At 43.3% G+C, this 128,467-nt stretch overlaps 5 protein-coding genes, 1 non-coding gene and 1 pseudogene across 8 annotated transcripts; all 7 read left to right on the forward strand.

Annotated features, from left to right (window-relative positions):
• Positions 1 to 623: 623 nt before the first annotated feature.
• LOC149980146 (uncharacterized) lies at positions 624 to 16,285 on the forward strand. The gene is made up of 6 exons (XM_090187417.1): positions 624 to 2,337; positions 9,947 to 10,077; positions 10,278 to 10,451; positions 14,230 to 14,382; positions 14,665 to 14,776; positions 14,984 to 16,285. Exons 1-6 carry the CDS (start codon positions 2,055 to 2,057, stop codon positions 15,931 to 15,933), a joined length of 1,803 nt encoding a protein of 600 aa, XP_090043543.1. The 5' UTR covers positions 624 to 2,054; the 3' UTR covers positions 15,934 to 16,285.
• A 3,047-nt stretch (positions 16,286 to 19,332) lies between these two features.
• Positions 19,333 to 22,568, forward strand: LOC110534466 (uncharacterized). Its single transcript, XM_021619337.3, has 3 exons — positions 19,333 to 19,774; positions 20,162 to 20,292; positions 20,487 to 22,568. Exons 1-3 carry the CDS (start codon positions 19,522 to 19,524, stop codon positions 21,768 to 21,770), a joined length of 1,668 nt encoding a protein of 555 aa, XP_021475012.3. The 5' UTR covers positions 19,333 to 19,521; the 3' UTR covers positions 21,771 to 22,568.
• An 8,575-nt stretch (positions 22,569 to 31,143) lies between these two features.
• LOC110534464 (uncharacterized) lies at positions 31,144 to 47,182 on the forward strand. Of its 2 annotated transcripts, XM_090187416.1 has the most exons (7): positions 31,144 to 32,848; positions 36,377 to 36,507; positions 36,696 to 36,857; positions 41,499 to 41,648; positions 41,805 to 41,916; positions 42,112 to 42,233; positions 45,435 to 47,182. In XM_090187416.1, the coding sequence occupies exons 1-7, from the start codon at positions 32,569 to 32,571 to the stop codon at positions 45,444 to 45,446; spliced, it is 969 nt and encodes a 322-aa protein (XP_090043542.1). In that variant the 5' UTR covers positions 31,144 to 32,568; the 3' UTR covers positions 45,447 to 47,182. The 2 variants fall into 2 exon arrangements, with proteins under 2 accessions (XP_090043542.1, XP_090043541.1); XM_090187415.1 differs by lacking the exon at positions 45,435 to 47,182 and having other exon boundaries at positions 42,112 to 43,524.
• Positions 47,183 to 49,485: 2,303 nt separating this feature from the next.
• On the forward strand, positions 49,486 to 65,989 carry LOC110534467 (uncharacterized). Its single transcript, XM_036934463.2, has 7 exons — positions 49,486 to 51,874; positions 52,261 to 52,391; positions 52,576 to 52,746; positions 56,447 to 56,611; positions 61,091 to 61,202; positions 62,262 to 62,383; positions 64,490 to 65,989. The coding sequence occupies exons 1-7, from the start codon at positions 51,592 to 51,594 to the stop codon at positions 65,429 to 65,431; spliced, it is 1,926 nt and encodes a 641-aa protein (XP_036790358.2). The 5' UTR covers positions 49,486 to 51,591; the 3' UTR covers positions 65,432 to 65,989.
• A 900-nt stretch (positions 65,990 to 66,889) lies between these two features.
• On the forward strand, positions 66,890 to 109,025 carry LOC110534472 (uncharacterized; annotated as a pseudogene). Its single transcript, XR_016483873.1, has 12 exons — positions 66,890 to 67,433; positions 67,821 to 67,945; positions 68,146 to 68,322; positions 70,786 to 70,950; positions 71,234 to 71,345; positions 71,486 to 71,611; positions 76,255 to 76,440; positions 78,220 to 78,350; positions 103,300 to 103,461; positions 107,105 to 107,269; positions 107,565 to 107,676; positions 107,861 to 109,025. The product of XR_016483873.1 is annotated as an uncharacterized LOC110534472 (transcript).
• Positions 92,131 to 92,183, forward strand: LOC118937066 (U7 small nuclear RNA). The gene has a single exon (XR_005034463.1). It is a non-coding gene; the product is annotated as a U7 small nuclear RNA (small nuclear RNA).
• A 10,358-nt stretch (positions 109,026 to 119,383) lies between the features above and the next one.
• On the forward strand, positions 119,384 to 121,134 carry LOC149980147 (uncharacterized). The gene is made up of 2 exons (XM_090187545.1): positions 119,384 to 119,674; positions 119,979 to 121,134. Exons 1-2 carry the CDS (start codon positions 119,494 to 119,496, stop codon positions 120,983 to 120,985), a joined length of 1,188 nt encoding a protein of 395 aa, XP_090043671.1. The 5' UTR covers positions 119,384 to 119,493; the 3' UTR covers positions 120,986 to 121,134.
• The last annotated feature ends 7,333 nt before the right edge of the window (positions 121,135 to 128,467 follow it).

The following is a 128,467-nucleotide window of genomic DNA, read 5'->3' on the forward strand; positions in this document are numbered from 1 at the left end:
TCTCCTTTGCCAAGATAATCCATCCCCCTGACAGGTGTGGCATATCAAGAAGCTTATTAAACAGCATGTTCATTACACAGGTGCCTTGTGCTGGGGACAATAAAAGGACACTAAAATGCGCAGTTGTGTCACACAACACAATTCCACAGATGTCTCAAGTTGAGGGAGCGTGCAATTGGCATGCTGACTGCAGGAATGTCCACAAGAGCTGTTTCCAGATAATGTAATGTAAATTTCTATACCATATGCCTCACAACCGCAGCCCACGTGTATGGTGTCGTGGGGGCGAGCGGTTTTCTGATGTAAACGTTGTGAACAGAATGCCCCATGGTGGCGGTGGGGTTATGTTATGCACAGGCATAAGCTACGGACAACAAACTCAATTGCATTTTATCGATGGCAATTTAAATGCACAGAGATACTGTGACGAGATCCTGAGGCCCATTGTAGTGCCATTCATCCCCCGCCGTCACCTCACACCAGATACTGACTGGTTTTCTGATCCACACCCCTACCTTTTTCCCCCAAGGTATCTGTGACCAACAGATGCATATCTGTATTCCCAGTCATGTGAAATCCATAAATTAGGGCTTAATGAATTTATTTCAATTGACTATATTCCTCATATGAACTGTAACTCAGTAAAATCTTTGAAATTGTTGTTTATATTTTTGTTCGGTATATATGACTCTAAAGACTGAGGTATAGACTTGGGAGGAGTAGTTTTACATTTACTTGTTTTTTTGTCATTTAGGAGACTTGAGCAACTTACAATAGCAATTGAGGTTCAGTGCCTTGCTCAAGAACACATCGACAGATTTTTGACCTGGTCAACTTGGGGATTTGAACTAGCTCCAGAAATATTCCCGAGTTGCTGACTTGGAATTCCTAGTTGTTTTGAATGCTAGCATAAATGTTTAGACACCGGACGGTAACCAATAACACAATTTCTCTTATTAGCGTCATGGCAGCAACACTAGTTTCCCGCCAGCAGCATTAAGACTTCCAGTTTTCCAATTTTTGCCTTCAAAATAAAAGACTGCGGTAAAACGCTGTGTGTATGATACGAAATCAATCATTTTTGCGGCTTTGCATAGTGCATAATGTTAAAATAATAATAAACTAAAAAGAGAATGACTACTTTATATAAGATACATCATATTATAATGTGGTACACATTGAGAAATGCTTGGAACTTGAGTAAATTAATGTAAAGAACATAATATTCTACAGACCATATTGATCTAGTACTAGTCTATATATGGTGTTATTTATTGGATGATACCCAGCAAGCACTTTCTACTCCACTCATTTCATTGCTCCCAATGCAATACACTGTAGGCCTATAAATTACATTATTGGCTTAGAGAGAAAAAAAAATATTCTATGTGCCAATGTAAAAGTGGGGTTGGAAATACTCAGTAGGGTCTGTAGAATGTATGGTGTTATTTCATGGGGGACTGAGGTTGGTCCCAATGGAATGGGTGGAGCAAAAGGCCAGCAACACTCTGTATTATTCAGAGCCCCATTGAAATGACACCAGATATACATTCTACAGACCCTACTATTCCCTACAAAATGTTTACTGCGGCACCCAAAATAGTTTTGCTCTATAAGCCAATAAGTATTCCATTAACGGTGATTCGCATTGGGGGCATACATATGACTTTGGAACATGGTGCAAATGTCACTTAAATATGAACAAATGTAAATACACTCAGGCTATTGACAGTTTTCTACTATTAGTTGGGGAACCTTTATTTTGGAGTATTTCTAAAACAACGTTGACCCGGAAGTACTTTACGTGTTGTTGACGAGACGCTGATATTTCTCTTCACTTCGGTGTAAACGGAAGTAAACTGTGACGAAGAACAATTTCCACGTTAGCGTTTTGATTTAGACGTTTATTAACACCATGGAAATCTACATTTGACTCATTTAACTGCACAGCATCATATACTTACCACAGGTTGTATTTCATTCGCGTTGGAGACAGGACTTAGTTGATAGATGTTATCTATATAACGCTAGCTAGCTGCTAATGTTAGCTAACAATGGCCAACTGTATTGTTTTTCACACTCAAATAGCCTCCATAATGGAGGTGCTAGCGAATGCAGCCGTGGCAGAGATCTGTAAACTCGTAGACGACGACTATGCAGTGTTTCGTTTGGAAATAACTCAAAGCCAGAAAGAAAACAGGGCATTACGGAGGAAACTACAGCTACAGGAACTTAAAGTGTCACGGGAGCGCGCAGAGGGGACAATGCGAGAGCGCGTCCTCGCCAGTCGTCCCAGAAGTGTAAAGATCCTCGACCGATACAGAGGAATGGCAAGAGGTACATTTTGCATAAATGCGCTGCATTAGCTAAATAAAACTAAATTCAATGAACATGAAATAGATTTCTACAGTATAGGCCATACATTTTTAATGCATTTACGGCGATAAGGCCGGTACAGAAGTCAGGGCATTCATACCTCATGCGTTTCGCGGAGCAGCACAGAGCTGTTGTGAAGGAAGTTATATTCTTTATATTCTATGGTATATTGGCAAACGCACAATTTAATGTGCATCCCACCACCAACTGTGAGGGATGGAAACAGGATTCCCATAAATTAATAAAAATACCCATAAAAAAACGAAACTAAATCAAACAACTTTGCTGTTTAAAAAATTCAACCGATCTGGGGGAAACTGGGAGGGCAGGTCTTCCGGCGCCAGGACCCCTTGCAAGTCTTCAGATGTAAAATCTTTAAGTCACAAAAACGTTTCTGCCACAGCCACAATAAAGTCCAGTTTCTTAGTCTTCTACGAGACTTGTGCCGTACAGTTAATCATTGTGGCAATGACTACCACAAAATCCACCATTTTAAAACACAGTATCTTTTAACTGGCAGCAAATATTCACTACAGGCTGTGGTCCGTCCACTACCATATCTTCACGAGCATCCCTTGTTTTCTCAATTCTTTTAAATCACCTCTGCATAGGAGATTCGATTGACCGCTTTAACTACACCGTTCTTCAATATACTCTGTCCGTCTGCACACACTTGAATCATGGCCAAATCCTTTACAATTCTTACACTGCAATGGTGTGGAGACGAAAGCTCTTACATCGTATCTTACATAACCAAGCTTCACACGGGTAGGTTGCTCTTTATCAAAAAACAACAGGACCGACAGACTTTGAAAGAAATTGTCAAGCAAGTGAGTTTGTTTAAACAGAACCTCTCTCCCCCACCTATTGTCAACCAATCATGTCCGTGCGGAGCTATAAAGCTTACCTTACCTTATGCCTTATCTTGGCCAGGTCGCAGTTGTAAATGAGAACTTGTTCTCAACTAGCCTACCTGGTTAAATAAAGGTGAAATAAAAAAGAGCGGTACTGAGCTCCATTTGGCCTTTGCATGCCTCTGGAGACTCCGCGATTGCGTCACACCGTCCATACGGAGCCCCCGACCACTTTTTCGGATCATGCATACATTGGCTTAAGTCGCTCCGCTCCCCTCTGCGTATTTGTTCAGGGCCCGGTTTCCCAGAAGCATCTTAAGACTAAGTATATTGTTAAAACCTTCGTAGGGACATTGTTAAATCTCCAAGCTGTTTCCCAAAACCATAGTTAACGTTGCACTTAAACGCTCGTAATTTAACGCCTGCCTCAGCCTCGTAGAACAGCCGAGTGGGTTGTTAGATGCTTTTTTTTGCCCTCCAGCGTCACTTTATACATAGAAGATTTATGTTATCCGTCTCTCCGTGACCGCCTATAACTTCACAACGAAGTTGACTACAAATACAAAGTTGCCAATGTCTTTGCAATTGTAGGGGTAAATTGCTTAAAAATGAAAATTGAGATGGCTGCATTAAAAATATATAGCCTACCTACAATATAGGCCTATATGTTTCAATGATATTAAAATACATGTTCACTCAATTGAGTTTTATTTGTCTACTGTCTATTTTTTACCTCAATATATTTAATGAAATGTAGCTTAATGTGCTCAATGATCGTGATTGTATTGTGAAATCATGTTAAGGTTGATTTGAATGGAGAAAACTGACTCGAGAGCAGCGCTGCCTTTCTTTCGATCCTACCAGTATCTACAGTTGAAGTCGGAAGTTTACATACACATAGGTTGGAGTCATTAAAACTCATTTTTCAACCACTCCACAAATTTCTTGTTAACAAACTATAGTTTTGGCAAGTCCGTTAGGACATCTACTTTGTGCATGACACAAGTAATTTTTCCAACAATTGTTTACAGACAGATTATTTCCCTTATCATTCACTGTATCACAATTCCAGTGGGTCAGAAGTTTACAAACACTAAGTTGACTGTGCCTTTAATCAGCTTGGAAAGTTCCAGAAAATTATGTCATGGCTTTAGAAGCTTCTGATAGGCTAATTGACATAATTTGAGTCAATTGGAGGTGTACCTGTGGATGTATTTCAAGGCCTACCTTCAAACTCAGCGCCTCTTTGCTTGACATCATGGGAAATCAGCCAAGACCCCCAGAAAAAAAGACAAGTCTGGTTCATCCTTGGGAGTAATTTCCAAATGCCTGAAGGTACCACGTTCATCTGTACAAACAATAGTACGCAAGTATAAACACCAATGGACCACGCAGCAGTCATACTGCTCAGGAAGGAGATGTGTTCTGTGTCCTATAGATGAAAGTACTTTGGTGCGAAATGTGCAAATCAATCCCAGAACAACAGCAAAGGACCTTGTGAAGATGCTGGAGGAAACAGGTACAAAAGTATATCCACAGTAAAACGAGTCCTATATCGGCATAAACTGAAAGGCCGCTCAGCAAGGAAGAAGCCACTGCCCCAAAACCGGCATAAAAAAGCCAGACTACGGTTTGCAACTGCACATGGGGACAAAGATCGTACTTTTTTGAGAAATGTCCTCTGGTCTGATGAAACAAAAATATAACTGTTTGGCCGTAATGACCATCGTTATGTTTGGAGGAAAAACGGGGATGCTTGCAAGCTGAAGAACACCATCCCAACCGAGAAGCATGGGGGTGGCAGCATTATGTTGCAGGAGGAACTGGTGCACTTCACAAAATAGATGGCTTCATGAGGAAGGAAAATTATGTGGATATATTGAAGCAACATCTCAAAACATCAGTCAAGAAGCTTGGTCACAGAAGGGTCTTCCAAATGGACAATGACCCCAAGCATACTTCCAAAGGTGTGGCAAAATGGCTTAAGGACAATAAAGTCAAGGTATTGGAGAGGCCATCATAAAGCCCTGACCTCAATCCCATATAAAATGTGTGGGCAGAACTCAGAAAGCGTATGCGAGCAAGGAGGCCTTACAAACCTAACTAAGTTACACCAGCTCTGTCAGGAGGAATGGGCCAAAATTCCCCCCAACTTATTGTGGGAAGCTTGTAGAAGGCTACCCAAAACTTTTGACCCAAGATAAACAATTTAAAGGCAATGCTACCAAATACTAATTGAGTGTATGTAAACTTCTGACCCACTGGGAATGTGATGAAATAAAAGCTGAAATAAATTATTATTTTCTATTATTCTGACATTTCACATTCTTAAAATAAAGTGGTGATCCTAACTGACCTAAGACATGGAATTTTTGCTCTGATTAAATGTCAGGAATTGTGAAAAACTTGGAGTTTAAATGTATTTTGCTAAGTTGTATGTAAACCTCCGACTTAAACTGTATATCACCTTGATATACAGTACCAGTCAAATGTTTGGAGACACTTATGCACTTACTCATGTTTTTCATTGTTTTTACTATTTTCGACAATGTAGAATAATAGTGACATCAAAACTATAGAATAATGTAGTAACCAAAAAAGTTTAAACAAATCAAATTATATTTGAGATTCTTCAAAGTAGCCACCCTTTGCTTCGATGACAGCTTTGCACACTCTTGGCATTCTCTCAACCAGCTTCACCTGGAATGCTTACCCAACAGTCTTGAAGGAGTTCCCACATATGCTGATCACTTGTTGGATGCTTTTCCATCACTCTTCGTTCCAACGCATCCCAAACCATCTCAATTGGGTTGAGGTCGGGTGATTGTGGAGGTCAGGTCATCTGATGCAGCATGCCATCACTCTCTTTCTTGGTCAAATAGCCCTTACACAACCTGGAGGTGTGTTGGGTCATTGTCCTGTTGAAAAACAAATGGTAGTGGGACTAAACGCAAACCAGATGGGATGCCTTATCGCTGCAGAATGCTGTGGTAGCCATGTTGGTTAAGTGTGCCTTGAATTCTAAATGAATCACTGACAGTGTCACCAGCAAAGCACCATCACACCTCCTCCATGCTTCACTGTGGGAACCACACATGCAGAGATCATCTGTTCACCTACAGTACTCTCCATCTCACAAAGACATGGCTGTTGGAACCAAAAATCTTACTTTTGGACCCGTCAGACTAAAGGACAGATTTCCACCGGTCTAATGTCCATTACTTGTGTTTCTTGGCCCAAGCCAGTCTTCTTCTTATTGGTGTCCTTTAGTAGTGGTTTATTTGCAGCAATTCGACCATGAAGGCCTGATTCACCCAGTGTCCTCTGTACAGTTGATGTTGAAATGTGTCTGTTACTTGAACCCTGTGAGGTATTTTATTTGGGCTGCAATTTCTGATGCTGGTATCTCTAATGAACTTATCCTCTGCAGCAGAGGTCACTCTGGTTCTTCTTTTCCTGTGGCGGTCCTCATGAGAGCCAGTTTCATCAAAGCGTTTGATGGTTTTACAACTGCACTTGAAGAAACTTTCAAAGTTCTTGAAATGTTCCGTATTGACTGACCTTTATGTCTTAAAGTAATGATAGACTGTTGTTTCTCTTTGCTTATTTGAGCTGTTCTTGCCATAAAATGGACTTGGTCTTTTACCAAATAGGACTATCTTCTGTATACCACCCCTACCATGTCACAACGCAACTGATTGGCTCATACGCATTAAGAAGGAAAGAAATTTCACTAATTAGCTTTTAACAAGGCATACCTGTTAATTGAAATGCATTCCAGGTGACTACTTCATGAAGCTGGTTGAGAGAATGCCAAGAGTGTGCAAAGCTGTCATCAAGGCAAAGGGTGGCTACTTTGAAGAATCTCAAATATAAAATATATTTAGATTTGTTTAACACTTTTTGGGGTTACTACCTGATTCCATATGTGTTATTTCATAGTTTTGATGTCTTCACTATTATTCTACAATGTAGAAAATAGTCACAATAAAGAAAAACCCTTGAATGAGTAGGTGTGTCCAAACTTTTGACTGGTACATACTGTACAATAAGGCCGTGACAACAAAAGACAAGTCACACAGTGGTGGAATAAATTCAACTACACGTTTGTTTCATCACAAAACCGGAGAGCAACATCCATTCGCTGAAGTCCATAAAACATATTTTGCATGTAACAAACAGTTATATCACCTGCAGTATTGTGAAGCAATTTAATGTTTTCAACAGTTTATTAAACAACTACTGATTTAGAACCACAGAGTTACCACAAGTCAGCACAAAGACAACAGGAGCACTGCCTCCGCCAATTCCATCACCATTTCAACTTAAACATCATCAAATCAACAAGGCGATATATGCTTAGTTTAATACACTGAAAACAAAGTTAAAGATTTTTTTTTTATGATTTAGTTCTATCAATGTTGCTAAATATAATGTGGCTATCCCTGGAACTGATTTCTGTGTGCTTGCACATGTAAGTAAAAACATAATAACTTTAAAATAAGAAAAGTGGACTCGCAGAACTTGTAGACTAGTTGAACACCAATGCCATCCTCCTCTCTTTAATGTTGGCAAACCGGTCTATGGCTCTGTCATATAGCACACTTTTAGTTTTTGTTGTCATGGGCTACATAGCTAAAATGCTTGCTAGCCTGACTTCCTCTCATGGGCAACAATGAATCAGCTAAGTTAGCTCGCTAGTTAGACTACTAGGCTACATCTCGACTCATATTGAACTTCAATCGTCTCAGGCCAGTGGTACAACATTAATTTATGGTTAGATCTGAATCGCCATCATAATCATTGGCCTGTGCAGAGAATTAAGTCAAAACCACAAGTCAAAATCCCCATCTCCATCCATGGCCAATTTAGCGAGCTAGCTACTGCAGACCAGAAACAATAAGAAAGTTTTGCTTAGGATGTGATTTGATTGGTGTGAAGCCGAATCCAAACTGACTTCCCTTGGGAGGCGTTTTCCTTCGCCAGGACAACCTACGCTGATTGGCTAATTATTATATAAAAATGTTTACCAAGGGAGGCCAAATGCTTGCTGGCATCAATCAATCAAATGCTCCGGCGCAACATGTCATACTCTTTTGTTCCAGACAGCATCAGATACATGGGCTACACATACTGAGACAGAGGGGAGCTGTTTCCCTCGCTCGGATGATTTCTCCCGTGAAATTCAGCCCCTTGCAAATAGATGGAAAATTATGAAAAAAACAGAGAGATGAAAGAGACCTTATTTTAACATTTACATTTTTTTATAGGTCATATATTTGACGTCCATGAACACACAGCACTGTATTTAGGCTATTGTTTATATGTGTATTTCACACTATGTTGAGGTAAAAATCTGAGTATAATACTTATGTGGATGTCAAGCCCAATACATGTCATTGTCAGTTAAAACTACTTTGACGACCACCACCACCACTTTCTGTATGCTAGCTATGCTACCAGTTTATACGAATGGGAGCTAGCATTTAGCAGTCTTTTTTTCTGAACCTGAAAAGTGACAACCTCTAAATGTTATGCAGCGAAAAGAGCCAAATGTATTCTAATTGGATTTGAGATACCACATTGTGGGCCTGTTACAACATATCAATCATGATGGATTTGACAAATATCCACTTTGTTAGATCATATTTTTTGAATGTGCGCCAATCCAACTTCCTTCTATCCCCTACGGTCTGCATTCCATTGACCTCTTTACCGCGTCTATCCCCATTACCTTCCAGATCTCTTTCCAGGAGTTCAATCACATTTTTGTGTCTTTTGAAATCCCTACACGAGGTATCATAAATCGTTTTTTATTTATTTGTGAACTTCTTCTGATAGCCTTTCATCAAAGTTGATAGCCTTTCATTGGTTGTCAAGGAAGTGAGTTTGTGTTTATAGTGGATTTACACCACCCCCAACTACCGTCAACCAATCAAGTCAATGTGGAGCTATACGGAGCCCTCCACATTGTTACAAAATATAAGAGGCGCATGGCATCGCTGTACGGAGCTCGATTTGGCCTCCACAAGCCTCCGAATGCTCCGCAATTGTGTCACACCCTGCGTACGGAGCCTTTGGATCAAGCATACATTGGCATTAAGCAAAAGTTCTCTCTGCTTGGTGTTTTGGGAAATATGTTACATGTGAGGCCGTTGTAGGAAAGATGAACCTTTAAAACACTCGTGAGCCTAAATTCCATCGCTATCGGAAACCGGGCCCAGATGTGTTACCCAGAATTGGGTCTTGGTCAGCTTTTGGATAGTGTGCAATGATTCCCCTATCTTCTGGCAAGACACATTATATTCTAACCAGATTCTTGATTGGGGCTACAGGTACCCTACCGGATAAGAGTGTTGAACCAGTAACCAAAAAGTTGCTTGCTCGAATCTCTGAGCCGACTAGGGGAAAAATCTGTTGATGTGCCCTTGCGCAAGGCACTTAACCCAAGTCGCTCCTTTAAGTCATTCTGGATAAGAGTCTCCAAAATGACTCAATGTAAAACATTTATTTTACTGCATTTCAAATGATTTACTCAATGAAAACATTGTGATGCATGGAGCATAATACATCAATTAATAAATAGTATATCAAGAAGTAATGACAAGTGCTACCTTACATCCTTGCCAATTGTAGACCGTGTCAATAGTGTACAATATAGTGTTGAGCATTGACAATACCGAACTTAACCCCATCTTTCCCCCAATCACTCTCAGGTGATGGACATCTCACTGGAGGCCACAGGAGCTTTGTGAAGCCAGCGGGACACAATACATGGAGAGATGACCAACCAATTACTGTTGATGAGGGGAGTGGAACCTCCAACCAGCACATTATTGTGATAGAGGTTTGTGTAATAGTATTACATCAAAATTACAGTATATCAAATGTGGCCAGTTTATTTCAGAAAGGCTCCCCGCAGCTATTAACTTCCTTACATGTAACATCCTCATTTATCTGCCATAGGGGAGCTGTGAGACTTCCCCATGACATTGTTATCCAATTCAACTCATGTACCGATATTAACCTCCTCTCTTCTTGTGTCAGTCTGCAGATATAGAGGCTGCAGGTCCTGGGTTCAAGCAGGAGAGGTCTGAAGGAGAGGAGGACCCACGGCACAGCATAGACATCCAGACTGTAGCTACAGGGGGAGCTCCTGCCGCTCCAGAGGATCCCACCGCCTCACCAGCACAGCCCAGGACCCGACGCAGCATCACGGAGGTCAGTGGAATGCTGAACGCCGTCCTCAAGTCAGAGACAGATACCAAGACTTTAACTGTAACACAAAGGCTTTTACCCACAGGATCTGACCACAGATCAGACCCAGAAAGATTGGAGCCACTGGGCTGTCCTCCTGCTCTCGGCTCAGAGTATTTACTTTACGGTAACCTAAGCCCGAGGACGATTCAATCCCATCGGGACTCAGGTGACGTGTTAGAGACTGGCAATAATCCATCTTGTTCTTACACTACAGAGATGGACCCTGACAACATGCCCTTGGGTTTAGAGAGACAGACTGATCTGTCTAGAAGGGACTGGAACCGGTACAGTAGTAGTGTATACTCTGAAGGGTGCTTAGATAAGAAAGGAGAGGGTCTGGTTGTAGGTGAAGTGACTGTGAAAGTGGAGGGCGACGCTCCTCCCACATGGAATGCAGATAGTCACCTAGGAGATGAACTCTCACAGGGCAGAGATTTCTTAGATTACAGTGAAAGCTTAGAAACAAATACGAATGTTGTTACCCACTCCCCTTTACACGCGCTCAGGCATCACGACCCAGTGTCCACGTCGATGGGGCCTTCAGATTCACATGGTCACGTCTTTTTCGATCAGGTGTTGAACTCAAACAATAGGGCTAGAGCTCAGACTCAGGGAGGGGGAGCCACATCAGGATATAGTAAAGAGAAACGGTTCCTCTGCATGTTCTGTAACAAAGGCTTCAGTTGCTCCCAGAAGGTGGAGAGGCACCAGAGAGTCCACACAGGGGAGAAACCATTCAGCTGTACCCAGTGTGACATGCGCTTCGCCCAGGCTGGCCACCTGAAGAGGCACCAGAGGGTCCACACAGGGGAGAAACCCTACAACTGTACCCAGTGTGACATGCGCTTCGCACAGGCTGGTGACCTGAAGAGGCACCAGAGGGTCCACACAGGGGAGAAGCCCTATAGCTGCCCCCAGTGTGAGAAGAGGTTCTCAGAGAGGAGCTACCTCAGGATACACCAGCAGAAAAACCATTCCACTCTATAACATAGAAAGTAATCATTCCACTCGATAGCATCTGACATTTAGATCAAATCCTGCATTTAAAGACATATTTTGATTGTTTTCAGCAGAAAAGACCCACAGATGCATTTGGAATATTCCTTGGTAGAATATTGCATCCAGACATTGTGTGATATGATATGCACTGTACAAAACATTAGGAACACCTTCTTAAAATGGAGTTGCATCCCTTTTGTCCTTAATTAGTCTGTGCATGGACTCTACAAGGTGTCGAAAGCGTTCCACAGGGATGCTGGCCCATGTCGACTCCAATGCTTCCCACAGTTGTGTCAAGTTGGCTGGATGTCCTTCGGGTGGTGGACCATTCTTGATACACACGGGGAAACAGTGAAAAACCCAGCAGCGTTGCAGTTCTTGACACACTCAAACCAACTACCATACCCCGTTAAAAGGCATTGCCGTCTTGTCCATTCACCCTCTGAATGGCACACATACACAATCCATGTCTCAATTGCCTCAAAGCTTGAAAATCGTTCTTTCACCTGTCTCCTCCCCTTTATTTACACTGATTTAACAAGTGACATCAATAAGGGGTCATAGCTTTCACCTGGATTCACCTGGTCAGTCTGTCATGGAAAAAGCAGGAACGTGTTCCTAATGTTTTGTACACTCAGTGTATAAGCCACATAAGCCTAAAAAGTCTGTTACATATTGTGTTTGTACTGTGTAGGCTATATGATGTTCACAAATGCCTGTTTCATTACTTCCAATCAACTACTTCACCCCCCCCCCCCCCCTCCACCAGACATGTTTAATAAGAAATGAATGCAGTTCATCAACTTCATGCAGATTTTTAGTTGAGACGTGTGTATATGTGGTTTTCATATGGTGTATTTAAAACTTGTTTATGTTTAATAAATACAAAATGGGACTTTTCATTCCAAGACTGTCATTGAGATTCTCTTTAGTATAAATCCCATCTGGACCGTAAGCACAAAGCATCTCAGAATAGATCCCAGCAGTTCAAATCTGTTTTAAGACTAAAATAAACTCCCAGCTCAGAGTAGGTTTTAGGATGACGTCGAGACACTGCCCAGACTAACTCTGAGCCAGGAGTAAAATCAACTCAGAAGAGTTTCTGAGCTGAAAATCACGACATCCTGCAAAGGAAAGATAGCGATGACGCTCTTTGACGTTGTTTGCAAACGATAGGGAATAACCAATCACAATGAGGCATCACCAGCTGTGAACTCCATAGCACGCTTCAGACAACTTCGGTGAGTGTGACTACCATCAAATGTTGCAATGGTAAAGCGTTTGATATAATATTCACCCGACACGGTCACTTTGCCCACTCTTAATTATCGCCTAATATGTTGGCATGAATAACCTTTGAACTTTTTTTAACCCATTCTTATGATTGTCAAAAGCTGAATTTTGGACTAATATTACCATTATACTGTACCAACACCCGTCACTTCCCTTTTCAACTTTTCAACTTTGAACTCCCGTTTATCAAATCACTTGCCGATAATGTTGCGTATGTTTGAAAGGTTTTTCATCGGACACAATCAAAGTTAACATAAGCCCTAAATGCTTTCAGTTGCCCAACCTCCCGGCATGCCCGACTTGAGGCTTTTTACATTTTTTAACAACGTGATATTGCGCTCCAAATGGATAACATGAAATAGCATGATGTAGGTCATTAAATAATCAAAAGAAAAACTTGTTTATTTATTAGCCTAGTGGTTATAAGCATTTAGGCATATCATGTGAAATAGGCCACGTGAAATCATTGTCAAATATCGACCAGAGGGTCTAGATTATTTATGCATTGATCATATTGACATGTATCAAAACCTTATTTTAATAACTTCAAAGCAATTGCATGTGGCACAGGAACCACTGACTCGCTTCATTACCAAGACACCTGCTAGTAACCCTTAACTGGTTAGGACAGCTCATGAGGTCTCCTAAATATCTGTTGACAAGGTGGGACTGTTATGGCTAAAGAGGCTTCACACATAGCTTTTATTTTTACCCATCAGAGTAGGAGTCAAATGTCTCTTATCAGCACTTACGGACAATTTTCTACTCTGAGAGGCTTTTGTTAACACGGGCCCAACAAAGAGTCTCAGAGTAAAAGTGCTGATCGAGGATCTGTCTACATAGTCTTATTCTTTATGATCTAAAAAGGCAAAACTGATCCTAGATCAGCACTCCTCTGAGAGGCTTTGTGGATACAGACCCCTGATTTCACCCTATTCTACATACCCCCGACAGAGCATTAAAACCAGACTACTTACTAATGATACCTACACATCCCCACACACTAACAAACACCTACTGTAAAGGTCAAAATAGTTCAGTCAGGTTTGTCTGATGATGACCTCATAGCTGACTCATATTTACCCACAACATCATATTTATGTCCACCATGATGGGTTTAACAACAATGAAGTCATTCTGTAATTACAGTATAGGACTCAAACGTAGAACGTACACACACACGATAACAAGGATTTTGTGTTGTAGATATGTGATAGTAGAGTAGTGGCCTGAGGACACACACTTAATGTGTTGTGAAAGGTAATGTTTTCATTGTGCTGAACCCCAGGAAGTGTAGGTCCTCCCTTGGCAGCAGCTAATGGGGATCCTTAATACATACAAACGTAGTGGGGATGGGTAAACACTCCATGTTGAAAGTGTGTTTATCTGTGTGTACGTAGCTGAGGGAGTGTATGTCTGTGTAATCTGTATCATCTGTCTCTTCCAGGAGGAGGAGAGTCCAGAGGTGCTGCTGGTGAAGGAGGAGGGTCTGGGGAACCCTGAAGGGACCATGGTCATGGAAGACAACCAGACTACACCTCCTCCTGAACCCACAGAGGAACCAGCTGAGCAGCACAGGACCACACACAGTCTCACTGAGGTGAGCCCACTGTGAACTACTGTCTGAATGGTATTAGGTCAGGGCCTGTATCCACAAAGCCTCTCGGAGTAGGAGTGCTGTTCTTGGATCAGTTTAGCCTTTTTGGTGTGGGACCCTGCGTTTGAATTATCCAACCATTTAAGTGTCAGGTAATCACATCAACTAACATGTTTGCATAGTACTCATATCAATCCCTCATTGTCCAATCAGAAGATGCTCCATAGCAGGGTGCTCATATCAGATTTCTTGATCCAACATCCTCTCACTCTGTATCTCTTACAGTCAGTAGACATGGAGGATGGGAAGCCTGATCTGCTGCTGGTCAAAGAGGAGACAATAGAAGATGGACCAGAGAGCATTGATCAGCTGAGTGGACTAAAGATGGGAGAGCAAGGTAAAGGAGAAATACATATAGCCTACATAGAGTATGAGTACTTTATTTCCAAAACATTTTCAATACAATTTGTATGAAATATAAAAATAAACAATATGATGTATATCAACATAAGTCATAGATATCACCAGGCAAATAACACGCACAAATTCAATGTCTATGTTTGTTGTTCTGTTGCTAAGTCTGGATTGTAACATTTGCCTGAAGGTGGCTGGCTGGAGGCTAACAGAGGAGACTGGGCGGCCATCTTGGATTCCCAGACTGGTGCAGCCAAGGGCCCAGAGGATGACATCACCGAGCAGGCCGGGACCAGAAGCGACATAGTGGAGGTCAGTGGATGGGACAGCGTCCTCAACTCTGGGCTGGGGAACAACACTGTTAACCACAACCAGAAACAGACTGTCAAATACAAAACAACAACCGAACTTAGTCTCCATGACAACAGACTGGCTGAGACCAGGACGAGGTTTAGATTTGGTCCGCGGGGACGGGGAAGTGTCAGTATGCGGCAGGAGAGAACAGACACAGACTCTGCTAGCGATGCTCCGTCCTGCTCCTATAGTTGTGATTCAGAGAGACTGATGACTCCTCAGGTTAACCACCGAACAGGTGCTGCCTTCAGCCTGCCTTCTATAGGATCTATCAACTGGAACATGGACCCTGCAACAACACAGACACTCCCTGGCCGTCCTCCTCACACTCTCCTAATGTTAAACCAGACCTCAGACAATGCCAGTGCACTAAATGGCTACACAAGCCCATTGACAAATGACAGTAGTAGCAACGCTATCAGCAGATCTGGTGGCAAAGAGAAGTGCTTCCCGTGTTCATTCTGTTGGAAAGTCTTCAGTTTCCGCAAACAGATGGAGAGCCATCAGAGGATGCACACGGGGGAGAAACCGTTTGGCTGCCACCTGTGTGAGAAGAGGTTCTCCCACCAGCACCACCTGAAGAGGCACCAGAGGGTCCATACAGGGGAGAAACCCTACAGCTGCCCCCAGTGTGAGAGGAGGTTCTCCCACCAGCACCATCTGAAGACGCACCTGAAGGTCCACACGGGAGAGAGGCCATTCACCTGTACACACTGCGGGAAGAGGTTCTCAGAGAGGAGCTACCTTCGGATACACCAGCAGAAAATGCACATGGCCCATGTATAGAGTATAGTAACATGTAATGTAGTACTAGTTAGTTTGTAGTTAGTTATGTTGGTTTGGGATGTAGGAGGGAACTGAGGAAAGAATGAGTATGATGAGGCAGATTAAATGATATGGTGATGGATGGTGTCTGTAAAAAATGCTTTACTTATGAAGAGTGACAACCTTGTCCTGTTGTTTGATAATAAAGAAAATATATGCCTTAATTCATGTTTACTTGACATGAAGTAGAGAAGCTGTGATGTTGAACCTTTTCCAAGGCATTCTAAAAATCATTTGATCAAAGCGAGGGTACCAGATAAGTCAGTTTACTTGTCACATGTATAATTGTGTGCAATAAAAGTACTGTACTAAACGTTATGTGAGTATGACCATTTTGTTTAAATGAAATACAAAATTGACTCTGTACTGACTGACTTGTATATTTTTGTATCATTACAGGGACTGAGTTTCCCTTCTCTGTCAAACCAAAACATTATACTTCATTTTAAAAAATATATTATTATTTATTTTTTTTACCCCCTTTTTCTCCCCAATTTCGCTATAACTCCATAGGACTCAGGATTGTGCGCCGCCCAATGGGCCTCCCGGTCGCGGCCGACTGCGACAGAGCCTGGGCTCGAATCCAAAGTCTCTGTTGGCACAGCCTTAGACCTCTGCGCCACCCGGGAGGTTCTATTATACTTAATTGTTGAATCAACACATACAGTTGAAGTCAGAAGTTTACATAGGCCTTAGCCAAATTCATTTAAACTCAGTATTTCACTATTCCTGACATTTAATCCTAGTAACAAATACCCTGTCTTAGGTCAGTTAGGATCAACACTGTATTTTAAGAATGTGAAATGTCAGAATAATAGTAGAGAGAATAATTTATTTCAGCTTTTATTTCTTTCATCACATTCCCAGTGGGTCAGACGTTGACATACACTCAATTAGTATTTGGTAGCATTGCCTTTAAATTGTTTAACTTGGGTCAAAAATTGAAGGTAGCCTTCCACAAGCTTCCTAGAATAAGTTGGGTGAATTTTGGCCCATTCCTCCTGACAGAGCTGGTGTAACTGAGTCAGGTTTGTAGGCCTCCTTGCTCGTACACACTTTTTCAGTTCTGCCCACAAATTTTCTATGGGATTGAGGTCAGGGCTTCGTGATGGTCACTCCAATACCTTGACTTTGTTGTCCTTATTACCTCTCTGGGATAGGTAAAGTATTTGTCATCATTGAATTTTAGTGAATCTCACGACTGCGTGACTCTGTGATTGTGGTGTGCTAGCATACGGGGGGAGTGTTAGGTGGAAGGTGTTGAGGGAGATGATTGGTTGGTAAATTATGCAGATTAAGCCAATATTATTGGAACCGGGAGATTCTCAGGTTAAGTTTGACGTTTTGGTCCACCAGACTCTTCGCACATGTAAGTGTAGTGTCTGGGAATGACATTAAGCCTTCCTCAGTTACCTCAAGGTTACTCCACCAATACAGACAGGTTCAAGATGGATGTTCACAATCCCAGCAACTCCCAAACAATGTCTTGAGGTCAAAGACTAACCACCTGAGGGTTGTGGCTCCTGCCTCCTCTGGTGTCATTGCTTCACAAAGTGGGAGGCCAACCGTTTGGATGGATGCAGACAAGCCGTATGCCTGCCCCACGTGTGGGAAGCGCTTTGCTGAGGCGAACTATGTGAAGAAGCACAAGAATGTTCACACCAAGAAGAGGCCCTTAAATGCATGAGGACGAAAAGGGCTGCTTTCCGGAAAAACGGTATAACAGTTAGGATAATGGGACAATTCTGACTACAATGCAATTTCTCATTCCTGGATTGAGGTACGTTTTTTTCCGAAGCCTGTCTGATCCCAGTGCAGCTGTTAGCAAGCATAGGGTCGGAATTTATCAAGGATCAAGTTGTCATGCTTTGCTCTCCGGAGCAGGGCGCTGCTCAGTGTAGAGGTGGATCAAATTAAAAATAATCCTGGTGTTTGGTGAGACGTACTGTAAACTAATGGTGAGACTGAGAATACCCTGTCTGTCTTGTTGAGCTTTGACACAGTTTCTTACTTGATAAAATCAGGTTAGGTTATATTTGCTATTCTGTGAGGGCCTATGTTCCGAACCCGCTTTAGGTGCCAAGGATTCGGACATGTTGCAGCAGTGTGGAGAATGGAGATCCCACAATGTGAGAAATGTACAGGAGGGAGTGTAAAGTTGGGGGGAGTGAGGGAGTCAGAGGGAGTGTAAAGTTGGGATAGAGAAAGCACTTTGTGCCAACTGTGGGGGAGCCCATGCGGCTGTGGATTCAAAGAGCCTGTGAGAGAGAGACAGGTTGAGATTGCCAGAGTTTGAGTGGGGAGGAAAGTTTCTGATGCTGAGGCAGTGAAGAGAGTAGAGTATAGGCCAAGGGTGAGTGATTCGACTGGGAGCCCCCTAACCCTTGATCATGACTCTCACTTCCATTACACATAAGAGTTATTGGAGGAATGCGTCTTCTGTAAGGGGGGATTTGTTAAAAGCCCCGACGCTCGATCAGAACATAAACACGCCTCGCTTGCCGTACGGTCTTGGAAGCATAAGGACCTTATCTTTCATATCAGCAAGAAATCATTTTCAAAGAACAACAGGTTAAATTGATATACACCCTGATAGTGTTCGGGTACCCACACGGCCATATCGCCATGTTACAGCGCTTGTTTAGGGAAAACAGCGGCGACCACCTGTGTTAATTAGCAATCTCGCTTGCTCCCAATACGTGTGTGTAAGCGTAACTCGGGAAATGTAGTTTCATCGGATGGAAGCACCCATAGCCGTAGGGATCTTCGCAAAACTGCTACAGTAAGTGTGTTTTTGTTTCGAAAGCCGTATTGCAAGCGATGATTATTGACGTTTCTAAACGTTAAAACAAAGCGTCGGGATTGTAGTTCACATGAGCCAGTCGTGGGCGAAGCTAACAGCTGAGAACTGTAGGGAGAATTCCGCCTAGAGTTTGAGAGCTAGGAGCCTCCCAGTGAATAGGCCTGGAGAGAGAGATCCAGAGAGGATGAGTTTCAGTAAGGTAGGATTTCTTGCGTTTATGGCTATGGTTATTGAATTGTACTGCACTGGTGGTTCGTAAGCCCCTGTAAAAATGTGGTAGTGACAGCAGCAGAGACATTTTGGGGTGTAAGAGTTTATTTTTTTATAGAAGATCTACAGGGGGTTTTAAGAGAAGGGGCTCCATCCTTCCCAGGCTGGAGTAGGATCTGGTTGGGGTGGTGTGTTTTTGGGGTATAGTGGTAAATATGTGTAGGGTTAGATGGAGGTGAGATTTTTTTTAAAGTAATAATATTTCCACTTTTTCCAGTCACTGTGCAATTCACACTCCAACCTGTGAAAGGCAGCAATACGTAACAAAGCAATTCTGCTGGAAACTCACACGAAGAAGTAAACGGAAGTGAATAAGAACAATTTCCACGTTAGCATTTTTATTTCATGTTAAAATATGACTAATTTACATGCACAGCGTCACATACTTAACCCATATAGTGTTTAATTCACGTTGGAGACAGATAACATATCAACCAAGTCCTATGTATGTAACGCAGACTAACTAGCTGCTAACAATGGCTAACTGTATGGTTTTTCACACTCAAATAGCCTCCATTATGGAGGTGCTAGCGAATGCAGCCGTGGCAGAGATCTGTAAACTCGTAGACGACGACTATGCAGTGTTTCGTTTAGAAATAACTCAAAGCCAGAAAGAAAACAGGGCATTACGGAGGAAACTACTGGAACTGAAGGTGGCACGGGAACGCGTCCTCGCCAGTCGTCCCAGTAGTAGCAAAATCCTCGACCGATACAGAGGAATGGCAAAAGGTACATTTTTCAGGAAAAAGGCAGAGGCTGCGTGGCCTGCCGCCCGGTTCAGCCCTGCACGTGTTAAGATGTGTTACCCATAATTGGGTCTTGGTCAGTGTTTGGATAGAATGCAATGATTCCCCAGATTACTTAGCTACCTTGCCCAAAGACACAACAGCATATTGTAACCAGATGCTTGATTTACTGTATTTCTTATAATTTACCCATTGAAAACAATGTGACACATGGAACATAATCAGCCTACATCAATCAATAAATAGTATATCAAGAAGTGTTATCTTACATCCTTGCCAATTCTAGAGAGAGTGTCAATAGTGTACCATATACCATTGAGCATTGACAGTAGCTAACCTAACCACCCCTTTTCCCCAATCACTCTCTCAGGTGAAGGACATCTCACTGGAGGCCACAGGGGCTTTGTGAAGCCAGTGGAACACAATAGATGGAGAGATGACCAACCTATCACTGTTGATGAGGGGAGTGGAACCTCCAACGAGCACGTTATCATGATAGAGGTTAGTGTTATAGTGTTACATAAAAATGTGTTATTTTGTAAATGAAATGTCTGTTTATTTCAGAGAGGCTCCACTCAGCTAATCAGCTATGTACATCCTCATTTATCTGCCTTAAGGGAGCTTGTGATAATTCCCTATGACATTGATATCCAACACAACTAATGTACTGGAATAACCTCCTCTCTCCTTGTCAGTTTGCAGATGCAGAGGCTGTAGTTTCTGGGGTCAAGCAGGAGAGGTCTGAAGGAGAGGAGGACCCACGACACAGCAGAGACATCCAGACTGGAGCGACAGGAGCGCCCCCTGTAGCCATGGCAAACCCCACCACCGTGCAACCCAGGACCAGACGCAGCGTCACGGAGGTCAATGGAACGCTGAACAACGTCCTCAAGTCAGAGACTGACACAGAGACTTTAACTGTAACAAAAAGGCTTTTACACACAGGATCTGACCACAGGTCAGACCCAGAGAGTCTGGGACTGGGGAGACTGGGCTGTCCTCCTGCTCCCGACTCAAAGTATTTACTTTACGGTAACCTAAGCCCGAGGACAATTCAATCCCATCGGGACTCAGGTGACGTGTTAGAGACTGGCAATGATCCATCTTGTTCTTACACTACAGAGATGGACCCTGACAACATGCCCTTGGGTTTAGAGACACAGACGGATCTGTCTAGAGGGGACTGGAACCAGTACAGTAGTAGTGTATACTCTGAAGGGTGCCTAGATAAGAAAGGTGAGGGTTTAGTTTTAGATGAAGTGACTGTGAAAGTGGAGGGCGACATTCCTCCCACATGGAATGCAGATATTCACTTAGGAGACGGACACTCACAGGGCAGAGATTTCTTAGATTACAGGGGAAGCTTAAAGACTAATCCAAATGTTGCAACCCTCTCCCCTTTAAACGAGCTCCAGGATCATAACCCAGTGTCCACATCTATGGGACCTTCAGATTCACACGGCCGCATCCTTTTCGATCAGGTATTGAACTCAAACGACAGGGCTGGAGCCCAGGCTCAGGGTGGGCGAGCCACATCAGGTATTAGTAAAGAGAAACGGTTCCTCTGCATGTTCTGTAACAAAGGCTTCAGCTGCCTCCAGAAGGTGGAGATCCACCAGAGGGTCCACACAGGGGAGAAACCCTTCAGCTGTACCCAATGTCATATGTGCTTCGCCCAGGCTTGTGACCTGAAGAGGCACCAGAGGGTCCACACAGGGGAGAAACCCTTTGGCTGTACCCAGTGTCACATGCGCTTTGCTGAGGCTGGAAACCTGAAGCGGCACCAGAGGGTCCACACAGGGGTGAAACCCTTCAGCTGTACCGAGTGTCATATGCGCTTCGCCCAGGCTGGTGACCTGAAGCGGCACCAAAGGGTCCACACGGGAGAGAGGCCATTCGCCTGTAATCACTGCGGGAAGAGGTTCTCTGAGAGGAGATACCTAAGGATACACCAGCAGAAACACCATTCCACTCTATAACATAAAAGTAACCATTCCACTCGATATCTACCTGGCTAGCTAAGTAAACAGCTGAAACGATCTAGCTAGCTGTAAAGTTTACATGTATCCCCACTAGCTGGCTACTAGACGACCAATATAACATTTGGGCCTAAAGCTTTTTGTAGGGACCCAAGGAAAGCAATTATTGCCTGTATCAGTGATGGACACTAGTTATAATGTAGACCAATACTTTTATAGCTAACTACTAATACAACAGCCTAATTTATTGCACATTGTTTTGATAAACTGGTTAGAATATGGTCAAATCATAATCTGTACCAAATGGATTGCCTATCAATTAGGGCTGGGCGATTATATCAAATTAATTTGAATGAATTAACGCCCTAACAATGGGAGTCTTTGTCCCAAATGGGGGAATGCAGGGGGATAAGTTTAGGTTCAAAATAAGCTCATAGAAACCCATTGGGCTTATTTTGGATAGATTATGGTGATAGTGAAACCTCAACCTTTGCCTCTTTCTCCCAAGCCCCTCCCCTACCACGCAACAATAAAGAAGAGGTCACTTCTTCCTCTCTGATGAATAGATTCAATTCGCATTTGGTCCAACAGAATCGCAACACATGGAGACTTTGTTTTACTGTAATAGAGAACCCTGTTTATGTTTCAGCTGCTCAAATTTTGAGCAGAGTAAGCACTGCTAAAACGGATGCACCAATGAACATTCATTCTGGAAAATGTATGCTCAGTTTGTCGTGTACATATTACGGTACCACGTACCGCTAGCAGCATTTTTGTCAAATAAAGATTGTTATACTAGCGGTTTGGTCTGTGTTTTATACATGAGCAATAAGCATAAAACAATTATATAAGGAATTGGCAACTTGTCATTCTGAGAAATAAGGTAGGCCACTTGACCTCAACATCTGAGCAAGGTGGACAGACTAGCATGCCGTTCAAACCGTTGGAGACGGACAGAGGGGTGTGTTCATAACAATTCAACTGTTCTACCTCGTTAGCTGAATTCAGAGCTTGTGAAGTGATACCTAGATCCAAGTTGGCTAAACTTGAAATATTAGCCTGCTACTCGCTAGCACGTGGGCTTGTGCTTTGAGAGATTGTTTGAGACCTGTGTTAATTTTCTATAATACCTGCTACATTATTAGCGAATGTGCATTGTTCATGGTTCTGGTTAAATTTGTAACATAATCATATTTTTATAGACAGACCTGATAGCCAGTGATTACTGCAAAAAAAAGCAGGTTTAACTATTTTGATAAAATAATTACATTTTTAGTGGGTCTTAATGTTGTTGAAGGCTTATATCCATGTTATTTACTGTTTATTATCAACCGTCAACTATATACACTGCTCAAAAAAATAAAGGGAACACTTAAACAGCACAATGTAACTCCAAGTCAATCACACTTCTGTGAAATCAAACTGTCCACTTAGGAAGCAACACTGATTGACAATAAATGTCACATGCTGTTGTGCAAATGGATTGACAACAGGTGACAATTATAGGCAATTAGCAAGACACCCCCAATAAAGGAGTGGTTCTGCAGGGGGTGACCACAGACCACTTCTCAGTTCCTATGCTTCCTGGCTGATGTTTTGGTCACTTTTGAATGCTGGCAGTGCTTTCACTCTAGTGGTAGCATGAGACGGAGTCTACAACCCACACAAGTGGCTCAGGTAGTGCAGCTCATCCAGGATGGCACATCAATGCGAGCTGTGGCAAGAAGGTTTGCTGTGTCTGTCAGCGTAGTGTCCAGAGCATGGAGGCGCTACCAGGAGACAGGCCAGTACATCAGGAGATGTGGAGGAGGCCAACAACCCAGCAGCAGGACCGCTACCTCCGCCTTTGTGCAAGGAGGAGCAGGAGGAGCACTGCCAGAGCCCTGCAAAATGACCTCCAGCAGGCCACAAATGTGCATGTGTCTGCTCAAATGGTCAGAAACAGACTCCATGAGGGCCCGACGTCCACAGGTGGGGGTTGTGCTTACAGCCCAAGACCGTGCAGGACGTTTGGCATTTGCCAGAGAACACCAAGATTGGCAAATTCACCACTGGTGCCCTGTGCTCTTCACAGATGAAAGCAGGTTCACACTGAGCACGTGACAGACGTGACAGACTGTGGAGATGCCGTGGAGAACGTTCTGCTGTCTGCAACATCCTCCAGCATGACCGGTTTGGCGGTGGGTCAGTCATGGTGTGGGGTGGCATTTCTTTGGGGGGCCACACAGCCCTCCATGTGCTCGCCAGAGGTAGCCTGACTGCCATTAGGTACCGAGATGAGATCCTCAGACCCCTTGTGAGACCATATGCTGGTGCGGTTGGCCCTGGGTTCCTCCTAACGCAAGACAATGCTAGACCTCATGTGGCTGGAGTGTGTCAGCAGTTCCTGCAAGAGGAAGGCATTGATGCTATGGACTGGCCCGCCCGTTCCCCAGACCTGAATCCAATTGAGCACATCTGGGACATCATGTCTCGCTCCATCCACCAATGCCACATTGTACCACAGACTGTCCAGGAGTTGGCAGATGCTTTAGTCCAGGTCTGGGAGGAGATCCCTCAGGAGACCATCCGCCACCTCATCAGGAGCATGCCCAGGCGTTGTAGGGAGGTCATACAGGCACATGGACGCCACACACACTACTGAGCCTCATTTTGACTTGTTTTAAGGACATTACATCAACGTTGGATCAGCCTGTAGTGTGGTTTTCCACTTTAATTTTGAGTGTGACTCCAAATCCAGACCTCCATGGGTTGATAAATTTGATTTCCATTGATAATTTGTGTGATTTTGTTGTCAGCACATTCAACTATGTAAATAAAAAAGTATTCAATAAGAATATTTCATTCATTCAGATCTAGGATGTGTTATTTTAGTGTTCCCTTTATTTTTTTTGAGCAGTGTATTTATTACACTGTTGATGTTTATGGAGTACAACATGACTAGTTAGCTTGTATACTCCGAACAATAACACCTGTGTTGCTGTACCAGAATGTGTATACTCTATTATAGGTTATAGACAAGAGAGGAGGAAGTGGTGGCTTGTTAGAGCACAGACATGGTTCTAATGTCAGTGGTGCTCCTGAGGAACCCTATAACAATAGAAATGTCAATGGGGCCTCTGTCTAGCATTGGGAACCCTCAGTAGTCAATGTGTGATAGGATGCTGAGTGCAGGAGTAAACTAATGAATTTCTGTACATTGTCATTTATTTTCCATTCCATCGTTTGCTCGTCTTGTAATTGGTTATATGAACATGATCAGAACAGTCATTGATTGATAAACCAAACTAAACGTGATGTATTTGAGTTTCTCTGTCAATAGTACAATATTGCTGCGTGCTCAGCCTCTGTCCTTGGTCTGCATCACACAGCCTGGGAGTCCTCAGTCCTGTACGACTCATGAAACGCATGGGTAGATTGTTGAATGATCATCATGGATCCGGTCCATACATGACCAGTTTGATGTTCTCAGTTTAGCCCAGAGAACTAAGAATCAGGCATCTCTCTGTATACAGTCAAGGCAGTGCTGTTGCGTTCCTACAAACTGTGTACATTAACACCCGGGTCAAGCCACCCATGATTGTCCAGCCTTGTTGTAGTCCTGACTCCACTCCACCTATCCTGACTCTACTCCACCTATCCTGACTCTACTCCACTCCACCTATCCTGACTCTACTCCACTCCACCTATCCTGACTCTACTCCACTCCACCTATCCTGACTCTACTCCACTCCACCTATCCTGACTCTACTCTACTCCACCTATCCTGACTCTACTCCACTTCACCTATCCTGACTCTACTCCACTTCACCTAGGTGGTGGAGCGATTTTAGCTGGGTTAGACAATCATGAAATGTGACCTGATTTGCATTTTGTGGGAGAGAGTAAGAATGCACTCTGGTTTCTGGATGTGTGTGAGTTATGATATTTACTATGACATCAGCCTACCTTCACAATAAGCTACTCAAATGAATGTGTACACTGCATTTTTCCGGACAAACTTCAGCGAGGCTGAATTGTCTGACTCCTGAAAAACAGACACAAAGGTGGAGTTAGTGAATAAGTCACATTGTCTGCCTGTCATGGATCAATGTATAGCCTCAAATCTATGAGCTTAACAATGACCGACACTTGTCTGTCTGGTCATGGCGTCACTTCTGTAGCCATGCAGAGCAGAGGGGGCTGTGATGGGTAGCCTAACAAAATGGCAGGTAGGCAACTACAATGTTAGTTATCGCATGTGATGCCTGTCGGATACGATATAATGTTACCATGCCTAACACAGATGTGCGAAACAGAGGGATACGTTAATTTCACTAGCTACATACACCCAATCTCGGAACTTTGAAAGCAAGCTTTTTAGCTAATTAAAACGTGTGTCCTTACACGTTTTTGAATCATTTGAGTTCAGATATTTGACGTTAAAGGCTAAAAAAATGAGTAGCAAAAAACAAGAAATTATAAAATAAAATAGTTTGACAACCCTGTTTGTAAAGCTTTTAAATGATATCAAACTCAACCGTTTATCTTTTCCAGTGATTAAGACATGGATGTCTCATGGTATGGTGGGGTATGCAAAATGGGTCAACTTTGGGATACTCTATCTCCAGGATGTTTTGGTATTCATCTCCAAAAAGTTACTTTCTGACCACTTCTACCATGGGCAAATATGTATGGAAAGTTTAGTTCAAATCAAGAGGAATGTGGTCAAAAAGTAATTTAAATCAAATGGAACAACACTAAATCAATGAATATATTTGCATAATATCAAATCAACTAACATAAACCTCATGGCAATCCCTCATTGCCCAATCATCCTATCAGATGTCTTAGTCCAACATCCTCTCACTCTATCTCTTACAGTCAGTAGACATGGAGGATGGGAAGCCTGATCTGCTGCTGGTCAAAGAGGAGACAGTAGAGGATGTACCAGAGAGCATTGATCTGCTGAGTGGACTAAAGATGGGGGAGCAAGGTAGGGGAGAAATACATATAACCTACATACAGTAATAGATCTTCAATGAGAATAGTGATGCGCCAGGCTTTTTTTTCTGAAACCAGTACAACTTATGTTTGCATAATGTATGAACTTGACCAGGTAATTGACTCAAACTTCATAGGTAGTTTTTTCTGCCATGTTTGTAAAGTCTGTTTTCTAACCTCTTCCTGCAGGTGGTTGGCTGGAGGCTAACAGAGGAGACTGGGCAGCCATCTTGGATTCCCAGACTGGTGCAGCCAATGGCCCAGGGGATGACGTCACTGAGTAGGACAGGACCAGAGGCGACATAGTGGAGGTCAGTGGATGGTACAGCGTCCTCAACTCTGAGCTGGGGAACAACACTGTTAACCACAACCAGAAACCGACAGTTGAGCACAAAACAACAACCAAACTTAGTCTCCATGACAACAGACTGGCTGAGACCAGGGCAATGTGTAGATTTGGTGTGCAGGGAGGTGTCAGTATGCGGCGGAAGAGATCAGACAGATTAAGCTAGCGAAGCTCCGTCCTGCTCCTATAGTTGTGATTCAGAGAGACTGATGGCACCTCAGGTTAACCCCCTAACAGTTGCTGCCTTCAGCCTGCCTTCTATAGTATCCATCAACTGGAACATGGACCCTGCAACAACACAAACCCTCCCTGGCCTTCATCCTCCTCACACTCACCTAATGTTAAACCAGACCTCAGACAATGCCAGTGCCTCAACACTAAATGGCAACATAAGCCCATTGACAAATGACAGTAGTAGAGAAGGAATTGGTAAAGGTGGCAGCGCCAAAGAGAAGCGCTTCCCGTGTTCATTCTGTGAGAAAGCCCAAAACAAACGCCTGGTCCACCAGAGGATGCACACTGGGGAGAAATCATTAGGCAGACAAATGTGCCGGGCCAGTTTCTCACACTCGTCCAACCTGAAGAGGCACCAGAGGGTCCACACAGGGGAGAAATCTACATCTTCCCCAGTGTGAAAAAAAGTTTCTCCCACCAGCACCAGCTGAAGATGCACCTGAAGATCTACGCAGGAGAAAGACCATTTGCCTGTACACACTGCAGGAAGTGGTTCTCAAAGAGGAGCTCTCTCAGGATACACCATCAAAAAATGCACATGGCCCATATATAGAGTATAGTGATCTGTAATGTAGTACTAGTTAGTTTGTAGTTAATTTAGTTGGTTTTGGATGTATATGGAACTGGATGAGGTGAGCTGAGGAAATAATGAGTATGATGTGGCAGATCCAGTGTTGCTGATGGGAAAGACTGGACCTCTGAAGCAGCTGGTCACAAACTATGAAACAGAAGCCTTCAATCTTCTTTCCTGAATCGAGACCGAACCACGAGGGACAGAGAATCCACCACCACACAGAACACAACCAGTGGACAGGTGGACTGAACAACCTGGTGGTCATCAGAGTGACAGAGGCTCCAGTCAGGGATCCAGTCTGCAGCCCAGACCCTTCTCTTCACAGTCTCAGTGCAGGGATGAAGCAGGGCCTGGGGCTGATAGAGATAGACCCTCCTGTTCCTATGATACAAACACCACAATATCCATGATGAACAGAGCAGGTCACTCTGGGCTTCAGCCTTCACAGAGAGTGGTGGGAGACTACCACCAGGGGGGTCTATCAGGAAGTCTGTCTTCTCCTTACCTCAGGGTTACCCCACCAATACAGACAGGGTCAGGATGGGTGTTCACTACACGAGGTACCTAGCCTATAACATGGCAAACAATCCCAACAACACCCAAGCAATGGCTAGAGGTCAAGGTAGGAGCTCAAAGACTAACCACCTGAGGGTGATCGCTCCAGCGTCTACCTCCTCTGGCGTCATCGGGTCACAACTTGGGAGGCTGAGCATTAGGCCAGATGCCGACAAGCCGTATGTCTGCCCCACGTGTGGGAAGCGCTTTGCTGAGGCGAACTATGTGAAGAAGCACCAGACCGTTCACACTAAGGAGAGGCCCTTCATGTGCAAACTATGTTACAAGAGCTTCTCCTTCCTGAGTAACCTTACCAGACATAGGAGTGTTCACAATGGGGAGAAATCATAGCAGTGTGGCTAGAGAGGTATTATAGTCATCATGTGAAGTGTCTTGGGGTAAGAGTTGTTTTGGATTACTAAGTCCCTCAGTTGAGCATCTGGGTTCGCTCACATTCTCAAATGATATAGACTTGTTGTTTGGTGTGCTGGCATAGTACGCTCCCTCAACTTGAGACAACTGTGGCATTGTGTTGTGTCATGAAACTGCACATTTTAGTGTCCTTTTATTGTCCCCAGTACAAGGTGCACCTGTGCTTCTTGATATGCCACACCTGTCAGGTGGATGGATTAGCTTGGCAAAGGAAAAATGCTCACTAACCGGGATGTAAACAAATTTGTGTGTATGGAACATTTCTGGGATTTTTTTTCTTCAGCTCATGGAACCAACACTACATGTTGAGTTTATATTTTTGTTCAGTGTACATCACCTCAACAAGGTAAATATTCAACTGTCCTTGTTCTAGCCTAGGTTTACTGTCTCTCTAAAAAAAAATTTTAAAAAATGCATACAAGCCTGTTTCAAATTACAAGTTAATGAGGGGTAAGTGGTTAATTACCCTCCCTCATAAACAAGTCATACAATCTGACCCAGTTTGAAGAGATCAGTCAGTCTGGAATAAAAAGTACAGGTGGACTTTTGTTCATGTTCAAATATTTCACTGAAGAGAAGCTGCATGTAGGCCTACCAAATGTCTGATCAACAGAAATGTATCTAAATTAGGAGTTAAAGTAGCCTAAACCACTCGGTTCAGTGCGGAATATCAACAAAATAAATGGTGGACCGAACTGCGCATGTAGCCTACTTTTTCAGGTAATTTGTTTAGCAATCCGTTGAAAACATCACACAACACTGATGATATGCGAAACTGAGCCTAGGCAAACCGTGTTAAATAACAGCAAACGGGATCCTCCCTAAGATTAGCATAACCCAGGCATTTTATCCGGGTTTCAAGCTTTTTTGGGGTTATTGTAAACAGGATATGATGTTCATATGGGTCAACGCAAAAGCAGAATACTTTAATATCCCAAATAAAAACAGGATATTGGTGTGCATGTAAACATGGTCAATGATTAAGAAAAATGAGTTAGATTGCTGGCAGAGGCAATGGGGTGAAAGGAAGGTGGTATAATATAAATGAAATTGGAACAGAAGGGATGAGATTAGGGCATATGGGATTGAATTCTTATTTTGAAATTGATAGGGAAACATGGTACTGGAATTAGGTTTGTAGGGAATTATTTTATTTGAAATTCTGGGTTAAGAGAATATAGTAGTATAGACACCCACAATGGAGGTGTCATAACCTAGTGGTCAAAACAGGGAAATGGTTCCAAATGTTTTTCCACCATATTTCCCCCCCCCCCCCCCCAAAATGTCGTGCCAGGGTTGATCCTACATGAAACACAGACCATATTTTTTTTTTTTTTTTACCCCTTTTTCTCCGCAATTTCATGGTATCCAATTGTTGTAGTAGCTACTATCTCATTGCTACAACTCCCGTACGGGCTCGGGAGAGACGAAGGTTGAATGTCATGCGTCCTCCAATACACAACCCAACCAGCCGTACTGCTTCTTAACACAGCGCGCATCCAAACCGGAAGCCAGCCACACCAATGTGTCAATGTGGAGGCTACACCGGGCACCTGGCAACCTTGGCTAGCGCGCACTGCGCCCGGCCCGCCACAGGTGCGCGATGAGACAAGGAGATCCCTACCGACCAATCCCTCCCTAACCCGGACGACACTAGGCCAATTGTGCGTCGCCCCACGGACCTCCCGGTCGCGGCCGGTTACGACAGAGCCTGGGCGCGAACCCAGGGACTCTGATGGCACAGCTGGCAGTACAGCACCCTTAACCACTGCACCACCCGGGAGGCCTCAGACCATATTTTAAGTGTTTCTAAAATCCTCTAGGGGGAAAATGAATGGTGGAAAAACAATTGGAACCATTTCCTTGTTTGACTGCAAGGTTTTATGGGTATGACTCATACTATGGTCCTCCATGGCAGTGGCGTGTTTTCATGGATGCCAAGGGAAGACAGGCTTCCCCAAAAAATGAAATATTTTGTCTGTGTTTTGTCATTTTCCTTCAATTCGCAAGAGGCTGAAATAATTGAAACAGCGCTGTCTGTGTTGCTGTCTATGTGTAGGCCATCTATCTGATGCTGTCTGGTCCAAACGAGTATGACATTTTTGCCGCCCATAGCATTGAAAGCAAGGGAAGCCAGCGAGCATCTTGCCTCCCTGTGCCAATCAGCGTTGAGCTAAACTGAGCGAGCTCAACTATGAATGTTCCCGATGCACCAAAAAGAAAAACATGTCAAGGGAAGCCAAGGTTGGATTTTGGCATCACTCCTATCAAATCCCATTGAAAGTATACGTCATCGACAGAAAAACTTGAATTGTTGCATCTCGTTGTGTTGCTGTCCTCCGGTGCCAGCTAGCTAAAATTGTCCCTTTCCTAAATTAGCCATGGATGGAGATAGTTCTCCGTACTGGACATTGATTATAACGGTGATTCTGGTCCATTGTTGTTTGCCCCTTGCCTGAGTGGATGGAAGTTCCATATGTAGCTAGATGTAGGCCTAGAAGGCTAATGTTAACTAGCTAATGTTGCCCATGAATGGAAGTTCGACTAGCGAGCAAGCATTTTAGCCAGGTAGTCTAGGACAACAAAACATAAAAGCGTGTACTGTATGACAGAGTGATAGAGCGTTTCGTCAACATGAAAGAGGATGGATTTGGCATTTCTCTACAAGTAGGGTGAGTCAACATGTATTTCTACTTGCACGGACGCGCACACAGAAGTCAGGAGCATTGACAGCCACATCATATTTAGCTTACGTTGATTGGACTAAATTGTTTTTGGTATCTTTTAGTTGTCACTGTATTAGACTAAGCATAGGGGATGTGATGATGAAATGTTGCTGGAATAGTGAAGGCAGCTTCTGTTTTCTTTGTGAGAACTCTGTGGTTCTAAATCAATAGTAGTTTAGTGGTCTGAAAATGTCAACATTAACGGGCTTAACCATGCTGTAGGTCATGTAACTGTTACTGTACATGCAATATGCATTGTGGACTGCACTGGACAGAGGTTGCTATCGGGTTTTGTGATAAAACAAAGGTATGGTTACATTTATTCTGCCACTGTCTTATTGTCTCTGCCTTTAGGCCTATAATATATATACACAACGCGATTATCACAACACCGGTTGTAATATGTTTTTTTGGGGGAGAGGGGCAATGCTAGGCTTCCCCAGTGATGCATATGTCAAAAAAACATGTATGCTACTGCTCTATGGCAGGGTTTCCCCAAACTAAATCCTGCCCCTAACAGAGCTGATTCAAATAACCAACTCATCATGCTTTGACTATTTGAATCAGCTGTGATGTTCTATGGCAAAAACAAAAAAACGTGCACCCATGGGGGGACCCCAGGAAAGGGTTTGGGAAAACCTGCTCTTTGTGGAGGCCGTGACCGACCTCACACTCCAGTACAGTAGGTGGCGGTGTATGTACCTTTCAGTTGATGGTGATCTGCCAATATACATTTGAAGAAGTAATAGTAAACGGAAGTGAACTGCCCAATAATCATTTCCAAGTTAGCGTTTTTATTGTTGTTATTATTCAGACATTTACGCCATGGAAAAAAATAGGTCTCATTTAACTGCACAGCATCACATACTTGTCCCAGGTAGTCTTTAATTCGCGTTGGTGACCGGACTTGGTTGATGTTATCTAGGTAACGCTCGCTAGCTGCTAACAATGGCTGACTGTATGGTTTTTCACACGCAAATAGCCTCCATTATGGAGGTGTTAGCGAATGCAGCAGTGACAGAGGTCTGTAAACTCGTAGACGACGACTATGCAGTGTTTCGTTTGGAAATAACTCAAAGCCAGAAAGAAAACAGGGTATTGCGGAGGAAACTACAGGTACTGGAACTGAAGGTGGCACGGGAGCGCGCAGAGACAATACAAGAGCGCGTTCTCGCCAGTCGTCCCAGTAGTGTCAAGATTCTCGACCGATACAGAGGAATGGCAAGAGGTACATTTAGCAGAAGGCCTGTTGTCCGGTTCCCCTCTGGGCATATGACTTTAAATGTATTAACCACTTATGGTTAAAGGGACACTTCACCACCAGACACTATTTGGGGTGTTTAACCACTACCTACATAATTCTGAGTGATGCGTTTGACATAATTATGCACTATAGCTGTGTTTTTACATTTTAGTGCCGGAGAGTTACACTGATGACGCTATTGGTTGATTGAGCCTGCTGTCGGATCTAAAAATGAATGGAGTCATGTTTTGTAGCAATTATTGTGGCCCAATTGTGTTTAGCTAATTGCCCGATCAGGAGTAGATATGAGCCGTTACAGGGCTTGACATTCAGGTAAATTTGCCAGTACCATGAGAAAGTTACTGTTCCTAGCCAATATTACAGGAAAGCAAGTTGTACACGCAGAATTTCAATCATGGCTGATTACATGTTTCATTTGCAGTCTGCGCAAGTACCTTAGCCTATTATAGTCAACCATACAATCTGATATTTACACTGTTTGGAAAATGTTTCGTGGTTACTTTTTATATTGTCATGTCAGACACTCATTGAAAATTCAAGCAGCACTGGAAAGCAGGGATCCCGCTCTTCTCAATAATTGTCTTTGCCCGAGATTACATTCGAGTGTTGCGCAGCGACAGGGTTTACTGGAGTTGTACAAGCCAGTTCCACTGCGTTTATTGTTCCCCTCTACTCAGGGACTGATTTAGACCAGGAACACCTGGGCTGGGTTTCACAAGTATTGTAGCACAAAACAAATATTTTCTCCGTTTAGTTAATGGAATTAAGATGACCTCAGTGCAATGATGGTTTTGGGAAACCCCGCCCAGGTGGGTGCAATTCATTATCAGGTCGAACATTAACTAGTAGGCCCCAGACCTCGAAGGGTAAGAGTTGAATACCCCTGGGCTCGGTTTCCCAAAAGCGTAAGTTAATTGTTTGAACCTTTGTTGGCGCATCATATCTCAGAGCTGTATCCCAAAACGATTGAATTGCGTCACTAACGTTCTATGACCCGTTGAAACAAATGAGCTTGGAGACAGGAAGCAGAATGTGAGTTTAATAAACATGAACAAAACAGGAGAAGCGTACTGAACGTGAACAAAACCACGACGGAACCCAAACCGGCTGCGCGCGTGCGCTATCGTGCATACATGTATTTTGTCCCCCTATACACCAAACGCGATCACGCCACGCAGGTTAAAATATCAAAACAAACTCTGAACCAATTACATGAATTTGGGGACAGGTCGAAAAGCATTAAACATGTATGGCAATTTAACTAGTTAGCTTGCACTTGCTAGCTAATGTGTCCTATTTAGCTAGCTTGCTGCTACTAGCTAATTTGTCCTGGGATATAAACATTGAGTTGTTATTTTACCTGAAATGCACAAGGTCCTTTACTCCGATAATTAATCCACACATAAAACGGCCAACCGAATGTTTCTAGTCATCTCTCCTCTTTCCAGGCTTTCATCGTTGTACTTATATGGCGATTGGCATCTACACTTTCATAGTATTACCACGACGACCGGCAAAACAGTTTGTCTTTCAATCACCCACGTGGGTATAACCAATGAGGAGATGGGAGAGGCAGGACTTGCAGCGTGATCTGCGGTCAGAAATATAAATGAGTTCTATTTTAGCCCTTGGCAAAGCAGATGCTTGTTGGCGCGCGAGCAGTGTGGGTGCAATAATTGAATAACATGTATTTCTAAATTTATTTTTGCGACGTGTCCAGTCTGGTCAGCATGTTAGGCTACAGAGGGCTAAATAAATGTAGAGTAATCAAGGTGATGAAGTCCAGGTGTGCATAATGATGGTGCTTGGATTGGTGAGGAGGAGAGGGGGGGTAGGCGTGACACCTGGCAACCCCATCAGTTGAGACTTCAGGTCTGTTCGAAATCCTCGGGCTGAAAGTGCTGGCTACAAACACTGAAGTTGAGATATTTCTCAAGGAGAGTCTCCACCTCTACTACGTCTTGAAATCACAATGAATTCTGGATATTGTGGTTCGCTTACAACCAAGAAATGTCGACGGCCCGTTTTAACCGGTGAAATGCAGAAACGCTCAATTCTCGATTTTTATGACATGCTATGTAAATAACATTAATGAACATATAGAGTGAAATGGAGCAGCAGTGAAAATGCCCTTTAGCCAGAATTTGGTCTTGGTCAGTTTTTGGATACTATGTAGTAATTCCCCTGATTACTTATCTGTCCTGCACAAAGACAGAATATCATATTCTAACCAGATTCATGACTTACTGCATTTCTTATTATTTATTCAATTAAAACAATGTGATGCATGGAACATATCGATCTAAACTCAGCAGAAAAATAAATGTCCTCTCACTGTCAACTGTGTTTACATGTGTAAATATTTGTATGAACATAACAAGATTCAACAACTGAGACATAAACTGAACAAGTTCCACAGACATGTGACGAACAGAAATGGAATAATGTGTCCCTGAACAAAGGGGGGGTCAAAATCAAAAGTAACAGTCAGTATCCAGTGTGGCCACCAGCTGCATTAAGTACTGCAGTGCATCTCCTCATGGACTGCACCAGATTTGCCCGTTCTTGCTGTGAGATATTACCCCACTCTTCCACCAAGGTACCCGCAAGTGTGTAACTCTCATTCCTTCGACGATAAACGCAAATCCAACCATTACCCCTGGTAAGACAAATCCGCGACTCGTCAGTGAAGAGCACTTTTTGCCAGTCCCGTCTGGTCCAGTGACGGTGGGTTTGTGCCCATAGGCGACGTTGTTGCCGGTGATGTCTGGTGAGGACCTGCCTTACAACAGGCCTACGTTCTTGGTGTAACTCGGGCAGTTGTTGTTGCCATCCTGTACCTGTCCCGCAGGTGTGATGTTCGGATGTACCGATCCTGTGCAGGTGTTGTTACACATGGTCTGCCACTGCGAGGACGATCAGCTGTCTGTCCTGTCTCCCTGTAGTGCTGTCTTAGGCATCTCACAGTACGTACATTGTAATTTATTTCCCTGGCCACATCTGCAGTCCTCATGCCTCCTTGCAGCATGCCTAAGGTACGTTAACGCAGATGAGCAGGGACCCTGGGCATCTTACTTTTGGTGTTTTTCAGAGTCAGTAGAAAGGCCTCTTTAGTGTCCTAAGTTTTCATAACTGTGACCTTAATTGCCTACCGTCTGTAAGCTGTTAGTGTCTTAACGACTGTTCCACAGGTGCATGTTCATTAATTGTTTATGGTTCATTGAACAAGCATGGGAAACATTGTTTAAACCCTTTATAATGAAGATCTGTGAAGTTATTTGGATTTTACGAATTATCTTTGAAAGACAGGGTCCTGAAAAATGAACGTTTTCTTTTTTTGCTGCGTTTATAAATAGTAGTGTATATCAAGAAGTAATCTGAAGTATTACCTTACATCCTTGCCAATTCTACAGTGTCAATAGGGTACAATATACTGTTCAGCACTGACAGTAGCTAACCTAACCACCTATTTTCCCCCAATCACTCTCTCAGGTGAAGGACATCTCACTGGAGGCCACAGGAGCTTTGTGAAGCCAGCGGAACACAATACATGGAGAGATGACCAACCAATCACTGTTGATGAGGAGAGTGGAACCTCAACCCAGCATGTTATCGTGATAGAGGTTAGTGTAATAGTATTACATCAAAATTACAGTACATCAAATGTGGCCAGTTTATTTCAGAAAGGCCCCCCTCAGCTATTCATTTGCTTACATGTATATCCTCATTTATCTGCCATAGGGGAGCTTGTGAGACATGATCTAATTCAACTAATATGCACCTGTAATAACCTCTTCTCTTCTTGTGTCAGTCAGCAGATGCTGCAGGTCCTGGGGTTAAGCAGGAGAGGCCTGAAGGAGAGGAGGACCCATGGCACAGCAGAGACATCCAGACTGGAACGGCTGGAGTGCCCCCTGTAGCCAGGGATGACCGCGCCACAGTGCAGCCCAGGACCCAACGCAGCATCACGGAGGTCAGAGACAGACACAAGTCAGAGACAGACACAGAGACTTTAACTGTAACGCAAAGGCTTTTACACACAGGCTCTGACCACAGATCAGACCCAGAGAGACTGGGCTGTCTTCCTGCTCCCGGCTCAGAGTATTTACTTTACAGTAACCCGAGCCCGAGGACGGTTCCTTCCCATCAAGATGCATTAGAGACTGGCAATGATTTGTCTTGTTCTTCTACTACAGAGATGGACCCTGGCAACATATCCTTGTGTTTAGAGACACAGACTGATCTGTCTAGAGGGGACTGGAACCGGTACAGTAGTAGTGTATACTCTGAAGGGAGCCTAGATAAGAAAGGGGAGGGTCTCGTCGTAGATGAAGTGACTGTGAAAGTGGAGGGTGACACTCCTCCCACATGGAATGCAGAAAGTCACCTAGGATACGGACTCTCACAGGGCAGCGATTTCTTAGATTACAGGGAAAGCTTAGCGACTAATCCAAATGTCACAAACCACTCCCCTTTACACACACTTGGAGATTACCAGCCAGTGTCCACTTCGATGGGGCCTTCCAATTCACACGGACGCTGCCTTTTCGATCAGGTATTGAACTCAAACGACAGGGCTGGAGCCCAGGCTCGGGGAGGAGGAGTCACATCAGGCAATAGTAAAGAGAAACGGTTCCTCTGCATGTTCTGTAACAAAGGCTTCAGATGCCCCCAGAAAGTGGAGATCCACCAGAGGGTCCACACAGGGGAGAAACCCTTCAGCTGCCCCCAGTGTGAGAAGAGGTTCTCCCGCCAGAACCATCTGAAGATGCACCTGAAGGTCCACACGGGAGAGAGGCCGTTTGCCTGTGTGCACTGCGAGAAGAGGTACTCGGAGAAGAGCTACCTCAGGATACACCAGCAGAAAAACCATTCCACTCTATAACATAGACCGTAACCATTCCACTTGATAGCGTCTGACGTTTAGATCAAACCCTACTTTAACCCCTTACACTTGTGAGAATTGGCCTATATGGATAGGGCTAAATCAAAATGTTTCTTACAGAAGAACTAGGGATTGCATAACCATGGTAGCAATCAAAAGGGAACAGTTTGGAGATTATGGGAAAATGATTAGACCGAGGGTGGGGACACAACAGTTCTCCTGATACAAACCTGAATCCAAACATTACATGGTTGATTTTATGCACATTTTACATTTACTCTACTTTGCCCCATTTGTTAAAAATAAAATCAGAACATACTTTGGATACTTTCAGTAACAAAATAAGAATATTCCAGGAAAATGTGGGGTTGGTGCAACATAAGACAAAAAAATGACCAGGGTTTGAGTGAGAGAACTAACTGGTGTTTCCAAGCAGCAACACACCTCTCCAAAGTGTACACAGTTATGAAGTAATTTCAATGCACTTTTATGACTTAAGGAAGTGTCTTCAACTTTAAGGTGATTTTCTTTTTGCTCTCCTAGCTGTGCCGTTGAGGAACTAGATCAATCACACTTGTTTTAATTTTTAAATTTTTTTTAAATTTGTTATTTCACCAGGTAAGTTGACTGAGAACACCTGGGGAATAGTTACAGGGGAGAATGAGCCAATCGTAAACTGGGGATTATTAGGTGACCGTGATGGTTTGAAGGCCAGATTGGGAATTTAGCCAGGACACCGGGGTTAACACCCCTGCTCTTACAATAAGTGCCATGTGATCTTTAATGACCTCAGAGAGTCAGGACACCCTTTTAACATCCCATCCGAAAGACAGCACCCTTCACAGGGCAGTGTCCCCAATCACTGCCCTGGGGCATTGGGATATTTTTTAGACCAGAGTAAAGAGCGCCTCCTACTGGCCCTCCAACACCACTTCCAGCAGCATCTGGTCTCCCATCCAGGGACTGACCAGGACCTGTAGTGGTTTTGTTTGGAACACAGCCCTGCATCCCCGCCTTTACACAATTACTGTTGTTTAGGAAATCTAAAAACGGTCCATTATAAATCACAATCTGGGCCAGGTGTTCATAATTTGAAACCTTGCTCTATTGCCAACATCAATTATAAAAGCTAAATTATAAAATACGATCTTAGTGTTAGGTTTCATAAGGCAATTCAGAGAAGCAGATCATACTTTTGCTACGCATAGAATGGAGTCATAAGTAAATTAAAATGCGTGGTCCAAAAAAAATCACAATACAACAAACGGGCTCATTCTGTTCAAGACAACTCGGGGTATAACCCCATGTCATCTTGTATCTAGGGCTGTTGCCGTGACCATATTACCGGCACACAAGCAGTCATGAGTCATGACCGCAGTAAAATGCCACTTGCCATGGTAATCTCCTTTTATGCACTGGACATGCTTTGGTAGTACCCAACTTGCTAATGACCATCAGGTCCTAATGACCTGGTACTCGGGGCTCTATTGTCCCTCAACCACTCTGACAGCAATGCAAATGCAATGGAAAATCACGTCAAACACTGATCATCAAAACAGAGCGCCTGTAGTACGTTTTAAAGCTCACCACACTGTGATAATCAAATTTGAAGAAAGAAGTTCAACAGCAGGTTGAAGCAGTGTGAAACATGGTTGTTGTGGATGCTGTTTTAAATCCTAACACAACGGAATGGACAGCACTTCCTACGGTGTTGATTAAATCAAAACGCCCATACCCATAGTTTATGCGCCTAATTGTCGATATCCTATAGTCCCACCATGCAGCCCATATATGTTTTTTGCTTTCTAAGGTATTTGTTGCCAAATAACTCAAACTAGCATATAGGACCTGTTTCAAATGCTAACTTTTACGCTCAACATAGCCACTTCATCTGCGCGGTCGCTCAGTAATGGGAAAAATATCCTCTCTATTTTTATTCAGCTGAGTTCAATTCTATTATTCTTACTATGAAATCAAATAATGTCACGGGACTTAAGCATATGTTGTCTGCTAAATTAACAAGAATACGGCCTATGTCATGGAGCATAGCCAGATAGCATAGGCCAACTCACACTCTGTTCTTCTGAAATAAATGTTATTCATATCATAATGTTTTATGTAGATGTTCCGAAGTCTGAGGCCTGGGGATGCTAAACGCGTTTATGTTCATTAACGGTCAGTTACGGTGAGACCTACAGTCTTTTGCATGACAATAACCGGCTGCCAACATTTCATGACCACAGACCTCTTAAATGTTCAGCATTTCCCTCAATTTACATTCCCCTCACTCAGACAATAAAAAACATTAGCAAAAGTTGCTCAATTAGCAGGAGGGTCAGAGGCATCTGCTTGTCATGTGGTGCTCAAGTTCAGAACGTCTTTCAGTCAAAACCCATCCAGCTCTGAGACCCTGAGCTCTGACGTCATGTATAGCATGTTACTGTACAGCCACTTTGTTCCAATTTAAGTGCTTATCAGTGTCAAAATCTGCCATTTTTAACCCGGGCAGGAGTGTAAAGGGTTAAAGAAAAACAATACTTTTCATTGTCAACAGAAAAGATCCACGGATGCATTTGGAATAAGGAGAGTAACATATTTCATCGTTGAATATTCCTGAGTAGAATATTGCCTACAGACATTGTGATATACACTGAGTATACCAAACCGTACGAACACCTTCCCACAGTTGTGTCGTGGACCATTCCTGATGTACACGGGAAACTGTTGAGCACCTACTACCATACCCGGTTCAAAGGCACTTAAATCTATTGTCTCGCCCATTTCACCCTCTGAATGGCAGACATACACAATCCATGTCTCCAGACTTCTTTAACCTGCCTCTCCTTCATCTACACTGGATAAAGTGGATTTACCAAGTGGCAAAATTAAAGGATCATAGCCTTCACCTGGATTCATTTGGTCAATCTGTCATTGAAAGAGTTCTTAATGTTTTGTACACTCAGTCTGTTATATATTGTGGTTGTACTGTGTAGGATATATGATGTTCACTACCTCCATTCATTACTTCCATTGACCTACTTCATTTTTTCCCCAAGACACTTTTTTAATGAGATTTTATGCAGTTTATCAAGTTCATGCTGATTTTTGTTGTTGTTGTGTATGTGTGGTTTTCATATGGTGTATTTAAAACTTGTTTATGTTTAATAAACACAAAATGGGACTTTTCATTCTAAGACTTTCATTGAGACTATTTTAGTACATCTGATCTCACCCTATTCTGCATACACTGACAGTGCTTTATGACCATTATACACTTACTAAATATACCCGCACACTAACACCTACTGTACACCTCATAGTTTAGTCAGGTTTGTCTGATGATGACTTATCGTAGCCAACTTATTTTTTACCAACAAAATATTTATGTCTACCGTGATAATAATGCAATTTAAAATCAAAGGACCAGACGAAACAGGACGGATAAAAAGAGAAGTAAGGGGTAGAGGGTATGGTTTAGGGTATGGGTTTAGGTTGGGCGGACACGGGAACTAGGAAGGCACAAAAGGGGAGGGGGAAGACAGAGTCAATCAGGGACACTAGGCTATATGATAGGTTGGACAAGAATTAAGTAATTCTGTAACTACAGTATAGGACAAAAAATGTAGTGGGGATGGGTAAACACTCCATGTTGAAAGTGTTTCCATTATCTGTGTGTATGTACCTGAGGGAGTGTATGTCTGTATAATCTGTATTACCTGTCTCTTCCAGGAGGAGGGTCCAGAGGTACTGCTGGTGAAGGAGGAGGGGTGTGAGGAGAGTCTGGGGAATCCTGAGGGGAACATGGTCACGGAGGACAACCAGACTACACCTCCTCCTGAACCCACTGAGCAGCACAGGACCACACACAGTCTCACTGAGGTGAGCCTTTGAATTATCAAACCATTAAAGATGGTCAAGTAATCAAATCAACTAACTTGTTTGCATAGTACTCATAGCAATCCCTCATTGTCCAATCAGAAGATGCTCATATCAGATTTCTAAGTCCAACATCCTCTCACTCTGTATCTCTTACAGTCAGTAGACATGGAGGATGGGAAGCCTGATCTGCTGCTGGTCAAAGAGGAGACGATAGAAGACGGACCAGTGAGCATTGATCTGCTGAGTGGACTAAAGATGGGGGAGCAAGGTAAGGGAGAAATACATATAGCCTACATACAGTAATAGAGCTTCAATAGGAATAGTGATGCACCTGGCTATTATTTTCTTTAAATGCAAAAAAAAAACAATTATAATATTTACTTCACAAGGTAATTAACTCAAACAAAAATGTAATGTGTAGTTTTTTTCTGACATGTGAAGTCTTTTTTGTAACTTCCTGCAGGTGGTTGGCTGGAGGCTAACAGAGGAGACTGGGTGGCCATCTTGGATACCCAGACAGGTGCAACCAAGGGCTCAGGTGACAACATCACTGAGCAGGCCAAGACCAGAGGCGACATAGTGGAGGTCAGTGGATGGGACAGCGTCCTCAACTCTGGGCTGGGGAACAACACTGTTAACCACAACCAGAAACAGACAGTCAAACACAAAGCAACATCTGAACTTAGTCTCCATGACAACAGACTGGCTGAAACCAGGCGTAGATTTGGTCTGCGGGGACGGGGCGGTGTCAGTATGCAGCAGGAGAGAACAGACACAGACTCTACTAGCGATGCTCCGTCCTGCTCCTATAGTTGTGATTCAGAGAGACTGATGGTGCCTCAGGTTAACCCCCTAACAGGTGCTGCCTTCAGCCTGCCTTCTATAGGATCTATCAACTGGAACATGGACCCTGCAACAACACAGACACTCCCTGGCCTTCATCCTCCTCACACTCTCCTGTTAAACCAGACCTCAGACAATGCCAGTGCCTCAACACTAAATAGCTACACAAGCCCATTGACAAATGACAGTAGTAGAGACGCTATCAGTAAAGGTGGTAGTGCCAAAGAGAAGCGCTTCCCATGTTCGTTCTGTGGGAAAGCCTTCAGTTTCCCCAAACAGGTGGAGATTCACCAGAGGATTCACACAGGGGAGAAACCATTCAGCTGCCACCTATGCCAGGTCAGTTTCTCCCACTCGTCCAGCCTGAAGAGGCACCAGAGGGTCCACACAGGGGTGAAACCCTTCAGCTGTACCCAGTGTTACATGCGCTTCGCCCAGGCTGGTGACCTGAAAAGGCACCAGAGGGTCCACACAGGGGAGAAACCATACAGCTGTACCCAGTGTGAGAAGAGGTTCTCCCACCAGCACAAGCTGAAGATGCACCTGAAGGTCCACACGGTAGAAATGCTGTTTGCCTGTACGCACTGCGGGAAGAGGTTTTCAGAGAAGAGCTACCTCAGGATACACCAGCAGAAACACCATAACATAGAATGTAGCCTTTTCACTCGTTAGACGTTTAGATCGAATCCTGCATTAAAGACAAAGATACATTAATTGTCAGCAGAAAATAGCCACAGATGCATTTGGAATAACAAGAGTAACATATTTCAGTGTTGAATATTCCTGGGTAGAATATTGCATCCAGACATTGTGTGATATATAAGCCTAACGAGTCTGTTTCAGATTGTGTTAATACTGTGTAGGCTATATGATGTTCACAAATGCCTATTTCATTACTTCCATTCAACTATTAAATGTTTTTCCCAAGACACTTTTTAATGAGAAAATTAATAAAGTTCATGAAGTTTATGCAGATTTACGTGTGGTTTTCATATGGTGTATTTAACATAAATAAACAAACTGGGACATTTCATTCTAAGACTTTCATTGAGACTCTCTTTAATATACATCACCCTATTCTGCATACACCCAACAGTGCTTTATAACCATTATACACTTACTAAATATACCTACACATACCCACATAACTAACACCTACTGTACACCTCATAAGTTAGTCAGGTTTGTCTGATGATGACTTTTGACTTATCAGAGCTGACTTGTTTTTACCCACAACTGACTTGTTTTTATCCACCATGGTGAGTTTAACAACAATGAAGTCATTCTGTAACTACAGTGTAGGACTCAAACATAGTGGGGATGGGTAAACACTCCATGTTGAAGGAGTGTACAAATCCATTTTTATTTGTCACATGCGCCGAATACAACAGGTGTAGTAGACCTTACAGTGAAATGCTTACTTACAAGCCCTTAACCAACAATGCAGTTAAGAAAAACAAGTTTTTCTGTAAAAAAATGGATAAATAAGAAATAAAAGTAGCAAATAATTAGATAATATACAGAGATAATATACAGAGTATCAGCAGCGTAGAAAAGTCTATGACTTGGGTGGCTGGAGTCTGACAATTTTTAGGGCCTTCCTCTGACACCGCCTGGTATAGAGGTCCTGGATGGCAGGTAGCTTGGCCCTGGTTATGTACTGGGCTGTACGCACTAGTGCTTTGCAGTTGGGGGCCGAGCAGTTGCCATGCCAGGTAGTGATGCAACCAGTCAGGATGCTCTCGATGGTGCAGCTGTAGAACGTCTTGAGGATCTGAGGACCCATGCCAAATCTTTTCAGTGTCCTGAGGGGAAATAGGCCTTGTCGTGCCCTCTTCATGACTGTCTTGGTGTGTTTGGTGTATCATCTCCTTTGTCTTGATCATGTTGAGGGAGAGGTTGTTGTCCTGGCACCACACGGCCAGGTCTCTAACCTCCTCCCTATAGGCTGTCTCACTGTTGTGACATCAGCAAAATTAATATGATGGTGTTGGAGTCGTGCCTGGCCGTGCAGTCATGAGTGAACAGGGAGTACTGGAGGGGACTGAGCACGTACCCCTGAGTGGCCCCCGTGTTGAGGATCAGCGTGGCTGATATATTCTACCCTTACCACCTGGGGGCGGCCCGTCAGGAAGTACAGGATCCAGTTGCAGAAGGAGGTGTTTAGTCCCAGGGTCCTTAGCTTAGTGGTGAGCTTTGAGGGCACTATGGTGTTGAACGCTGAGCTGTAGTCAATGAATAGCATTCTCACATAATGTTCCTTTTGTTCAGGTGGGAAAGGGCAGTGTGGAGTGCAATAGAGATTGATGCTGATGCTCTCATGCATGTTACAGTGTTACTTGCCTCGAAGCGAGCATAGATGTACTTTAGCTTGTCTTGTAGGCTCATGTCACTGGGCAATGAGTAATTCTGAGTATACCAAACATTAAAACAACTTCCTAATATTGAGTTGCAGCCCTCCTTTTGTCCCCACAACAGCCTCAATTTGTCGGGGCATGTACTCTACAAGGTGTTGAAAGCGTTCCACAGGAATGCTGGCCCATGTCGACTCCAATGCTTCCCTCAGTTGTGTCAAGTTGTCTGGATGTCCTTTGGGTTGTAGACACTTCTTGATACAGACAGGAAACTGTTGTGTGAAAAACCCAGCAGCGTTGCAGTTCTTGAGACAAACCGGTGTGCCTGGCACCTACTACCATACCCCGTTCAAAGGCAGGTATTTTGTCTTGCCCATTCACACTCTGAATGGCACACACACACAATCCATGTCTCAAGGCTTGAAAATCCTTCTTTAACCTGTCTCCTCCCCTTCATCTACACTGATTGAAGTGGATTTAACAAGTGACATCAATAAGGGATCGTAGCTTTCACCTGGATTCACCTGGTCAGTCTGTCATGGAAAGAGCAGGTGTTTTTAATGTTTTGTCTATCACCTGTGTCTTCCAGTGCTTCTGCTGAAGGAGGAGGGTCTGGGGAACCCTGAGGGGAACATGGTCAATGGACTACACCACCTCCTGAACCCACAGAGGAACCAGCTGAGCAGCACAGGAACACACACAGTCTCACTGAGGTGAGCCCTCTGTAAACTACTGTCTGAATGGTATTAGGTCAGGGCCTGTATCCACAAAGCCTCTCATTGCAGGAGTGCTGATCTAGGATCAATTTAGCCTTTTAGATCAAAAGTAATAAGATTATATAAAGATCCTAGATAAAATGTTATTGGTCACATACACATGGTTAGCATATGTTAATGCGAGGTTAGTGAAATGCTTGTGCTTCTAGTTCCGACCGTGTAGTAATATCTAACAAGTAATCTAACAATTATCTTATACACACAAGTGTAAAGGAATGAATAAGAATATGTACATATAAATATATGGATGAGCGATGGCTGAACGGCGTTGGCAAGATACAGTAGATGGTATAGAGTACAGTATATACATATGAGATGAGTAATATAGGGTATGTAAACATTATATAAAGTGGCATTGTTTAAAGTGACTAGTGATACATTTATTACATCTAATTTTTAATTATTAAAGTGGCTAGAGATTTGAGTCAGTATATTGGCAGCAGCCACTCAATGTTAGTGATGGCTGTTTAACAGTCTGATGGCCTTGAGATAGAAGCTGTTTTTCAGTTTCTCAGTCCCAGCTTTGATGCACCTGTACTGACCTCGCCTTCTGGATGATAGCGGGGTGAACAGGCAGTGGCTCGGATGGTTGTTGATTTTTTTGGATCTAGGTGTCCTGGAGGGCAGGTAGTTTGCCCCCGGTGATGCGTTGTGCAGACCGCACTACCCTCTGGAGAGCCTTGCAGCTGTGGGCGGAGCCGTACCAGGCGGTGATACAGCCCGACAGAATGCTCTCGATTGTGCATCTGTAAAAGTTTGTGAGTGTTTTTGGTGACAAGCCAAATTTCTTCAGCCTCCTGAGGTTGAAGAGGCGCTGTTGTGCCTTCTTCACCACGCTGTCTGTGTGGGTGGACCATTTCAGTTTGTCGGTGATGTGTACGCCGAGGAACTTAAAACTTTCCAGCTTCTCCACTACTGTCCCGTCGATGTGGATAGGGGGGTTCTCCCTCTGCTGTTTCCTGAAGTCCACGATCATCTTCTTTGTTTTGTGACGTTGATACAAGTAATGAGTGGAGAACAGGAGGGCTTCTTAAAGAAAAACTAACAGGTCCGTGAGAGCCGGAATTCTTACTGGTGGGTAGGTGATCAAATACTTATGTCATGCAATAAAATGCAAATTAATTACTTAAAAATCATACAATGTGATTTTCTGGATTTTTGTTTTAGATTCCGTCTCCCACAGTTGAAGTGTACCTATGATAAAAAATGACAGACCTCTACATGCTTTGTAAGTAGGAAAACCTGCAAAATCAGCAGTGTTTCAAATACTTGTTCTCCCCACTGTAAGTAAATTCATTAGGCCCTAATCTATGGATTTCACATGAACGGGCAGGGGTGCAGCCATGGGTGGGCACCCACTACCAGGCCCAGCCAATCAGAATGAGTTTCTATCCACAAAAGCGCTTTATTACAGATGTTGTGTTGTGTGACAAAACTGCACATTTTAAAGTGGACTTTTACAGTGCATTCAGATCCTTTGCACATTTTGTTACATTACAGCCTTATTCTAAAATGGATTCAATTATTTTTTCCCCTCATCAATCTACACACAATACCCCAAAATGACAAAGCAAAAACAGTTTTTTTTTTAGAGATTTCTGCATATGTATAGCTTATTTACATAAGTATTCAGCCCTTTTGCTATGATTCTCGAAATTGAGCTCAGGTGAATCCTGTTTCCATTGATCATCCTTGAGATGTTTCTACAACTTGATTGGAGTCCACCTGTGGTAAATTCAATTTATTGGACATGATTTAGAAAGGCACACCTGTCTATAAAAGGTCCCACAGTTGACAGTGCATGTCAGAGCAAAAACCAAGCCATGAGGTTGAAGGAATTGTCCCAAGAGCTCCAAGACAGGATTTTGCAGAGGCACAGATCTTGGGAAGGATACCAAAAAATGTCTGCCTCATTGAAGGTCCTCATGAACACAGTAACCTCCATCATTCTTAAATGGAATAAGTTTGGAACCACCAAGACTCTTCCTAGAGCTGGCACCCGGCCGAACTGAGCAATCGGGGGAGAAGTGCCTTGGTCAGGGAGGTGACCAAGAACCTGATGGTCACTCTGACAGAGCTCCAGAGTTCCTCTGTGGAGATGGGAGAACCTTCCAGAAGGACAACCATATCTGCAGCATTCCAACAAACAGGCCTTTATGGTAGAGTGGCCAGACGGAAGCCACTCCTCAGTAAACGGCAAATGACAGCCCGCTTGGAGTTTGCCAAACGTCCCCTAAAGGACTCTCAGACCATGAGAAACAAGATTCTCTGGTCTGATGAAACCAAGATTGAACTCTTTGGCCTGAACTTTTTCCACATTTTTTCCGACATGTTACGTTACAGCCTTATTTTAAAATAAATGCCATAAAATAACAGTTTATTTTTTTGGTGTGGAATGAACAGCTGACCGAAGACGGAAATAGGGATTTTCTAATTGGACTTCTCTGTGGCCGTGTATGAAAAGTGTCTTTCTGGGCCAGGTGTCAGTTAAACTACAGTGCCAAAGCAAGTCATATATTGCAGTAAAATACTTTATCTTAGAGAACACAGGTTAAATGTTTTTTAAAAAAAGTGTGTAATGTTCTCTTACTTAGAAAACAGTCCGGATCATACAGGCCTAGACAATATCCAAAACAACTAACAATACACTGAATTCATACATTTTCAGTCATTTATAACACAATACCACAACACAACTCAGTAACGTATTCAATAATTTTGCTGTGTATTTCGGATGCCAATAGAATGTACCAGAGGCCGCCAAAATAGAGCTTGTTTGGCATAAAGTTCTTAACCCAGGGGATCCTGGCTGGCTACTTTTTCTATTTAGCTGGCTACTCCATGTGCTTGTGGGAAAAAAAACTGAGCCCCACCATGTACGTACGGTGTCGGTCAGTGTCCAGTGAGTGAGGATGCTTGTCACAGTAAATGGAAAGAGGGTAGGTGGTAGGAGACGGGAGAGGAGACATTAACTGGAGAGAGAGGCAGGGAGAGGGAGTGTGAGGGGTTGTCCACATTGTTTTTGCTTTAACCACCAGATGACAGAAAGATGAGCTGAACATAACAGTGTGCCAGTGGAAGGAAGGACAATAGCAGGTGACCCAACTGCGGTTTGTGACTACTATCATTTCCCATTGTAACCAAGTCAATCGCAGTAATTCCGTTTCCGATTTGGTAACAGAATTGCGAGTTTCAATCCCCTAATAATTCATAAACAAACTTGATATCAGTAAAAATAATAACTAATTGGTAGGTCTACCTTGACACGTTACCTCTGACCTGTTGTTAATCCTTCCTCCTCATGAGCGTAAACTGTGTTAGAAGAGTTTCTACTTCCTGAATCACCTTATCCGATATGAGTGTCCACAACGGGGAGAAATCATAGCAGTGTGTCTTCAGATGTACGCAAGGAATATCTGGAAAACACTGTTTAGCTGACATAGTTATCATGTGAAATGTCTTTGGGTAAAAAGGGTAATTAACCACATACCCCTCATTAACCCTTTGTTAACTTGTCATTTCAAACAGACTTGTGTAAATGCCTGTTTTTAGAGAGGCAGTACCAAGGCTAGAACGAGGTCTGTTGAATATTTAACCTACTGAGGTGATGTACACTGATCAAAAATATAAACGCAACATGTAAAATGTTGGTTCCATGTTTTATGCTGAAATAAAATATCCTGGAAATGTTCCATATGCACAAAAAAACGTATTTCTCTAAAATGTTGTGCACAAATGTTTACATCCGTACTAGTGAGCATTTCTCCTTTGCCAAGATAATCCATCCACCTGACAGGTGTGGCATATCAAGAAGCTGATTAAACAGCATCATCAGCTGGGGACAATAAAAAGCCACTCTAAAATGTGCAGTTTTGTCACACAACACAATGCCACAGAAGTCTCAAGTTTTGAGGGAGCATACAATTAGTATGCTGGCTGCAGGAATGTCCACCAGAGCTGTTGCCAGATAATTTTATGTTCATTTGCCTACCATAAGCCATCGCCAATGTCGATTTAGAGAATTTGGCAGTACATCCAACCGGCCTCACAACCACAGACCACGTGTAACCACGCCAGCCCAGGACCTCCACATCCGGCTTCTTCACCTGCGGGATCGTCTGAGACCAGTTATCCGGACAGCTGATGAAACTGTGGGTTTGCACAACCAAAGAATTGCTGCACAAACTGTCAGAATCTGTTTTAGGGAAGCTCATCTGTGTGCTCGTCATCCTCGCCAGGGTCTTGACCTGACTGCAGTTTGGCGTCGTAACCGACTTCAGTGGGCAAATGCTCCCCTTCGATGAAAACTGGCACGCTGGAGAACTGTACTCTCCACAGATGAATCCCTGTTTCAACTGTACCGAGCAGATGGCCGACAGCGTTGTGTGGGTGCCCCCATGGTGGCGGTGGGGTTATGTTATGGGCAGGCATAAGCTACAGACAACAAACACAATTGCATTTCATCTATGGCTATTTGAACGCGGCAAGATCCTGAGGCCCAATGTCATGCTAATCACCCGCCACCATCACTGCTTGTTTCAGTATAATTCAATGACCCCATGTCGCAAGGATCTGTACACCTTTCCTGGAAGCTGAAAATGTCCCAGTTCTTCCATGGCCTGCATACTCACCAGACATGTCGCCCATTGAGCATGTTTGGGATGCTCTGGATCAACGCGTATGTCAGCATGTTCCAGTTCCCGCCAATATCCAGCAACTTTGCACAGCCGTTGAAGAGGAGCGGGATAACATTCCACACACCGCAATGAACAGCCTGATCAACTCTATGGGAAGGAGATTGCGCTGTGTTGCGCTGCATGACGTGGTCACACCAGATACTGACTGGTTTTCTGAACAATTCCCTACATTGTTTTAAAAGGTATCTGTGACCAATAGATGCATCTGTATTCCAAGTCATGTGCAAGCCATAGATTAGGGCCTAATTAATTTTTTTCAATAAATAAATATCCTAACATGAAGTGTAACTCATATTTTTATTCAGTGTATATGGAATAAAGTAATATTATTTTGTACTCTATTCTTACTAACACTGTTCTTTCTAAACAAATCTACAAATCTGCTCTCAGCTTAAAAGATACTGATCATAGGAGATTTGATGTAATGTAATAAGCAGTACCGCATTTCAAAGGACAGCACGCATACCATTTTAATTTAACCACACCCTTTGCGCTATGCCGTCATGTCGCCAACCAATAAGGTCCTTTCTATTAAGTAAAGCAGAGGCCAAGAGTTTAATAAGAACAGTGGTAAAAAAAAATTGTAAAAACTATTGGCAAGAGTTGAGGAACAGGGAGGGAAAAGGAAGACACCTGTAAAAGATCCAGGAAAATGTGGGCGAGGTCCAAGAGAGAAGGGAGGAAGATGGAACTGGGACACACAAGGCTTAACAGCACTATGAAATTAGGGAAACATCCGACTGGGAAGTGTGATCAATGCCAGGAGATGGAGACAGTGTAACACATTCTATTTCAGTGGCAGGAATATGGGAGGGAAAGGGACAGTTTGTTATTAGTATCAAGGAATAATGGTATTAAACAGCCAAGTTTAATTGAATTGTTAAGAAAACCTTACGGTGATATTATATTTAATGATGTATTCCGATAAGGGAATGGTTTAATTTTGTAGAGTTCAATTTTCGATTTTCTCCATCTCTGGTCCACAGTCCAGTAGGTGGCGGTAATGCATCACTAAAGCTGGTTGTCAAACGCGATTTACAAACCACTGAAGAAGAAGTGTAAACAGAAGTGACCAAGAACAATTTCCACTTTAGAGTTTTTGTTGTTATTTAGACGTTTATTAACAGCGTGGAAATCTACATTTGACTAATTTAACTGCATAGCATCACATACTTACCCCAGGTAGTTTTTAATTCGCGTTGGGGACAGGACTTGGTTGATAGATCTGTTATTTAGGTGACTAACGTTAGCTAGCTGCTAACGTTAGCTAACAATGGCTAACTGTATGGTTTTTCACACTCAAATCGCCTCCATTATGGAGGTGTTAGCGAATGCAGCCGTGGCAGAGGTCTGCAAACTCGTAGACGACGACTATGCAGTGTTTCGTTTAGAAATAACTCAAAGCCAGAAAGAAAACAGGACATTGAGGAGGAAACTACAGCTACTGGAAATGAAGGTGGCACGGGAGCGCGCAGAGAGGACAACGCGAGAGCGCGTCCTCGCCAGTCGTCCCAGTAGTGTCAAGATCCTCGACCGATACAGGGGAATGGCAAGAGGTACATTTTTCTGAAGGTCCAGGCAGCGGGGCCTGTCGCCCCGTTCACATCTGCACATGTGTGACTTTAGATGCGTTAACAACAGGTTAACCAGAATTGGGTCTTGGTCAGTTTCTGTATAGTATGCAATAATTCCACTGATTACTTAACTAACTTGCAGAAACACACTCATTTTCTAACCAGATTCTTGATCTACTGCATTTCCTATTAATTGAAAACCATATGAAGCATGTAACAGTCAATCCATCTATAAATAGTATATCAATAAGTTATGCTTAGTGTTACCTTACATTCTTAACAATTCTAGTGTCAAAACTGTCAATAGTGCGTTATAGCGTTGACAGTAGTTAACCTAACCACCTCTTTTCCCCCAATCACTGTCTCAGGTGAAGGACATCTCACTGGAGGCCACAGGAGCTTTGTGAAGCCAGCGGGACACAATGCATGGAGAGATGACCAGCCAATCACTGTTGATGAGGGGAGTGGAACCTCAACCCAGCATGTTATCGTGATCGAGGTTAGTGTAATAGTATTACATCAAAATGACAGTACATCAAATGTGGCCAGTTTATTTCAGAAAGGCTGCCCTCAGCTATTCACTTGCTAACATGTACATCCTCATTTACCTGCCTGTGAGACTTCACTATGCCATTGTTATCCTATTCAACTCATGTACCAGTAATAACCTCTTCTTGTGTCAGTCTGCAGAGGCTGTAGGTCCTGGGGTCAAGCAGGAGAGGTCTGAAGGAGAGGAGGACCCACGGCACAGCAGAGACATCCAGACAGGAGCGGCTGGAGTGCCCCCTGTAGCCACAGAGGACCCCACCACCACCACCGCTGCGCAGCCCAGAACCCGATACAGCGTCACGGAGGTCAGTGGAACGCCGAACGCCGTCCTCAAGTCAGAGACAGACACCGAGACTTTAACTGTAACACAAATGCTCTTACACACAGGATCTGACCGTAGGTCAGACCCAGAGAGACTGGGACTTGGGAGACTGGGCTGTCCCCCTGCTCCCGGCTCAGAGTACTTATCGGTATTACACCAGAGCCAGAGGCCTGTTCATTCCCGTGGGGATGGTGATGTTGATGCGTTAGACACTGGTGTTGATGATCCATCTTGTTCTTACACTACGGAGATGGACCCTGGCAACATATCCTTGGGTTTAGAGACACAGACTGATCTGTTTAGAGGGGACTGGAACCGGCGCAGTAATAGTGTATACTCTGACGGGTGCCTAGATAAGAAAGGGGAGGTTATAGTCATAGATGAGGTGACTGTGAAAGTGGAGGGTGACACTCCTCTGACATGGAATGCAGACGACACTCACTTAGGAGAAGGACACTCACAGGGCAGCACCAATGACTTCTTAGACTACAGGGAAAGCTTAGAGACAAATCTAAATGTCGCAAACCACTCCCCTTTACACAAACTCAGGGATCGCGACCCAGTGTCCATGTCGATTGCTCCTTCCGATTCACATGGCCATGTCCTTTTCGATCAGGTATTGAACTCAAACGACAGGGTTACAGCCCAGGCTCAGGGAGGGGGGGCCACATCCGGCAATAGTAAAGAGAAACGGTTCCTCTGCATGTTCTGTAAGAAAGGCTTCAGCTGCACCCAGAAGTTGGAGATCCACCAGAGGGTCCACACAGGGGAGAAACCATTTAGCTGTACCCAGTGTCACATGTGCTTCGCCCAGGCTGGCAACCTGAAGAGGCACCAAAGGGTCCACACAGGGGAGAAACCCTACAGCTGCCCCCAGTGTGAAAAGAGGTTCTCCCACCAACACCAACTGAAGATGCACCTGAAGGTCCACACGGGAGAGAGGCCGTTTGCCTGTAATCACTGTGGGAAGAGGTTCTCAGAGAGGAGCTACCTCAGGATACACCAAAAGAAAAACCATGCCACTCAATAACATAGAAAGAAACCATTCCACTCGATAGAAGTACATGCACAAAGGAAACAACGTGTAGTGGGTCAATTTGTGCAACAGCTAAATGTGAGGCTTAACTTCTCTGCGGTTTTGGTACCGTACGTACTATGTAGAAGCGTGATGCGAACCCGTGCACATGCACAGATACTCCGTGACTGTGAGAGCAATGTCTTGCATCACGCTCATTGCAATTTCTGCAGTGCTGCTTGTGGCAACCTCATAACGCTAAGTCTTTCTTTAAAGACTAAGGTTAATTTTCATTGTTGTCTGCAGAAAAAATCCACAGATGCATTTGGAATAATGAGAGTAACAGATTTCAGTGTTGAATATTCCTGGGTACAACATTGCATCAACGCGTGTGATATATAAGGCATATATAAGCCTAATGAGTCTCTTACATAGTGTTTGTACTGCATAGGCTATATGATGTTCACAAATGCCTGTTTCATTACTTCCATTCAACTCCTTCATTTTTTCCCCAAGACACTTTTAATGAGAAAATGAATGCAGTTCATCAAGTTCATGCAGATTTCTAGTTGAGACGTGTATGTGTGGTTTTCATCTGGTGTATTTAAAACTTGTTTGTTTAATAAACACAAAATGGGACTTTTCATCCTAAGACTTTCATTGAGAATCTCTTTAGTATACGTCACATGTGATCTCACCCTGTTCTGCATACACCTGACAGCGCTTTATAACCAATATACACTTACTAAATATACCTACACTACGGCACACTTTTTCTCCTCTCCTTTGCTCCTGACTGCATGTTCTGCATAGAAATAGAATTAATAGAACGGGCGTCCCCATTCAAGTCAATGATGGCATAATACAACCCCATTCAAGTCAATGATGGCGTAATCGAACATGTTGCTTGTTTCAGCAAGGAGCTACAAAGTGTCATTGCCTTGTTAAGAGCATGTTACAGCAGAAAGGGACTCAACCACACGAATGCCCGACCGTCCCATCTTCAGTCCGCTGTTCGTTCCACAATGATTGAGATGTATATATATACACACACACACACACACACACACACACACACACACACACACACACACACACACACACTGAACAGAAATATAAACACAACATGTAAAGTGTTGGTCCCATGTTTCATGAGCTGAAATAAAAGATTCCAGAAATTTTCCATATCCACAAAAAGCTTTTTCTCTAAAATGTTGTGCACATCCTTCTTAGTGAGCATTCCTCCTTTTTTTCAAGATAATCCATACACCTGACAGTTGTGGCATATCAAGAAGCTGATTAAACAGCATGATCCTTACACTGGTGAACCTTGTGCTGGGGACAATAAAAGGCCACTCTAAAATGTGGAGTTTGGTTACACAACACAATGCCACAGATGTCTCAAGTTGAGGGAGCGTGCAATTGGCATGCTGACTGCAGGAATGTTCACCAGCCCTGTTGCCAGAGAACTGAATGTTCATTTCTCTACCAACGTCGGTTTAGAGAATTTGGCAGTACGTCCAACCGGCCTCACAACCGCAGACCACTTGTATGGCGTTGTGTGGGCGAGTGGTTTGTTGATGTCAACGTTGTGAACAGAGTGCCCCATGGTGACAGTGGGGGTTGTGATATGGGCAGGCATACGCTACAGACAACCAAGACAATTGCCTTTAAGCCACATCTTATTTACGTCCACCATGATGGGTTTAACAACAATGAAATCATTCTGTAACTACAGTAAAGGACTCATGTAGTGGGGATGGGTAAACACTACATGTTGAAAGTGTGTTTATTATCCATGTGTACGTACCTGAGGGGTATCCTGAGGAGTTAGTGAGGTAACTTTGATCAACTCTGAGTTCAACTCGGGATAACCAGTCACCTTTTAGTCAGGTACATTTCTATGGCAACGAATCCTTCAGAACTAACCTGCTTCCGGGCAGGCTAACTCAGGGCTAACTCCATTTATCCTGAATGAAGTGTCTGAGCTGCGAGTTGAGAACGAATTAAATCAGATTATCTCCCTCTCGCAAAGACTGCATCATCACCCCTTCATTTGAGTAAGAGGATTTAAATATTTTATTAAATCAAGTGTTTTTTTGCGTGTTAAAAAAAGCGTAACATGTTAAAATACCTGCCACATTATTTAGTAATGACAGAATGCATTTGAAACTTTACAGCACAGTAAAACTTCTGTTTGGAAAATACAATTATTATTATGACATTAAAAATATTTCTTGATAGGAGTGGGAAAAAAGACGGCATTAACGGCAAGTAATAAAATGACAGCGGCACTTCTAAAATCCACATTTCACACCATATCGTGCTGGATTTGCAAGATAACATTTTCCTTCATTTTGATTTTGGCATAAAATCAAAATGATGCCACTGACTTTCCCATGGATTGGGGTTTTAGCATTGTCTCAATGAAGAGTTCGGCGTTCGACTAGCCATGAGCGACATTCACGTGCACTTACAAGCCTGCTTAGAGTTAGCGGCGCGCAGATGGATGGATGCGCAATATCCACCGTCGTGGTACTGATGAAGCCTGAGCTGGAATGTGAAGCTGGTTAGCTTTAGAAAACCCTGAGTAGATCTAGCTGGCTTCGTATGATACACCTCTGAGGGAGTATATGTCTGGTTAATCTGCATCACTTGTCTCTTCCAGGATGAGGAGGATCCAGAGGTGCTGCTGGTGAAGGTCGAGGGGTATGAGGAGGGTCTGGGGAACCCTGAGAGGATCATGGTCATGGAGGACAACCAGACTACACCTCCTCCTGAACCCACAGCGGAACCAGCTGAGCAGCACAGGACCACACACAGTCTCACTGAGGTGAGCCCACTGTGAACTACTTTCTGAATGGTATTAGTTCAGGGCCTGTATCCACAAAGCCTCTCAGAGCAGGAGTGCCGATCTAGGATCAGTTTGAACTTTTAGATCGTAATGAATAAGATTATATAGACAGATCCTGGATTAGCACCACTCAGACTATTTGTTGAGCGTGTATCCATAAAGTGTCTCTGTGTAGAAAATTGGTCGCACGTTCTAAGAGACATTTTACTCTTATGGGTAAAAATAAAAGCTATGCATGAAACCTCTCCAGTCATATGAATCCCACCTAGCCGACAAAGATTTAGGACACCTCATGAGATGTCCTAACCAGTTAAGCGTTATCAGCAGGTGTCTTGATAATAGGAAAAGGCAATGAGTCAAGGGTTCCTGCTCCATAGACAGGCAATTGCTTTAGAGTTTTTAATTTTGTTTGTTGATTTTTCTATATGATCAATCCATACATGATCTAGACTTACATGCAACAGTATCTCTTGTGCATTTGACAATGATTTCACGAGGCCTATTTCACATGATATGCCTAAAGATGATTTAATTACCTACATTGTTATTTCAAGTTATCCCTTTGGAGTTTAACATCAAGCTGCTCAAAAATATGCCTGAGCCTTTAATGGAGGGAGCACTTGTGTTTGATAGTGTCAATCAAATCAAATTTATTTATATAGCCCTTCGTACATCAGCTGATATCTCAAAGTGCTGTACAGAAACCCAGCCTAAAACCCCAAACAGCAAGCAATGCAGGTGTAGAAGCACGGTGGCTAGGAAAAACTCCCTAGAAAGGCCAAAACCTAGGAAGAAACCTAGAGAGGAACCAGGCTATGTGGGGTGGCCAGTCCTCTTCTGGCTGTGCCGGGTGGAGATTATAACAGAACATGGCCAAGATGTTCACTCGAGACTGACACTTTTTTGGACAAAATAAGAATTGAGATGATCAGAGCGCACTTGTATCCCAACTGGAACTTGTCAATATTCTAAAACCGGTGCTTAATTTGAGGAACAGGATCCGGCACCTCTCCGTTTTGGACTGTTTTGTTCCAGAACCTTGAAGAGGAGTGGGACAACATTCCACAAATCAATCAATCAACAGCCTGATCAACTGTATGCAAAGGAGATGTGTTACAAAGTTTATTAAGTAAGAATTATGTCATGACTCTCCTGACAGTGGATTAAAGGACCCATCAGCTAGGCAAATGTTTGAATATAGCCTCTCTCCCACAGAAGAGGGGAAGGGAGGTTGTGCCGGTCTTGACACCTTAACACTGTGTTGTATATTTAAGCAGGAGGGAACTTTCCCTCTCTGGCTTTCAGTATCCACCAAAGAAAGGCCTTTGTCCACAGAAGACCTCTGCTGCCAAAAACTCTAATGGCCAAAGAGTGAACTTTGGAACAATAATCATAAGATAAGAATGGTCGGCGGGGATCTAAAGAATAATCATATTGTTTATTATTTTATGATGTCATTAAGGATGGTATAACAAAGTAACAGTAAATCTGAAAGTGTAAGCATTCTGTATCAACTTTACATCTAAATGTTATATAAAATATATTATTAAATATGAGAATACTTGTGAAGATAGCAATGTGATTTTAGCCTTCTAAATGAGAATTGTTTTCAAAAAACTTGTGCCCTGTCAGTAAGCACATCCAAGTGAGCACAGACATTGTGTCTGCGTGATGGAACGCCCCCTTTTTACCCGAGGATAAAAGCCTTGGTAACGAAATGTACATTATGCCGGGTTGTTGCTGGCGTGTAAAGTCCCGACCGGGAGCCTGACCCTGAATAAATCAACCTTGAGACCAAGTAGACGGACGATGAGTCGGACGTTACGAATGGTTGAAACTACCAGACCAGACAGCGTGGAGCGGTGGCTACATGGCTGAAAATGGTGAGACCAGAACATTGACGGGTTAATACTGGCGTGTAAAGTGGTCGGGAGCTGAACCCTGAATAATCAACCATTGAGACTAAAAGACGTGAGACCGTGGTCCACATGTTGAAATAGTTAGAAACTCTCAACCTCAACACAAGATGAGAAGATAACCTCCACTACGCGACCAGAAACATTCACAATCTGCAGCTGTGCATGTAAAGGTGGTCCTAGAACTTTGACTAAAGACACAAGGTTGGAAGTAAGAAACCCCATCTCAGACGATCATTGGTACATCTGAAGTAACTGTCCTAACAACCACTCCACTACCAGATAAGCTCTACAAAGGACATTGTGACAAACCAGAGTCTTACATCCCTCGACAACTTCACCATAGGACCCATCGAGTTCAACAGAGATAGACGATGATCAAGGACAGCTATGTGTAAATATATTGCATTTCTAATCTGAATGAGCGGTAGTCAGGGTGCTAACTATTCGTATTTCCGTGAGCATATCTTCCAAATGTAACAATGATAGTTGACCCTCCCGTTGACTCTCCCAAACGGTCATGCTTTTGTTAGTCCACTAGGGACCTGTTTTCATTGTATTACGCTAGTAATCAATAACCTATGTGTGTGTTTGTTTATGTATGTGTTATTATTTAGTTAGTAAATAAATAATTAAGCCAATTTGTATATTGCTGATTCATCAATAAGGTTAGGGTTCTTGCAGATATCAAGGAGTATGCGACTGTCACATGTGCTCCTTCTCCGGCCTCTAGGTCACCAGGCTGCTCGTTATGGCGCACACCTGCCACCATCATTATGCGCACCTGCGCATCTTCTGACTCACCTAGACTCCATCACCTCCCTGATTACCTTCCCTATATGTGTCACTCCCTTTGGTTCCTTACCCAGGTGTTTTTGTGTTTCTTGTTTTGTATTTAGTTGCGTTTATTTATTAAAACTCACTCCCTGAACTTGCTTCCCGATTCTCAGCGCACTCGTAACATAAAAACGCCTCACCTATGGGAAGCATCAGGGAGTGTTTTTTGTGTCATGTGGAATGATGTTGGGTCCGGGAGCCGCTACGGGCTCCTCAGCCGGTTCGCCGGGCTCCTCAGCCGGCTCGCCGGGCTCCCCTGCCTCCTCGCCGGGCTCCCCTGCTTCAGCCGGTCTGTCGGGTTCCCGCGACCCAGCCAGCGACAGGTACCTGCGCATCAGCAGGGGTGACTGGTTCGCTCCTGATCGCTGGGATTGTCCCTTGGTTTGTTGTTCTGCGGCTGGAGCCGAACGCGCCGGGGAGTGGGTACCGTCAGATATGCTTTCTCTCCTGCGCTCTAGGTCGCCATGCTCCTGCGTCTCAGCTGGATTGACAGGTTTCCTGTGCCTCAGCAGAGGTGACCGGTCCGCTCCTGATCCCCGGGATCGTCATATTGGTTGGCGTCCTGCGGCAGAAACCACGCATCGGGGAGGGGGTACTGTCACGTGTGCTCCCTCTCCGGCCTCTAGGTCACCAGGCTGCTCGTTATCGCGCACACCTGTCACCATCGTTACGCGGACCTTCAGACTCAACTGTACTCCATCACCTCCCTGATTACCTTCACTATATGTCATTCCCTTTGGTTCCTTACCAAGGTGTTTTTGTTTCTGTTCCAGTGTCATGTCTGTGCATTCTTTGTGTTTCTTGTTTTGTATTTAGTTGCGTTTATTTATTAAATCACTCACTCCCTGAACTTGCTTCCCGACTCTCAGCGCACTCGTTACAGTGACATTCAGAATGAGACTGATGAGGTAATGATTAATAAACGGCTGTTATTGATATATTGATATCTTTAGAGTTTAAGTCGGGAGATAGTAACTCGTTAAACAACTTTTCCCGTGGTGCCCCAAATTCCTAATGAGTTAATTACATTACATTAATTTAATTGAGTAACAATTAAACATAGTTATTTGATTCAATAAATAACAGTCATCACATTAATGATAGTTATGTCACGACAATTAAGAGAAGGCAAAGTGATCGCGTCAGCCGGAAATTATACCAAACATTTTACATTTGCAACATTTGATGAACAGTCACATTCACCGTGGTTTTCTGAAGCTTGCTATGGAGTTTGAAACTGGCGATGCCTCATCAGGATTGTTTCAAATGATGGGGAATAACCAACGTCAATAAGCATCATCACTATCTTTCCTTTGCAGTAACTCAAACTATCGTGATTACAAGAGTTTATTTTACTATTTTATTCCTGGCTCAGAGTTTGTCTGGGCAGTGTCTTAACATCATCCTAAAACCTACTTTGAGATGTTTTCTGTTGTTGTTGTCTTAAAACAGGTTTTAACAGAACTCCTAAAACCTTTTCTGAGATGGTTTGTGGATACGGCCCTGCTCTTGATCAATTTTGTCTTAAGTGTGGGACCATGCCTTTGAATGATCAAACAATTAAAGTGTCAAGTAATCAAATCAACTAACATGTTTACACAATACTCATAACAATCCCTCATTGCCCAATCAGAAGATGCCCCATAGTAGGGTGTTCATATCAGATTTTTTGATCCAACATCCTCTCACTCTGTATCTCTTACAGTCAGTAGACATGGAGAATGGGAAGCCTGATCTGCTGTTGGTCAAAGAGGAGACGATAGAGGACGGACCAGAGAGCATTAACCTGCTGAGTGGACTCAAGATGGGGGAGCAAGGTAAGGGAGACATACAGTTTATTAGGTAAACCACCCCATTCACAAAATGGTGTGCTCCTACAGACAGTGATTCACGTGGCCGTGGCCTGCTATATAAAGCAGGTAGACAGGCACCGAGGCATTCAGTTACGGTTTGATTGAACATTAGAATGGGAAAAATGAGTGACTTAAGTGTGGTATGATTGTCAGGCCAGGTGCGCCGGTTTCAGTATCTCAGAAACGGCCGGCCTCCTGGGCTTGTCATGCACAACATTGTCTAGGGTTTACTGAGAATGTGCGACAAAGAAAAAACATCCAATCAGTGGTAGTCCTGTGGGTGAAAAAAACGGATTATCGAGAGAGAACGTCAAGAATCGTGCAAGCTAGAAGGCAAAAAATGCTGCAGCACAATAGTGCTGTGCAGAACGGCATCTCGGAACGCACAACTGTCGGTTCTTGTCATGGATAGGCTATTACAGCAGATTACCACACCAGGTTCCACTCATATCAGCTAAAAACAAGAAACGGCTGCAGTGGGCATGCGATCACCTACACTGGACAATTGAGGAGTGAAAATACATTGGCTGGTCCGCCGAATCCCGGTTCCTGTTGCGTCAGGATTGGGCGTAGGCAGCATGAATCCAGGGCCCCATACTGCCTGGTGCCAATTGTACATCCTGGTGGTGTAGTGGGGTAGGGAATGTTTTCCTGGCACGTTAGGTCCCTTGATGCCAATTAAGCAATGTTTGTACGCCACAGCGTATCTGTTCTGGAGGAAAAGGTGGGTCCAACCCGGTACTAAATGGGTGTACCGAATAAACAGGCCAATGAGTGTATATCCTACATATAGGAATAGATCTTCAATGGGAATAGTAATGCGCCTTTTTAAAATGTTTTTTTTATATATTGTTTATTCGCCGTTAGTCAGCACCTCCACTCAAAATAAGTTTTCTGGGTGTGCTGCAGCTCATGTTTTTTATTCTACATAATGTATGAACTTGACCAGGTAATTGACTCAAACTCCATATGTAGAGTTCTCTGCCATGTTTGTAAAGTCTATTTTCTAACCTCTTCCTTCAGGTGGTTGGCTGGAGGCTAACAGAGGAGACTGGCCAACCATCTTGGATTCCCAGACTGGTGCAGCCAAGGGCCCAAGGGACGTCATCACTGAGCAGGCCAGGACCAGAGGCGACATAGTGGAGGTCAGTGGATGGGACAGCGTCCTCAACTCTGGGCTGGTGAACAACCCTGTTAACCACAACCAGAAACAGACAGTTGAACACAAAACAACATTCAAACTTAATCTCCATGACAACAGACTGGCTGAGACCAGGGCGAGGCGTAGATTTGGAGGTGTCCGTAAGCGGCAGGAGAGAACAGACACAGACTCGGCTAGCGATGCTCCGTCTTGCTCCTATAGTTGTGATTCAGAGACACTGATGGCACCTCAGGTTAACCCCATAACAGGTGCTGCCTTCAGCCTGCCTTCTATAGGATCTATCAACTGGAACATGGACCCTGTCACAACACAGACACTCCCTGGCCGTCCTCCTCACACTCTCCTAATGTTAAACCAGACCTCAGACAATGCCAGTGCCTCAACACTAAATTGCTACACAAGCCCATTGACAAATTACAGTAGCAGAGATGGAATCTGTGGGAAACCCTTCAGTTTCCCCAAACAGGTGGACATTCACACAGGAGAGAAACCGTTTGGCTGCCAACTGTGCCGGGCCAGTTTTTCACACTTGTTCAACCTGAAGAGGCACCAAAGGGTCCACACAGGGGAGAAACCCTTCAATTGCCCCCAGTGTGAGAAGAGGTTCTCCCACCAGCACCAGCTGAAGATGCACCTGAAGGTCCACACGGGAGAGAGGCCATTCGCCTGTACACACTGCGGGAAGAGGTTCTCAGAGAGGAGCTACCTCAGGATACACCAGAAGAAAATGCACACAGCCCATGTATAGAGTATAGTGACATGTAATGTAGTACTAGTTAGTTTGTAGTTAGTTCTGTTGGTTTAGGATGTAGTAGGAAACTGGATGAGGTGAACTGAGGAAAGAATGATGAGGTGGCAGAGTAGATGATATGGGGATGGTTGGTGTGATGGTGTCTGTAAAAATGATTCACTAATGAAAAGTGACAACCTTGTCCTGTTTGATGCTGGTGTTTTATAATGAGATGATAGTGCCTTAATTCAGGTTTATTTGACATGAAGCAATGTGTAAATCTGTACATATTTAGTTATTTTTGTGTTTTTAATATTTAGTTTATCAACTCTTTTGTTTTTGATAACATCATGTTTTTTATTGCAAATGTCAAGCACTTTTGAGCCAAGGATTTGCAAATCGACTGACAGGTTAACACTTTTAGGCTTAGCCAGCTTTTGTTTGAAAAAATGCATCTGGAAACAGTACAATCCTTTTGGTTTCACCTGGTTGCCAATTCCAGATCCTTTGAGAACATCATTTGAGTCGTCGCCTGAAGCGTGAGAGGAATGGGAGACAAAGGAATCCAGCAGTGCTGAGGCAGAGGGTTTCGTAAAGAGGGCGACTGGCTACTATTCTGAACTGTGTGTGGTGCGCTTTCTGGCGCCCAGAGCTGCTGAAGCATCAGCCAAGTGGGTGTTACAGAGTGGATGAGGAGAAAGGCTTACCTTTTACGAGATCATCAGCAGACACCATTCTCTGACCAGCTCTCTCTGATCAAGCCATGAACTGACCCTCTCCATCTTCGGAGGATGCCGCTTTCAAAGACTTGGCCGCTATTGGTTGACCCGTCATGATATATTGCGTGGTTGTTTTTTTACTCTTGAAGCGCTTTGAGATTCTATGAAAAGTGCTATAGAAATGTAATACATTATTATTAATGCTGAACCTTTTCCAAAGTATTCTAAAATGAATTGCGTCAAAGCGATGTGTACCAGATTTACGGAAAAGTAAATATAGTGAAGTTATTCTACTCATCACATGTATTGTTTTGTGCAATAAAAGTAATGTACTTCACGTTATGAGTGTATGACCATTTTGTTGAAATTAAATACAAAATTGACTGTATGATTGACTTGGTTATTTTTTTAATCATTGCAGGGACTAAATTTCCCTTATGTCAGTCGAATGAACACATTTGGACATTTGGAGAAAAAATAATTAACTCCAATGGCTCCATATTGTTAGGTGCTTGAATCAGTGTTAAAGATGGGCTTAATTGTGGTTAACATTTTATAATATCATGTCATGTTTGTGTGTACAGCAAAGAGTTTCTGAAATAAACCTTTATTTGCTCTTCTGTTCAATTTGTGTTTACAGTCTGCAGTCCATGAGGACCTGCTGATATCCGGTGTTGCTGGCGAGAGAGATTGGACCTCTGAAGCGGCTGGTCACAAACCCTGGCCCCAGATCAGAACTCTGGATCAGGAGCCATCGCTCTTCCTTCCCGAGTCAGAACCAGGACCGAACCGTGAGGGGCAGACACTCCACCACCACCACCACTACACAGGGCACAACCAGTGGACAGGGGGACTGGACAACCTCAGTCCTGGTGGTCATCAGAGAGACAGAGGCTCTAGTCAGGAATCCAGTCTGCAGCCCAGACCCTTCTCTTCACAGTCTCAGTGCAGAGATGAAGCAGGGCCTGAGGCTGATAGAGATAGACCCTCCTGTTCCTATGATACAAACACCACAGTATCCATGATGAACAGAGCAGGTCACCCTGGGCTTCAGCCTTCACACAGAGTGGTGGGAGACCCCCCTGGTGTGAGTCTAACAGGAAGTCTGTCTTCTCCTTCAGGATCTTGTTTAATGCCTGGTGACTGGGTTCATAGAAAGCCTGGGTCTAGCCTTCCTCAGTTACCTCAGGGCTACCCCACCAATACAGACAGGGTCAGGATGGGCGTTCACCATGAGAGGTACCTAGCCTATAACACAGGACACAATCCCAACAACACCCAAACAATGGCTAGAGGTCAAGGAGGGAGCTCAAAGACCAACCACCTGAGGGTGACTCCTGCTTCTACCTCCTCTGGTGTCATTGGGTCACAACGTGGGAGGTCGAGCGTTAGGACAGACGCTGACAAGCCGTACGCCTGCCCCACGTGTGGGAGGCGCTTTGCTAAGGTGAAATATGTCAAGCAGCACCAGACCGTTCACACCAATGAGAGGCCCTTCAAGTGCAAACTATGTTACAAGAGCTTCTCCCGCCTGAGTAACCTTATCAGACATAGGAGTGTTCACAACGAGGAGAAATCGTAGCAGTGTGGCTTGAGACATACACAGAGAATATCTGGGAAATATTCTTTAGCTGAAATATTAAAGTAGGGCCAGGCTGTATATCATTTTTTACTATATACCGGTATTGATGCATGGACTGGTTTGGGTTTTTACTTTGTATAATGGTGTTTCAATGTTTGGTTTGATAAACGTGCTAAGCCACTGTTGAGTGCAATGTCCGTTTATAGTTTATTCCGTTTGCTTCTTGAGTTGTCTCCCACACACCAAGCTCTGCACTCGGTGACACTCAAGGAGAGCATTTTTTGCTGCTACCACGAGTCACAACCACTTGAGGTGACAGTCTGCATGGTCAATGCTGCAGCTGCGATGCATTCTATAATTTCACTATTAGTTTGTATCTTGCTGACTGCTGTCGTATCTGGGATCTACATCTGTTTATATTAGTTACTATGCTGTTACTAAGCAGTAATGTATTACGGCAGTGTTACGTTACTACACCTAATAGGAAATGCACATGCGCACTAGGGTGCCGGGAACTGTAGAGCAAGAGGGGTTTTGACTAAACGAAAACTAACTATACTCCCGTCTCCTGCCTGGTAATTTCTCCACAACACAAATATTACAACTGCAAACAGTTATTTTGTATTTTATTAGCAAGCTGTGGCTAAAATAAATCGTTTTCGAAATGTACCTAGTCAGGGCCATCTCGCTAATATAGCCTGATACCTGGTGTATGCCTAGGTCAGCATGCTTGTGCAACGGTATATCCTAAATCAGAGTAATAGGCAAAGCATAAATATTTTATCTACATCCAAGCTACAGTAAGAGAAAACATTTAATGTAACATGAATTAGGGTTCAATGGGAAACACTGGTTCCTACCCTGTCACAATAACCCCTCCCTGGCTTTTTCATTCGTTATGTCAACCACTGCATTCAGAATTACCACTATATTCCATATTTTGGTTGAAGTTTCATTAAACAGTATAAAACCATCAGAATGGACAAAGCCCATTTAAAACACCCAAAAGCCCCCCCATAATAGGTGATAAAATGTTCATGACAAATCATGTCCTTTTTATACGTTGACTTCTTATTTGCTTGTTTATCATTTAGAATTAAAAATGTCCTTCGAACCAATAGGTTCTTGTTCCTGCCACCGATAGGATCTTGCCAGCCATTATTTTAAAGGTAATTTACTGCTCGGAGCTTGAAAGGGCTTTCGCTAGATTCCACAGCCACAAAGTCAAATTGGCTATTATAAAAATGCCTGAAAACTTGCTTTTTAGTTTTAATTTAAGGTTAGGCGTTGTGGTTAGGTTTAAAATGAAATGTTAAGAGAAATAGGCAGCTTTTAACCATAATTATGACTGAAGCTGTGTACGCCAGTGAAGACCCCTTGAAATATACTAATCGTGAATAGGTTTGATGTGTAACGTAATAAGCATTACCGTAAGTCAATGAACAGCGCGTATACATATTTTATTTTGCCACACCCTTTGAGCTATGACGCCAACCAATAAGATCATTTCTCTTCAGTGCAACGAAAGTAAACAGTGACCAAGAACACAATACATTGTTTTTAATTGATATACGTTTATTAACGACATGGAACTCAACATTTGACTAATTTAACTGCTCCGCAACACATATAACCCCATGTAGTCGTTCATTCGCATTGGAGACAGGACTTGGTTGATAGGCGTTATCTAGGTAAGGCTAGCTACTTTACCTGCTAACAATGGCTAACTGTATGGTTTTTCACACTCAAATAGCCTCCATTATGGAGGTTCTAGCGAATGCAGCCGTGGCAGATATCTGTAAACTCGTAGACGACGACTATGCAGTGTGTCGTTTAGAAATAACTCAAAGCCAGAAAGAAAACAGGGCATTGCGGAGGAAACTACAGCTACTGGAACTGAAGATGGCACGGGAGCGCGCAGAGAGGACAACGAGAGAGCGCGTCCTCGCCAGTCGTCCCAGTAGTGTCAAGGTCCTCGACCGATACAGAGGAATGGCAAGAGGTACATTTTGCAGAAGACTGCGGGGCCTGTCGCCCGGTTCCCTTCAGCACTTACGTTCCGATGTGTTACCCAGAACTGGGTCTCGGTCAGTTTTGGGATAGTATGCAATACTTCACCTGATTACTAAGCGATTTTGCACAATTGTTTTGTATTTTACCAGTAGGCAGATCAATTAAGAACAAATTACTCTTGCACAAAGACAAACACTATTCTAACCAGATTCTTGATTTACTGAATTTCATATTACTTTATACAATTAAAGAATGTGATGCATGGAACAATGCATTGATCAATTGTAGACGGCCAATAGTGTACAATATACTGTTGAGCATTTGTAGTACATAACTTAACCACCCCTTTCCCCCCCAATTACTCTCTTACATGAAGGACAACTCACTGGAGGCCACAGGAGCTTTGTGAAGCCAGCGGGACACAATGCGTGGAGAGATGATCAACCCATAGCTATAGATGAGGGGAGTGGAACCTCAACCCAGCATGTTATCGTGATAGAGGTTAGTGTCATAGTGTGACAAAACATTTAAGTACAGCAAATGTGGCATGTTTGTTTAAAAAAAAGCTCCCCTCAGCTATTCACTTGCTTACATGTACATCCTTATTTATCTGCCATAGGGGAGCTTGTGAGACTTCCCTATGACATTGTTATACAATTCAACTCATGTACCGATAATAACCTCCTCTCTTCTTGTGTCAGTCTGCATATGCAGAGGCTGCAGGTCCTGGGGTCAAGCAGGAGAGGTCTGAAGGAGAGGAGGACCCACAGCACAGCAGAGACATCCAGACTGGAGCAGTGGCTGGAGCAGTGCCCCCTGTAGTTAGGAAAGACCTCGCCGCCGCACCCCAGGCCAGTACCAGACGCAGCATCACAGAGGTCAGTCTAACGCCATCCTCGAGACAGACCCAGAGACTAACTTTAACACACAGGATCTGACCACACTTCAGACCCAGAGAGAATGGTGCTGGGGAGACTGGGCTGTCCTCCTGCTCCTGGCCCAGAGTATTTACTGGTATTTCACCAGAGCCAGAGGACGGTTCATTCCCGTGGTGATGGTGACGATCTGTTTTGTTCTGACACTACAAAGATGAACCCTGGCAACATATCCTTAGGTTTAGAGCAAAGATGGGCAACTGCCGGCCCGCATATCAATTTCCAAAATGGATAAATAAAATAAAAAATGCTAACTCAGTCTGGGTCTCAACTTAATGTTGCGATTTAGAATACACAAGATGCAATTTCAAAATTTGGTTGTGCATCAGCAGTTTCTCTTATGTCAGCCGCTCAATCAGCCAATGTCAGCTAACATTTTTAAGAGTGGACTAAGATTGGTAAATTACTCCAGCCAGCTATGTAAACGTGTAGCAATCATGGTCAAATTACCATCCAGGGGGCCCCCATTGATTTTGTTAGTCACGCTCAATCGGATATCATATTAAAAACTGCAAACATTTCTCTCCATCCTACGGCAAAATGAGTAGAATTGCATGAAATTAGTTATACAATTGCAAAATCTTCTCTCCACGTTGGCCGTTGGCCTCTTTGGGTATAGCAAGCCCCATCCCCCTCTCCCTGCCTCCCCTTGCCTCCTTCAACTAGGCTGCTGTGGTCAGAAATTCCTGAGGATCTCCTCATGGACACACAGTATAGAGAGAGTAGATTTTCATGGAGCACAAAGGAATTTCTTCTACCTCACACAACTTGAGGTACGAACAAATTTCATGTTCCGGAGAAAGTATAAAAGATTGGTGAAAAATCCAGCTACGAACTGGTCCGTTTGTCACAACCTGGGTAGAATATTGCATCGAGACAATGTGACATATAAGGCATTTAAGCAATTCAAAAACGTTCCATTATAAATCTCAATCTGGGTCAGGTGGGCATCATTTGAAAGCGTATTATATTTCCAACATGACTTGCTAAGTTCTAAAATACGATCTTACAGTGTTAGACTTTGACCACGCACTTTAGACAAACCGATCGCATTAGAATGGAGTCATAGCCTCCCGGGTGGCGCAGTGGTTTAAGGCACTGCATCGCAGTGCTAGCTGTGCCACCAGAGACTCTGGGTTCGAGCCCAGGCTCTGTCGCAGTCGACCGCGACCGGGAGGTCCATGGGGCGACGTACAATTGGCCTAGCGTCGTCCGGGTTAGGGAGAGTTTGGCAGGTAGGGATATCCTTGTCTCATCTCGCACCAGCGACTCCTGTGGCGGGCCGGGCGCAGTGCACGCTAACCAGGTCGCCAGGTGCACAGTGTTTCCTCCGACACATTGGTGCAGCTGGCTTCTGGATTGGATGCGCGCTGTGTTAAGAAGCAGCGCGGCTTGGTTGGGTTGTGTATCGGAGGACGCATGACTTTCAACCTTCGTCTCTCCCGAGCCCGTACGGGAGTTGTAGCGATGAGACAAGATAGTAGCTACTACAACAATTGGATACCACGAAAATTGGGGAGAAAAAGGGGTAAAATTTTTAAAAAAACAACAAAAAAAAACATTAGGAACACCTTGAACCCCTTTTGCCCTCAGAGCAGCCTCAATTTGTCTGGGCATGGACTCTACAAGGTGTCGAAAGCGTTCCACAGGGATGCTGGCCCCTGTTGACTCCAATGCTTCCCACAGTTGTCAAGTTGGCCGGATGTCCTTTTGGTGGTGGACCATTCTTGATACACATGGAAAACTGTTGAGCATGAAAAACCCAGCAGCATTGCAGTTATTGACACACTTAAACAGGTGTGCCATACACCGTTCAAAGGCACTTAAGTATTTTGTCTTGCCTATTCACACTGAATGGCACACACACACTATCCATGTCTCAGAGCATAAAATTCCTTCTTTAACCTGTCTCCTCCCCATCATCTACACTGATTGAAACAAGTGACGTCAATAAGAGATCAGACTGACCAGGTGAACGCTATGATCCCTTATTGACGTCACATGTTAAATACACTTCAATCAGTATTGATGAAGTGGAGGAGGCAAGTTAAAGACTTTCATAAACTCTTTAGTGTCACTCACATGTGATCTCACCCTATTCTGCATACAGCTGACAGCGCTTCATAACCAATATACACTTACTAAATATACCTACACACTAACAAACACCTACTGTACACGTCAGAATAGTTTGGTCAGGTTTGTCTGATGACTTTTGACTTTTTTTAACCCACATTTATGTCCACCATGATGGGTTTAAAAACAAAGAAGTCATTCTGTAACTACAGTATAGGACTCAAATGTAGTGGGGATGGGTAAACACTCCATGTTGAAAGTGTGTTTATCTGTGTGTACGTACCTGAGGGAGTGTATGTCTGTATAATCTGTATCACCTGTCTCTTCCAGGAGGAGGAGGGTCCAGAGATGCTGCTGGTGAAGGAGGAGGGGTGTGAGGAGGGTCTGGGGAACCCTGAGGGGACCATGGTCATGGAGGACAACCAGACTACACCTCCTCCTGAACCCACAGAGGAACCAGCTGAGCAGCACAGGACCACACATAGTCTCACTGAGGTGAGCCCACTGTGAACTACTGTCTGATGGTATTAGGTCAGGGGTTCCTGTATCAGCACTCCTACTCTGAGACTCTTTGTGGATACGGGCCCATGTCTTCATTAATTATTCTTAAGTGTGAGACCATGCCTTTGAATTATCAAACCATTAAAGAGTGTCAAGTAATCAAATAACCTAACACGTTTGCATACTAACACGTTTGCCCAATCAGAAGATGCTCCATAGCAGGGTGCTCATATCAGATTTCTTGATCCAACATCCTCTCACCCTGTATCTCTTACAGTCAGTAGACATGGAGGATGGGAAGCCTGATCTGCTGCTGGTCAAAGAGGAGACCATAGAAGACGGACCAGAGAGCATTGACCTGCTGAGTGGACTGAAGATGGGGGAGCAAGGTAAGGGAGAAATACATATCACCGACATACAGTAATAGATCTTCAATGTGAATAGTGATGCACCTGGCTATTATTTTATATTTTTCTTCATTTATAAAATTAAATCAATACAACTTATGTTTACATACAAAAACATACAGGTGGTTGGGTGGACGCTAAAAGTGGAGACTGGGCGGCCATCTTGGATTCCCAGACTGGTGCAGCCAAGAGCTCAGGGGACAACATCAATGAGCAGGGCAGGACCAGAGGTGACATAGTGGAATCCAGTGGATGGTACAGCGTCCTCAACTCTGGGCTGGGGAACAACACTGTTAACCACAACCAGAAACAGACAGTCGAACACAAAACAACAACCAAACTTCTCCATGACAACAGACTGGCTGAGACCAGGACGAGGCGTAGATTTTGTCAGTGGGGACGGGGAGTTATTGGTATGCGGCAGGACAGAACAGACACAGACTCTGCTAGCGATGCTCCGTCCTGCTCCTATAGTTGTGATTCAGAGAGACTGATGGTGCCTCAGCTTAACCCCCTAACAGTTGCTGCCTTCAGCCTGCCTTCTATAGGATCTATCAACTGGAACATGGACTCTGCGACAACACAGACACTCCCTGGCCTTTGTCCTCCTCACACACCCCTAATGTTAAACCAGACCTCAGACAATGCCAGTGCCTCAACACTAAATGGCTACACAAGACCATTGACAAATGACAGTAGTGGTAACGGTGTCAGTAGATCCAGTGGCAAAGAGAAGCGCTTTCCGTGTCCATTCTGTGGGATAGCCTTCAGTTTCCCCAAACAGGTGGAGATCCACCAGAGGATGCACACAAAACCGTTTGGCTGCCACCTGTGCAGGGCCAGTTTCTCTGACTCGTCCAACCTGAAGAGACACCAGAGAGTCCACACAGGGGAGAAACCGTACAGCTGCCCCCAGTGTGAGAAGAGATTCTCCCACCGACACCATCTGAAGAATCACCTGAAGGTCCACATGGGAGAGAGGCCGTAGGCACTGCTGTAAGAGGTTCTCAGAGAGGAGCTACCTCAGGATACACCAACAGAAAATGCACACCGCCCATGTATAGTATATACAGAGTATATAGTGACATGTAATGTAGTACTAGTTTGTTTGTATTTAATTCTGATGATTTTGGATGTATTAGGGAACTGGATGAAGTGAACTGAGGTAATAATGAGTGTGATGAGGCAAAGTAGTGAATATGATGAACCTTTTACAGAGTATTCTAAAATGTATTTTATCAAAGCGAGGGTACCAGATGTACAGAAAATATATCATGATAACAGTGAGGAGTTATTCTACTTGTCATTTTTTTTCAAGTAGGGAAGAGTAGAGTAAGTTTAACCATGTTTTACATTCAGCATCACTCTGTCAAGGCAAATATAGTATTCTTTCTAACAAATATCTACATATACACTGAAGAACAATATAAATGCAACATATAAAAGTGTTGTTCCCATGTTTCATGAGTTGAAATAAAACATGTTTCAGGGGACGCATGACTCGACTATCTCCTCTCCCGAGCCCGTTGGGGAGTTGCAGCGATGAGACAAGATCGTAATTGAAATTGAGAGATAAAGGGGGTAAAAATAAATAAAAATACACATGTGCAACTTGTGCTGGGGGCAATAAAAGGCCACTCTAAAATGTGCAGTTTTGTCACACAACACAATGCCACAGATGTCTCAATGTTTTAGGGAGCGTGTAATTGGCATGTTGACTGCAGGAATGTCTACCAGAGCTGTTGCCATTGAATGTTAATTTCTTTACCGTAAGCTGCCTCTGTTGTTTTTGTGAATTTGGCAGAATGTCTAACCGGCCTCACAACCACAGACCACGTGTGCCCACAGCGTCCTGTGGGCAAGCGGTTTCTAATGTCAATGTTGTGAACAGAGTGCCCCATGGTGGCGGTGGGGTTATGGTATGAGCAGGCATAAGCTACGGACAACAACACAATTGCATTTTATTGATGGCAATTTGAATACAAAGAGATACCGTGAAGGTATCTGTGACCAAACATCTGTATTTCCTGTCATGTGAAATCCATAGATTAGGGCCTAATGAATTTTTCAATTGACTGATTTCCTTATATAAACTGTAACTTTATGAAATTGTTGCATGTTGCATTTATATTTTTGTTCAGTATATTTCAGGATGTTGTGTGTCCCTGGAAATAATCTGAATTTATTTAAACATGACATTTTTGAAAACATATCTTGTCGAAAAAAAAAAGTGGTCTCTTGGCACAACTTACCAACCTTGCAAAAGTATTCATCCCCCTTGGCGTTTTTCCTATTTTGTTGCATTACAACCTGTAATTTAAATTGATTTTTATTTGGATTTCATGTAATGGACATACACAATAGAAGTGGTGAGTGTATATGTATTCATCCCCTTTGCTATGAAGCCCCTAAACAAGATCTGGTGCAACCAATTACCTTCAGAAGTCACATAATTAGTTAGATTGCACACAGGTATTCTTTATTTAAGTGTCACATGATCTCAGTATGTATACACCTGTTCTGAAAGGCCCCAGAGTCTGCAACACCACTAAGCAAGGGGCACCATGAAGACCAAGGAGCTCTCCAAACAGGTCAGGGACAAAGTTGTGGAGAAGTACAGATCAGGGTTGGGTTATAAAAAAAATATCCAAAACTTTGAACATCCCACAAATCCATTATTAAAAAATGGAAAGAATATGTCACCACAACAAACCTGCCAAGAGAGGGCCGCCCACCAAAACTCACAGACCAGGCAATGAGGGCATTAATCAGAGAGGCAACAAAGAGACCAAAGCTAACCCTGAATGCGCTGCATTGCTCCACAGCGGAGATTGGAGTATCTGTCCATAGGACCACTTTAAGCCATACACTCAAAAGAGCAGGGCATAACGGAAGAGTGGCCATAAAAAAAGGTATTGCTTAAAGAAATAAATAAGCAAAAACGTTTGGTGTTCGCCAAAAGGCATGTGGGAGACTCCCCAAACATATGGACGAAGGTACTCTGGTCAGATGAGACTAAAATGTAGCTTTTTGGCCATCAAGGAAAACGCGATGTCTGGTGCAAACCCAACAGCTCTCATCACCCCGAGAACAACATCCCCACAGCATGATGCTGCCACCACCATGCTTCACTGTGGGGATGTTTTTCCCATCGGCAGGGACTGGGAAACTGGTCAGAATTGAAGGAATACAGGGAAATTCTTGAGGGAAATCTGTTTCAGTCTTCCAGAGATTTGAGACTGGGACGGAGGTTCATCTTCCAGCAGTACAATGACCCTAAGCATACTGCTAAAGCAACACTCGAGTGGTTTAAGGGGAAACATTTAATGTCTTGGAATGGCCTAGTCAAAGCCCAGACCTCAATCCAATTGAGAATCTGTGCTATGACTTAAAGATTGCTGTACACCAGCGGAACCCATCCAACTTGAAGGAGCTGGAGCAGCTTTTCCTTGAAGAAGGGGAAAAGATCACAGTGGCTAGATGTGCCATACCCCAAAAGACTTGCAGCTATAATTGCTGCAAAAGGTGGCTCCTCAAAGTATTGACTTTGGGGGGGGGGGGGGGGGGTGAATAGTTGTGCACGCTCAAGTTCTCTGTTTTTTTGTCTTATTTCTTGTTTGTTTCACAAGAAAAAAAATGTTTGCATCTTCAAAGTGGTAGGCATGTTGTGTAAATCAAATGATACTAACCCCCCCAAAAATAATTTTTAATTCCAGGTTGTAAGGCAACAAAATAAGAAAAATGCTAAGGGGGTGAATACTTTCACAAGCCACTGTACTCCGGGTATGGGGTGACTGAACACCTTCCTCTGCAACTGGATCCTGGACTTCCTGACAGGCCGCCCCCAGGTGGTGAGGGTAGACAACACATCTATCACACTGATAATTAACATGGGGGCCCCACAAGGGTGCGTCCTCAGCCCCCTCCTGTACAACCTCTATACCCACTACTGCGTGGCACAGTTCCAACTGTATCATCAAGTTCGTTGACGACACGACAGTAGTAGGCCTGATTACCAACAATGATGAGATGGCCTAAAATAGAGGAGGTAGGCACTCTGATGGTGTGATGGTGTGATGCCAGGTATCAACCTCTCAACATCAGCAAAACAAAGGAGCTCATTGTGGACTTCAGGAGGAGCCAGGCTGGACACACCCCCATCATCAATGGGACTGCCGTGGAGACGGTCAAAAATGTTAAGTTCCTCGGCGTGCACATTTCCGAGAAGCTGAAATGGTCAAATCACACAGACACTGGTGAAGAAAGCAAGACAGCGAGTCTTTAACCTCAGGTGGCTGAAGAAATTCTGCCTGTCCCAGAGGGCCCTTGAAGTGTTCTACGGGAGCACCATTGAGAGCATATTGTCGGGCTGCATCACAGCCTGGTACAGCAACTCCACCACCGCTGTCCGCAAGGCTCTACAGAAGGTGGTACGCTCAGCTGAACACAACATTGGGTTCACATTGCCTGTCCTCCAGAATACCTACAACACCAAGTGTTGCAGGAAGGCCAAGAAGATCATCAAGGACCTCAGCCACCCAAGCCATGCCCTGTTCGCCACGCTTCCATCACTCAGATGTGGGCAGTATGGCAAAAACTGTCAGACTGGCTGATAGCTTCTTCACCCAGACCATCAGGCTGCTGAATAGTCACCACTAGGCAGCTACCCCCCCCACATACCCTGGAATTACTACCCACTGCCCACCCATGGACACAGTACACCCCCCCCCCCCATTAACCTGCACTGTTGGAGAATTTCACCGTACCCTGCTATTACATCCATCAATTACACCTGTGCATGTGACTAATAATCTAGTCAATACATTTACTTGTCTTGGTGAAAAGGTTTATAAGGAAACATGATTCTTATAAACCGTTATGCAGTCTGCAGTCCATGAAGACCTGCTGATATCCAGTGTTGCTGGTGGGAGAAACTGGACCTCTGAAGGTCACATACCCTGGCACCGGATCAGGACCCTGGATCAGGAGCCATTACTCTTCCTTCCCGAGTCGGAACCAGGACCGAACCACGAGGGACAGAGACCCCACCACCACACAGAACACAACCAGTGGACAGGTGGACTGAACAACCTCAGTCCGGTTGGTCATCAGAGAGACAGAGACTCCAGTCAGGGATCCAGTCTGCAGCCCAGACCCTTCTCTTCACAGTCTCAGTGCAGAGATGAAGCAGGGCCTGGGGCTGATAGAGATAGACCCTCCTGTTCCTATGATACAAACACCACAGTATCCATGATGAACAGCGCAGGTCACCCTGGGCTTTAGCCTTCACAGAGAGTGGTGGGAGACCCCCCTAGTGGTAGACTTTCAAGAAGTATCTTCTCCTTCAGGATCTCATTTAATGCCTAGTAACTGAGTTCATAAGAAGCATAGAGTTGGACCTAGGTCTAGCCTTCCTCGGTTACCTTATTTTTACCCCATTAATAGAGATCGTGTTCGGATGGGCATTCACCACAAGAGGTACCTAGCCTATCCCACAGCACACAATCCTAACGATACCCAAACAATGGCTAGAGGTCAAGGAGGGAGCTCAAAGACTAACCACCTGAGGGTGGTGACTCCTGCTTCTACCTCCTCTGGTGTCATTGGGTCACAACGTGGGAAGCCGTGCGTTAGGACACGGAGGCGACTTATGTGAAGAGGCACCAGATTGTTCACACCAAGGAAAGGCAAATCAAGTGCAATTTATGTTACAAGAGCTTCTCCTTCCTGAGTTACCTAATCAGACCTAGGAGTGTCCACAATTGGGAGAAATCAGAGTGGCTGAGATGTACAAAGGGAACCATTCTTTATCTGACATAGTATAGTTATCATGTGTCTTGGGGTGAGGGTAATTAACCACATACCCCTCGTTAACCCTTTGTTAAATTGTCATTTGAAACAGGATTGTGTAACTACCTGTTTTTATAGAGACAGTAAACCTAATCTATTAATATTTACCTTACTGAGCTGAATAAAGTAATATTATTTTGTACTCTTACTAACACAGTATTATTTCTAAACATGAGCTTAAAATATACTGACCGTAGGAGAATTTATGTGTAACGTAATAAGCAGTACCGTATTTCAAAGAACAGCACGCATCATTTTTTATTTTATTTCACCACACCCTTTGACCTATGACTTATGCCAATACGATCCTCTCTATTCAGTGTAAGCGGAAGTGAACAGCGACAACGAACAATTTCCAAGTTAGCATCGTCATTTAGACGTTTATTAACACCCTGGACCTCAAAATATGACCAATTGAACCGTACAGCATAGCATACTTACCTCAGGTAATATTTAATTTGCGTTGGAGACAGGACTTGGGGTTGATAGATGTTATCTAGGTAACGCTGCTAACGTTGGCTAGTTGTAACCGTAACGTTATGATTTTTCACACTCAAATAGCCTCCATTGTGGAGGTGCTAGCGAATGCAGCCGTGGCAGAGATCTGTAAACTAGTAGACGACGACTATGCAGTGTTTCGTTTGGAAATAAATCAAAGCCAGAAAGAAAACGGCGCATTGAGGAGGAAACTTCAGCTACTGGAACTGAAGGTGTCACGGGAGCGCGCAGAGAGGACAATGCGAGAGCGCATCCTCGCCAGTCGTCCCAGAAGTGTCAAGATCCTCGACCGATATAGAGGAATGGCAAGAGGTACATTTTGCCCGGTCCCTCCCTGTATGTGTTTGGATAATATGCAATAATTCCTCTGATTACATAGCGATCTTGCAAGAAGTTACTAAAAGTGTTACCTAACATCCTTGACAATTCTAAACATTGTCAGTAGTGTACAATATACATTTGAGCATTGACGATAGCTAACCTAAGCACCCCTCAATCACTCTCTCAGGTGAAGGACATCTCACTGGACGCTACAGGAGCTTTGGGAAGCCAGCGGGACACAATACATGGAGAGATGACCAACCAATCACATTTGATGAGGGGAGAGGAACCTCAACCCAGCACATCATCACGATAGAGGTAAGCATAATAGTGTGTCAGAAAGGATTCATACCTCTTGACTTATTACACATTTTGTTGTGTTATACCCTTAATTCAAAATGGATTCAATTGCTTTTTTCTCTCACCAATCTACACACAATACCTTATAATGACAAAGTGAAAACATGTTTTTAGAAATGTTAGTAAAATTATTGAAAATTATAAACATAAATATCTCATTTAGATACATTACCGTTCAAAAGTTTGGGGTCACTTAGAAATGTCCTTGTTTTTGAAAGAAAAGCAAAAAAATTTGTCCATTAAAATAACATCAAATTGATCAGAAATACAGTGTAGACATAGTTAATGTTGTAAATTGTAGCTGGAAACAGCTGATTTTTAATGGAATATCTACATAGGCGTACAGAGGCCCATTATCAGCAACCATCACTCCTGTGTTCCAATGGCACGCTGTGTTAGCTAATCCAAGTTTATAATTTTAAAAGGCTAATTGATCATTAGAAAACACTTTTGCAATTATGTTAGCGCAACTGAAAACTGCTGATTAAAGAAGCAATAAAACCAGCCTTTTTAGACGAGTTGAGTATCTGGAGCATCAGCATTTGTGGGTTCGATTACAGGTTCAAAATGGCAAGAAACAAAGACCTTTCTTCTGAAACTCTTCAGGCGAGAAATTGCCAAGAAACTGATGATCTGGTACAACGCTGTGTACTACTCCCTTCACAGAACAGTGCAAACTGGCTCTAACCAGAATAGAAATAGGAGTGGGAGTCCCCGGTGCACAACTGAGCCAGAGGACAATTACATTAGTGTCTAGTTTGAGAAACAGATGCCTCACAAGTCCTCAACTGGCAGCTTTATTAAGGCCAGCATCCTTTAGTCGCCTCTCCACTGTTGACGTTGACACTGGTGTTCTGCGGGTGCTATTTAATAAAGCTGCCAGTTGAGGACTTGTGAGGCGTCTGTTTCTCAAACTAGACACATTACAATATACCGCGACTTATGCTGCCTACCACCGCTCAGTCAGACTGCTCTATCAAATATTAAATCAGACTTAATTATAATATAATAAACACAGAGAAATACGAGCCTTAGGTCATTTATATGGTCAAATCCGGAAACTATCATTTCGAAAGCAAAATGTTTATTCTTTCAGTGAAATATGGAACCGTTCCGTATTTTATCGTACGGGTGGCAACCCTAAGTCTAAATATTGCTGTTACATTGCACAACCTTCAATGTTATGTCGTAATTATGTAAAATTCTGGCAAATTAATTACGGTCTTCGTCAGGAAGAAATGGTCTTCACACAGTTCATAGTCATACCCTGACTCTGCTTGCACTGAACGCAAGAGAAGTGACACAATTTCCCTAGTTAATATTGCCTGCTAACATTAATTTATTTTAACTAAATATGCAGGTTTTAAAATATATACTTGTGCATTGATTTTAAGAAAGGCATTGATGTTTATGGTTAGGTAGATTGGTGCAACGATTGTGCTTTTTCCGCGAATGTGCTTTTATTAAATCATCACCCATTTGGTGAAGTTGAAGTAGGCTGCGATTCGATGATAAATTAACAGGCACCGCATTGTTTATATGCAACGCAGGACAAGCTAGTGAAACTAGTAATATCATCAGCCATGTGTAGTTAACTAGTGATTATGTTAAGATTGATTGTTTGTTTTATAAGATACATTTAATGCTAGCTAGCAACTTACCTTGGCTCCTTGCTGCCACCAGGTCCTTTTGACGCTGCACTCCCGTAACAGGTGGTCAGCCTGCCACGCAGTTTCCTCGTGGATTGCAATGTAATCGGCCATAATCGGCATCCAAAAACGACGATTACCGCTTGTTATGAAAACTTGAAATCGGCCCTGATTAATCGGTCGACCTCTAATGCACACTGCCAGATAATACCTGTTCAAACAACACACTAAGTCAATTTTATCGATTTACTGCCACCTGCACTTATGGAATGTTTACTCACAAGTATAATTCATTTGCTGATCAAAGATCCTTCCTGATGACCTGAAAATAATTATGTGATTATGTGACCCACAAGAAGTCCCACCGTGTTGACTGCTTCAAAACGATGTACGTCCTCAATAGCTTTGCCCATGCTAAAACAGGATTTTGGGCACTAGAGTCCTCTATCTATCTCTGTGGTACATCCTCATTTATTGGCCATAATGGAGCTTGTGCGACTTCCCTGTGATGTTGTTATCCAATTCAACTCATGTACCTGTAATAACCTCCTCTCTTCTTGTGTCAGTCGGCAGATGTTGTGGCGGCAGGTTCTGGAGGATCGTCTCTGGTCAAGCAGGAGAGGACTGAAGGGGAGGACCCACAACACAGCAGAGACATCCAGACTGGAGCAGCGGCTGTAGTTGCACCCCTTGTTACCACGGAGGACCACGTGACCGCGGTGCAGCCCAGAACCCGACGCATCATCACGGAGGTCAATGGAACGCTGAACGCCGTCGTCAAGTCAGAGACTGACACAGAGACTTTAACTGTAACACAAAGGCTCTTACACACAGGATCTGACCACAGATCAGACCCAGAGAGACTGGGGCTGAGGCCACTGGGCTGTCCTGCTCCTGGCTCAGAGTATTTACTTTACGGTAACCCAAGCCCGAGGACTGTTCATTCCCATCGGGACTCAGGTGACGCATTAGAGACTGGCAGTGATCCGTCTTGTTCTTACGCTACAGAGATGGACCCTGACAACATGCCCTTGGGTTTAGAGACACAGACTGATCTGTCTAGAGGGGACTGGAACCGGTACAGTAGTCGTGTACACTCTGAAGGGTGCCTAGATAAGAAAGGAGAGGGTCTGGTTGCAGATGAAGTGATTGTGAAAGTGGAGGGCGACGTTCCTCCCACATGGAATGCAGATAGTCACCTAGGAGACGGACACTCACAGGGAAGAGATTTCTTAGATTACAGGGAATGCTTAGAAACGAATCCAAATGTCACAACCCACTCCCCTTTACTCGCGCTCAGAGATCGTGACCTCGTGTCCACATCGATGGGGCCTTCCGATTCACACAACTGCCTTTTTGATCAGGTATTGAACTCAAATGACAGGGCTACAGCCCAGGCTCAGGGAGGGGCAGCCACATCAGGCAATGTTAAAGAGAAACGGTTCCTCTGCATGTTCTGTAACAAAGGCTTCAGCTGCCCCCAGAAAGTGAAGATCCACCAGAGGATCCACACAGGGGAGAAACGCTTCAGGTGTACCCAGTGTCATATGCGCTTCGTCCAGGCTGGTGACCTGAAGAGGCACCAGAGGGTCCACACAGGGGTGAAACCCTTCAGCTGTACCCAGTGTAATATGCGCTTCGCCCAGGCTGGCCACCTGAAGAGGCACCAGAGGGTCCACACAGGGGAGAAACCCTACAGCTGTCCCCACTGTGAGAAGAGGTTCTCCCGCCAGGACCAGCTGAAGATGCACCTGAAGGTCCACACGGGAGAGAAGCTGATTGCTTGTACGCACTGAGCTACCTCAGGATACACCAGCAGAAAAAAACATTCCACTTTTGAGCATAGAAAGTAACCATTCCACTCGATAGCTTCTGACGTTTAGATCAAACCCTGCATTAAGACTAAGATTAATTTTCATTGTTGTCTGCAGAAAAGATGGAATAACGACAGTAACATTTGGAATAAGTGTTGAATATTCCTGTGTAGAATATTGCATCCAGACATTGTGTGATATAAGGCATATTTAAGCCTAAAAAGTCTAATTAAATTGTATTTGTTACATGCTTCGTAAACAACAGGCGTAGACTAACAATGAAATACTTACGGATCCTTTTCCAGCAATGCAGAGTTAAAGATGAATGTTTTCAAAGTAATTAGAGTAAAAAATAGACAGAATAACAATAACGAGTAAAAATAACATGGCTACAGGGAGTAGCAGCACCTAGTCGATGTGCAGGGGTACGAGGTAATTGAAGTAGCTATGTACATATAGTTAGGTACTTGGCCTTACAGATAATTATGTGTGGGGCACAGAGATGGGGTAGTCATTTAAAAATCATGTTAAACACTATTATTGCACACAGTGTCCGTATTATGTGACTTGTTAAGCACATTTGTTTGTCCTGAACTTATTTTGGCTTGCCATAACAAAATGGTTGAATACTTATTGACTCAAAACTTTACATTTTTCTATAATTTGTAAACATTTCTAAAAACATAATACCCATTGCCATACCAAGCGGTGTGGCAGCCAGTCAAGATGCTCTCAATGGTGCAGCTGTAGAACTTTGAGGATCTTAGGGTTCCATGCCAAATCTTTTCAGTCTCCTGAGGGGGAAGAGGCATTGTCATGCCCTCTTCACAACTGTGTTGGTGTGTTTGGACCATGATAGATCCTTAGTGACTTGGACACCGAGAAACTTGAAGCTCTTGACCTGCTCCACTACAGCCCAGTCGATGTGAATCGGGGCTTGCTCGGCAATCCGTTTCCTGTAGTCCACGATCAGCTCCTTTGTCTTGCCGACATTGAGGGAGAAGTAGTTGTCCTGGCACAACACTGCAATGTCTATGACCTCCTCCCTATAGGCTGCCTCCTCGTCATCGGTGATCAGGTGTACCACCGTCGTGTCTCAGCAAACTTAATGAGGGTGTTGGAGTAGTGCACGGAAGTTGTGGGTGAACAGGGAGTAAAGGAGGGGACTGAGCACGCACCTCTGAGGGGCCCCCGTGTTGAGATCGGTGTGGCGGATGTGTTGTTGCCTACCCTCCTTGTTGGGATATGCACGTACGGTCACTGTGGGGACGACATCGTCGATGCACTTATTTATGAAGCTGGTGATCAATGTGGTAAACTCTTCAAACAGTCCTGTATGTTAGCATTACCTTCATCGTACCAGTTCCAGGACCACTTGTACTTCCCTTTTTGAGTTTTTGCTTGTGTGCAGGAATCAGGAGGATAGAGTAATGGTCAGATTTTCCAAATGGAGGGTGAGGTAGAGGTTTGTGTTTCTGTGTGTGGCGTAAAGCTGATCTAGAGTTTTTTTTTCGCCTCTAGTTGCATTAGGTAAAACGGATATCAGTTTCACTTCATTAAAATCACTGGCCACTAGGAGCGCCGCTTCTGGATGAGCATTTTCTTGTTTGCTTATGGCCCTATACAGTTTGCATCGGTTTGTGCTGTTAAATAGACAGCTACAAAAAATATAGATGGAAATTCTCTTAGTAAATAGTATGTTCTACAGCTTATCATGAGGTATTCTAGCTCAGGCTAGCAGCATCTTGAGATTTCCTTAATATTAGAGATTGCGCACCAGCTGTTGTTAACAAAGACACACCTCCCCCATGAGTTTACCCGAAGCTGCTGCTCTGTCCTGCCGATTCATAGAAAAACCAGCCAGATGTGTATTATCCATGTCCTTGTTCAGCCAGGACTCAGAGAAACATAGGATATTACAGTTATTCAGGTCCCGTTGATATGATAGACTCGAACAGAGCTCATCCAGTTTGTACTCCAGTGATTGTATGTCTGCCAATAGAACGGAGAGCGGATGCGGTTTATTCACTCGGCGACCCACATCAGGGTGCCCGCAAATCAGCCTGGTTTACGCCGCCGCCTCTTTCTCCTCTAAGTCTCTGGGATTATGGCCAGGTCAGGTGTAAGTAAGCAATGTCCCGCGCCGCCGACTCATTGAAGTAGAAATCTTCATCAAAATCAAGGTTAGTGATCGCTGTTCTGATGCCCAGAAAACTATTTTAGATCATAGGAAATAATGGCGGAAACATTATGTACTAAAAAAGGTAAGATCAGCTAAAAGAAAAACACAAAATAGCTGAATTGGTCAGGAGCCCTTAAAACGGCAGCGATACAATCCAGTAGGGCTGTAATGGTATTGTATTCGTACACCTCGGTTCGGTCCGCACTGTGAACCCAAACGAATATATAGGCCTAATGGCTTCACAGTCGATTATAACTGCGATGGGCAGAGATTGTGGATAAAAAGTTAATAGTACTGCTCAGCTGGAATAGCCTATGCAGAGTGGCGGATGTAGCTTTTTGGCCAATCACAAGTCATTAAAGCGACACTACAGTCATATAGTCTCCTTGTGTGGCTAAGTAAGCACTCCTTACTTGCCACTGACAGAGGGCGACATGGGGGTGGCGGAACATAGCTGGTCGGGGAGGGCTCCCAGCTGACTTTGTTGACACTACTTGCCTTCTTTCTGTAAATATGTTACCCATATTTATTGGTGGCTGTTACAGATTTCCCTTCCTGTGAGTTTTCTAACTCCAACCCATCCCCCAGACTGTGCCAGAGAGACTTGGGGATCATAAACTGTCTCCCCCAAACTCCCAGTGACCTCTGCTACCAGGCCACCGATAGGTTGCTAGGGGGCAGGACACCTGACAGTCCTTCTGCCTGCTCAGGTCAGAGCCTTCTTAGTCTCTCTTCAAGTGGACAAGACTGATGTATTGCAGGGACAGAAAAGCACATCCATCTCATATGTCCTCTGGAAATAAAAGTTATTTAGTGTGTGTAACTCTGTGGGGTTGCCTTATTACTCTGACCGGGAAAATCTACAGAGCGCATCACAGGTACTTCCTGTTTGAGCTTCTGTTTGTAAACAGGAAGCAGGAGTGTAGAGTTATCATCTGATTTGCAGAAGGGGAGACGAGGGAGGGCCTTGTACGCTTGCTTGTGGGTTGAGTAACAGTGGTCTAGGACTTTATCACCACGAGTGGCAAAGGACAAGTGTTGATAGAAGTTGGGTATGGGGAATATCTTGTCTGAAAGCCATGTTTCAGAAAAAGAGAATATTGCAGTTCCGAGAGTTTTGTTGGTAGCAAATCCATGATCGGAGGTCATCCATCTTATTATCAAGTGACTGGCCAATAGAATCGAGGGAAGTGGTGGCCGGTTTTCCCTTCGCCTTAGTCTCACCAGGGCGCCCGCTCTCATCCCTCTAGCCCGAAGATTGTGTCTTAGGTACACAAAGAGCCCTGGGCAGATGAGTCGAAGTCCGGAATTGAGGTTAATAACTGCCAATCTGATGTTCAGAAGTTCTTGTCAATCATAAGAAATGATAGTGAATACATTTAGTGCAAAAATGTAACGATTAACGCCAAAAGAATCACAAAATAGCCAAATGAAGTTGGAGCTTGCAAGATGGCAACCATACAATACAGTACGGCACCATCTTTCATATTTTGGGCCTTCTTTTGACACCGCCTGATACAGAGGTCCTGGATGACGGGGAGCTGGTCCCCAGTCTGTTACATATTGTGGTTGTACTGTGAAGGCTTTATGATGTTCTCAAATGCCTATTTCATTACTCAACTACTTACTTTTTTCCTAATACACGTTTAATGAGAATTTATGCAGTTTATGGAGTTTTGTGTAGTTTTCATATGTTGTATTTAACTTGTTTATGTTAAATAAACACAAAATTGAACTTTTCATTCTAAGACTCATTGAGACGGTTTATTATACATCTTTTGTGGAAAAATTCTTACACAGGGACAATCAAATGAATCATTGTTTTGGGATGAATTGGAACGCCGACTGCAAGCCAGGCCTAATCGGCCAACATCAGTGCCCAACCTCCCTAATGCTCTAGTGACTGAATGGAAGCAAGTTCCCACTGCAATGTTCTAAGTGTAGTGGAAAGCCTTCCAATAAGAGTGGAGGCTGTTATAGCAGCAAAGGGGGACCAACTCCATATTAATGCTCATGATTTTGGAATTAGATGTTCTACGAGCAGGTGTCCAGATACTTTTGGTATGCTAACTCCTGTAAAATGGGTAGGCAGAGCAGGCAGTGGCCCGGTTGCGTGAACCAATCGCAGTAAAATTCGTAACGAGGAAAATCTGAAGCTTTGTGGATTAGAGTGTACCAGATAGCTGTTTGGGGCTCTAGCGCCTTGGTGAGGGCGCCGTCCCATCCCCCTTCTTCTCTAAGACCTAGAAAGTAAAGTAAATCATTATTATACTGACTGATCTCTAGTTAAATGGAGAGGGTTCTCCATAACAGATCCAAGTTATCTTTGCCATGTTGAGGAAAAACACATCTCAGAACCTAAAAAGGGCTGAGAGGGTTTCACAGTGAGCCCTGGAACCATGTTCTCCCGTAGGACAGGGATGAAAATATGGTTAGGGTTCCCCCCTGCCTTGTAGTCCATAGCAGTGGTTTTCAACTGGTGTACTTGAGGAACTCTCAGGTGTGCCCCAAAACTATGGGACTCCCAATCACGGCCGGTTGTGATACAGCCTGGAATCGAACCAGGATGTCTGTAGTGACGCCTCAAGCACGGAGATGCAGTGCCTTAGACCACTGCGCCACTCGGGAGCCCATAACAAAAAAGACTACAATTTACATACATTTAAAAACATTAACATGTAATGTATGTGTGTGCATCTATCAGTTACACATACATGTTCAGTTCATACACACAACAAGTAGGTCACATGAGGTAGGCTTCATGCCATAAGGTGTTGCTTTATTTGTTTTTTGATCATCTAGACAGGTGGAGACCTGGTCCTCGATCAGGACTTCTACTCAGAGACTCTTTGTGGATACAGTCCCAGGTCTTGAATCATTTTGCATTAAGTGTGGGACCATGCCTTTGAATTATCAAACCATTAAAGTGTCAAGTAATCAAATCAACTAACATGTTTGCATTGTACTCATAGCAATCCCTCATTGCCCAATCAGAAGATGCTCCAAAGCAGGGTGCTCATATCAGATGTCTTGATTCAACATCCTCTCACGCTGTATCTCTTACAGTCAGAAGACATGCAGGATGGGAAGCCTGATCTGCTGCTGGTCAAAGATGAGACAATAGAAGATGGACCAGAGAACATTGACTTGCTGAGTAGACAAAAGATGGCCGACGCATCTTAGCCTCCCGCCAACCATCTGCAGGAAGAGGTTTTAACCCATAACAGGTGCTGCCTTCAGCCTGCATTCTATAGGATCTATTAACTGGAACATGGACCCTGTGACAACACAGACACTCCCTGTCCTTCATCATCTTCACATACTCCTAATGTTAAACCAGACCTCAGATAATGCCAGTGCCTCAACGCTAAGTAGCTACACAAGCCGTTTGACAAATAACAGTAGTAGAGGCGGAATCAGTGAAGGTGGCAGCACCAAAGAGAAGCGCTTCCTGTGTTCAATTTTCTCAAACTGTTGGAGGATGCACATGGGGAAGAAATCAATTGGCTGCCACCTGTGCCAGGTCAGTTTCTCCCACTTGTCCAACCTGAAGAGGCACCAGAGGGTCCACACAGAGGGGAAATCCTACAGCTGGCCCCAGTGTGGGAAGAGGTTCAGCATCAGGTGACGATGCCCCCGAAGGTCCACACAGGAGAGAGATCGTTTACTTGTACTCACTGAGGGAAGAGGTTCTCAGAGAGGAGCTACCTCCGGATACACCAGCAGAAAATGCACAAGGCCCATGTACAGAGTATAGTGACATGTAATGTAGTACTAGTTAGTTTGTAGTTAATTCTGTTGGTTTTGGATGTATATGGAACTGGATGAGGTGAACTAAGGAAAGAATGAGTATGATGAAGCAGAATAGATGATATGGTGATGGTTGGTGTGATGGTGTCTGTAAAAATGCTTCACTGATGAGTCAACCTTGTCCTGTTTGATGCTGGTGTTTTATAATGAGATGATAGTGCCTTAATTAATGTTTACTTGACATGAATTAGTGAAGCTGTGTGTAATGTAATGTTGAACCTTATCCAAAGTATTCTAAAACTCATTTTATCAAAGCGAGGGTACCAGATTTACAGAAAAGGTAAAGTGTTACAATAGTGACAAAAGTGATTTTTGTCACATATCAATTTGTGCAATAAAAGTACTGTACTTCATGTTATGTGAGTGTAACCATTTTGTTGAATTAAATACAAAATCAACATTATGTTTTGTTCATAATTTTAGGGACTTCTCTCAGTTGAACCAAAACATTATACTTAATTCTTAAATCAACACATATGGACATGTTTTTTATTAAACTCCAATGACTCCATATTATTAGGTACTTGAATCACAGTGTTAGAGATGGGCTTGACTGTGGTTAACATTTTATCATGTCATGTCTGTGTGTACAGCAGAGTTTCTAATATAAACCGTTATGCTTTTCTGTACAATTTGTGTTTACAGTTTGCAGTCCATCAGGACCTGCTGATATCCAGTGTTACTGGTGGGAGAGATTGGACCTCTGAGGTCACAGACCCAGCCACCTTGGATCAGAAGCTGTCAGTCTTCCTTCCTGAATTCGGAACCAGGACCCAACCGTGAGGGACAGAGACTCCACCACAACCACCACACAGAACACAACCAGTCGACAGGTGGACTGAACAACCTCGGTCTCTCTGATGACCACCAGGACAGAGGCTCCAGTCAGGGATCCAGTCTGCAGCCCAGACCCTTCTCTTCACAGTCTCAGTGCGAGGATGGAGCAGGGCCTGATAGAGATAGACCCTCCTGTTCCTATGATACAAACACCACAGTATCCATGATGAACAGAGCAGGTCACTCTGGGCTTCAGCCTTCACAGAGAGTGGTGGGAGACCCCCCTGGTGGTAGTCTATCAGCAAGTCTGTCTTCTCTTTCAGGATCTCATATGGTGACTGGGTTCATAGAAGGCCTGGGCCTAGCCTTCCTCAGCTACCTCATGAATGCAGACAGGGTCAGGATGAGCGTTCACCATGAGAGGTACCTAGGTACCTGAAAATAAGGTCTGAGGTTAAGACAAGTTTAGGATATATTTAACGTTTTGTTCTATGAGATATCATCTGTCAGGTAACATGACCTTTATGAATTCTTTGTGACCGTTTTGATTACATGAATGCTTCAGAATTCCCTAAAAGTTATGTTAGCTGATGAATCAGATCTCCTAAGCCTCAAGTCTGCTCTGATCTTGAAATATATACTGATGAATGTGTAATGACACAAGCAGTACCGTATTTAAAAGAACATCGCGCAAACGCTTTTCATTTAACCACACCCCTGAGCTACAACATCCTTTCACCTCGGTGTAAACGGAAGTAAACTGTGACCAAGGAGATTTCCACGTTACAGTTTTTATTTTTGTTATTTATACGGTTTTTGACACCATGGAACTCTAAATATGACTCGTTTAACTGCACAGCATCACATACTTGTCCCAGGTAGTCTTTAATTCGCGTTGGTGACCGGACTTGGTTGATGTTATCTAGGTAACGCTTACTAGCTGCTAAGGGTTAACTAACAATGGCTAACGATATGGTTTTTCACACTCAAATAGCCTCCATCATGGAGGTGTTAGCGAATGCAGCCGTGGCAGAGGTCTGCAAACTCGTAGATGACGACTATGCAGTGTTTCGTTTGGAAATAACTCAAAGCCAGAAAGAAAACAGGGCATTAAGGAGGAAACTACAGCTACTGGAACTGAAGGTGTCACGGGAGCGCGCAGAGAGGACAATGCGAGAGCGCGTCTTCACCAGTCCCAGAAGTGTCAAGCTCGTCGACGCATACAGGGGAATGGCAAGAGGTACATTTAGCAGAATAGTCCCGGCGATGTCTGAAAATTATTTTAACTTTTTCATAAAGCATATAATTTGCAACACTTGTACAATTTGGGGCCCTGAACATTTCAATACTATCCAGCTGCAGCCCTAAAGTATGTGACTAAAACTAGCCTGTCAACAAAACCAATACTATCGCCATCTACTTGTATGTGGTAGAGATTAAGGATGATTCTACATCTATTTTCTTTCCCCGAATTCGTTATTTTATGACTACAGAAGTAGAAAACAAATTCATAGAAAAAACACCGATTATCTCAGGACACCATCGCGTTTGATCACAATCACGTATATTTATGCAATACATTTTCCAAAATGTATGTATAGAAAATTTACAATGATGTGTATGTCCGAAATAATCCGTTTGAGGTACTGAAAATGACAAAAACAAACACATTAAAATGAACTCAGTGGAAACGTATCAGAATTCTTGATACATTGATGAGGACATTCAGTTATTAATCATGTAGAACAGTGGTATTATATGTCATGACAATTTTAGCAATTGTATTTCTCTTGCAGTGTAGACAATTGGGTTAATATTAGAAAAATAAGCCTGATACCAGTTTCTGCATAAGTAAATATTTACACTTAAAGATGATGATAACAGGTTATAGCTATAAACATGCCAGTCTAGTGGTTTTAAAGGCAGCGGTAGGGCTGAAATGTTAAACCTACAGTAACTGTGAGGTTTTCCCTTTTGCCTCTCTAAAACAGAATCAAAGTTACAACAGTACCTAAAAAACGAATCAGAAATCTGTCACATACTGACAATGTATCTTACCGCTATGACAAACATACCTCACTTTTTCGATCCACAAAATCTTAGTATGAACATGTGTTAACCCTAATGTCCATTTTTAAAATACACCCAATGCTTCTTCAACAAAAAGAATGAAGATACATGACAGAGATGATAGAATCCCTCTTCTCTTTTCTTCCCTTACCATTCACAGCAAAGATTATTCATGCTATTCAATCAATCAGGGTCGGGTGAGAACAAAAGGACAAACCAAAGAGCTCTCAAACAATAATATAGTTTTGGCCGTGGAGAAAGGAGACGGGGCAGAGATGAGTTTAGCTTCTGAAGACACCACTGCACTGCGTTCCGGCCTGCCTGACTAATTGCCTCCTGCTATGCGGAACCAATGTACGGAACCAATCTACTTGAGGATTTTGTGGTAGGGGTAGAGGGCGAGGGAGGAGGAGAATGCGTGGATGTCGTCAATGAACGTTGGCCATCATGGGCGAGGTGGGAAGGTCAGCTTGGACACTTCTCTGTAGGATAAAGTGGAGGTCTTAGGGGCCTTAGTCCTCTTCCCCCTCTGTAGGGCTGGGGTTGAGGCCACAGCTGCTCTGCCTGGTTGTTCTCCTCTCCAAAGCCTACCACCTGACAGAAAGAGAGAGAGACACACACATACTTAAAACAGGAAATAGAGATTTCAAACTTAAATGGGACGTTCTGATGCACTGAATTTAACAGACCATTTTAAGTTATTTAATATCTTAATGACTTATCAGCCAAGATCCATAATCACAATAGGAGGATAGTGTCCACATGAAGCACAAGAGAAGTTGCATGTGTTGTCACAAAGGGCCTTGAAGTGAAGCATGGAGACAGGTGTCTACCCACATGAAAAAATACTACAGTTTACTGTACAGTACCTTTTTAAAAATATTTTATTGATTTTTATTTAACCTTTTATTTAACTAGGCAAGTCCAGTTAAGAACAAATTCTTATTTACAATGACAGCCTACCGGGGAACAGTGGGTTGACTGCCTTGTTCAGGGGCAGAGCAACATGTTTTTACCTTGTCGGTTCAGGGATTCGATCCAGCAACCTTTTGGTTACTGGCCCAACGCTCTAAACACCTGCCGCCCACACTTAGAATAGACTTCTATAGTAAACTTTAGTATACACACAGTAGTATCCCTCAATCATGTGTATTACGTACTATAAAATATTGTAGTATACTGTAGAATACTATAGTATTATTCGCCAAAAAAACACTGCAGTAAATAGAACAATAATGTCCGCAAAAACACAACACTTTTTTTTACTATAGTAAATACTACAGTATTTAATTTGCATATACCCTCCCCATTCCCCTCCCCATATCCCACTCTGTTCCACCCATAAGTGAGAAACCTACATGCCAAATATAGACCATATTGTTCTATACAGGTTATACAAAATCTGTTCAGACCCCAGTCCTACCTACAGGTCTGTAAAATGTGCTCTTTTAGTATTTCTCCAGTAGGTTTCCTCAAGGAGAAAGCCACTTTTATGTCAAAGATAATAAAAACAAAAACACGAGTAAATACTTCGGTAATGACAGTAAATACTACAGTATATTACAGTCCGCAAAATGACTACAGTATACAACAATCCACAAAAATACTAATTACTATACTATATACTACTGTTTTTTTTCACTACAGTATTTATACAAGAGTTAACAGTAAATATTACAGTCTTTCCTGTTGTGTTTTTGCAGCAATTTAAAAAAAAGATGAAGTTGGCACCGAAGAACATGGCTGACGTTCTCCCAACCAATTGTGCAATTAAAAAAACAATTATAATAATTTGCGTTTTGTGTAACTTATTTTTGTACATCATTTTGCTGCTACCATCTCTTATGACCCAAAATAACTTCTGGACATCAGAAAAGTAATTACTCACCGCGGACTTGAATAAACTTTTTCCTTTAACGAGTCCGACGAGAAGGATATCCTGCTTTCACTGGAACAGGCCCATATCCACGCTTTTTGCGTGAAGAAAAGACGCCGGAATAGGGGACGCAGATCAGGGATCCTTCTGAGAAGCCGGAGGCGAGCGAGTAAACTCCCAATGCCTTCCATTCTCCTTGCTAACGTGCAAAGAACGAAGAAACTGACAATATAGAGCTGGCTAGATTTTCCATGCACCGGCAGAACAGAGACACTACGTCTGGTAAGACGAGGGGTGTGGGTGTGTGTCTTTTTGTCAAGAACAGCTGGTGCACGATGTCTAATATTAAAGAAGTCTTGAGGTATTGCTTGCCTGAGGTAGAGTACCTTGCGATAAGCTGTCGACCACACTATCTACCAAGAGAGTTCTCATCTGTATTATTCGTAGCCGTCTATTTACCACCACAAAGCGAAGCTGCCACTAAGATCGCTCTCAACCAACGCTGAAAATGCTCACCCAGAAGCGGCGCTCCTAGTGGCCAGGGACTTTAATTAATGCAGGCGGGATTAAAATCAGTTTTACCAAATTTTTACCAGCATGTCACATGTGCAACCAGGGGGGAAAAAATCCTAGACCATCTTTACTCCACACACAGAGATGCATAGAAAGCTCTCCCCCGCCCTCCATTTGGCAAATCGGACCACAATTCTAAGGAAATACCAGTGACTCGCTCAATACGCAAGTGGTCAGATGACATGGATACTACATTACAGGACTGTTTTGCTTGCACAGACTGGAATATGTTCCATCCAATGGCATTGGGGAATACACCACCTCAGTCATCGGCTTCATCAATAAGTGCATCGATGACATCGTCCCCACAGTGACTGTACGTACATATCCCAACCAGAAGCCATGGATTACAGGCAACAAGCGCATTGAGCTAAAGGCTAAAGCTGCCACTTTCAAGGAGCGGGAGACTAATCAGGACACTTGTAAAAAATCCCGCTATGCCCTCAGACGAACCATCAAACAAGCAAAGCGACAATACAATATTAATATTGAATCCTACTACATCGGCTCTCACGCTCGTCGGATCTGGCAGGGCTTGAAAACTATTGCGGACCACAAAGGGAAACCCAGATGCGAGCTGCCCAGTGACGCGAGCCTACCAGATGAGCTAAATACCTTTTATGCTCACTTTGAGGAAAGCAACACTGAAGCATGCACGAGAGCACCAGCTGTTCTGGATGGCTGTGTGAAAACGCTCTCGGTAGCCGATGTGAACAAAACCTTTAAACAGGTCAATATTCACAAAGCCGCTGGGCCAGACGGATTACCAGGACGTGTACTCAAAGCATGCACGGACCAACTGGCAAGTGTCTTCACTGACATTTTCAACCTCTCCCTGACGGAGTCTTTAATACCTACAAGCAGACCACCATAGTCCCTGTGCTCAAGGAAGCGAAGGTAACCTGCCTAAATGATTACCGCCCCGTGGCACTCACATCGGTAGCCATGAAGTGCTTTGAAAAGCCGGCCATGGCTCACATCAGCAGCATCCTCCTGGACACCCTAGGCCCACTCCAATTTGCATACCGCCCCAACAGATCCACAGATGATGCAATCTCAATCGCACTCCACACCGCCCTTTCTCACCTGGACAAAAGGAACACCTATGTGAGAATGCTGTTCAACTACAGCTCAGCGTTCAACACCATAGTGCCCACGAAGCTCATCTCTAAGCTAAGGACACTGGGACTAAACACCTCCCTTTGCAACTGGATCCTGGACTTCCTGACGGGCAACGTGTTGTCCGCCATGCTGATCCTCAAAAGTGGGGCCCCTCAGTACTTAGTTCCCTCCTGTACTCCCTGTTCACCCACGACTGCGTGGCCAAACACAACTCCAACACCATCATTAAGTTTGTTGACGACACAACAGTGGCCTGATCACCGACAACAATGAGATGGCCTATAGGGAGGAGGTCAGAGAACTGGCAGTGTGGTGCCAGGACAACAACCTCTCAATGTGAGCAGGACAAAGGAGCTGATCGTGGACTACAGGAAAAGGCGGGCCGAACAGGCCCCTATTAACATCGACGGGGCTGTAGTAGAGCGAGTCGAGAGTTTCAAGTTCCTTGGTGTCCACATCACCAACTAGCTATCATGGTCCAAACATACCAAGACAGTTGTGAAGAGGATGACAACCCTTTCCCCCCTCATGAGACTGAAAAGATTTGGCATGGGCCCCCAGATCCTCAAAATGTTCTATAGCTGCACCATCGAGAGCATCCTGACCGGTTGCATCACCTCCTGTTATGGCAACTGCTCGGCATCTGACCGTAAGGTGCTACAGAGGGTAGTGCAAACGGCCCAGTACATCACTTCCTGCCATCCAGGACCTATATAATAGGCGGTGTCAGAGGAAAGCCCTAAAAATTGTCAGAGACTCTAGTCACCCAAGTTATAGACTGTTTTCTCTGCTACCACACAGCAAGCGGTACCGGAGCGCTTGCCGTCTAGGACCAAAAGGCTCCTCAACAGCTTCTACCCCCAAGCCATTAGACTGCTGAACAATTCATAAAAATCGCCACCCGGACAATTTACATTGACCCCCCCCCCCCCCCCCCCCCCTCCCCCTTGCACACTGCTACTACTCGCTGTTTGTTTGTTACCTATGCATAGTCACTTCGCCCCCACCTACAAGTACAGATTACCTCAACTAGCCTGTACACCTGCACCCTGACTTGGTACCGGTGCCCCCTGTATATAGCCTTGTTATTGTTATTCTTATTGAGCTTCAGACACTCAGAATTTTTTTTCTCCAAACCATTTATTTTCTACCATCTCCGACAAAACATCTTCCCTCATGTTTTCAATTTCCACTGTAATGTACAATAGTCCACTAACTATTTGAAAGAAAATAACACTTGATTGTTGTACTAGTTCATGGTTAGACGGGCATTGAGGTGACTCGCAGAACACTTCATGTGCCTCCTCCTTTCTCTGTATGTGAAAAGGCACACTTGAACCGTGCATTGTTTTGACAACAGCAAATAATACATTTTCCTTCGTTGGATCCAGGAACTGGCTGGGCAGGTTTGAAGTTGAAGTGACATCCCCACTGTGAACACCTGAGTACTTAATACATGCTTGGCCAGATTTTTCCATTTTTTTTTCATTTTGCCTTTGGGGCGTACTACCGTTTGCTAGTTTTTACAGTTGAAGTCAGAAGTTTACATACACCTTAGCCAAATACATTTCAACTCAGTTTTTCACAATTCCTGACATTTAATCCTAGTAAAAATTAATTGTCTTAGGCCACTTTATTTTAAGAATGTGAAATGTCAGAAGAATAGTGGAGTGATTTATTTCAGCTTTTATTTCTTTCATTACATTCCCTGTGGGTCAGAAGTTGACATACACTCAATTAATATTTGGTAGCTTTGCCTTTAAATTGTTTAACTTGGGTCAAACGTTTCGGGTAGCCTTCCACAAGCTTCCCACAATACGTTGGGGGAATTTTGGCCCATTCCTCCTGACAGAGCTGGTGTAACTTAGTTAGGTTTGTAAGGCCTCCTTGCTCGCACACGCTTTTTCAGTTCTGCCCACACATTGGTAAACTACACAGTAATGTAAAATCCCACACACTATGGGATTGAGGTCAGAGCTTTGTGATGGCCACTCCAATACCTTGACTTTGTTGTCCCTAAGCCATTTTTCCACAACTTTGGAAGTGTGCTTGGTGTCATTGTCCATTTGGAAGACCAATTTGCAACCAAGCTTTAACTTCCTGATTGATGTCTTGAGATGTTGCTTCAATATATCCACATCATTTTACTTTCTTATTATGCCATCTATTTTGTGAAGTGCACCAGTCCCTCCTGCAGTAAAGCACTCCCACAACATGATGCTGCCACCCCCGTGCTTCATGGTTGGGATGATGTTCTTCGGCTTGCAAGCGTTCCCCTTTTTCCTCCAAACATAAATGGTCATTATGGCCAAACAGTTCCATTTGTGTTTCATCAGACCAGAGGACAATTCTTCAAAAATTACGATCTTTGTCCCCATGTGCAGTTGTAACCTGTAGTCTGGCTTTTTTATGGCGGCTTTGAAGCAGTGGCTTCTTCCTTGCTGAGCGGCCTTTCCGGTTATATTGATATAGGACTCATTTTACTGTGGATATAGAAACTTTTGCATTTGTTTCCTCCAGCATCTTCACAAGGTCCTTTGCTGTTGTTCTGGGATGGATTTGCACTATTCGCACCATTGTACGTTCATCTCTAGGAGACAGAACGCTTCTCCTTCCTGAGCGGTATGACAGCTACGTGGTCCCATGGTGTTCTTACTTGCGTACTATTGTTTGTACAGATGAACGTGGTACCTTCAGTCATTTGGAAATTGCTCCCAAGGATGAATCAGAATTGTGGAGGTCTACACATTTTTTCCTGAGGTCTTAGCTGATTTATTTTGATTTTCCCATGATGTCAAGCAAAAAGGCTTGAGTGTGTGATGTCCCTGCCTCTCCCCCTGGTGGGTGATGTCCCATGGCTTTTATTCAAGTGTTGGAGGAACTGATTCTTATTCAAAAACAAAGACTCGCAAAAACAATGGAAGTGAGCCTGCACCCTAAAACCAAGGTTGCACTTGTAGATGGAACAGCCTGTGGGAACAAACACAAAACGCAGAATACATTAACTCCAGATAAAGAATAATGAGCACTAGTGACAAATATCTCTGCTGAAAATATTATTGACAAACTTTTATTTTGAATTGCTCTGCCAAGGTGAGCATATAAATGCAGGTTTAGTTTGCTTCAGTCGGTGGCCTTAAAGATTGTAGAGGTGCTGAAACCCTCATTCACACTTGTTTTTATCACTCTTTGACTACTGCAGCGCCATTCACTACGGACTCCCCACCAAAACACTGGACAGACTTCAACATGTAAAAAATGCAGTTGAGAGTCCTCGCACACGCGAGACCTTGGGGACTACATCAACCCACCCTCATCAAACTCCACTATCTCCAAGTTCAATACAGGATCATCTTCAAATTGCTCATGCTCACCTACAAAGCACTCAATGGACTGGCGCCCACATACATTACTGACCACCTGCACCCCTTCACTCCCACCTGTTCACTTCACTCCTCTGACACTTGCCTCCTCACCCTCCCTCGCACCAGGCTCTGCTCCATGTGAGACCAGACTTTTAGCAGTGCAGCTCCCCAACGTTGGAACTCCCTCTCCATGTCAACCTCACAATCCATGCACATATTCAGGTCCACACTAACACACTTCTTCACACACGCTTACCTGGATTCTCTGTTGTCTTAGCTTTTATCGTCTGTCTAGTTCACGTCCCTGGTTAGTCTCATCATGTTTAGTGTTCTCCATGATTAGTCTGTCATCATGTTTAGTGTGCTTTTAAATACTTATTTAATATATGATTATTGTTTTTTTTATCCTGTTGACTTCGGGTGTCATGCAAATATGTAAGTATAGTAATACTTTTAAAAATTTAGAATTAGTTCCTTTCTAAATGAACATCAAAGAAAAGTCCCTAGCGGATGAAACCGATATGACTGCTTGGTAGAGAAAGGAAAGCAGTGGGGAAAGCTCAAGAGCAGGAAACTCAGTGGAACCACTGTAATACAGTTCATAACTACACTCATGTAAATGAACATGCACTACTTTGAACATGAACAGCCGCTCATTAGAAAATTAAATAGCAATTTACATATTTACAAGTGTATGCCTTTGTTGTCCCTCTCTGTGATTGCCGGTCCGTCTGCTGGATAATAGTTCATCAGAGGGTCTCTGGTTGCGTTCCCCAGAAGTCCCAAGGTCTTTCGTGGTTGTATGTTGTTATAATGGATACGTCAGAGATGTTCTTAGATTGGATGCGTTTACCAGACTAAAGTATTGAAACAGCTGCAGCCCGAATAATTGGTCTTTAGTTTGTAGATTTTCACAATTTCAGCGTGGGGATGATCTCCACGTTCTCTGGTCTTGTCCTTTTGTAGAGTTGTAGTTTAAACCACTTCACACCAGCATGTTTTGGTCTCTAGAGAGTAGTAGCCATTTAAACGTGGCGACCCCATCACGGCGTTATCTTGACTAATGTAAAACATTTTGGAAGTGGCTTTTATACTAGAGTAGAAAAGGGGGCGTTCCATGATGCCGATGTAAATGTCTGTGCTCACGGGGGTGTGGTCACTGACTAGTTAAAACTTTATATGAAAACCCTTACTCATTTAGAAGGCTAACATCACTTTTCATCTTTTCAAAAGTATTTCTATACTCTATCATTTATTTGATACAACATTCAGATGTAAACCCCATAATTGAGAAGTGTATACAAACAAAGAAACAGTAATGTTTGTCTCCTGTCCTTCATGAGGTCACCAAATGAAACAAACTTGACATGACTGTTCCTTAAGTGTCCACGGACCACTCCAACTGCTTGGAATAAAGAAATACTGTTAAATTATTCAACCTTTTGACGTTACCATACTGCAGTCTTTCTCTGTGGTAACAAAGGGATTCTCAACCTTCATTTTGGCTGAGGGGGGTACAGAGTTTTAGGTATTTATGACCATCAAACCTGTGGTGGGAGAGAGAGGGCTATGTTCCTCACCCAAAAAGGGCACGTCATGACAGGGTAGACCTTTCCTGTGCAGGGTAGACCTTTCCTGTGTTATCATGTTTGGTTCAGACGATATGATGGAAAATACATTGTCCAGTAATGGCATAATAGCATAATGGCCTCCACGGAAGCCAGGGGGCATTTGTGATGATGTGCATGGTATCATTGTAGTCATTGACCATCAAAACACAGGGGTAGACATCACCTATTCTGTGTTATCATGTTTGATTCGAAGATATGATGCAAAATACATTATTTGGTTATGGCGGAATGGAAAATGGCTGCCGCGGCCGCCAAGAGGCATTTTTGCGACGCCTCCGTATCCGAAAATGTGAAGGAACCAAGGAACCAAATTGTACAAGTGTACCAAGTTTCATGCTTTTGTCGCCAAAAACTTGGCACATTGCCTGGACGAGAAGGCAGAGGCTGCGGGGCCTGGTTTTCATAGCTGACTTTGAAAAGGCTTTTGATAAAGTACGACTGGAGTTTATATATAAATGCCTAGAATATTTCAATTTTGGAGAACCTCTTAAAAAAAATTAGTTAGTTATATATATAGTAACCCTAGGTGTAAAATAGTAAATAATGGCTACATCAAAGTTTTAAACCGTCAAGAGGAGTAAAACAAGGTTGTCCACTATCGGCATATCTATTTATTATTACCATTGAAATGTTAGCTGAAAAAATTTGATCCAACAATAATATTAAGGGATGAGAAATCCATGAGAAATCCAAAAACAAAGGTGTCATTCATTGTACACTGATTCATGTTTTTTTTTTTAAACCACAATTAGAATCCCTCCACAGCCTCAGAGGATCTAGATATTTTTTCTAACCTCTGGATTAAAACCAAATGATGGTAGGTCTACTATATTACGTATTGGATCACTAAAAAAAATCAACTTTTACATTACTGTGTAGTTTACCAATAAAAGGGTCTGACGCGGATGTGGACATACTCGGTAGACATATCCCGAAAGAAAGAAATGATCTCACTCCAATACATTTTTATACAAAGTTAGCAAAAATAGATATTATCTTGCTACTATGGAAAGGAAAATACCTATTTGTGGAAAAATCGCCCTGATGAACTCTTTAGTCATATCACAGTTGACCTATTTGCTTGTGGTTTTTCCTACACCTAACCTGCTTTTTTTATTTACATGAACAAAAAAGTTTCCATTTTATTTGGAATGGCAAGCCAGACAAAATTAAAAGGGCCTATTTATATAATGAATGTGAATTCAGAGGGCAGAAATGATTAAATATTAAAGCATTAGACCTCTCACTAAATGCATCAGTCATACAAAAGTTATACTTAAATCCAAAATGGTTCTCTAGTAAATTAGTAAGAATGTCTCACCCCATGTTAAATAATGGCCTTTTTCCCTTTATTCAGATTACAACTGCTCACTTTCGGTTATTTGAAAACGAAATAATCTCCAATATATTGTTATTTTTTAAACAAGCCTTAGAAAGTTGTTTGCAATTTTTGTTTAATCCACCTGAAAAGACTGAACAAATAATACAACAAATATTGTGGTTAAATGAATTGACAAGCAAAATGACGCTGGAACTTCACATTTTAAAATTTAAATGATTATACCAAATTCTTGCAACCAATAGAATATATATATATATATATATGGGGGATACAATCTTCCCAGCTCTGCAGATTTTGCTGCGAGGAGGCAGAGTCCTTAGATCTTTTATTTTGGTACTGCCCATATGTAGCTCGATTTTGGTCACCGGTCCAGGAATGGCGGAAGAATTGCAATATTTGGATGGACATCAGAAATGGAGGAAGGCCAGGACTAAAAACAAACAAAATATAACTATTGTAAAATAGATTGTCTGAAAATGTGTATAGTATGTATAAGGTATGAAGGTAGAAGCGTAAGTGTTATTGTTTATTAGTTTACTCCAATTGGGGGAGGGGTGGTAGGGTTTATATATGTGTGTGTGTATATATATATATATATATATATATATATATATATATATATACAGAGTGCCTTGCGAAAGTATTCGGCCCCCTTGAACTTTGCGACCTTTTGCCACATTTCAGGCTTCAAACATAAAGATATAAAACTGTATTTTTTGTGAAGAATCAACAACAAGTGGGACACAATCATGAAGTGGAACGACATTTATTGAATATTTCAAACTTTTTTAACAAATCAAAAACGGAAAAATTGGGCGTGCAAAATTATTCAGCCCCCTTAAGTTAATACTTTGTAGCGCCACCTTTTGCTGCGATTACAGCTGTAAGTCGCTTGGGGTATGTCTCTATCAGTTTTGCACATCGAGAGACTGACATTTTTTCCCATTCCTCCTTGCAAAACAGCTCGAGCTCAGTGAGGTTAGATGGAGAGCATTTGTGAACAGCAGTTTTCAGTTCTTTCCACAGATTCTGGATTGGTTTCAGGTCTGGACTTTGACTTGGCCATTCTAACACCTGGATATGTTTATTTTTGAACCATTCCATTGTAGATTTTGCTTTATGTTTTGGATCATTGTCTTGTTGGAAGACAAATCTCCGTCCCAGTCTCAGGTCTTTTGCAGACTCCATCAGGTTTTCTTCCAGAATGGTCCTGTATTTGGCTCCATCCATCTTCCCATAAATTTTAACCATCTTCCCTGTCCCTGCTGAAGAAAAGCAGGCCCAAACCATGATGCTGCCACCACCATGTTTGACAGTGGGGATGGTGTGTTCAGCTGTGTTGCTTTTACGCCAAACATAACGTTTTGCATTGTTGCCAAAAAGTTAAATTTTGGTTTCATCTGACCAGAGCACCTTCTTCCACATGTTTGGTGTGTCTCCCAGGTGGCTTGTGGCAAACTTTAAACGACACTTTTTATGGATATCTTTAAGAAATGGCTTTCTTCTTGCCACTCTTCCATAAAGGCCAGATTTGTGCAATATACGACTGATTGTTGTCCTATGGACAGAGTCTCCCACCTCAGCTGTAGATCTCTGCAGTTCATCCAGAGTGATCATGGGCCTCTTGGCTGCATCTCTGATCAGTCTTCTCCTTGTATGAGCTGAAAGTTTAGAGGGACGGCCAGGTCTTGGTAGATTTGCAGTGGTCTGATACTCCTTCCATTTCAATATTATCGCTTGCACAGTGCTCCTTGGGATGTTTAAAGCTTGGGAAATCTTTTTGTATCCAAATCCGGCTTTAAACTTCTTCACAACAGTATCTCGGACCTGCCTGGTGTGTTCCTTGTTCTTCATGATGCTCTCTGCGCTTTTAACGGACCTCTGAGACTATCACAGTGCAGGTGCATTTATACGGAGACTTGATTACACACAGGTGGATTGTATTTATCATCATTAGTCATTTAGGTCAACATTGGATCATTCAGAGATCCTCACTGAACTTCTGGAGAGAGTTTGCTGCACTGAAAGTAAAGGGGCTGAATAATTTTGCACGCCCAATTTTTCAGTTTTTGATTTGTTAAAAAAGTTTGAAATATCCAATAAATGTCATTCCACTTCATGATTGTGTCCCACTTGTTGTTGATTCTTCACAAAAAAATACAGTTTTATATCTTTATGTTTGAAGCCTGAAATGTGGCAAAAGGTCGCAAAGTTCAAGGGGGCCGAATACTTTCGCAAGGCACTGTATATATATACACACACACACATAAAAAAAAATATGGGATAAAACATTTAATTTTTTTATTTTACAAAATACCATTGAGCATTGACAGTAGCTAATCTACCTCTTTCCCCCCAATCATTTTTTTAGGTGAAGGATATCTCACTGGAAGCCACAGGAACTTTGTGAAGCCAGGGGGACACAATACATGGAGAGATGACAAACCAAGCACTGTTGATGAGGAAATTGGAACCTCAACCCAGCACATTATCTTGATTGAGGTTAGTGGAATAGAGTTGCATAAAAAATATGTTACTTTGTAAATCAAATGTGGCCCGTTTTTCAGAAAGGCTATTCACTGGCTTACATGTACATCCTTATGTATCTGCCATAGAGGAGCTTGTGAGACTTCCCTATGACATTTTTATCCAATTCAACTAGTTACTGGTAACAACCTCCTCTCTTCTTGTGTCAGGCTGCAGATGCAGAGGCTGTAGGTCCTGGGGTCAAGCAGGAGAAGTCTGAAGGAGAGGAGGACCCACAGCACAGCAGAGACATCCAAATTGGAGCGCCCCCTGAATCCACGGAGGACCTCGACGCCACACCCCAGCCCAAGACCCGACGCAGCATCATGGAGGTCAGTGGAACGCCGAACGACGTCCTCAAGTCAGAGACCGACACAGAGACTTTAACTGTGACACACAGGCTTTTACACACAGGATCTGACCAAATATCAGACCCAGAGAGAATGGTGCTGGGGAGACTGGGCTGTCCTCCTGCTCCTGGCTCAGAGTATTTACCGGTATTACATCAGAACCAGAGGATGGTTAATTCCCGTGGAGATGGTGACACATTAGACACTGGTGGTGATGATCTGTCTTGTTCTTACACTACAGCAACGGACCCTGGCAACATGCCCTTGGGTTTAAAGACACAGACTGATCTGTTTAGAGGGGACTGGAACCGGTACAGTAGTAGTGTATACACTGAAGGGTGCCTAGACAAGAAAGGGGAGGGTCTTGTCGTAGATGAGGTGACTGTTAAAGTGGAGGACGACACTCCTCTGACATGGAATGCCGACAAGACTCACTTAGGAGAAGGACACTTCCAGGGCAACACCAGTGACTTCTTAGACTACAGTGAAAGCTTAGAGACAAATCTGAATGTTGCGACCCACTCCTCTTTAGACGCTTTCGGGGATCGTGACCCAGTGTCCACGTCATTGGGGCCTTCCGATTCAGAAAACCGCATCCTTTTCGATCAGGTATTGAACTCAAACAACAGAGCTAGAGTCCAGGCTCAGGGAGGAGGAGTCACATCAGGCAATATTAAAGAGAAACGGTTCCTCTGCATGTTCTGTAACAAAGGCTTCAGGTGCCTCCAGAATGTGGAGATCCACCAGAGGGTCCACACAGGGGAGAAACCCTTCAGCTGTACCCAGTGTCACATGCGCTTCGCCCAGGCTGGAACCATGAAGCGGCACCAGAGGGTCCACACAGGGGTGAAACCCTTCAGCTGTACCCAGTGTCACATGTGCTTCGCTCAGGCTGGTGACCTGAAGAGGCACCAAAGGGTCCACACGGGAGAGAGGCCATTCACCTGTAATCACTGTGGGAAGAGGTTCTCACAGAGGAACTACCTCCGGATACACCTGCAAAAAAAACATTCCACTCCGTAACATAGAAAGTAACCATACCACTTGATAGCTTCTGACATTTAGATCAGTCCCTGCATTAAAGGAACACTCATTGAGATGATGTAGATGCAAAAAGTAAACAACAGTAGTGGGTTAATTTCTACAACTAAGAGCGTTGAAGTGCAAGGCCCAGGCATTGTGGGAAATACAGTAACTTCAGAAAGTATTCAAACCCCTGGACTTTTTCCACATTTTGTGTCACTGGCCTACACACAATAACCCATAATGTGAAAGTGGAATTATGATTTTTACAAATGAATAAAAAATTCTAAGCTGAAATATCATTAAGTAATCAACCCCTTTTGTTATGGCAAGCCTAAACAAGTTCAGGAGTAAACATTTGCTTAACAAGTTACATAATAAGTTGCATGGACTTACTCTGTCTGCAATAATAGTGTTTTAACATGAATCTTGAATGACTACCTCATCTCTGTACCCCACACATACAGATAATTGTAAGGTCCCTCAGTTGAGCAGTGAAAACACAAATTCAACCACAAAGACCAGGGAGGTTTTGCAATGTCGCACGAAGAACACCTAAAAAATATAAAAATGCTGTACATTGAAATATCCCTTTGAGCATGGTGAAGTTATTAATTACACATTGGATGGTGTATGAATACACCCAGTTACTACAAAGATACAGGTGTCCTTCCTAACTTATTTGCCGGAGAGTAAGGAAACTGCTCAGGGATTTCACCATGAGGCCAATTGTGACTTTAAAACAGTTACAGAGTTCAATGGCTGTGATGGGAGAAAACTCAGGATGGATCAATAACATTGTAGTTACTCCACAATACTAATCTAATTAACATGGTGAAAAGAAGGACCCCTGTACAGAATAAGAATATTCCAAAACATGCATCCTGTTGCAATATGGCACAAGTAAAACTGAAAAAGATGTGGCTAAGAAATTAACTTTATGTCCTGAATAAAGTGTTATGTTTGGGGCAAATCCAACACAACATGTGCCACTCTTCATATTTTCAAGCATGGTGGTGGCTGCATCATGTTATGGGTATGCTTGTCAACAGCAAGGACTAGAATTATTATTATTTATTTTTTATCATAAAAATAATAGAGCTAAGCACAGGCAAAATCCTAGATGAAAACCTGTGTCCGTCTGCTTTCCAACAGACACTGGGAGACAAATTCACCTTTCAGCAGGACAATAACCTCAAACACAAGGCCAAATATACACTGGTTGCTTACCAAGACGACATTGAATGTTCCTGAGTAGCCTTAAATCGGCTTTAAAATTCTATGGCAAGAGTTGAAAATGGCTTTCTAACAATGATCAAAAACCAACTTGACAGAGCTTGAATGATGTGCAAATATTGTACAATCCAGGTGTGCAAAGCTATTCAAGATTTACCCAGAAAGACTCGCTGCCGAGTGTGATTCTAACATGTATTGACTCAGGAGTGTGAAAAATTATGTAAACTTCATATTTCTGTATTTCATTTTCAATGCATTTGCAAAAATTTCTGAAAACATATTTTCACTTTGTCATTATGGGGTATTGTGTTACGGGCGAGGAAAAATATTTTTTGAATTCAGGCTGTAAAACACAACAAAATGTGGAATAAGTCAAGGGGTATAAATCCTTTCTGAAGGCACTGCATAAGGCATATACAGTGTAAGCCTAAAAAGTTTGTTACATAGTGTTTGTACTGTGTAAGCAAGTTTTTACCAACTCCAGTCCTCAAGTCCGCCAACAGAACACATTTTCGTTGTCGCCCCTCAGGGGGCTTGATGATGAGTTGACAAGTTGAATCAGGTAGCCTAGTGGTTAGAGCGTTGGACAAGTAACCGAAAGGTTGCAAGAACGAATCCCCGAGCTGACAAGGTTAAAAAACTGTCGTTTTGCCTCTGAACAAGGCAGTTAACCCACTGGTCCTAGGTCGTCATTGAAAATATGAATTTGTTCTTAACTGACTTGCCTAGTTAAATAAAGGTTAAATAAAAACATTAAAGGTGTGCTTGTCCAGTGCTACAATAAAAATGTGTTCTGTTGGGGGACATGAGGACTGGAGTTGGGAAACACTGTTGTAGGATATATGATATTCACACATACCTAGTTCATTACTTCCATTCAACTCCATTCAACTGAATACACATTAAGTTCATGCAGATTATTTGTTGAGACGTGTAGTTTTCATATGGTGTATTTAAAACTTGTTTATGTTTAATAAATACAAAATGGGACTTTTCATCCTAAGACTTTCATTGAGACTCTTTTGTACACATCACATCTGATCTCACCCTATTCTGCATACACACATCAGCGCTTTATAACCATTATACACTTACTAAATATACCTACACATACCCACATAACTAACACCTACTGTACACCTCATAGTTTAGTCAGGTTTGTCTGATGATGACTTTTGACTTGTCATAACTGACTTGTTTTTATCCACCATGATGGGTTTAACAACAATGAAGTCATTCTGTAACTACAGTATAGGACTCAAACATAGTGGGGATGGGTTAATACTCCATGTTGAACGTGTATGTATCTGTGTGTACATACCTGAGGGAGTATGTCTGTGTAATCTGTATCACCTGTCTCTTCCAGGAGGAGGAGGGTCCAGAGGTGCTGCTGGTGAAGGAGGAGGGGTGTGAGGAGGGTCTGGGGAACCCTGAGGGGACCATGGTCATGGAGGACAACCAGACTACACCTCCTCCTGAACCCACAGAGGAACCAGCTGAGCAGCACAGGACCACACACAGTCTCACTGAGGTGAGCCCACTGTGAACTACTGTCTGAATGGTATTAGGTCAGGGCCTGTATACACAAAGTGTCTCAGGGCTGATCACAGATCATAATGAGAGTATGTTGGTGGGGAGCTGATCCTTGATCAGCACTTCTACTCTGAGAATCTTTATGGATATGGCCCCTGGTCTTGATAAATTCTGTCTTAAGTGTGGGACCATGTCTTTCTATTATCAAACCATTAAAGAGTGTCAAGTAATCAAATCAACTAACACATTTGCATTTCTTGGTCCAACATCCTCTCACTCTGTATCTCTAACAGTCAGTAGACATGGAGGATGGGAAGCCTGATCTTCTGCTGATCAAAGAGGAGACAATAGAGGATGGACCAGAGAGCATTGATCTGCTGAGTGGACTAAAGATGGGGAAGCAAGGTAAGAGAGAAATACATATAGCCTACATACAGTAATAGATATTCAATAGGAATAGTGTTGCACCTGGCTATTGTTTTAAAGACTTTACAATGTGTGAACTTGACCAGGTAATTGACAAACAAAACTCCATATGTAGAGTTCTCTGCCATTTTTGTAAAGTCTATTTTGTAACCTCTTCCTGCAGGTGGTTGGCTGGGGGCTAAAAGAGGAGATTGGGCGGCCATCTTGGATTCCCAGACTGGTGCAGCCAAGGGCCCAGGGGACGACATCACTGAGCAGGCCAGGACCAGAGGCGACATAGTGGAGGTCAGTGGATGGGACAGCGTCCTCAACTCTGGGCTGGGGAACAACACTGTTAACCACAACCAGAAACAGACGGTCGAACTCAAAACAACAACCAAACTTAATCTCCATGACAACAGACTGGCTGAGACCAGGACGAGGTTTAGATTTGGTCTGCAGGGACGGGGAGGTGTCCATATGCGGCAGGACAGAACAGACACAGACTCTGCTAGCGATGCTCCATCCTGCTCCTATAGTTGTGATTCAAAGAGACTGTTGGCGCCTCAGTGTAACCCCCCAACAGGTGCTGCCTTCAGCCTGCCTTCTATAGGATCTATCAACTGGAACATGGACCCTGTGACAACACAGACACTTCCTGGCCTTCATCCTCCTCACACTCTCCTAATGTTAAACCAGACCTCAGACAATGCCAGTGCCTCAACACTAAATGGCTACACAAGCCCATTGACAAATGACAGTAGTGGTAGTAATGCTGTAAGCAGATCCGGTGACAAAGAGAAGCGCTTCCCATGTCCGTTCTGTGGGAAAGCCTTCAGTTTCCCTAAACAGGTGGAGATCCACCAGAGGATGCACACAGGGGAGAAACCATTCAGCTGCCACCTTTGCCAGGCTAGTTTCTCACACTCCTCCAACCTGAATAGGCACCAGAGGGTCCACACAGGGGTGAAACCCTTCAGCTGTACCCAGTGTCACATGTGCTTCACCCAGGCTGGTCACATGAAGAGGCACCTTAGGGTCCACACAGGGGAGAAACCCTTCAGCTGCCCCCAGTGTGAAAAGAAGTTCTCCCGCCAGAATCAGCTGAAGATGCACCTGAAGTTCCACACGGGATAGAGGCCTCCTACGCACTGCAGGAAGAGGTTCTCAGAGAGGAGCTACCTTAGGATACACCAGCTGAAAAAACATTCCACTCTTTAACATAAAAGTAATCATTCCACTCGATAGCTTCTGACTTTTAGATCAAATCCTACATTAAAGACAATTCATTTTAATTGTTGTCAGCAGAAAAGATCCACAGTTGCATTTGGAATAACGAGAGTAACAGATTTCAGTGTTGAATTTTTCTGGGTAGAATATTGCATCGAGACAATGTGACATATAAGGCATTTAAGCAATTCAAAAACGTTCCATTATAAATCTCAATCTGGGTCAGGTGGGCATCATTTGAAAGCGTATTATATTTCCAACATGACTTGCTAAGTTCTAAAATACGATCTTACAGTGTTAGACTTTGACCACGCACTTTAGACAAACCGATCGCATTAGAATGGAGTCATAGCCTCCCGGGTGGCGCAGTGGTCTAAGGCACTGCATCGCAGTGCTAGCTGTGCCACCAGAGACTCTGGGTTCGAGCCCAGGCTCTGTCGCAGTCGACCGCGACCGGGAGGTCCACGTACAATTGGCCTAGCGTCGTCCGGGTTAGGGAGAGTTTGGCAGGTAGGGATATCCTTGTCTCATCTCGCACCAGCAACTCCTGTGGCGGGCCGGGCGCAGTGCACGCTAACCAGGTCGCCAGGTGCACAGTGTTTCCTCCGACACATTGGTGCAGCTGGCTTCTGGGTTTGATGCGCGCTGTGTTAAGAAGCAGTGCGGCTTGGTTGGGTTGTGTTTCGGAGGACGCATGGCTTTCGACCTTCGTCTCTCCCGAGCCCGTACGGGAGTTGTAGCGATGAGACAAGATGGTAACTACTAACAATTGGATACCATAAAATTGGGGAGAAAAAGGGGAGTACATTTTTTTTTATACATATAAAAAAGGAGTCAGTTCAGGTGCGTGTTCCGCTTCTAATTTTCTTCACAATACGCCAAACATGCTCATTCTGTTCAGGATGTGACACATGACATCCTTGTCACTGTATGGCGGTTTTCGGCATCTGCGGCGGAAGGTGGCCGAGCTACAGCGGTGTTTGTCGGGCCTTGAGACGGCCCGAAAATCGTACATCTCACAAAAACGTCTGTAGCGTCCGAACAGTTTGGCGTACAAAACTAATATTACTATGGAAAGATGGGGCTCTCTCACGATGTTCTCCGTTTTTCTCTACGACCCACAAGTATCACAGGTAATCGGTGCCGATTTAAAACAATGAATGGCAGTATGGAGGTAGTTTTGTGCCTACCCAAAAAAAGAAGAATACACTAAGATCATATTTTCTAACTTAGTTAGTCATGTTGGAAATAGAATAAGCTTTAAAATGATGCCCACCTGACCCAGATTGAGATTTATAATGGAACATTTTGCATTGCTTAAACAACAATGGTAATTGTGTTATGGTGGGAATACAGGGCTGTGTAAAATAAAAAATAAAGTCTGCTTGCTTCAGTTCCTCAACTTCGAAGCTAGGAGAGCTCAAAAAGCAGCTTATATTTGAAGGCTCTTTCCTTGAATCATAAAAGTGCATTGAAATTATGTGGGAACTGCACAGTTTGGAGAGGTGTGTGGCCACTTGGAGACACCAGTTAGGCCTCTCACTCAAACCCTTGTAATTTTCCAATAAAATTATTTTCATGTTACTGAATACATCCAGAGTACTTTGAGATTTCGTTATCAACAAATGCGGCAAAATCCAGTAAAAGTCAAATGCACATCTAATCAAGTGTTCTGTTTGGATTCAGTCTTATCAGATGAACTGTTGTGTCCTCACCTTTGGAGATTATGGGGAAATGATCAGACAAGAGGGGTGCCAGGTATCCTAGTGGTTAGAGCGTTGGGCGATTAACCAAAAGGTTGCTAATTCGAATCCCCGAGCTGACAAGTTAAAAATCTGTCATTCAGCCCCTGAGCAAGGCAGTTAACCAACTGTTCCTAGGCCATCATTATAAATAAGATTTTGTTCTTAATTGACTTGCCGAGTTAAATAAAGGCCAAATAAAATAAATAAATAAAGTGTCCCCTTTGAACTGTTACCATGGTAATGCATATACTTTTTATATTTCTTCTATAGGAAACATTTCAATATGACCTTTTCCATACAGGCCAATGTCCACAAGTGTAAAGGGTTAATGAGAAAGGAATGCACTTTATCAAGTTCATGACGATTCTTTTGTCGAGATGCGTATGTGTGGTTTTCTTATGGTGTATTTAAAAATAGTTTTATGTTTAATAAACACAAAAATTTGACTTTTCATTCGAAGACTTTCATTGAGACAATTTTGTATACATCAGGGCCTGTATCCACAAAGCCTCTAAGAGTAGAACATTTGTCATAAGGGCTGAGAGTAGATACATTTTTACTCCTACTCTGATGGGTAAAAATAAAAGCTGTGTGTGAAGCCTCTTTAGTGGTAAGAGCCATACCTAGTTGACAGAGTATTTAGGAGACATCATGAGGTGTCCTAACCAGCTAAAAGTTACCAGCAGGTGTCTTGATAATAGAAAAAAGCAGCATTTCAGTGGTTCCTGCACCACATGCAGTTGCTTTGGAGTCTTTGAAGTGGTTAAAATAATGTTTTGATTATTCTAAATGAACAATCCATAAATAATCTAGACCTACATGCAACAGTATCTCTTGCAGTTTTTGAATGTATAAACTGGAAGTAGAAGCCAAAATGTTGTTATTCAATAGTTTACGCCAATTAGGGGGAGGGGTGGTCAGGTTAGTGGAAATTAATAAAGAAAAACACATTTTCAAAGATGTGTATATGTATTTTATATGTGCAGTTGAAGTCCGAAGTTTACATACACCTTAGCCAACTACATTTAAGATCAGTTTTTCACTATTCCTGACATTTAATCCTAGTAAAAATTCCCTGTCTTAGGTCAGTTAGGATCACCACTTTATTTTAAGAATGTGAAATGTCAGAATAATAGTAGAGAGAATTATTTATTTCAGCTTTTATTTCTTTCATCACATTCCCAGTGGCTCAGAAGTTTACATACACTCAATTAGCATTTGGTAGCATTGCCTTTAAATTGTTTAACTTGGGTCAAATGTTTTGGGTAGCCTTCCACGAGCTTCCCACAATAAGTTGGGTGAATTTTGGCACATTGCTCCTGACAGAGCTGGTGTAACTGAGTCAGGTTTGTAGGCCTCCTTGCTTGTACACACTTTTTCAGTTCTGCCCACAAATGTTCTGTAGGATTGAGGTCAGGGCTTTGTGATGGCCACTCCAATACCTTGACTTTGTTGTCCTTAAGCCATTTTGCCACAACTTTGGAGTATGGTTGGGGTCATTGTCCATTTGGAAGACCAATTTGCGACCAACTGATGTCTTGAGATGTTGCTTCAATATATCCACATAATTTTCCTGCCTCATTATGCCATCTATTTTGTGAAGTGCACCAGTCCCTCCTGCAGCATAGCACCCCCACAACATGATGCTGCAAACCCCGCGCTTCACGGTTGGGATGATGTTCTTCGGCTTGCAAGCGTCCCCCTTTTTCCTCCAAACATAACGATCGTCATTTTGGCCAAACAGTTCCATTTTTGTTTCATCAGACCAGAGGACATTTCTCCAAAAAGTACGATCTTTGTCCCCGTGTGCAGTTTCAACCCGTAATCTGGCTTTTTTATGGCAGTTTTGGAGCAGTGGCTTCTTCCTTGCTGAGCGGCCTTTCAGGTTATGTCGATATAGGACTCGTTTTACTGTGGCTATAGAAACCTTTGTACCTGTTTCCTCCAGCATCTTCACAGGGTCCTTTGCTATTTTGGGATTGATTTGCACTTTTCGCACCAAAGTATGTTCATCTCTAGGAGACAGAACGCGTCTCCTTCCTGAGTGGTATGACGGTTGCATGGTCCCATGGTGTTTATACTTGCGTACTATTGTTTGTAAAGATGAACGTGGTACCTTCAGGCATTTGGAAATTGCTCCCAAGGATGAACCAGACTTGTGGAGGTCTACAATTTTTTTCTGAGGTCTTGGCTGATTTCTTTTGATTTTCCGATGATGTCAGTAAAGAGGCACTGAGATTGAAGGTAGGCCTTGAAATACATCCACAGGTATTCCTCTAATTGACTCAAATGATGTCAATTATCCTATCAGAAGCTTCTAAAGCCATGACACAATTTTCTGGAATTTTCCAAGATGTTTAAAGGCACAGTCAACTTAGTGTACGTAAACTTCTGACCCACTGGAATTGTGATACAGTGAAATAATCTGTCTGTAAACAATTGTTGGAAAAATTACTTGTCTCATGCACAAAGTAGTTGTCCTAACTGACTTGCCAAAACTATAGTTTGTTACACAGAAAGTTTTAATGACTCCAACCTAATTTTATGTAAACTTCCAACTTCGACTGTATGTGTGTGTATGTATTTGTGTGCATGGTGGTGGCATTCGGAAAGTATTCAGACCCCTTGACTTTTTCCACATTTTCTTACGTTACAGCCTTATTCTAAAATTGATTACATTTATTTTTTCCCTCATCAATCTACACATAATACCCCATAATGTCGAAGCAAAAACAGGTTTTTAGATATTTTTAGGTACAAAACTGAAATATCACATTTACATAAGTATTCAGACTCTTTACTCAGTACTTTGTTGAAGCACCTTTGGTAGCGATTACAACCTCAAGTCTTCTTGGGTATGACGCTACAAGCTTGGCACACCTGTATTTGGGGAGTTAATCCTCCTCTCAAGCTTTTTCAGGTTGGGAGCGTTGCTGCACAGCTATTTTCAGGTCTCTCCAGAGATGTTCGATCGGGTTCAAGTCCAGGCTCTGGCTGGGCCACTCAAGGTCATTCAGAGACTTGACCAGAAGCCACTCCTGCGTTGTCTTGGCTGTGTGCTTAGGGTTGCTCAACGATGAGACAGCCTATAGCTAGGAGGTCAGAGACCTGGCAGTGTGGTGCCAGGACAACAACCTCTCCCTCAACGTGATCAAGACAAAGGAAATGATTGTGGACTACAGGAAAAGGAGGACAGAGCACGCCCCCATTCTCATTGACGGGGCAGCAGTGGAGCAGGTTGAGAGCTTCAAGTTCCTTGGTGTGCACATCACCAACAAATTATCATGGTCCAAACACACTAAGACAGTCGTGAAGAGGGCACGACAAAGCCTATTCCCCCTCAGGAGACTGAAAATATTTGGAATGGGTCCTCAGATCCTCAAAAGGTTCTACAGCTGCACCATTGAGAGCATCACTGTCTGGTATGGCAACTGCTGGGCCTCCGACCGCAAGGCACTACAGAGGGTAGTGCGTACAGCCCAGTACATCACTGGGGCCAAGTTTCCTACCATCCAGGACCTCTATACCAGGCAGTGTCAGAGGAAGGCCCTAAAAATTGTCAAAGACTCCAGCCACCCTAGTCATAGACTGTTCTCTCTGCTTACGTATGGCAAGCAGTACCGGAGCACCAAGTCTAGGTCCAAAAGGCTCCTGAACAGCTAATCAATGGGCTACCCGGACCCCTCTTCTACACTGCTGCTACTTTCTGTTTATTATCCATCTACATGTACATATTACCTCAATTACCTTGACTAACCGGTGCCCCTGCACATTGACTGTACCAGTAACCCCTGTATACCCCCTCCCAGCTGCCCACTGCACTGAGGATAGGAAACTCTGTCACCACCGATAAATCCACTATAATTGAGAATTTCAATAAGCATTTTTCCCCGGCTGGCCATGCTTTCCACCTGGCTATCCCTACCCCGGTCAACAGCACTGCACCTCCCACAGCAACTTGCCCAAGCCTTCCCCATTTCTCCTTCTCCCAAATCCAGTCAGCTGATGTTCTGAAAGAGCTGCAAAATCTGGACCCCTACAACTCAGCCGGGCTAGACAATCTGGACCCTTTCTTTCTAAAATAAATTATGTCTAAATAGTTGCCACCCCTATTACTAGCCTGTTCAACCTCTCTTTCGTGTCGTCTGAGATTCCCAAAGATTGGAAAGCAGATGCGGTCATCCCCCTCTTCAAAGGGGGGGACACTCTTGACCCAAACTGCTACAGACATATCTATCCTACCCTGCCTTTCTAAGGTCTTCGAAAGCCAAGTCAACAAACAGATTACCGACCATTTCAAATCCCACTCTGCTATGCAATCTGGTTTCAGAGCTGGTCATGGGTGCACCTCAGCCAAGCTCAAGGTCCTAAACGATATCTTAACCGCCATCGATAAGAAACAATACTGTGCAGCCGTATTCATTGACCTGGCCAAGGTTTTCAACTCTGTCAATCACCACATCCTCATTGGCAGACTCAATAGCCTTGGTTTCTCAAATGATTGCCTCGCCTGGTTCACCAACTACTTCTCTGATAGAGTTCAGTGTGTCAAATCGGAGGGCCTGTTGTCCGGGCCTCTGGCAGTCTCTATGGGGGTGCCACAGGGTTCAATTCTTGGGCAGACTCTCTTCTCTGTATACATCAATGATGTCGCTCTTGCTGCTGGTGAGTGTCTGATCCACCTCTACGCAGACGACACCATTCTGTATACTTTTGGCCCTTCTTTGGACACTGTGTTAACAACCCTCCAGACGAGCTTCAATGCCATACAACTATCCTTCCGTGGCCTCCAACTGCACTTAAATACAAGTAGAACTAAATGCATGCTCTTCAACCGATCGCTGCCTGCACTGCCCGCCCGTCCAGCATCACTACTCTGGACGGTTCTGACTTAGAAAATGTGGACAACTACAAATACCTAGGTGTCTGGTTAGACTGTAAACTCTCCTTCTAGACTCACATCAAACATCTCCAATCCAAAGTTACATCTAGAATTGGCTTCCTATTTCACAACAAAGCATCCTTCACTCATGCTGTCAAACATACCCTCGTAAAACTGACCATCCTACCGATCCTCGACTTCGGCGATGTCATTTACAAAATAGCCTCCAATACCCTACTCAATAAATTGGATGCAGTCTATCACAGTGCCATCCGTTTTGTCACCAAAGCCCCATATACTACCCACCACTGCGACCTGCCCTCGCTTCATACTCGTCGCCAAACCCACTGGCTCCAGGTCATCTACAAGACCCTGCTAGGTAAAGTCCCCCCTTATCTCAGCTCGCTGGTCACCATAGCAGCACCCACCTGTAGAACGCGCTCCAGCAGGTATATCTCTCTGGTAGCCAATTCCTCCTTTGGCCTCCTCTCCTTCCAGTTCTCTGCTGCCAATGACTGGAACGAACTACAATCTTTGAAACTGGAAACACTTATCTCCCTCACTAGCTTTAAGCACCATCTGTCAGAGCAGCTCACAGATTACTGCACCTGTACATAGCCCATCTATAATTTAGTCTAAACAACTACCAATTCCAAAACTGTATTTATTTATTTATTCATTTTGCTCCTTTGCCCCCCATTATTTATATTTCTACTTTGCACATTCTTCCACTGCAAATCTACCATTCCAGTGTTTTACAATATTGTATTTACCTCGCCACCATGGCCTTTTTTTTGCCTTTACCTCCCTTATCTCACCTCATTTGCTCACATTGTATATAGACTTATTTTTCTACTGTATTATTGACTGTATGTTTGTTTTACTCCATGTGTAACTCCGTGTTGTTCTATGTGTCGATCTGCTTTGCTTTATCTTGACCAGGTCGCAATTGTAAATAAGAACTTGTTCTCAACTTGCCTACCTGGTGAAATCAAAATAAACCAAAATACAAACTCACTATTGTTATTTTACTGCTGCTGTTTAATTATTTACTTTTATTTTAAATGTTTTACTTATCTATTTTTTTTACTTTACTTTTTTATTTTTTTAACTTCTTACAGCATTGTTGGTTAAGGGCTAAGGGCTTGTCAGTAAGCATTTCACTGTAAGGTCTACACCTGTGGTATTCGGCGCATTTGTGACAAATACAATTTTATTTTATTTGTTGTCCTGTTGGAAGGTGAACCTTCACCTCAGTCTGAGGTCCAGTGCGCTCTGGAGCAGGTTTTCAACAAGGATCTCTCTGTACTCTGCTCCGTTCATCTTTCCCTCGATCCTGGTTAGTCTCCCAGTCCCCACCACTGAACAACATCCCCACAGCATGATGCTGCTACCACCATGCTTCACTGTAGGGATGGTGCCAGGTTTCCAAACTCTAAGCGGGCTGTCATGTGCCTTTTACTGGGGAGTGGATTCAGTCTGGCCACTCTACCATAAAGGTCTGATTGGTGGAGTGCTGCAGAGATGGTTGTTCTTCTGGAAGGTTATCCCATCTCCACAGAGGTTCTCTGGAGCTCTGTCAGAGTGATCGTTGGGTTCTTGGTCACCTCCCTGACCAAGGCCCTTCTCCCCTGATTGCTCAGTTTGGCTGGGCGGCTAGCTTTAGGACGATTCTTGGTGATTCCAAACTTTTTCCATTTAAGAATGATGGAGGCCGGGCCTCCTGAGTGGCGCAGTGGTCTAAGGCGCTGCATTGGAGTGCTAGCTGTGCCACTAGAGATTCTGGGTTTTCCTTCACTCGGTGGTCCCTAACCATCATCCCTAACCATCTCAATTCGGATGAGGTCTAGTGATTGTGGAGGCCAGGTCATCTGATGCAGCACTCCATCACTCTCCTTCTTGGTCAAATAGCCATTACACAGCTTGGAGGTGTGTTGAGTCAGTGTCCTTTTGAAAAACAAATGATAGTCCCACTAAGCGCAAACCAGATGTGATGGCATATCTCTGGAGAATGCTGTGGTAGCAATGCTGGTTAAGTGTGCCTTGAAATCGAAATAAATCAGACGATGTCACCAGCAAAGCACCATCACTCCTCCTCCTCCATTCTTCACAGTGGGAACCACACATGCGGAGATCACCCGTTGACCTACTCTGCATTTCACAAAGGCACTGTGGTTGGAACCAAAAATCCCAAATTTGGACTCATCAGACCAAAGGACAGATTTCCACCGGTCTAATGTCCATTGCTCTTGTTTCTTGGCCCAAGCAAGTCTCTTCTTCTTCTTGGTGTCCTTCAGTAGTGGTTTCTTTGCAGCAATTTGACTATGAAGGCCTGATTCATGCAGTCTCCTCTGAACAGTTGATGTGTCTGTTACTTGAACTCTGTGAAGCATTTATTTGGCTGCAATTTCTGAGGCTGGTATCTCTAATGAACTTATCCTCTGCAGCAGAGGTAACTCTGGGTCTTCCTTTCCTGTAGAGGTCCTCGTGAGAGACAGTTTCATCATAGCGCTTGATGGTTTTTGCGACTGCACTTGAAGAAACTTCTTGAAATGTTCCATATTGACTGACCGTCATGTCCTAAAGTAATGATGGACTGTCGTTTCTCTTTGCTTGTTTGAGCTGTTCTTGCCATAATTTGAACTTGGTCGTTTACCAAATAGGTCTAATATCTGTATAACACCCCTACCTTGTCACAACAGAACTGATTGGCTCATACACATTAAGAAATAAATAATTTCCTCAAATTAAGTTGTAACAAGGCACACCTGTTAATTGAAATGCTTCCAGGTGGCTACCTCATGAAGCTGTTTGAGAGAATGCCAAGAGTGTGCAAAGCGTGGCTATTTGAAGAATCTCAAATTTAAAATGTATTTTGATTTGTTTAAAACACTTTTGTGGTAAGTACATGAGTCCATTTGTGTTATTTCATACTTTTGATGTCTTTACTATTATTCTACAAGTAGAAAATAGTAAAAAATAGAGAAAAACCTTTGAATGAGCAGGTGTTCTAAAACTTTTGACCGTTAGTGTATATATATTTAAACATATATATGGGCGAATTGGAAATTATGCAGACAATTACATTGATGGAAGCTAGAATCTATCTGCAATAATAAAGCTGATCTACCCCCTCAACTTAGTTTTATAAATAAATAAAACAAACCACACTTACAGTTGACCGGGGAAGCTCTAGCAGGGCAGACATTTTACAAACTTGCTTGTTGTAAAGGTGGCATCCTATGATGGTGCCACGTTGAAAGTCACTGAGCTCTTCAGTAAGGCCATTCTACTGCCAATGTTTGTCTATGGAGATTGCATGTCTGTGTGCTCGATTTTATACACCTGACAACAATGGGTGTGGCTGAAATAGCCGAGTCCACTAATTTGAAAGGTTGTCCACATCCTTTTGACCATGTAGTGTAGTTGAAGGCTTTTTCCTTGAGTAATAAAAATGCATTAAAATGACTTAGTTTGGAGAGGTGTGTGTCCACTTGGAGACACCAGTTAGATCTCTCACTAAAACCCTAGTTTAATAGTTTTTTCTTATCTTGCACCTACTCCACCTACTCGAATATTCTTATTATGTTACTGAATGTATCCAGAGTATTTTCAGATTTCTTATTGACAAATGCTGTGAAAAGTAGAGTAAATGTAAAATGAACATAAAATCAACAGTGTCATGTTTGGATTCAATCTTGTGTCAGGTGAACTGTTATGTCCTTACGTTTGGTTTTATAATTTCCATATAATCTCCAAAGTGTTCTCTTTCAATTGCTACCATGGTAATGCACATATGCTTTTTTTTAACCATATAGGCCAATTTCAACAAATGGAAGGGGTTATCAAGTGTGGGGACCATGCCTTTGAATGATCAAACCATTAAAGAGTGTCAAGTAATCAAATCAACTAACATGTTTACACAATACTCATATCAATCCCTCATTGTCCAATCAGAAGATGCTCCATAGCAGGGTGCTCATATCAGATGTCTTGATCCAACATCCTCTCACCCTGTATCTCTTACAGTCAGTAGACATGGAGGATGGGAAGCCTGATCTGCTGCTGGTCAAAGAGGAGACCATAGAAGATGAATCAGAGAGCATTGATCAGCTGAGTGGACTAAAGATGGGGGAGCAAGGTAAAGGACAAATACATATAGCCGATTGTCTTCCGAGAGGTGGCATCACTTCTACGCAACGCTCATCCCTCATTAGCGCAGCCGAAATCATCTCACTATCTGACGTAAGGCAATGCATGTAGCCTACATACAGTAATAGATCTTCAATAGGAATAGTGATACAACCGGCAATGTTTTTTTCTTCATTCATAAAATGAAATCAGTACAATTTATGTTTAAATACAAAGGCACACATAATAAATGAACTTGACCAGGTAATTCACTTAAAAAAAACGAATGTCTACTTTCTAACCTCTTCCTGCAGGTGGTTGGCTGGAGGATAACAGAGGAGACTGGGTGGCCATCTTGGATTCCCAGACCCAGAAGGGTGCAGCCAATGGCCAAGCGGAGGTCAGTGGATGGGACAGCGTCCTCATCTCTGGGCTGGGGAACAACACTGTTAACCACAACCAGAAACAGACAGTCAAAAACAAAACAACATCCAAATTTAGTCTCCATGACAACAGACTGGCTGAGACCAGGACGAGGTTTAGATTTGGTCTGCGGGGACGGGGAGGTGTCCGTATGCGGCAGGAGAGAACAGACACAGACTCTGCTAGCGAAGCTCCGTCCTGCTCCTATAGTTGTGATTCAGAGAGACTGATGGCGTCTCAGATTAACCCCCTAACAGGTGCTGCCTTCAGCCTGCCTTCTATAGGATCTATCAACTGGAACATGGACCCTGGGAGAACACAGACACTCCCTGGCCTTCATCCTCACACTCCCCTAATGTTAAATCAGACCTCAGACAATGCCAGTGCCTCAACACTAAATGGATACACAAGCCCGGTAACAAATGACAGTAGTAGTAGTAACGCTATCAGTAGATCCAGTGGCGATGAGAAGCGCTTCCCATGTTTATTCTGTGGGAAAGCCTTCAGTTTCCCCAAACAGGTGGAGATCCACCAGAGGATGCACACGGGTGAGAAACCATTCAGCTGCCACCTTTGCCAGGCCAGTTTTTCACACTCATCCAGTCTGAAGAGGCACCAGAGGATGCACACCGGGGAGAAACCATTTGGCTGCCACCTGTGCCGGGCCAGTTTTTCCCACTCATTCAACCTGAAGAGGCACCAAAGGGTCCACACAGGGGAGAAACCGTACAGCTGCCCCCAGTGTGAGAAGAGGTTCTCCCACCAGCACCGGCTGAAGATGCACCTGAAGGTCCACACAGGAGAGAGTCCGTTTGTCTGTACGCAGTGCGGGAAGAGGTTCTCAGAGAAGAGCTGCCTCATGATACACCAGCAGAAAATGCACACGGCCCATGTATAGAGTATAGTGACATCACCATCTAACTGAGCAGCAGCAGTTAGGGAGAGCTATTCATACAATTGTATTATTTTTGTTCAATTATTTTGTATTTTGTTTAAATGTAGTGCTGTGTTCTCCACATCTGGAGATATTAGTAGATGTTTTTCCTTTGAGAACATTGTTTGATTTTGAGAGAGATTGATCAACCTGGCTCTAAAGGCTAGCTAGTCTACTAAGTCATCTTGATCATCTGGCAAGAAGCAATAAGGGCAGGATTGAGGGACTAGGGCATCAGGGCAACGAGAAGAACGATGAGGAGAAATAGAGGATAAAACCAACAGAAAAAAGGAATTGATTTGGAGGATTTCTGGAGGATTTCTAAAGGAAAGACGGTACAAGGCATTGGAAAGTCAACAAACAAACAAAAACACACACAAAGGAGAGGTAGGATATCATAGATATCCCTAAAACACTTCAGTGAGCAGGCCTTTCTAATCGATCTGGCCCGGGTATCCTGGAAGTATATTGACCTCATCCCGTCAGTAGAGGATGCCTGGTTGCTCTTTAAAGTGCTTTCCTCACGATCTTAAATGAGCATGCCCCATTCAAAAAATGTAGAACTAAGAACAGATATAGCCCTTGGTTCACCCCATACTTGACTGCCCTTGACCAGCACAAAAACATCCTAAGGCGTACTGCATTAGCACTGAATAGCCCCCGCGATATGCAACTTTTCAGGGAATAAGGTAAGCTAAGGCTAGCTTTTTCAAACAGAAATGTGCATCCTGTAGCACTAATTCCAAAAAGTGTTGGGACACTGTAAAGTCCATGGAGAATAAAAGCACCTCCTCCCAGCGGCCCACTGCACTGAGGCTAGCAAACACTGTCACCACCGATAAATCTACGATAATCGATCATTTCAATAAGCATTTCTCTACGGCTGGCCATGCTTTCCACCTGGCTACCCCTACCCTGGCCAACTACGCTGCACCCCCCGCAGAAACTTGCCCAAGTTCCCCCCGCTTCTTCTTCACCCAAATCCAGACAGCTGATGTTCTGAAAGACCTGCAAAATCTGGATCCCTGCAAATCAGCTGGGCTAGACAATCTGGACCCTCTCTTTCTAAAATTATCCGCCAAAATTGTTGCAACCCCTATTACTAGCCTGTCTAATCTCTTTCATATCGTCTGAGATCCCTAAAGATTGGAAAGCTGCCGCGGTCATCACCCTCTTCAAAGGGTTGAGATACTCTAGGCCAAAACTGTTATAGACCTATATTCATACTGAAATGCCTTCTAAAGTCTTCGTAAGACAAGTTAACAAACAGATCACCGACCATTTCGAATCCCAACATACCTTCTCTGTAGCCTTCAACACTTTACTCAGCAAATTGGATGTAGTCTATCACAGTGCCATCCGTTTTGTCACCATAGCCCCATATACTACCCACCACTGTGACCTGTATGCTCTCGTTGGCTGAACCTCGCTATATATTCGTTGCCAAACCTACTGGCTCCAGGTCATCTATAAATCTTTGCTAGGTAAAGCCCTGCCTTATATCAATTCACTGATCACCATAGCAACACCCACCCATAGCACGTGCTCCAGCAGGTCAATTTCACTGCTCATCCCCAAAGCCAACACCTCTTTGGCACCTTTTCTTTCAAGTTCTCTGCTGTCAATGACTGGAACGAATTGCAAAAATCATTGAAGCTGGAAACTTATATCTCCAACTCCCAACTGTAAGCATCAGCTGTCAAAGCAGCTTACTGATCACTGTACCTTTACACAGCCCATCTGTAAATAGCACACCCAACTACCTCATCCCCATATTGTTACTAATTAATTTTTCTATTTTGCTTCCCATTATCCCTACTTGCACATCTATCGCTCCAGTATTAATGCTAAAATCTCACTACATTTGCACACACTGTACATAGATTGTTTTGTGTTATTGACTGTACGTTTGTTTATCCCATGTGTAGCTCTGTGTTGTGTTTTTTGTCACAATGCTTTGCTTTACCTTAGCCAGGTCGTAGTTGTAAATGAGAACTTGTCTTCAACTGGCCTATCTGGTTAAATAAAGGTCAAATAATAAAACATCTAATATATAAATATCAGGACAGGCTCATTGTAATGGCTGGAATAGCATTCATGGAACGGTATCAAACATATGAAAACCACATTTGACTCCGTTCCTTTCATTCCATTCCAGCCATTACAATGAGCCTGTCCTCATATAGCTCCTCTCACCAGCCTCCACTGACATGCATCAATACTCAAATTCAAAAAATAGCCATGGCAACAGTAGCAGGAGCTTGGCATATTCCATTTGATCTACCAGCGGAAAAAAAACTGAACATTATAAACAACATCACAAACTAAATCTGCTGAGGGAAAATCCAGAGACATTGTTGGCTGATTACACCCTAATTGGAGACTGTTGACAATGTTGACATCAGCTAACCGCTCGCCCACATGACGCCATACACGCTATCTGCCCGGTACAGTTGAAACCAGGATTAATCCGTAAAGAGCACTCTTCTCTTGGGTGCCAGTGACCAATCGCGGAGGTGAGCATTTGCCCACTGAAGTCGGTTACGAGGCCGAACTGCAGTCAGGTCAACAAGCATGCAGATGAGCTTCCCTGAGATGGTTTCTGACAATTTGTGCAGAAATTCTTCAGTTGTGCAAACTCACAGTTTAATCATCTGTCCACGTGGCTGGTCTCAGACCAACCCGCAGGTGAAGAAGCCAGATGTGGAGGTCCTGGGCTCGTGTGGTTACACGTGGTCTGCGGTTGTGAGGCAAGTTGGACATACTGCAAAATTCTTTAAAAACGACGGAGGTGGTTTATGGTAGAGAAACAAACATTAAATTCTCTGGAAACAGCTCTGGTGGACATTCCTGCAGTCAGCATGTCAATTGCACGCTTCCTGTAAAACTTGAGACATTGGTGGCATTGTGTTGTGTGAGTGGCCTATTATCCCCAGCACAAGGTGCACCTGTGTAATGATCATGATGTTTAATCAGCTTCTTGATATGCCACACCTGTCAGGTGGATTGATTATCTTGGAAAAGAAGACATGCGCACTAACAGAGATGTAATCCAATTTTTGCACACAATTTGAGAGAAATAAGCTTTTTCTGCGTATGGAACATTTCTGGGGTCTTTTTTTCCAGCTCATGAGAAATGGGACCAACACTTAACATGTTGCGTTTATATTTTTGTTCAGTATATTCTTTAAAGAACAAGTTAACTAGTGACTTTCAGCATGCGTTTAGGGAAGGGCACTCAACTTGTACTGCAGTGACTCAGATTACTGAGGATTGGCTAAAATAAATGGATATTAAGATGGTAGTTGGTGTTGTATTAGATTTCAGTGCAGCATTTGATGTTATTGATAATAATTTGTTATTGAAAAAACAAACTTGTTATGGCTTTACATCACCTGCCATCACATGGTTGGAGAGTTACTTATCCAATTGAACTCAACGGAAGCTTCTCTAAAATCAGATATGTACAGTGCGGTGTCCCTCAAGGCAGTTCCCCTGGGCCGTTATTCTTCTCTATTTTTACAAATGATTTGCCACTTGTCTTACAAGTGTGGTGCAAAGTACAAAGAGATCCTTGATGAAAATCTGCTCCAGAGCGATCAGGACATCAGACTGGGGTGAAGGTTCACCTTCCAACAGGACAACAACCCTCCTTCCATGGCCTCCAACTGCTCTTAAATGCAAGTAAAACTAAATGCATGCTCTTCCACCGTTTGCTGCCCACACATGCCCACCCGTCCATCACCACTACTCTGGACGTGTCAGAGTCGTGTGTGTATAGGTGGCAGGTAAGTCAGGCGCAGGAGAATCCAACTGAGTGTAATGGAGTTATTTAATAACAATAAACGAAACATACTCCAAACACTAAATGTAACAATAAACAAAGTGGGTACGAGGACCCGTCGCGCACCAACACAACACTGAATAACAAACCATCTCTGACAAAGACATGAGGGGAAACAGAGGGTTAAATACACAACAGGTAATGAATGGGATTGAAACCAGGTGTGTAGGAAGACAAAAACCAATGGAGAATGAAAAATGGATCAATGACGGCTAGAAGACCGGTGACGTCAAAGGCCGAGCACCGCCGGAACAAGGAGGGGCTTCGACTTCGGCAGAAGTCGTGACAGGACGGTTCTGACTTAGAACATGTGGACAACTACAAATACCTAGGTGTTTGGTTAGACTGCAAACTCTCCTTCCAGACTCACATTAAACATCTCCAATCCAACATTAAATCTAGAATCGGCTTCCTATTTCGCAACAAAGCATCCTTCAGTCATGCTTCCAAACATACCCTCGTAAAACTGACCATCCTACCGATCCTCGACTTCGGCGATGTCATTTACAAAATAGCCTCCAACACTCTACTCAACAAATTGGATGCAGTCTATCACAGTGCCATCCGTTTTGTCACCAAAGCCCCATATACTACCCACCACTGGGTATGCTGTATGCTCTCGTTGGCAGGCCCTCGCTTCATACTTGTCGCCAAACCCATTGGCTCCAGGTCATCTACAAGTCTCTGCTAGGTAAAGCCCCGCCTTATCTCAGCTCACTGGTCACCATAGCAGCACCCACCCGTAGCACGTGCTCCAGCACCCCCCAAGACAATTCTTCCTTTGGCCACCTCTCCTTCTAGTTCTCTGCTGCCAATGACTGGAACGAACTGCAAAAATCTCTGAAGCTGGAGACTCATGTCTCCCTCACTAGCTATAAGCACCAGCTGTCAAAGCAGCTCACAGATCACTGGACCTGTACATAGCTCATCTGGAAATTGCCCATCCCATCTACCTCATCCCCATACTGTATTTATTTATTTATCTTGCTCCTTTGCACCCCAGTATCTCTACTTGCACATGCATCTTCTGCACACCCTACCATTCCAGTGTTTAATTGCCATATTGTAATTACTTCGCCACAATGGCCTATTTATTGCCTTACCTCTCATATCCTACCTCATTTGCACATGCTGTATATAGAATTTTCTACTGTGTTATTGATTGTATGTTTGTTTATTCCATGTATAACTCTGTTGTTGTATGTGTCGAATTGCTTTGCTTTATCTTTGCCAGGTCGCAGTTGCAAATGAGAACTTGTTCTCAACTAGCCTACTGGGGTAAAATAAAAGTGAGAAAAAAATATATATAATTTAAACCCAAAGCACACAGTCAAGACAACGTAGGACTGGCTTCAGGACAAGTCTCTGAATGTCCTTGAGTGGTCCAGCCAGAGCCCGGACTTGAACCTGATCGAACATCTCTGGAGACACCTGAAAATAGCTTAGCAGCAACGCTCCCCATCCAACCTGACAGAGCTTGAGAGGATCTGCAGAGAAGAATGGGAGAAACTTCCCAAATACAGGTGTGCCAATATTGTAGCGTCATACCCAAGATAACTCAATGCTGTAATCGCTGCCAAAGGTGCTTCAACAAAGTACTCAGTAAAGTGTCTGAATACTTATATAAATATGATTTCAGTTTTTTATTTTTTTATAAATTAACAAAACTGTCAACACTATTTTTGCTTTGTCATTATGGGTTATTGTGTGTAGATTGATGAGAGAAAAAAAAAACATTTTAATCAATTTCAGAATAAGGCTGTAACGTAACAATGTGGAAAAAGGCTAGGGGAATACTTCCTGAAGACACTCTCTCTTTATTTAGAATTGAATTAATATCTTATGTTGTTCTTGTCTATTACTGTTCTGTACATTGTCATGTATTTTTTTACGTTTTATGTGGACCCCAGGAAGAGTAGCTGATGGGGATCCTAATAAACTAAACATGTAATGTATTACTAGTTAGTTTGTTTGTAGTTAGTGCTGTTGGTTTGGATGTATAAGGAACTGGATGAGGTGAACAGGAAAGAATGAGTATGATGAGACAGAGTAGATGATATGGTGATGGTTGGTGTGATGGTGTCTGTAAAAATGCTTCACTGATGAAGAGTGACAACTATGCCCCTTTTAGGTTTATACTGGAGTTTTATAGCGGGATAATGTTAGTGCCATAACCCTTAAATCTTGTACCCGTATATGGGTTGAAAATGGCAGATTTTGGGGGCCTCCTGAGTGGTGCAGCTGTCTAAGGCACTGCATCGCAGTGCTTGAGGCGTCACTACAGACCCGGATTTCGATCCCAGGCTGTGTCACAACCGGCTTTGACTGGGAATCCCTTAGGGCGGCGCACAATTGTCCCAGCGAAAAGACTCATTCTGTTCAGAACAACCCAGGGTATGATGCCATGTCCTCTAGTAAATGTACATCAAACATAGTGATCATAAATGTTGACTGTGTTTATGACATGATTTTGATATGGAAATGTGAATTGCACCTTTGGACTCACAGGTTTTTGACTTGATAGTATGACATCAAAGCGGTATTTATTATAATCCTCAACGTCTCATCGTTCAGAATACACCGAGTCCTCTTAATTCACACCACTCCCGTCAGAAAAGCAAACATCTGTAAAAGTTGCCCAATTAGCGGGAGGGATGGGGGCAACTTCTTGTCGCGGGTGGTGCTCAAGTTCAGAACGGCTATCAGTCAAAACCCATCCAGAGCTGTGAAGCGCTGAGCCTAAGCACTGATGTCATTTACAGCATTTTACTGTACAGCCTTTGCTTATCTTTTTTGTTGTTGTTGTTTACCCATTTTTTTCCCCCTCATAGAAACATTCTCAGACCAAAGTTGAGGACACAATATTCCACGTGACACAATACTGAATCCAAAAATTACACTGTTTTTACATTTACTGCACTTTTCAAACTTTTTTTTTGTGAAGAAAATTTGCCACAAAACACGCACCTGACTGCACACATGACTCCTTTCTATTTCTATACAATTAGTCTGTTTCTCTGAATTGCCCTGTGAAACCTTAACACTAAGATCGCATTTTATAAATTAGCTAGTCATGTTAGCAATAGAATAAGCTTTCAAATGATGCCCACCTAATCCAGCATAAACAACAGTAATTGTGTGATGTCAGGGATGCAGGGCTGTGTTCCAAACAAAACAACCACAAGTCTTCTGCTCTAGTTCCTCAACGGCACAACTGGGAGAGCTTGAAACAGCACCTTATAGTTGAAGACTTTGTGTCATAAAAGTGCATTGAAATGACTTAGGAATAGTGCACACTTTGGAGAGGTGTGTGGCAGTTTGGAGTCACCAGTTAGTCCTCTCACTTAAAACCTTGTAATTTTTTGGTCTTATGTTGCACCTACCCCACATTTCCCAGGAATATTATTGTCATGTTAATGAACGCATCCATAGTATTTTCAGACGTCGTTATCAACAAATGCGGTGAAAAGTGCAGTAAATGTCAAAACAGTGTAATTTTTGGATTCAGTATTGTGTCACGTGGAATGTTGTGTCCTCAACTTTGGTCTGAGAATGTTCCTATGAGCTTCTAACTGTTCCCCTTTTAATTGCTACCATACTTA

The sequence above is a fragment of the Oncorhynchus mykiss genome, chromosome 10 (genome assembly GCF_057628025.1).
Source record: "Oncorhynchus mykiss isolate SJ-2025 chromosome 10, ASM5762802v1, whole genome shotgun sequence".
In the NCBI taxonomy this organism is placed as follows: Eukaryota; Metazoa; Chordata; class Actinopteri; order Salmoniformes; family Salmonidae; genus Oncorhynchus; species Oncorhynchus mykiss.

Bases quoted from the DNA above. Each gene is read 5' to 3' on its own strand.
- LOC149980147 (XM_090187545.1), top strand. From the start codon at position 119,494: ATGCTCCATAGCAGGGTGCTCATATCAGATGTCTTGATCCAACATCCT. The intron at 119,675-119,978 runs GTAAAGGACAAA...CTCTTCCTGCAG, and splicing joins ACTAAAGATGGGGGAGCAAG to GTGGTTGGCTGGAGGATAAC.
- LOC110534464 (XM_090187415.1), top strand. From the start codon at position 32,569: ATGGCTGACTGTATGGTTTTTCACACGCAAATAGCCTCCATTATGGAG. The intron at 36,508-36,695 runs GTTAGTGTAATA...TTCTTGTGTCAG, and splicing joins AGCATGTTATCGTGATAGAG to TCAGCAGATGCTGCAGGTCC. The intron at 41,649-41,804 runs GTGAGCCTTTGA...TATCTCTTACAG, and splicing joins CCACACACAGTCTCACTGAG to TCAGTAGACATGGAGGATGG.
- LOC110534467 (XM_036934463.2), top strand. From the start codon at position 51,592: ATGGCTAACTGTATGGTTTTTCACACTCAAATCGCCTCCATTATGGAG. The intron at 52,747-56,446 runs GTCAGTGGAACG...TGTCTCTTCCAG, and splicing joins CCCGATACAGCGTCACGGAG to GATGAGGAGGATCCAGAGGT. The intron at 61,203-62,261 runs GTAAGGGAGACA...CTCTTCCTTCAG, and splicing joins ACTCAAGATGGGGGAGCAAG to GTGGTTGGCTGGAGGCTAAC.
- LOC149980146 (XM_090187417.1), top strand. From the start codon at position 2,055: ATGGCCAACTGTATTGTTTTTCACACTCAAATAGCCTCCATAATGGAG. The intron at 10,078-10,277 runs GTTTGTGTAATA...TTCTTGTGTCAG, and splicing joins AGCACATTATTGTGATAGAG to TCTGCAGATATAGAGGCTGC. The intron at 14,777-14,983 runs GTAAAGGAGAAA...ATTTGCCTGAAG, and splicing joins ACTAAAGATGGGAGAGCAAG to GTGGCTGGCTGGAGGCTAAC.
- LOC110534466 (XM_021619337.3), top strand. From the start codon at position 19,522: ATGGCTAACTGTATGGTTTTTCACACTCAAATAGCCTCCATTATGGAG. The intron at 19,775-20,161 runs GTACATTTTTCA...TCACTCTCTCAG, and splicing joins ATACAGAGGAATGGCAAAAG to GTGAAGGACATCTCACTGGA. The intron at 20,293-20,486 runs GTTAGTGTTATA...TCTCCTTGTCAG, and splicing joins AGCACGTTATCATGATAGAG to TTTGCAGATGCAGAGGCTGT.